The following is a 144,179-nucleotide window of genomic DNA, read 5'->3' as shown; positions in this document are numbered from 1 at the left end:
GGATGGTTATGATTGAATATAAAACTCAGCCACAATACATAATATAATTTTTCACTTAAACGTGCACAATATCAAAAGATCGGCAAGATAAGAAGAAAAAAGGCCTTGGTCGCTTAAGCGATCCCTGGTCGCTTAAGCGATCCTTGATTGCTTAAGCGACCAAGGCCAAAAGTGAAGAATCGCTTAAGCGATTTAAGATCGCTTAAGCATCCAAGGGTAAAAGCGAAGAATCGCTTAAGCGAGACCTTAATCGCTTAAGCAATCGTGTATCTGGGTAGATATTGATTCTACCTCGGACTTGATTGCTTAAGTGATCCCAAATCGCTTAAGCGACCAAGGGTAAAAGCGAAGAATCGTTTAAACGAGACCATAAATCGCTTAAACAATTGTGCATCTGGGCAGATCTTGATTCTGCCTCGGATTTGATCGCTCAAACGATCCAAAATCGCTTAAGTGACCAAGGGTAAAAACGAACAATCACTTAAGTGAGAAATTAAATCGCTTAAGTGATCATGCATCTGGGCAGGGGTTGATTCTGTTAGAGTAGATGCCCTAGAGCCAATCAATTATTGTAGAATTGATGCTTTGTAATAATGTTCATTAATCAATAATAAAAGACATTTTATTCTATATCACGTAAATCATTATTATTGCAATATGTATTGATATATGTCCTTAGAATGGTAAAACCGTGACGAGGGTATCAAGTGTTTCAAATCTTAATAGTGAAAACCCTATGAGCACATATGGTGGCCATTATAGAAACGTCCGTAGCCACAGTATTATTCTGAAGTAAGGGCACAAATAATACGGTAAGGCTGTCATAGTGTTGAACGACCCTGTTGAAAGGCAGTGATTGATCTCACTTGTCAAGGTTGTTTTGTGACAACTTGATGCAACACATGGGTGCTTGTTGTAGGCGGATGTACCGCAACAAATTCACTGAATTGACCCACTAGAGGATCCCATATGGATGGTAACCCTAGTGTCTATGGAACAAATCCTCTAACGAATAGTGGTGCATGTGATCCTTAGACTTGAGATCACCGGAGCGCCTTGTGCACCGATTGGTGCAGTTTGACACTAGCCTAACGCAGTTCTTTTCAGAGCTGTCAATACGGTGGTGATTGGCTACATTAAGGAGTGTATCAAGACTATGGTGGATAGACAGAGGATTCATCACTCCCGGGTATGGGAGAAGTTATCTCACGGCGTAATTCAGTATATGGCAATGACACTAAAACTGTGGCCACAGTGTGATTGAGTTGTTGCTCTATCTGGATTATAATACAAGTCATTGGTCCAGAAACTGAATACATAATATCGAGAGTAACTAGAGGTTGACACTATTTCTATGCCTTCGTCTCGTCGAGATAACGTATGATGAAAGAATCAAATTGTACGGTAACCATATCATTGATAGGTAGCTACTTTACTGAATCTGAATCTATCGGGTGGCCATGATGCCTTGCTAGGGGTCAATCTTGGTTTGTGTATTAGTGAGACAGTTAATTGGTTTTAATCGCGATACTATACATTGCCGATATGATGAGGAGCCTATGGGTCACACACATAAAAAGATAATTTAAGACTCAGGAAGATAGAAGGGTGTTTTCGTCTTTTTAGGCGAAAGAGTATTTTGGTAATTTTACAGTGCAATTAAATTTGCTGGGGTCGTAGCCTTTATTTAATTTGTTAGAAAATTAAATAAGTGAAATTATTTTTAAATGTGTGTTTGCACATATTTAATTAAATCATCATTATTGTTAAATGTTAATTAAATATTAATTGATTTTAATTGAAGATAATGATGAATTAAATAAATATCTAATTGGGAGTATTTGGCAACATGGGGTGTTTGGGTTGTAGCCCAAGCCTATTCCATATGGGAATAAGTCAACTAAAATAACACAATAAAAGAAAAGTTTTAGTTGAAAAATTGCTAAGAGTTTTCATTAATTCATTTTGATTAAAAAGAGAAAAACACAGCACCCCAAATACTCTCCCACGCCAGTTTTGGTTGTTGCCAAAATCAAATACTTGGATCGGTAGCAAACACGTTCAGAGACAATATTGGTGGAGCCTTCAATGTGGGTATGAATCTAAACTTTAGATTTCATTTTTATGCAGATTCTTGATGAAATACATAAACTGTAAAATTTGTGCCTTGATTTTGGGCTTTAAGGAACGATCTATGGTTGTATAAATTTTTGTTTTCCGCTGCACAACCGGGTCGTTTCCTAACAGTGGTATCAGAGCCTAGGGTACTAGATTTTACGGTTTTTATGAATGGTTGATTACATGTGTTTGTTGATAACATGTTGCCTTGATGAATCTGCCATGAAAACCCATATTTTGTTAAATCTGAAAAATCTGTAAATCCACTTTTGAATGAATGAATCAATTGTTAAATTGGTTTAATAATGTGTTGATGAATGTTATATTGGTTGGTTAATATCCTGGTTAAACGTGTGTGCGTTTGATTTGATTTAGATTCGTGTTTGTACATGAAAAACTGCAAAAGCGCGAACTGTACGACTTGGGGATTTCCAGGTCTCGAGGTTTGTGAAGTCTGTAGCGGTGAAGTACATACTATAAACCTTGCCGCGGCGAAGATAAAACCTTTGCCGCGGCAAAGTCTGTAGCTTCCTCGCCGCGGCGAAGATGAAACCTTCGCCGCGGCGAAGTCTGTAGCTTTCACAATTCTGTAATTTTTTGCGAAGGGTCTAATCTGTAGTTTTTAATAACCTGTAAAGCCAATGTACATTCTGCACATTTAAGAGGGTAATTAATTAATAAACCCACCCAATTCAAAAATTGGTTATTTTTGAAATGTATGCTTTGTACTTGTTTGTATATTGCATGGTGCCCGGTACATAAGCTTTAGACCTAAGGGTGAATGTTTTAAATTATTTTGGGTATGTATGGTTGTAATATTTTTTTTAATGTCATTCTAACAAAGATAATAATCTGGTGAGACATTAAATAACAAACCCTCAATTAAAGTATATTAAGTCACGTGTGCCTTCCATCATCATGGTTTTAATCAAACCACTGTTCGTTGAAACCTTGTTCGCCAAAGCGAAGGGTTCACTTCCACCAGTGAGAGGTTAAAATGCATTAGAGTTTTCCTTAATGATGATGGGTTGACTTAAAATGACGGTTTTGCTTGTTCGCCAAAGCGAAGATTGATAAACGCATCATAGGCATAGTAGAGCAGTACACATATATTGTGTACGTGGTGACATGTAGTGTCCACTCTACTAATACTGAGAATCACACTTGAGGACAATGGTTGGAGCCATTGGATTGTGTGATTTGCTTGTTGCCTTTTTCACATTTGAGGTTGACAGTAGGAGCTACCAATTGGTGTGGATTAAGTTTGTTGCTCTACCTAATGAACTCATTTTGGCTTGTTCGACAAAGCGAAGGTTTGAAATGGGCAGGATGGGATCTCGGACCACTAAGAAAGCCAACAGGCTTTCCGAGTTAATAGTGAGGGCTATTGGCTTGAGTAAAATAGTGGGAGCATCGTTTAATAAAAGACCATATTAAATAATAATGAACTTTATAATAACTTTATCTTTTCTGCAATTGTAGATTCACCAAAATGAGCATTATGAACCTGCGACCGATAATCGAGAAAGAAAACAGGTTAGATGGATCCAATTTCTCAGACTGGTATCGTAATCTTCAGATTATACTCAAGTTAGAAAAGAAATNTGTACATATTTTACTTTAATATAAATTGTAAAATTATACCCTTGATCTTGGCTCATGTAAACGATCCTTGTATTATATTTTTTTGTTTCCGCTGCGTATATGGGTCATTTACTAACAATGGTATCAGAGCCTACGGTACCAAATTTTACAATTTTTATTTGGATGGTTGATAACATGTATTTGATGATATAATGTTGCCTTATAAAATCTGCCTTAAATCATGTTTTAAGAAATTGATTAATCAATTAATTTAATATGTTGATGAACTGCAAGTTTGGTTTAATGCATGATGGATTTTTTGGTTGAAATCAGTATCTTTGATTGATTGAAAATCAGTTTGAGTGTATATGGTTACTGTATGAACAGATCCGGAGCTACAGATCTGTGTATGGTCATCGCGGTGATATAACCCATGCCGCAGCGAGCGTTGTTCATGTTGGTGCTGGTGACGAAACCAGCGCTCACCGCGGTGCCATAAAGCATCACTGAGGTGATCGTCCTCTAGACGAGCGCTGTACAAAAACAGCGCTCGCCGCAGCTATATAACCCATCGCCGCGGCGATCATCCTTAGGACGAACGCTGTACGAAATCATCGCAGGGAACGTACGTTGAGCGTGAATGTCAAGTAATCAATGCACACTGCAGCGATCTAACTCATCGCCATAGCGAGCACACTTTCGAGTGTGCAAGGGCTAAAATGTAAAGTTTTAAAACTTTTAGACCAAACTGTAGTTTTGTAAATTGTCAGGGGGTAAATGGTAATTAACCCACAAATTTCAAACATTGATTGTTTTTGAAATGTATGCTATGTACTTATTTGTATATTTCATGGTGCCCGGTACATGAGCCTTAGACCTAAGGGTGAATGTTTTAAAATATTTTTAGATATGTATGGTTTTATAATTTATTAAATAGGGCCTGTGTGTCCTGCCTTTCTCCTATTCTCGATGTACATTCTCTTCTCATCTCATTCCCCTCGAATGTAAATCGAGGTTTTTAAATTTATTGATGTAAAGAATTTGTATAATTATTTATTATAAATTTAGAACGATATTTTTTGTAATGTACTTGAAGACGGAGTAAAGGACGAGGCAACCATACTTGAAGACTCAAGATGTTTATTACAGGACCCCTAGGTGACCCACCGATTCCTCTAGGCTCGAGGAAATCGGTTTTAGTTGGGCCATGTACCGGCACGTTTTAAATTGTGTTTAGAATGTATGCTAAGGTTGAATGTTGAATAACATGTCAAACAATGTCATTCTAACAAAGATAATAATCTGGTGAGACATTAAATAACAAACCCTCAATTAAAGTATATTAAGTCACGTGTGCCTTCCATCATCATGGTTTTAATCAAACCACTGTTCGTTGAAACCTTGTTCGCCAAAGCGAAGGGTTCACTTCCACCAGTGAGAGGTTAAAATGCATTAGAGTTTTCCTTAATGATGATGGGTTGACTTAAAATGACGGTTTTGCTTGTTCGCCAAAGCGAAGATTGATAAACGCATCATAGGCATAGTAGAGCAGTACACATATATTGTGTACGTGGTGACATGTAGTGTCCACTCTACTAATACTGAGAATCACACTTGAGGACAATGGTTGGAGCCATTGGATTGTGTGATTTGCTTGTTGCCTTTTTCACATTTGAGGTTGACAGTAGGAGCTACCAATTGGTGTGGATTAAGTTTGTTGCTCTACCTAATGAACTCATTTTGGCTTGTTCGGCAAAGCGAAGGTTTGAAATGGGCAGGATGGGATCTCGGACCACTAAGAAAGCCAACAGGCTTTCCGAGTTAATAGTGAGGGCTATTGGCTTGAGTAAAATAGTGGGAGCATCGTTTAATAAAAGACCATATTAAATAATAATGAACTTTATAATAACTTTATCTTTTCTGCAATTGTAGATTCACCAGAATGAGCATTATGAACCTGCGACCGATAATCGAGAAAGAAAACAGGTTAGATGGATCCAATTTCTCAGACTGGTATCGTAATCTTCAGATTATACTCAAGTTAGAAAAGAAATTGTATATCCTTGAAAAGCCATACATGGCTGAGCCTGATCCTGATGCCACTCAGGAAGTTAAGGATACTTATCAAAAGTTCCTTGATGATGCTGATAGCGTTCAATGCTTGATGTTAGCATCGATGACACCCATGCTGCAAAAGCAACATGAGAATATGGACGCTTCTTCCATTATTCTACACCTCAAGGAGCTTTTCGAAACAAATGCTCGACATGAGAGGTACAAGGTGTCGAAAGCACTATTTGGGAGTCGTCTGACTGAGGGAGCACAAGTTGGTCCTCATGTGCTCAAGATGATTGAGCACATAGAGAGGCTTAAGACTTTGGGATGTGGCTTGGATGCAGAATTACAAATGGATTTAATTCTGCAATCCTTGCCTGACTCTTATGCTCCGTTCATAATGAATTTCAATATGAACACGATGGAGAAAACCCTGTCAAAACTTCTGAACATGCTGAGGACTGCAGAGCAGGACTTGAAAAAGTCCAAGCCTGTTTTACTGGTTGCTGCCAGTAAAGCAAAGGGTAACGGCAAGGGTAAGGCCAAGGCCAAACCCAAGCCCAAGCCCAAAGGACAGGTTGCTCTTGGGCCTGAGAGTGGCATAGGAAAGGGCAAGGTAGTCTGCTTCTTTTGTGGCAAGCCTGGCCACTGGAGGAAACACTGCAAGGCTTTCCTCGCAAGCAAGAAGAAGTCAGAGGCTACGACTTCAGGTACTTTCATGATTGAGATTAACTTCTCTCCCTCAACATCTTGGGTCATGGACACAGGATGTGGTACTCACATTTGTACTGATGTGCAGGGACTAAGGCAGAGTAGAGTGCTCGCCAAGGGAGAGGTGGACCTACGAGTTGGAAATGGAGCACATGTGGCTGCATTAGCTGTAGGGACTTATTGTTTATCTTTGCCTACGGGCTTATTGTTGGAACTACATAACTGTTATCACGTACCTTCTATTTCTAGAAATATTATTTCAGTATCCGTTTTGGATAATATGGGGTATCATTTTGAGATATCTAATGGATTGTTGTCCTTTAGTTTGAATGGTATTCTATTTGGAATTGCAAGGTTATATAATGGATTATATGTTCTTGATTTAAACAATAAAGATATTCTCAATATTGAAACCAAGAAAGCTAAACATAGCGATCAAAACCAAACATATCTCTGGCATTGTAGATTGTGTCATGTTAATAAGACTCGCATTGCAAAACTTCAAAGGGATGGAGTTTTGGCCCCTTTTGACTTTCAGTCATTTGAGGTATGCGAGTCATGCCTTTTAGGCAAGATGACCAAGTCTCCTTTCACAGGACAAAGTGAAAGGGCTACTGAACTGTTAGGCATCATCCATAGTGATGTATGTGGTCCACTAACAGTTGAAGCCAGAGGTGGATATTCATACTTCATCACATTTACTGATGATTTCAGTAGATATGGTTATGTCTACCTTATGAGACATAAATCTGAAGCCTTTGATAAATTCAAGGAATTCAGGAATGAAGTACAGAATATGTTGGGCAAAAGTATTAAAGCTCTTCGGTCGGATCGAGGAGGTGAATACTTAAGCTCGGGGTTTTCTGAGTACCTGAAGGAATGTGGGATAGTATCACAACTCACCCCTCCTTATACACCCCAACACAATGGAGTGTCAGAAAGGAGGAATAGGACCTTACTTGACATGGTTAGGTCCATGATGAGTTTTAGTGATTTACCTGCATCGTTCTGGGGTTATGCCCTAGAGACTGCGACTCACGTTTTAAACCGTGTGCCGTCAAAGTCTGTAGATAAGACTCCATATGAGCTATGGAGTGGGCGAAAGCCCAACTTGTCTTATCTAAGGATTTGGGGTTGCGAAGCTTATGTTAAGAAATTGACTTCGAACAAGCTGGGCCCAAAATCCTGTAAATGTATATTTGTGGGGTATCCAAAGGAGACCAAAGGATACTATTTCTACCACCCAGAAGAGCGCAAAATTTTTGTTGCTCGATCTGGTGTCTTCCTAGAAAAGGAACATTTTCTAAGAAGTACTAGTGGGAGAAAAGTAGAACTCGATGAAGTTCTAGAACCACAAGATATACTAGACGAAGGACGGGATGATGTGCCACAAGAAGTGGTTGAGCATCATGAGGAGGTTACTCCACAAATTGTGGATCAAAGTGAACCACCTCAGGTAGCACAGGAGCTACGTAGATCTGGGAGAGTACGCCATGAGCCCGAGAGATACGGTTATCTCGTGACTCAACATGGTGACGTACTAGTCTATCAAGACGATGAACCCAGAACCTACGAAGACGCTATATCGGATCCAGATTCCATTAAATGGCTTGAAGCCATGAAATCTGAGATGGACTCCATGTACCAGAACCAAGTGTGGTCTCTGGTGGAACCACCTGAAGGGGTAAAACCTATAGGGTGTAAATGGGTCTTCAAGAAGAAGACTGACATGGATGGCAACGTGCATACTTATAAAGCACGGCTGGTTGCCAAAGGTTTCAAACAAATTCATGGCATTGACTATGAAGAAACCTTTTCGCCGGTTGCCATGATTAAATCCATCCGGATTATGCTTGCAATTGCTGCATATCATGACTATGAGATTTGGCAAATGGATGTCAAAACTGCTTTCCTGAACGGAAACCTTGAGGAGGATGTGTATATGACACAACCTGATGGTTTCGTTCTTGATAGTCAAGCTAATAAGGTATGCAAGTTGCAGAGATCCATTTATGGACTCAAGCAAGCTTCAAGGAGCTGGAACATTCGTTTTGATGAGGCCGTAAAAGAATTCGGTTTTATCAAAAACGAAGATGAGCCCTGTGTTTACAAGAAAGTGAGTGGGAGCGCAGTAGCATTCCTAGTGTTGTATGTCGATGACATACTTCTGATCGGGAATGATATACCGAACTTGCAGTCGGTAAAGACTTGGTTATCCAAGTGCTTCTCCATGAAAGACTTAGGGGAAGCAGCCTACATCCTTGGTATAAAGATCTATCGTGATAGATCGCGTAGGTTGCTTGGCCTAAGTCAGAGTGCATATATTGACAAAGTACTGAAACGATTCAGTATGGAAGAATCCAAGAAAGGATTTCTTCCGATGTCACATGGTGTTTATCTCTCTAAGGAATTGTGTCCTAAAACACAAGATGAGAGAGATAGGATGAAGAGGATCCCATATGCATCAGCAATTGGATCCATCATGTATGCCATGCTATGTACTCGGATTGATGTCTCATGTGCTTTGAGCACTTGTAGTAGATATCAATCGGATCCAGGTGAGCGTCACTGGATGGCTGTCAAGAATATTCTTAAGTACTTGAAGAGGACTAAGGATATGTTCTTGGTTTATGGAGGGGAAGATGAGCTCACTGTAAGAGGATACAGTGATGCTAGTTTCCAAACGGACAAAGACGATTATCGATCGCAATCAGGGTTTGTATTTTGTCTCAATGGCGGTGCAGTGAGCTGGAAGAGCTCCAAGCAAAGCACTGTAGCGGACTCTACAATGGAGGCTGAGTATATTGCATTGTCAGATGCGGCCAAGGAGGCAGTCTGGATTAAGAAGTTCGTCATTGAACTTGGTGTGGTTCCTACGATTGTTGATCCTATAGACATCTATTGTGACAACAATGGAGCAATTGCTCAAGCTAGGGAACCACGGTCTCATCAGAAGTCCAGACACATACTCAGACGATTCCATCTCATCAGAGAGATAGTTGAGAGGAAAGACGTGCAGATTAGTAAAGTGCATACTGACGACAATCTCGCAGATCCACTTACAAAGCCTCTGTCGCAGCAGAAGCATGAAAGGCACTTGAAATCATTTGGTATTAAATACATGAATGATTGGCTATAGTGCAAGTGGGAGATTGTTAGAGTAGATGCCCTAGAGCCAATCAATTATTGTGGAATTGACTCTTTGTAATAATGTTCATTAATCAATAATAAAAGGCATTTTATTCTATATCGCGTAAATCATTATTATTGCAATATGTATTGATATATGTCCTTAGAATGGTAGAACCGTGACGAGGGTATCAAGTGTTTCAAATCTTGATAGTGAGAACCCTATGAGCACATATGGTGGCCATTCTAGAAACGTCCGTAGCCCCAGTATTATTCTGAAGTAAGGGCACAGATAATACGGTAAGGCTATCATAGTGTTGAACGACCCTGTCGAAAGGCAGTGACTGATCTCACTTGTCAAGGTTGTTTGGTGACAACCTGGTGCAACACATGGGTGCTTGTTGTAGGCGGATATACCGCAGCAAGTTCACTGGACTGACCCACCAGAGGATTCCATATGGATGGTAACCCCAGTGTCTATGGAACAAATCCTCTAACGAATGGTGGTGCATGTGATCCTTAGACTTGAGATCACCGGAGCGCCTTGTGCACCGATTGGTACAGTTTGACACTAGCCTAACGCAGTTCTATTCAGAGCTGTCAGTACGGTGGTGATTGGCTATATCAAGGAGTGTATCAAGACTATGGTGGATTGACAAAGGATTCATCACTCCCGGGTACGGGAGAAGTTATCTCACGGCGCAATTCAGTATATGGCAATGACACTAAAACTGTGGCCACAGTGGGATTGAGTTGTTGCTCTATCCAGATTATAATACGGGTCATTGGTCCAGAAACTGAATATATAATATCGAGAGTAACCGAAGGTTGACACTATTTCTATGCCTTCGTCTCGTCGAGATAACGTATGATGAAAGGATCGTATTGTACGGTAACCATATCGTTGACAGGTAGCTACTTTGCTGAATCCGAATCTATCGGGTGGCCATGATGCCTTGCTAGGGGCCAATCTTGGTCTGTGTATTAGTGAGACGATTAATTGGTGTTAATCGCGATACTATACACTACCGGTATGATGAGGAGCCTATGGGTCACACACATAGAAGATAATTTAAGAGCCAAGAAGAAAGAAGGGCGTTTTCGTCTTTTTAGGCGAAAGGGTATTTTGGTAATTTCACAGTGCAATTAAATTTGCTGAGGTCGTAGCCTATTATTTAATTTGTTAAAAAATTAAATAAGTGAAATTACGGTTAAATGTGTGTTCGCACATATTTAATTAAATCATCATTATTGTTAAATGTTAATTAAATATTAATTGATTTTAATTAAGATAATGATGAATTAAATTAAAATATCAAATTGGGAGTGTTTGGCAACATGGGGTGTTTGGGTTGGAGCCCAAGCCCATTCCATGTGGGAATAGGGCAACTTGGTTTGCCTATAAAAAGAATAGTGTGTGATTCATTCTTTAATTTTAAAAAAAAACACAGCAGCCCCTTATACACTCTCTCACGCCAATCTCACTGTTTGATTGAAAAATCAAATACTGATCTTCTTCTTGATTTCTTAAGGCCAAGGAGGATCTAGCAAATCCCTCCTTGGTTCTTGGTGGTTGTCTTCGTGTGGACTTCTTGGTTCGATCCTACACTTGGATCGGTAGCAAACACATTCAGAGACAACATTGGTGGAGCCTCCAAACGTGGGTATAAATCTAAACCTTTGGATTTATTTTTCTGCAGATTCATATTATGCATAAACTGTAAAATCTATGCCCTGATTTTGGGTTCTAAGGAACGATCCGTAGTTGTAAAATTTTTGTTTTCCGCTGCGCAACCGGGTCGTTTCCTAACAGTGGTATCAGAGCCTTAGGGTACTAGATTTACAGTTATTGAATGGTTGATACATGTATTTGTTGATAACATGCTGCCTTGATGAATCTGCCATGAAAAACCCAGTTTTTGAAAAATCTGTAAAATCTGAAAAATCAGTTTATGCATGAATGATTCAAATGATAAACTGGTTTAAAATGTGTTGATGAATGTTATATTGGTTGGTTAATATCCTGGTTGAACGCGTGTGCGTTTGATTTGATTTGGATTAGTGTTTATACACAAAAAACTGCAAAAACGCGAACTGTAGGAATTGGGGATTTCCAGGTTTCGCCGCGGCGAAGCTTTAGCTTCGCCGCGGCGAGGAGCCTCTGGACAGTTTCGCCGCGGCGAAGATAAAACCTTCGCCGCGGCGAAATCTGTGGCGGCTAGACCTAATTTAAATCCTCGCCGCGGCGAAGATAAAACCTTCGCCGCGGCGAAGTATGCCAGAGCGAAATGCATACTGTAAATCCTCGCCGCGGCGAAGATAAAACCTTCGCCGCGGCGAAGGATGTAGTTTTCCCATTCTGTATTTTTTTTTTTGAAAGGGACTAATCTGCAGTTTTAATAACCTATAAAGCCAATGTACATTCTGCACATTTAAGAGGGTAATTAATTAATTAACCCACCCAATTCAAAAATTGATTGTTTTTGAAATGTATGCTTTGTACTTGTTTGTATATTGCATGGTGCGCGGTACATGAGCCTTAGACCTAAGGGTGAATGTTTTAAATTATTTTGGGTATGTATGGCTGTAATATTTTAAATAGGGCCTGCGTGTCCTGCCTTCTCTCTTCTTCTTAATGTACATTCTTTTCTCATCTCATTCCCCTCGAATGTAAATCGAGGTTTCTAAATTTGTTGATGTAAAATTAGTTTAATATTAATTTTATTGTAAATTTAGAATGATGTTTTTGTAATGTACCTGGAGACGGAGCGAAGGACGAGGCAACCATACTTGAAGACTCAAGATATTTGTTACAGGATCCCTAGGTGACCCACCGATCCCTCTAGGCTCGAGGAGATCGGTTTTAGTTAGGCCATGTACCGGCACGTTTAATATTTTGTTTAGAATGCATGCTAAGGTTGAATGTTGAATAACATGCCAAACAATGTCATTCTAACAAAGATAATAATCTGATGAGACATTAAATAACAAACCCCTCAACTAAGTATATTAAGTCACCTCTGCCTTCCATCACCATGGTTTTAATCAAACCACTGTTCGTCGAAACCTTGTTCGCCAAAGCGAAGGGTACACTTCTACCAGTGGGAGGTTAAAATTCATTGGAGTTTTCCTTAATGGTGATGGGTCGACTTAAAATGACGGTTTTGCTTGTTCGCCAAAGCGAAGGTTGATAAACGCGTCATAGGCATAGTAGAGCAGTACACATATTATGTGTACGTGGTGACATGTAGTGTCCACTCTACTGATACTGAGAATCACACTTGAGGACAATGGTTGGAGCCATTGAATTGTGTGATTGGCTTGTTGGCTTTTTCACATTTGAGGTTGATAGTGGGAGCTATCAATTGGTGTGGATTAAGTTTGTTGGCCTACCTAATCAACCCATTTTGGCTTGTTCGCCAAAGCGAAGGTTTGAAATGGGCAGGATGGGATCTCGGTCCACTAGGAAAGCCAACGGGCTTTCCCGAGTTAATAGTGAGGGCTATTGGCTTGAGTAAAATAGTGGGAGCATCGTTTAATAAAAGACCATATTAAATAATAATGAACTTTATAATAACTTTATCTTTTCTGCAATTGTAGATTCACCGAAAATGAGTATTATGAACCTGCGACCGATAATCGAAAAAGAAAACAGGTTGGATGGATCCAATTTCTCAGACTGGTATCGTAATCTTCGGATTATACTTAAGTCAGAAAAGAAATTGTATATCCTTGAAAAGCCATACATGGCTGAGCCTGATCCTGATGCCACTCAGGAAGTTAAGGATACTTATCAAAAGTTCCTTGATGATGCTGATAGCGTACAATGCTTGATGTTAGCATCGATGACACCTATGCTGCAAAAGCAGCATGAGAATATGGATGCTTCTTCCATAATTCTACACCTCAAGGAGCTTTATGAAACAAATGCTCGACATGAGAGGTACAAGGTGTCGAAAGCACTGTTTGGGAGTCGTCTGACTGAGGGTGCCCAAGTTGGTCCTCATGTGCTCAAGATGATCGAGCACATTGAGAGGCTTGAGACTTTGGGATGTGGCTTGGATGCAGAATTACAAATGGATTTAATTCTGCAATCCTTGCCTGACTCATATGCTCCGTTCATAATGAATTTCAATATGAACACGATGGAGAAAACCCTGTCAGAACTTCTGAACATGCTGAGGACTGCAGAGCAGGACTTGAAAAAGTCCAAGCCTGTTTTACTGGTTGCTGCCAGTAAAGCAAAGGGTAACGGCAAGGGTAAGGCCAAGGCCAAACCCAAGCCTAAGCCCAAAGGACAGGTTGCTCTTGGGCCTGAGAGTGGCATAGGAAAGGGCAAGGTAGTCTGCTTCTTTTGTGGCAAGCCTGGCCACTGGAGGAAACACTGCAAGGCTTTCCTCGCAAGTAAGAAGAAGTCAGAGGCTACGACCTCAGGTACTTTCATGATTGAGATTAACTTCTCTCCCTCAACATCTTGGGTCATGGACACAGGATGTGGTACTCACATTTGTACTGATGTGCAGGGACTAAGGCAGAGTAGAGTGCTCGCCAAGGGAGAGGTGGACCTACGAGTTGGAAATGGAGCACATGTGGCTGCATTAGCTGTAGGGACTTATTGTTTATCTTTGCCTACGGGCTTATTGTTGGAACTACATAACTGTTATCACGTACCTTCTATTTCTAGAAATATTATTTCAGTATCCGTTTTGGATAATATGGGGTATCATTTTGAGATATCTAATGGATTGTTGTCCTTTAGTTTGAATGGTATTCTATTTGGAATTGCAAGGTTATATAATGGATTATATGTTCTTGATTTAAACAATAAAGATATTCTCAATATTGAAACCAAGAAAGCTAAACATAGCGATCAAAACCAAACATATCTCTGGCATTGTAGATTGTGTCATGTTAATAAGACTCGCATTGCAAAACTTCAAAGGGATGGAGTTTTGGCCCCTTTTGACTTCCAGTCATTTGAGGTATGCGAGTCATGCCTTTTAGGCAAGATGACCAAGTCTCCTTTCACAGGACAAAGTGAAAGGGCTACTGAACTGTTAGGCATCATCCATAGTGATGTATGTGGTCCACTAACAGTTGAAGCCAGAGGTGGATATTCATACTTCATCACATTTACTGATGATTTCAGTAGATATGGTTATGTCTACCTTATGAGACATAAATCTGAAGCCTTTGATAAATTCAAGGAATTCAGGAATGAAGTACAGAATATGTTGGGCAAAAGTATTAAAGCTCTTCGGTCGGATCGAGGAGGTGAATACTTAAGCTCAGGGTTTTCAGAGTACCTAAAGGAATGTGGGATAGTATCACAACTCACCCCTCCTTATACACCCCAACACAATGGAGTGTCAGAAAGGAAGAATAGGACCTTACTTGACATGGTTAGGTCCATGATGAGTTTTAGTGATTTACCTGCATCATTCTGGGGTTATGCCCTAGAGACTACGACTCACGTTTTGAACCGTGTGCCATCAAAGTCTGTAGATAAGACTCCAGATGAGCTATGAAGTGGGCGAAAGCCCAACTTGTCTTATCTAAGGATTTGGGGTTGCAAAGCTTATGTTAAGCAATTGATTTCGAACAAGCTGGGACCAAAATCCTGTAAATATATATTTGTGGGGTATCCAAAGGAGACCAAAGGATACTATTTCTACCACCCAAAAGAGCGCAAAATTTTTCTTGCTCGATCTGGTGTCTTCCTAGAAAAGGAATATTTTCTAAGAAGTACTAGTGGGAGAAAAGTAGAACTCGATGAAGTCCTAGAACCACAAGATATACTAGACGAAGGACGGGATGATGTGCCACAGGAAGTGGTTGAACATCAAGAGGAGGTTACTCCCCAACTTGTGGATCAAAGTGAACCACCTCAAGTAGCATAGGAGCTACATAGATCTGGGAGAGTACGCCATGAGCCCGAGAGATATGGTTATCTCGTGACTCAATATGGTGACGTACTAGTCTACCAAGACGATGAACCCAAAACCTATGAAGACGCTATATCATATCCAGATTCCATTAAATGGCTTGAAGCCATGAAATCTGAGATGGACTCTATGTACCAGAACCAAGTGTGGTCTCTAATGGAACCACCTGAAGGGGTAAAACCCATAGGGTGTAAATGGGTCTTCAAGAAGAAGGCTGACATGGATGGCAACGTGCATACTTATAAAGCACGGCTGGTTGCCAAAGGTTTCAAACAAATTCATGGCATTGACTATGAAGAAACCTTTTCATCGGTTGCCATGATTAAATCCATCCAGATTATGCTTGCAATTGTTGCATATCATGACTATGAGATTTGGCAAATGGATGTCAAAACTGCTTTCCTGAATAGAAACCTTGAGGAGGATGTGTATATGACACAACCTGATGGTTTCATTCTTGATAGTCAAGCTAATAAGGTATGCAAGTTGCAGAGATCCATTTATGGACTCAAGCAAGCTTCAAGAAGCTGGAACATTCGTTTTGATGAAGCCGTAAAAGAATTTGGTTTTATTAAGAACAAAGATAAGCCATGTGTTTATAAGAAAGTGAGTGGGAGCGCAGTAGCATTCCTAGCATTGTATGTCGATGACATACTTCTGATTGGGATGATACACCGAACTTGCAGTCGGTAAAGACTTGGTTATCCAAGTGCTTCTCTATGAAGGACTTAGGGGAATCAGCCTACATCCTTGGTATAAAGATCTATCGTGATAGATCGCGTAGGTTGCTTGGCCTAAGTCAGAGTGCGTATATTGACAAAGTACTGAAAAGATTCAGTATGGAAGAATCCAAGAAGGGATTTCTTCCGATGTCACATGGGGTTTATCTCTCTAAGGAATTGTGTCCTAAAACACAAGATGAGAGAGATAGGATGAAGAGGATCCCATATGCATCAGCAATTGGATCCATCATGTATGCCATGCTATGTACTCGGATTGATGTCTCATGTGCTTTAAGCACTTGTAGTAGATATCAATCAGATCCAGGTGAGCATCACTGGATGGCTGTCAAGAATATTCTTAAGTACCTAAAGAGGACTAAGGATATGTTCTTGGTTTATGGAGGGGAAGATGAGCTCACTATAAGAGGATACAGTGATGCTAGTTTCCAAACGGACAAAGATGATCATCGATCGCAATCAGGGTTTGTATTTTGTCTCAATGGCGATGCAGTGAGCTGGAAGAGCTCCAAGCAAAGCACTGTAGCAGACTCTACAATGGAGGCTGAGTATATTGCATTGTCAGATGCGGCCAAAGAGGCAGTCTGGATTAAGAAGTTCGTTATTGAACTTGGTGTGGTTCCTATGATTGTTGATCCTATAGACATCTATTGTGACAACAATAGAGCAATTGCTCAAGCCAGGGAACCACAGTCTCATCAGAAGTCAAGACACATACTCAGACGATTCCATCTCATCAGAGAGATAGTTGAGAGGAAAGACGTGCAGATTAGTAAAGTGCATACTGACGACAATCTCGCAGATCCACTGATAAAGTCTCTGTCATAGCAGAAGCATGACAGGCACTTGAGATCATTTGGTATTAAATACATGAATGATTTGCTATAGTGCAAGTGGGAGATTGTTAGAGTAGATGCCCTAGAGCCAATCAATTATTGTAGAATTGATTCTTTGTAATAATGTTCATTAATCAATAAAAGGCATTTTATTCTATATCGCGTAAATCATTATTATTGCAATATGTACTGATATATGTCCTTAGAATGGTAGAACCGTGACAAGGGTATCAAGTGTTTCAAATCTTGATAGTGAGAACCCTATGAGCACATATGGTGGCCATTCTAGAAATATCCGTAGCCCCAGTATTATTCTGAAGTAAGGGCACAAATAATACGGTAAGGCTATCATAGTGTTGAACGACCCTATCGAAAGGCAGTGACTGATCTCACTTGTCAAGGTTGTTTGGTGATAACCTGGTGCAACACATGGGTACTTGCTGTAGGCGAATACACCGTAGCAAGTTCAATGGACTGACCCACCAGAGGATTCCATATGGATGGTAACCCCAGTGTCTATGGAACAAATCCTCTGACGAATGGTGGTGCATGTGATCCTTAGACTTGTGATCACTGGAGCGCCTTGTGCACCGATTGGTGCAATTTGACACTAGCCTAACGCAGTTCTATTCAGAGCTATCAATACGATGGTGATTGGCTGCATCGAGGAGTGTATCAAGACTATGGTGGATAGACAGATGATTCATCACTCCCGAGTACGGGAGAAGTTATCTCACGGCGTAATTCAGTATATGGCAATGACACTAAAAATGTGGCCACAGTGGGATTGAGTTGTTGCTCTATCCGAATTATAATACAGGTCATTGGTAGAGAAACTGAATACATAATATCAAGAGTAACCGAAGGTTGATGCTATTTCTATGCCTTCGTCTCGTCGAGATAACGTATGATGAAAGGATCAAATTGTATGGTAACCATATCATTGACAGTTAGCTACTTTGCTGAATCCGAATCTATCGGGTGGCCATGATGCCTTGCTAGGGGCCAATCTTGGTCTGTGTACAGTGAGATGACTAATTGGTGTTAATCGTGATACTATACACTGCCAGTATGATGAAGAGCCTATGGGTCACACTCATAGAAGATAATTTAAGATCCAAGAAGAAGGAAGGGCGTTTTCATCTTTTTAAGGCGAAAGGATATTTTGGTAATTTCATAGTGCAATTAAATTTGCTGAAGGTCGTAGCCTTTATTTAATTAGAAAAATTAAATTCGTGAAATTAAATTTAAATATGTGTTCACATATATTTAATTAAATCATCATTATTGTTAAGTGTTAATATATAGATTAAATATATATTAATTGATTTTAATTGAGATAATGATGAAATAAAAATTAAATATCTAATTGGGAGTGTTTGGTAACATGGGGTGTTTGGGTTGGAGTCCAAGCCTATTCCATATTGGAATAGGGTAACTAATTTTTACTATAAAAGAAAATTGTTTCTTTGTAAAAATGAGACTTTTCATTATTTCATTCTCTTGAAAAACACACACACTATAGCCCCATTTCTCTCCCATGGCAGAAACCCATTTTGCCTAAAATCAATTCATTTTGATTTCATTCTTCTTTAATCTTAAAGCCAAAGAGGATCTAGCAAATCCCTCTTTGGTTCTTTGTGATTGTCTTCGTGTGGACTACGTTGGTTCGATCCTACGCTTGGGTTGGTAGCAAAAACATTAAAAGACAAACGTGGTGAAGCCTCCAAACGTGCGTATGATTCTCTTAACTCATGATTAACCTTTTTGTACAGATTTTACTTTAATATAAATTGTAAAATTATACCCTTGATCTTGGCTCATGTAAACGATCCTTGTATTATATTTTTTTGTTTCCGCTGCGTATATGGATCATTTACTAACACTACACCCCTAAGATCATCTGAAGGCTTTAGGTACAATTCTTAGATGATTACAGTAGATACACTTGGCTATTTCCTCTTAGAACTAAAGCTAAGGTTAAGTCCATTTTCATTAAGTTCCACCATTTGGCTGAAAGACAGTTTAATACTAAGTTGAAATGCCTATACTCTGATCAAGGTGGAGAGTTTATTGCACTTCATTCTTATCTTACAGACTTAGGAATTCAATTTAGGCATTCATGCTCTTACATTCACCAACAAAATAGGCGATGTGAAAGAAAACATCGACATATAGTAGAAATAGGACTTACATTGCTTACACAGGCATTTATGCCTCTTCAATTTTGGTGGTTGTCTTTTGAAACTATTGTGTTCTTGATTAAAAGACTACCTACTCTAGTTTTGGACAACATATCTCCATATGAGAAACTTTTTAATAAACCCCCTGTAAATGAAAGTCTAAAAGTTTTTGGGTGTTCCAGTTTTCCCTTTCTTAGGGTCTTTAATCATCACAAGTTTAGCTTTCACTCTACTAAGTGTGTCTTTGTAGGATATAGCCTTGTCCATAAAGGTTACAAGTGTCTAAGGCCTGATGGGAAAATTGTTATCACTCCTAGTGTAAAATTTAATGAACAAGAGTTTCCATTTAGTTCCAATTTTACCTTAACCTCTTAGCAAAAATCTAATGCTCCTACAACTTTACCTTAAACATGTTCCACCTCTATTTCATTTCCATACACTGCTATTCATAACAGTTTAGATACAAAGTGCACCCTGAAAGATCATTATACAGTAACCAGCTCTCTAAATCAGTCCAAAAATGGCACAACAGTTGACATTAATCCTACAGTTCCACATTGTTCTACCTCTCCACACTCTATTTTTCCTACCAACATTTTATCATCCTCCCAAACACAGCATTCATCATCTCTACCCCATTCTCAAACAAACCTCTCTAATGCTAAACCAAATAACACTCTTACTTCACCACATTTTACCAAATCTGTTCCCTTACCATAGACATCAATTTCGACTCTTCCTATTATACCATCATCACTTTCCTTTCCCACGTGCTCACTTGAGGTTGATCTCACTTCATCCAAGATTCTTGCGATGTTGCACACTAACAAATTTTTTGCTACAAGCACTCATCCAATGCTAACTAGATCCAAAACAGCAGCTCTTACAAACACCGTAGCCTCTAATCACTATGCAACCTTTCCAAACATTGTAGCTACTAGCCCTAGTTATGAACACTCTATAGCCTTGAGAAACACTGCAGCCACTGATCACTAAACAGCCTCACCAAACACTACAGCTACTGGCCCTAGTTTTGATCACTCTGTAGCCTTGCCAAACACTACAGCCTCTGATATTCAGTCTGATCAGTATGCACCTGTTATCAACACAGCAACCACTACTCTCACTTCATATCATCATCAAAGGTCTTAGTTCAGAAACTTGTGCTGTGATACCTGAACCTCACACTATTCTTGAAGCTCTTAACAACCTTGAGTGGAAAAATGCAATGAAAAGTGAGTTTGATGCTTTGCTGGAAAATAAAACCTAGACCTTTGTTCTTTCTCCTTCAGATCAGAATATTGTAGGGAACAAATGGGTATTTGAGACCAAGTTTAATCCTGATGGTTCTTTACAAAAATACAAAGCTAGACTTATTGCCAAGGGTTTTCAACAAACCCCTAGACTTGACTATTTTGAAACATTTAGTCTAGTAGTTAAAGCCTCCATAATTAGAATAATTCTCACCTTGGCTATCACTAAAGGGTGGGATATTCAACAAATAGATGTAAATAATGCATTTCTAAATGGAACTTTAAATGAAAAAGTCTACATGCAACAACTTTTTGGTTTTGAGGATCCCACTGAGTCAGCCTATGTATGTCAATTGCATAAAGCCCTATATGGGCTCAAACAAGCTCCATGAGCATGGTTGGACAAGCTAAAAACAACTCTTATTAGCAAAGGATTTCAAAATTCAGTTTCTGACAGCAGTCTATTTGTTTTCAAACAGAATTCTCATCTCACCTATGTACTTGTGTACGTAGATGATATTCTTATAACAGGGTCAGATAACTCCTTCAACACTCAGCTTATGCAAGATCTAAATGATGAGTTTTCACTTAAACTCTTGGATCTTTGTCCTATTTTTTGGGCTTGGAAGCATTACGAACTACTGTTGGAATTCATTTGAAACAGAGAAAATATGTCATTGATCTGCTGTCTAAAACAAAAATGTTGGATTGTCATGCTTGTGCCACCCCGATGGCAGTGGGAACCAAGTTATATTCAACTGATAGTGAGTTATTTGCTTATCCAAGTTTATACAAGAGCACAGTGGGTGCACTACAATATTTGACACTTACACGGCCTGACATTAGTTTTCTAGTCAATAAACTAAGTCAGTTTTTGCAAGCTCTTATAGACCTTCAATGGCAAGCTTGTAAGAGGATCCTAAGACACATCAAAGGCACCTTGGATTATGGACTGCATTTCAAGGCAGTAAGCACTTTAAGTATAGAATGTTATGCTGATGCGAATTAGGGTAGCAACATGGAAGACATGAGGTCTACTAGCGGGTATTGTGTATATATGGGACCCAACTAATTCAGTGGAGCTCTAGAAAACAAAAGGTTGTTGCTCTTTCATCAACCGAGGCGAAATATAGAGCTCTAGCTCAAATAGCCATAGAAATTGCATGGCTGCAAAGTAAATTTATAAAATTAGGATTATCCATTTCAGTCACACCTGTCATTTGGTGTGATAATATAAGTGCTACAGCCTTGGCAGCCAACCCAGTGTTTCATGCTAGAACCAAGCATATAGAGATAGATGCACATTATGTTAGAGAGCAAGTGATTACAAAGAAGCTAACCATCCAATATGTGCCTTCTAAACTTTAAATTACTGATTTACAGACAAAGGCCTTATCTGTTACTCAATACACTGAATTAAGTAGCAAATTGAATGTTGTTGGTAAAGAGGAAATGAACAAACTACTTCATTGACACTATATGCTTTTGGATTTACTGAAATGATCAGGTTCATTGCTGTGTGATTTACTAAAATGATCAAGTACACTGCTTTGGATGACACTGATATACTAAAATGATCGAGTTCATTGCTCTGGATGACACTCTTTACTTTCTGGTTTACTGAAATGATCTTTCTAATATCTTATATACTGTAATGTTTATATACAATATGGTTGATTTCCTTATGGCTTCTTATTCTATTAAGCCAAGAAACTCTCTGCTGAATAATTAGATTGAGTTACAATTGGCAGATAGAAACTCTCTGTTGAATAATTAGATTGAGTTACAGTTGGTAGATATAGCTAGTTGTGGATATGATGAGAAGTGAAAGTTGATTGTTCTGTGGATTATTGCTTTGTCATGATTGATAATCCAAGGATTATACTATTTTATTTAGGCTTTTTGGCTGGATTTTAGATACTTTTTAGTTCGTTTATGCCTGAATAGCTACTTAATTCTATATATTTTATGTTTAAGGCCGAAACGTGCATTTTTAGCAAATAATGAGCGAATTGGAGTTTCTGGACCCAGAAGTAAGCGAATCTCAGAATTAGGGAAAGTTCTGAAGCAGAGTTGAAGCATTATGAAGTTTGTTCCTATAGGAAAGCATCGAAGATCAAACTTCAAGCAAGGAAGCAAGCGGAGGGCAATTCTAAAAATTCAGAATTTTCTAGGAAGGTTCGCCACGGCGAAGTTTATTCTTCGCCGCTGCGAAAGAAGCTTGGCACGATATTTACTTTAGTTCGTCGCCGTGGCAAAATTCTTTCTTCGCCGCAGCGAAGTCAGGGAAATTTTGTTTTCTCAAAAAACGCACATTTTTATTTTAGGAAAGGTTTTAGGTTTTTGACGGAACTATACAAGAAAAACCTTGCCATTTTGGTAGAGGTTCGTCTGCTTTTCGTTTGGTTTAGAGTAGCTTTTACATTTGGAGAGAAGATTTGAGCTTTAATCTTGTGGATTCTTCAACTAAGGGAGATCTCTACTCTTTTCTCTGTATTTCAATATGTTGATTACTGGGTTTATTGTTTTTCTTGTTGTTTGTGTTAATTTAGTTATGAACTAACCCATTTTGGGTTAGGGTTTTGATGTAATTCGGATTTCCATGGATTAATCAATTGATTATTGTTGCTTTTATATTATATTGCATAGATTGTGTGATTATTCCAATTTTTATTGATTTTACTTGTTGAACATGATGAGATTGAGAAATGAGTCATGTTGAATTTCTTGGATAATCACCATTGTTATTTTGAATGCTAGAGATAGATTTGAGAAACAATGAAATCAATCTAGGATTTCATTAGCTTAATGAACTTGGATTTGTTAATCTTCAATTTGTTGGGTGCGGAAGATTAATAGGGAAAAGTAGGAATTCATAGCCTGAGAAGGTATGTTTTACAACTTAGGGAATTCGGTTTACAATCCGTGCATGTGAGTGTAAAAGTAGCATAACCCATAGAATTAATCCATAGAGTCCGAATGAAGTCAAACCCTAACCGTTTGTTTTAATTGATATTACTCTTGTGTTAAATCTTGCTTTCATAATTTAGTTGTTTTTACATTTAGTAATTTTTGCTTTCAGTTAAGTTTTATATTCTCCCATAAATCCAAACAATTTTCGGTTTCTCCAACTTGAAAACAAATAGGAAATTCAGTGCTTAGCAACCAATCCTCCTGGGAACGATACTCACTCATCACTTTATTACTTTGTGCGACTAGTACACTTGCTATATTTGCATGTTGTAGTTACAACACATCAAGTTTTTGGCGCCGTTGCCAGGGATTGATTTTTGTGTTAACATTGAGTCTTTCTTGTGTTAGCTAGATTGGAGTTTATTTTTTGTTTTAATTGTGTGTTAGTTGAATTTTTGTTGTTCTTTTCTGTGAGCTTGCGATCACACTTTTTCTCTCTTTCTGTGTAGTTTATGTGAAAAGCAAGACATCAGCCAGTGGTTCCTGTTGATCCAAAGATTGAGAGAACCACTAGAAGACTTAACAGAGAGAGAAGAGAACGAGAGGCTATGTAACGCCCCGCTTGAGGTACGTTGTTATTGTTTCCTCTGTTGCCCTTAATCGAGTTGGTTTTGTTATTAATTGTTTGATTGAGTGTTGTGTTGATGTTTGCCCTGAAAATTGGATGAAAACAGAAGAAGTTCAGTCTGCCGTTCTTCGCCGGGGCGAAGAAGAAGCTTCGCCGCGGCGAAGATGTGTTGAAACCAAGGGGAACTCCCTGGAAAGTTTCGCCGCGGCGACAGAGGTTTCTTCGCCGTGGCGACGGGCCGAATAAAAGGTTGATTGAGTTTTAGATATTTTCTTCCTTAAGGACAATTTGACCTTTCTACCCCTAATTAGCAGGAAAAGTGGGGAGTTAATTGTAAGGATATTTCATGGAGAATAGGTTGAGATAGGGGTGAGTTTGTAATGAATCAAAGGATATGGATGGAATTCCCAAAGTAGAACAAGGGCAAAATGGGAATGAGTGTGTTAATATTTCATTAAAAGGAATTAGAATCAAAGAAACCCCTCATTTCTTCTTCTCAAACGTGACTCTCCATTCTTCTCCTCTCAACTTCTCTTTTCTTTTGATCAAGGTTTTCCAAGGGATTTTTGAAGGATTTTGGGGTAGAAAAGCAACCTAAGGCTTCCTAAGGTAAGGATTTCTTCTTAAGTTGTGTGATTTGGGAGTTTTAACCCATATTGAAGTTTGAGGGTTTTCATTCTTTTGGTTAAGATTTGAGGAGATATCAAGCTAAACAAGTGAAAGGAAGAATTTGTGAAGTCTCTCCTTAACAAGTAAGTAAAACCCAACCCAAGTTGAGATTTATGAATTTTCTTGATTAGGGTTTTGATAGAAATGATGTATGTATGTGATGTGCATGTAATATAGCATGTATGAAGGATTAAATAGAGATTTCTATGCTTTGTGATTGTTTATACCTTGCAAATTTGAGAAATGGGTTGTTGGTTTGGCAAGGTAGTTGAGATGGAATTTAAGGGGTATTATGTATTCCCTTTTTGGAAGTGTTTTCTATGGCAGGTTTTGTGACTTTGTGAAGGGGTTTTTCCCCATTTTGGATGGTTAAGAAAAGTTTTAGAATCATGGCTATGATAGAGTTTTGTAGTGCACATGAGTTGTTTGATGAAATGCCTAATAGAGGTTTGAGTGTGAGAAATGAACCTTAACTCTTGCAACATTGCATGTTGGCATCTCATAAGTGCATTGGTGAAGATGAACCATCCATAGGCACTAGTTGTACATGGAAAAGTGACCTAAGAAAGTGTAAGGAAATGGTTTATGCAATTACCCTATGAGTAGAGAGCTTAGTGGGTAAAATTACTCTAAGGGTAGAGAGCATTGAAAAATGCTACAATAGAATGAATTAGAAGAGTAGTATAGTTGGGATGATGCTTTGTGATCATCACCCGACCGTTATGGGAATCGGATTGATGCTTGGTGATCATCATCCGAATAGCCCTTAGAGTGATGGGTCGATGCTTTGTGATCGTCACCCGATGAGTAGTAGAGATGGGTAGATGCTTTGTGACCGCTACCCGGTTAGTGATAGATAAGTAGGTTGATGCTTTGTGATCATCATCCGACATTTAGTAGAAACGGGTTGATGCTTTGTGACCATCACCCGATAGTGACTAGAGACGGGTAAATGCTTGGTGATCGTTACCCAAAATTCATGAGGAACGGGTAGGCGCTAGGTGATCTCCACCCGATAGTTAGAAAGAACCGAGTTGGTGCTTTGTGATCCTCACTCGGTAGTCACTAAGAACGGGTTGGTACTGTGTGAATTCCACCCGATAGCCATAGAGAGTGAGATGGTGCTGTGTGAACGCCATCCGGCCGTACCTCCGGTAAGATGAGGCCATGATGTTATTAGAAACAGAAATAGAATCAGAGATAGCATAAGGAAAGAATTAAGAGTTATTCATACGGGGACAGACAGATAGAGAGTTTTACTTACTGAGCATTATTTTGTGCTCACCCCGTTATTTTCCTTTGTGGATGCAGGTTCTAGATGATGTTGCGGTCGGAGGGGCGTCGGCAAGCAATGAGGAATAGCTACACTGTTTCCCCTGTTTTGTCTTTTAAAATACATTTTTGTAAACAGTACTCTTTATGTATAAAAGACATATGAGTTTGTAATGAAAAGAAAACTTTGGGCCCAACTTTTATATTGTTATTATGCATGCATTGTACAGTTTTCAGTAGGTGTTACAGGCTATAGTTGAACCAGAGGCCATAGTTGAACCAGAGGCCATAGTTGTTGAGATGGCAGACAATAGGACATTGAGGGAATTCTCAGTTCCCTCAGTTGATGGCAGTGGGTCAAGTATTACTAGACCGGCAGTACAAGCCAACACTTTCGAAATAAAGCTAGCAATCATCCAAATGATCCAAAAGTCAGTACAGTTCAAGGGAGATTTGAAGGAAGATCCAAATCTGCACATTGCAAATTTCTTAGAGATTTGTGATACTTTCAAGGAAAACGGAGTGTCAGATGACGCCATCAGATTGAGACTATTCCCGTTTTCATTGAGGGATAAGGCAAAAGGATGGTTAATGGCACTACCATCAGGCACGATCACAACTTGGAACGAATTAGCACAGAAGTTCCTGACCAAATTCTTTCCTCCAGCAAAATCTGCGAAATTGAGAAATGATATCACATCTTTTCTACAGGAAGAGTCTGAATCATTATATGAGGCATGGGAAAGATACAAGGAATTATTGAAGAGGTGTCCACACCATGGGTTGCCAGTTTGGATGCAAGTCTAAACATTTTACAATGGATTGATGGTTAATGTGCAAACCATGGTGGATGCAGTATCGGGAGGAGCATTGCAAAATAAGACATCGGAAGAAGCTCATGAGTTGCTTGAAGTTTTAGCAAGTAACAACTATCAAAGACCTAATGAAAGGGTGCAGCAGAATAAATCTATGGGTCTTCATGAAGTTGATGCATACATGGCTATTTCAGCCCAACTTATAGCACTTCAAAAACAGTTAGAAAGTATGCAGGTAAATTCTATTGAAGCTCCTCAACTAATTTGTGAATTTTGTGCAGGTGGTTATATGAGCAGTGAGTGCCAAGTGGGGAACACGTTTGCTTTAACGTCTTCATCGTCAGAACAGGTTAACTACTTGGCAGGAAATCAAAGGCAACCGCACAATCCGTACTCCAACACATATAATCCAGGTTGGAGGAATCATCCGAACCTATCTTGGGGAAATCAGAATCAATAGAATCAGCAGAACAATCAATGGAACCAAAGAGCAATGCCAAACAACCAAGCAAGGGTGAACAATCAACCAGGAGAGCAAAGAGTGACAAAACTGGAGGACATGTTTGGAAAGTTTATGCAAGAGACCACAAGTTTCATGAATGAGACCAGGACAAATTTCAGAAACCAAGGAGCATCCATTCGAAACTTGGAAGTACAGATGGGTCAATTGGCTGATAAGCTAAATGAGAGACCATAGGGTTCCCTACCAAGCAACACGGTAACTAACCCACGTAAGCAAGTGAATGCAATAACTTTGATAAGTGGGACAGTTTTAGAAAAGGTGGAACAATCAGGGAAAGAAGGAAGCCCGCCAAAAGAAAAGGAAGATTCCGATGAAGAAGTAGACGAAGAAATAATTGTTGAAGAGAAACCAACCAGTTCTAGGGGAGATGAACCAAAGTGGGAAGAGAGGCAAAGGCAAAGGAAAGAGAAATTGCAATTCCCCGGGATACCACCAGAGTTGGCACATCACACACCTCCGGTGCCTTTCCCTTAGAGGCTCAGAAAAGAAAAACAGGATAAGTAGATCATTAAATTTCCTGAGGTATTTAAGAAACTACATGTTAATATTCCTTTCGCAGATGCCTTGTAGCAAATGCCGAGTTACGTGAAATTTCTCAAGGACATTCTGTCGAATAAAAGGAAGTTGGACGAAGAGGAAACAGTGATGCTCATGGAGGAATGCAGTGCCATTCTACAGAAGAAGTTGCCACCAAAACTTAAAGATCCAAGGAGTTTCACTATCCCTTGTGTTATAGGGAATATTACATTTGACAGGGTTTTGTGTGATCTGGGTGCAAGCATAAACCTTATGCCTTTTTCTATTTTCAAGAAATTTGGAATTGGTGAAGTGAAGCCGACAACCATATGCTTACAGCTTGTAGATAGATCCAGGAAGCATCCGAAGGGCATTGTTGAAGATGCACTGGTTAAGGTGGACAAATTTATTTTCCAGTAGATTTCTTTGTGTTGGATATGGAAGAAGATAAGGAGATTCCTCTCATCCTAGGACGACCATTTCTGGCTACCGGAAGAGCTTTAATTGATGTTCAAGAGGGGAATTTGATCATGAGGATACAAGATGAGGAAGTGACATTCAATGTCCTTGATTCTCTAAAAGTCTCACCGAAGCGAGAGTCATGTTTCAAAATTGACTCAGTGGGTCAATCAACAATTGAAACTTCCCAACTGAACGATCCTAATTCGTCAATTAAAGGATGCACAGTCAAGTCAAGACAATTCAAGGAGGAGGACCACAACCCAGAAATTGTTACACCATTCCGAGATGGACCACAACCGAGCATGTGTCTTCACAAGGGATGGATACCTCAACTCAAAAAGGGTGAGGGAAAGTCAAGAAAGCGGAAAGCTGTCGATGAGAATGTTCAAGCCATGAAAGGAATGACCAAGGAATGGAAATGGATGGCTAAGCTCTCAACAAAGGCCCCATGTGACAAAAATCATCAACAATTAAAGCTTCATTGCAAGGACAATGCTCGGGAGTTGATGTATTTGGATAGTCCGGAGTGACATAAGGACTTGAGAAAGTCGAGCTTCCGACTATAAACAAACGCTTCTTGGGAGGCAACCCAAGTGTTTTCATTTGTTTGTTATTTGTTTGTTGTTTTTAATTGACTTATGATTTAGAATGATTTTGATTTCGTGTGTTTTTGGGTGTTTCAGGTGAAATATCGAACTAAGGCGAAAAAGGAAAATTTTCCAGTTTTCACCATGGCAAATCATTTTCTTAGCCACGGCGAAGTACATTTTGCACAAAACGGAATCCGAAAAGTCCCAGACTTCGCTGTGGCGAAATTTGTTCTTCGTTGAGGCACCGTTCTCTCTGGAATTTTTCGCCGCGGCAAAAAATGTGTCTTCGCCACAGCAGAAAGGGTTTAGCAAAATTTAACTAAGGGAATTTCGCCGCGGCAAAACACTTTCTTTGTCGCAGCGCTGTAGGCTCTGGAAATTTTCGCAGCGACAAAGAATGTTTCTTCGCCGTGGCATCAACTGGGTTTAATTTTTCATTGAATGAAGAACTTCACCGCGACGAAAACTGCTTTTTATAAATAGTCACTTGCGACTCTTCATTTTCGCTAAAAATTTCAAAACACATCCGAGAGCAAAACTTTTCCACTTTCAATCTAGAGCTTCTCCAGTGAATTCCCATCACTTTTTCTCACTCTTTAACCCTCCCAAACACCAAAACAACTCATTTTAGCAAAGATTTTTGCGAAAAATTGAAGAAAATTTTGGAAACCCTTGGTTTTCAAAATTTGAGGATCTTGCAATCTAGGCCGCAATTGGTGAAATTGGTGGTGCTTTCAGCGTGAGAAGGGTAAGATTTCAAGCTCTCCAACATCTAAATTGCTAAATTTTGATTATTGTGCTTTAAGTTTGAATTATTGTTTGGATGAGTTGACTTGTGGAATTTTTGTGAAGTTTGTGCTTTGATTTTGATTAAACAAGTGTGGATCCTGATTTGTGTGGTGTTGAGGAGTTTGGGTTTTCAATTTTGGAGTGTTTTGTTGAGTTTGGACAAAGAGTGATTTTTGGGGGGCTAGGTGCAAAATTTTGAAACTTAGGTGTATTGTCAGGAGAGATTTGAATTGTTAGGTTGAATCCTTTGTTTGGGGGTGCATTTGGGTATTAACAGTCAAACCAAAAATGCCGCTCAAAGTACCTTCCAAGGGTAAAGGAAAAGGGAAGAAGGTGGACAATAGATTTGTTAATGACAAGGCTCGGCAACGATATGAAGGAGCAATCCAAAGGAAGGATAAGGGATTTATTGCTGAGTGTGGATTGACCACGAGCCATGCTATTAAGTGGAGTCGAGGGAGACGTTGGGAGTTATTTATGAGTGAACCCGCACATGCGGCCGTAGAGCTGATAATGAGAGAGTTTTATGCCAACCTCCCTGAGTGTGATCCTGGTCATGTGTTTGTAAGGGGTACTGATGTGCCATTTGATGCGAAGGTCATCAATGACTTTTATAACCTGCCTCAAATTGACCGGGATGAGTATTAGGAATTTAGGAAGACACAGTTTTAGGATGACATGATACTTAAGGTCATAGTAAAACCGGATACCCCTTGGGAGGTTTCGAAGAAGGGAAAGAAGAGCATTAAGGGAACTAATTTGATACCAATGGCTAGGTTGTGGTAGTACTTTGTGTGTGCGAGAATGATGCCGGAGACGCACTATGGTACAGTGACTTATGAGAAAGCATTGTTGCTTTATTCCATTGCCACAGGAAAGAGAATTAATGTGGGAAATATTATCATGACAAGTATAAAGAATGCAGCCCAACCAGGGCAAAGCAGTTTCCCCTTCCCACATGCACCAGTCCTCGACACCAACTACTACAACAAGCATCTTGACCGTCCACCCAGTGAAGGACCTAGATCCGGGACAAAACGACAGAAAACCATACAAGGCACTGCCACATCATCCAATTCCACAGCCACAATAAAGGAGCTGATGCAGTAGATGTTGGTTAAGATGAAACGGATGGAATGACTTCAAGGTTGGCTGGCAGAGCAGACCCGGATGATATATAATTTGCAATAGAGCTGCTGCATCAAGTTCGACATTGATACTTCGAACTCCCAATGGGAACACTGGGATTCAGAGGAATGGATAGGCTCCGACACAGAAGATGACGACACCGAAAGAGAGGAAAAGGTCGAAGAATAAAACCTAAGCACCTGTTTTCTAGTTTATTTTTTCTTTGTTTTAGTTGTTATTGTCTTTTATAATTGAACTAATTTTTCTTTTTGTTTGGATTATTTAATTTTTGTTTAAACTTCCTAGTAGGTTGTAAGGGCGAGATTAGGATTGTAATATTTTCATATTAATCAGTGAAATTTTCTAACACAGTGGACACCACAGAATTTCAATTGTTTTACAGATTATGGTGATGAGAAAGCCAAGGAACGGGTGTGAATGTTGTTGAGCAAAAATCCGACTTCAAGGATTAATCAAGGAACTATCTCGTACCTTTGTAAATTATGTTTTTCTATTCCTAAATTGTGCATATTGTGACATTGGGGACAATGTCATCTTTAGTTTGGGGGTAGGAAAAATTTGAACAATTTTTTATTTGTGTTTAGTTGTTTTCATGTTTTGTTGTGTATGCCAATGATGAATTACATAAGTCTATGATGAGAACAAATTATTGGGATTTTATTGTTGAAAAATTTTAAGCATTGCTTCAAGTTTATGTTGGTTGACTGAATTCTGCTTGAGGTTTGTTGAGTGGTGCAACCACCATTTTCATTATTTCGGCATGCTTAGATTCATTTTATGTGGTTAGGTGAAGTCTTGATAATGTTGGTGGACTCTAGAACCTAGTTGAGAAGTACTTGAGGCGAAATTCTAAGAATAGACATTATTGAGGAAGTGATTTAGGCAATTTTTTCGAAACGTTTGAGCCTTTCCAGCCGACCATGAATTTTATCCCTAGTTACCCATTTGAGCCTTATGAAATCATCGTTGTTCTATCTTTCTTGTGCAACCAATAATGCCCAAACCTTTCACCCTAAACACGTCCGCAACCTTTAAGAGAATTCTAAACCTAATGCGAACACAAAGAGATTGGAGAGTTGTGTGAATGAACTAAAAGAATAGTTTGGGGGTTGTGAGAAGGACAAGAAGAATAAGAGGGGTAATTAACCTTAAATTGATTATTATTGTTGTTTTAAAAAAAAAAAAAATTGAAATTCAAAAGCAAAAATAAGAAATGCACATGTTTAAGGGTTATAAAATGGTTGACTTCTTGAGTGGTGGTTGAGAAAGAAAGTGGAAGTTGATGTAAGTCTAAGTGTTTGCTTAAAGGAAACCGAGTTCTCTTGCTTAGTTTATCCTTTGCTTTTCTTTGAAGCCCACGAACCGAATCTAACGTTACAAGCCTATAAAGACCTTTTGATCTTTAGTGATGTTTAATCCTCATTAGTGGAAAATAGTTCGATACTTAGGCTTATGGAGTCTGCCGCCATTTGATAAACTTTGTATTTTTGCATAAAATAATCCATGAAGTCGGAATGTGGACTGAAGTGGGGATCACCTACTCAGGGAGCTAATAGAGAAAGATAGTCGATGCAACTTATAACTTCTTGGAGTGTTGAAAATTTTCTAGTAATAATTTTTTAACAATTATTGAGATTTGTAAAAATTCTAGGCAATTCTTGTGTTGAGTTTGAGTCCAATTTTTGTCTTATTATTTTCAGTTTTGTTGTTTTGTGTTTTTGGTTGTTTGTTGTTTTTCTTTCTTTGTGTTTTGTACCTGATGCTAGAGGACGAGCATGTCTTTAGTTTTGGGGTATTTGATATTCCGAGGATTATACTATTTTATTTAGGCTTTTTGGCCGGATTTTAGATACTTCTTAGTTCGTTTATTCTTGAATTGCTACTTAATTCTATATATTTTATGTTTCAGGCCGAAACGTGCATTTTTAGCAAATAATGAGCGAATTGGAGTTTTTGGACCCAGAAGTAAGCGAATCTCAGAATTAGGGAAAGTTCTGAAGCAAAGTTGAAGCACTATGAAGTTTGTTCCCATGGGAAAGCATCGAAGATCGAAGATTCAAGCAAGGAAGCAAGCGGAGGGCAATTCTGTAAATTCAGAATTTTCCAGGAAGGTTCGCCGTGGCGAAGTTTATTCTTCATTGCGGCGAAAGAAGCTTGGCACAGGATTTACTTTATTTCGTCGCTGCGGCGAAATTCTTTCTTGGCCGCAGTGAAGTTAGGGAAATTTTGTTTTCTCCAAAACGCGCAGTTTTATTTTAGGAAAGGTTTTAGGTTTTTGACAGAACTATACAAGAAAAACCTTGCCATTTTGGTAGAGGTTCGTCTGCTTTTCGTTTGGTTTAGAGTAGCTTTTACATTTGGAGAGAAGATTTGAGCTTTAATCTTGTGGATTCTTCAACTAAGGGAGATCTCTACTCTTTTCTCTATATTTCAATATGTTGATTACTGGGTTTATTGTTTTTCTTGTTGTTTGTGTTAATTTAGTTATGAACTAACCCATTTTGGGTTAGGGTTTTGATGTAATTCGGATTTCCATGGATTAATCAATTGATTATTGTTGCTTTTATATTCTATTGTATAGATTGTGTGATTATTCCAATTTTAATTGATTTTACTTGTTGAACATGATGAGATTGAGAAATGAGTCATGTTGAGCTTCTTAGATAATCACCATTGTTATTTTGAATGCGAGAGATAGATTTGAGAAACAATGAAATCAATCTAGGATTCCATTAGCTTAATGAACTTGGATTTGTTAATCTTCAATTTGTTGGGTGCGGAAGATTAATAGGGAAAAGTAGGAATTCATAGCCTGAGAAGGTATGTCTTACAACTTAGGGAATTCGGTTTACAATCCGTGCATGTGAGTGTAAAAGTAGTATAACCCACAGAATTAATCCATAGAGTCCGAATGAAGTCAAACCCTAACCGTTTGTTTTAATTGATATTATCTTGTGTTAAATCTTGCTTTCATAATTTAGTTGTTTTTACATTTAGTAATTTTTGCTTTCATTTAAGTTTTATATTCTCCCATAAATCCAAACAATTTTCGGTTTCTCCAACTTGAAAACAAATAGGAAATTCAGTGCTTAGCAATCAATCCTCGAGGGAGCGATACTCACTCGTCACTTTATTACTTTGTGCGACTAGTGCACTTGCTATATTTGCATGTTGTAGTTACAATGCATCAATGATTGGTAGTTGCAGTTGGCAGTCACAGTTGCAGTTTTTCTCATAGTTGCAGTTTTTCAGACTATTGTTCTGTAGCCTATTGCTTTCTGATGATTGATAGTTGTAGTTGGCAGTCACAGTTGCAGTTTTTCTCATAGTTGCAATTTTTCAGACATATGGTTATTTCTTTTGTTTTGTGATTTGTTGGTTTGTGAATCCAAACGATGCTTACAAGCTGGTGTAAATCAGCAGGAGTTGCATTTTTTTAATCAGCAGGAGTTGCAGTTTTTTTATTTAAGTTCAAAGTCAATTTGAAGATAAAAGAAAACAATTCAATAGAGAATCTGAAGCTATTTAGATGAAAAATGAAATCCAGAAGGTGGCTCAATATCAGAAAATTATCCCAGATCAGTTTAAGGGGGAATGTTAGGATGTAAAGTCAAAGGGTATTGTTTGTCACTTATCAAATCCGTGAGGACTTGTTTGTAATTGTGTTGAAAACGGTGTAGTTTTGCTTACAACTGTATTTTGTCAACTGTTTTCACTTTACTCTTTACATAAAAAAGAGTAAAGTGAGCTAACTTAGCAAATAATGAAATCAGTAGCTCCTACTTGACATTTACCTCTGTTTTTCGTTCTAGAAATCTTCCAATCCGTAGTCTTTTACAAGCAAAACACACATAGAAAAACAGCCAATAGTTATTTGTAGAGAGTAACCAAAGTTTATTTTTTCAAGTGTGTTTGAAGAGTTGTGATATGTTTCACATAAACCATTACCCCATCATCTTTATAATATTCTTTGATCTACGAATCTATTTTCACAAAAATTTTAATAAAATCTTTACCAAGTTGAAATATTGGAGAGAATTAAATGTGAAGCTATCATAAGAGTGGTTTTCACATTATCAAATTAAAATTCCCTAACAATGAAATTGTTAATTACATCTAATTTTTAGCACATAAATTTACCTATACTTTATTCCCTAACAATGGTGATGGCACTAATACTAACCATAATCATTTATACATAACATAATTCTACTAAAAATAATGATATTCCACTATAAATAAGGAATACCATCATTTACATATAATAATTTCTTTTTGCAAGCTAGACATTCCAATTATATTGACTAGTTGATTTAGAGGACTATCAACTTTTTCATCGGTGTTGTTAACATAACCTAATATTCCAAGTCAAGCTATTTGGTTAAAACTTATGGCAGAAGTTGTCATTTATGATACAAATTTTAAATTTCTTTTTTCTATCGACAATTATTGTCCTTCTCAATCTTGACCTAGAAGAAAACTACTAATTAACTTCTAAGTTGGGTTCATGTCATTTTAATTGTCTGAAATCTAAACACATATTTATTGCAAAATGGCAAAAAAAAAATAAAAAAAATAAAAAAAATAAAAAGAAAAGCAATTTTATATCTTTGTGTTTTACTTTTTTTCTTCTCTAAACAACCGGTATTTGTTTCATCTCATACTTGAATGTTCATCATTATACAGTTGATCGAGACTTATTATTTAATTCTAGTCTCCTTTATAGGAGATGGTTGTTTGCTTTCGTAAATCCATCATAAAAAGGCTATTCCTTGAAGTGGCCACTGATATATTTTGCTTTGGTAAATCCATTGTAAAAGTGTTTTCTAAAGTTTGAACAAGAAACAATAAATAATCACTTGTGAACTTATGTTAGCTAGTGCTTTCCAACTATACTGATTTACCGTGCTTCGTTAAAATTTATGATAACAGGTCATTTATGTTATGAATTAATTTCTATCAACAATTGTTGTCCTTCTCTTGACTTGAAGACAACTATTCACAACTTCAAAATTATTCATAGTGGTCTAATTATTAATTAGACCAAAATTGACTCATCTTTGAGACATAAGCTTTAGCTATCGATGTTTGGAAATGGATTGTTGCTATTTCTAGTCCAAGTACCATAATGACAACTTTCACAAAGACCATTAGGCAAAGGTCAAAGTGGAATCTTAATTTATATTTAATTATATATTTTAAAACCATATTTATTTTCATTAATTTTATGCAAAATAATAATAATAATAAATATAAAAATATTGTTATGTACACCCACTCATTTATTAAGTTCCAATTATTATAAATTTCATTACAATTTTATTCTTTACATGGGGCAACTAATAAATGTGTAGGGTTCAAAAATCATTTTTAATTATACTATCTCAAATTAACTCAGCCAAAAGCTAACACCAAACAAATGTACAGTCTCAAATTAACTCAATCAGCTTGAGAATTTTGCAAGCTAGACATTCCAATTATATTGACTAGTTGATTTAGAGGACTATCAACTTTTTCATACAGTGTTGCTAACATAATCTAATATTCCAAGTCAAGCTATCTGGTTAAAATTTATGGCAAAACTTGTCATTTACGATACAAATTTTAAATTTCTTTTTTCTATCGACAATTATTGTCCTTCTCGATCTTGACCTGGAAGAAAACTACTAATTAACTTCTGAGTTGGGTTCATGTCATTTTAATTGTCTAAACTCTGAACACATATTTATTGCAAAATGAAAAAATAAAAAAAAAGGAGAGGCTTAAAGTTTTAACAATATAGAAGTATAAAAAATTTAAGGTTTTTCTATATATTAATTATAAAATATAATCTTATATTCTGTTTACGTAGAAGAATGTGTTAATATTATATATCTGTTTTTTTATTATCAACTTTACAAAAAAAAAAAAATAGAGCAATTTTATATCTTTGTATTTTACTTTTTTTCTTCTCTAAACAACTGGTATTTGTTTCATCTCATACTTGAATGTGCATCATTATACAGTTCATCGAGACTTATTTTTTAATTCTAGTCTCCTTTATAGGAGATGGTTGTTTGCTTTCATAAATCCATCGTAAAAAGACATTTCCTTGAAGTAGCCACTGATATATTTTGCTTTGGTAAGTCCATCGTAAAAGGATATTCTAAAGTTTGAACAAGAAACAATAAATAATCACTTGTGAACTTATGTTAGCTGGTGCTTTCCAACTGTACTGACTTACAGTACTTGGTTAAAACTTATGATAACGGGTCATTTACGTTATAAATTAATTTCTATCAACAACTGTTGTCCTTCTCTTGACTTGAAGACAACTATTCACAACTTCATCATTCTTCACAGTAGTCTAATTATTAATTACGCCAAAGTTGACTCATCTTTGAGACATGAAGCTTCACCGAATGAGCCACTGATGTTTGGACGTAGACTTCTGTTGTTTCCAATCCAAGTACCATCATGACAACTTCCACAAAGAGGTAGGGAAATGATTTTTAACCCCTATTAATTTTATTAGTAACCCCGTCTTCTATTTCAACAAAGGTACAAGTGGAATCTTAATTTATATTTAATTATATATTTTAAAACCATATTTATTTTCATCAATTGAAAGTTATTCATAAAAAAAAAAAAAAAAAAAAAAAAAAGGGACCTCACCAAATCTAAAAGAATCCATCAATTCAATAACTAAATAAAGATGATATAATAGAGGGAAGATTTATTTTAATTATATTATTCTATTTCAAATAAATAGTATTAAAAATATTTATTATCTTTAGAAGAAAATAACTTCTTTATAACTCATTGAAAAAAAAAAAAAAGGGACCTCACCAAATCTAAAAGAATCCATCAATTCAATAACTAAATAAAGATGATATAATAGAGGGAAGATATATTTTAATTATATTATTCTATTTCAAATAAATAGTATTAAAAATATTTATTATCTTTAGAAGAAAATAACTTCTTTATAACTCATTGAAAGATAACAAATAAGCATGACAAATTTTTTTTCTAATTATTCGTAAGGAGAGAATAATAAAAACATTTTGGCCACCAATAATTCATAAACATAAAATAAATAAAAAAGGGATTTGATAAAATAAGTTTTGAGTTATAAGGTTGGATAAAAGATGTTACCTAATAGACTTGTATTTTTGGTGCTTGGAAAGCACCAACCCAGGACATTACTCAATGTATTTAGCCAAAGAAATCTTGTAATTAACAAAACATAACCTTCTATACGTTATCAAAATTCATTTACTTGGTAACAACATCTTATGATTAAGAAAGAATAATCTTCTTTGGTCTATCTAAATCTATGTACTTGGTCAAATCTTATGATTAACAAAGCATAATTTTCTATGGCTTATCAAAAACCATTGACATTGACTTCTGTGTATGGATTAATGTTGTGTTAGGAGATTTCACAACGGAAACAACGAGAATAGTTTGTAAGAATTTAAAATCATAAAAAAAAGACAAGATATTTAATATTGTTCGACATAACCCACTTACATCCACAAATGAAAGAGAAATCAACTATAATAATGTTGACATGGATATGCAAGAGTTTACAACACCATATATCCAATCCAGTATCTAATCTAAAACATAATTAATAGAGCTGAAGCAATCTTGATTTCTATACTCAATCCATGATATTTAATTAATCAGCCCTTTGCATTATATATTCTATATAATTCATCATTTCTCTCGTAACCTTGAATTGATTCTCAAGCCTATATTTATAAATAATATATGAGATATTTTACTCATAATAGGATTTACATTCTTATAATAATTATATTCCTCTTTAAATTAATTTTTGGAAAAGATGTAATTCTAAAAATAATATAGAAAAGAGTCATAATATCCCAAAATGTTGCACGCAACGAAGCTTCTCAATTTTCTTCACCTAATAAATCCATATAGGAAATGTAAGCTGACTTCAACTAGCCCAGTATTCACAACTTTAACATTCTTCACAATTGACTCATCATTGAGACATGAACCACTAATGTTTGGATGCGGATTGCTGCTGTTTCCAGTCCAAGTAGCATAATGACAACTTCCACAAAGACCACTAAGAGGTAGTAAATGTAATCTTAATTCATATTTAATTATATATTCTAAAACCATATTTATTTTCATTAATTGAATGTGATTCTTAAAAAAAATGAACCTCACCAAATCTAAAAAATAAAAAAAAAACTAAATAAAGATGATATAATAGAGGGAAGATTTATTTTAATTATATTATTATATTTCAAATAAAGAGTATTAAAAATATTTATAATCTTTTGAAGAAAATAACTTCTTTATAACTCATTGAAAGATAACAAATGAAGCATGACAACTATTTTCTCTAATTATTCATAAGGAGAGAATAATATAAAGTTTGAGTTCACCAATTATAAAAATAAAAAATAAAAAAGTGATTAATTTATTGCTAATTATTTACTGTTTAATTAATCAACAAAACACACATAGAAAAACAGCCAGTAGTTATTTGTAGAGTGAGTAACCAAAGTTTATTTTTTCAAGTGTCTGACGAGTTGTGATATGTTTCACATAAACCATTACCCCATCATCTTTATAATATTCTTTGATCTACAAATCTATTTTCACAAAAATTTTAATAAAATCTTTACCAAGTTGAAATTTTGGAGGGAATTAAATGTGAAGTTATCATAAGAGCGGTTTTCACATTATCAAATTAAAATTCCCTAAGAATGAAATTGTTAATTACATCTAATTTTTAGCACATAAATTTACGTAAACTTTATTCCCTAAAACAATGGTGATGGCATTAATACTAACCATAATCATTAATACATAACATAATTCTACTAAAAATAATGATATTCCACTATAAATAAGGAATACCATCATTTACATATAATAATTTCTTTTTGTTGGGATAAAAATAAAATATCATCTATCTAGTTATACAATATTTTTTTTTTTTATTTTACCGAATTGATATCCCGATGAATAAACGTAAAGATGTAATATATTATAAAAGAGTAATGCTACAACCACCGAATTCATGCACCGAATGACGTGACAAAATTCTGATCGTTGATTAATTTTAACTTAATATTAATAAACAGTCATGATTTTGCCACGTCATTCGGTGCATGAATTCGGTGTATGACCTTCAGTGGCTGTATCTTTTCGGATCATAAAATTAGCTAAAAATGAAAGAGGGTTGAGGGAGAAAAAGCAGAATAAGTGGTTGTGAAAGAGAAAGAAAAATGATATCCTTACTTACTCCCTTACTCACTTTTGTTAAAATGACATATGGTATCCGTACTATGCAAGAGAAAGTGAGTAAGAGTAGCATTACTCAAAGAGAAAATGGGCTATGGGATGGAGTGGAGTGGAGTGGAGTGGGTGACAAGTGAAAGAGAAAATTCACCGACCCTTTCTTAAGAAGGCCATTTCCAGTGGATTTATTTCTTTGACAAACCTCATCACTTTCTTTGTTGCCTTGCCCGTTTAATTCCTCCCTTTATCGTGAATTGTAATCCTCTATCAATAAATTGAAATCAAACTTATATTCCTTTAAATAAGAATCAGATTACTTTCTCAGAACAATAAGAAAATAAACAAAATAATCTGTTCTATACAGTGTAAAATATGACATTGAGAAGCATGAGGAGACTTTGATTCAAGTTTACCTACTTGGAAAAATGATCTAACTTTACTGTATCAAACAGATAATAAATTTTTTTCTTTTAAGAAAAAGTTAAATATTAAAGAAATGAAACCTCAGAAATAAAATTGAGAATTTGAGATTCAGATTTTAAGTTTGAAATTTGGGTCTGGATCTCAGAAGTTCTGTTTATATCTATTATCAATTTAAAATTAAACACTTATGCTTGGGCAATGCCATTAAGTTCGCATCCAGGAACAAGTCTTCCAATTTCGTAAAATGAGCAACTACATTAAATAAAGCTACAGAAATTACCTTATATTTGGGATAATTATTTTCTTAACCTTTGAATCAAATACACTTTAAAATATATATTTTTTTCTGTATTATTTATATTCAAAATGAGGAATTATAATTAAATTACAAATCAGTGGATCCTAAAATACCTGTAATAATTTACCTAGAACATGTGAGGTGTCATTGAGTTCACATAACTCCATGTTCAAATGGTTGAGCGAAAGTGAAAGCTCCAATGCTTTGCAAAAGGCTTTTACGAAGAGAAGAGCAACCATCCAAGGTTAACTCTTTCAAAAATGGGAATGAGCAGCCAAGTGATTTTCAAAAAGTGTTCGGCGGTTTTCAACTTGGCTGCTCATTCAATCAGCACACCTGTTGACAAAAAAAAGTTTCATTTGCCATATCTGTGAGCCAAGTATTTGCTCTGTTCTACGTCCCTTACTGAAATTCCGAGCAGATTTAAAGATTAGGGCAATCAATAAGAAAATCACTACAAACAACAACTAGGTTAGCCAACAAAACATACCTCATAGAGACGTTTTAGAGTCGGTTCATCTCATCACTGTGACCAAACCAACACCCAATGCATTCTTCATTTGTTACAACTGCAACACCATGAACAAACAACACCCAATGCATTCTCGTGTGAACATAACATAAACTAAATTTGCCTCTCTCCAATGATAACCATTGCTGTGAGTCTCCAAATTCACTATGAATTGTTCTTATCAAATTTCTTGACAATTGACTCCGCAAACCAGCACATTGGATATAAATTGCAAAACAAAATGAAATAAAATATATATACATACATACAAATTCATCTAAAACAATGTCATTCCTAAAATGAAAATCCACACATTTGGCACATATAAATTCCAAAGGAATAATATAAAATCAAATGTTCCCATCCGCACATAGGGCACAGATAATTTAAACAAAATCATCCTCTGCTAGCAGAATAAAATGTCAAACATTCCCACAAATAAATTTCAACAAAGTTGCCACTTGTTAACAAAAACAAAGCTAAATCAAGCATTTACAGAATGAACAATCTGCACATGAGCATATATAAATTTCACCTAATTAAACTATCACAACAGAAAATAAAACATTCTGAACATTAACAATCCACACACAACCGCATTAATAAATTTCAACAAAATTATTGCTCCTTAACAAGAATAATGCAAAATCAAACATTCCCAACATGAACAATCAACACACTAGGGGACGTATAATTATCAACAACATATCCATTCCTTAAGAAAAACATTGCGAAATCAAACTTTCTCAAAATGAACATCAACACACAAGGGAAAAAATAAATTTCAACAAACATTATCAATATGATGACAATAAATTGATCAATAACATTATTAGAAACAATGTTTTATAATACAAAATATTACAAATGTTTAAATTACATTACCAAAATATTTAAAGTAATAACCACATTAATTATCTAAGCGTAACTTGATCCCTTCACTTCAATTGTAGAGATGGGAGATTATCCAAAGCAATTATTGTATATATGGCCATCCAATATCCAATTTGGATCCAAGCCCAATATTCGACAATAAGAAACCATTAACATCAACACTACAACTCTATCAGAATTGCACTGTTATATATATTGAATTCAGAGAAAAAAAAATAGTTTTATAGCAATTCAACTCAATTACATTATTAATTAGTAATGGTAAGGAAGGCAGCCATAATTTAAGAGATATTCTCAGAAAAGATGAATACATATAGGATTTCCAATCATATGGAATACCAAAAGTAGCTCATCTTACTTCTTCTTAGATAAAGTAAACATTATTATTCGCTAACTAAATAAGTAATAACAACAAAAATATGGGATTAAGAAAAAACTGCACTAAGCCCACAAAGTGCTAAACCAAGACATAGTAATATGGTAGACAGTTAACTTTAAGAATTTACAAATTCTTGAAATGAAAAACTAAAATTATACTTCAATTGCATTGATTAGGTATTGCTTCAAGCCAGTAAATCAGGATATTGCAAAAGAAAAGGAAGTAGACAAGGAAGCAAAGATTAAGAACCGCATCCATCTCAAAACTTATAATATAGTCTAAAAACATTGGAGTACTCATTGTTGCACCAAAAGAACTCATGATTAGAACTTAAACACCCATGATGATACAATCAATCCTGCCCAGACTCAATTTGTACATAAGAATCTCTCATCTTTAATTTATAAAACTTTTTAAAATAATCAGTGAGTAGAACTATAAAGACTATACATTAATAAAAGAATAATTTAAGTCTTACTTTATTCAATCAAAAATTTCTTCAACCTGTACGTTAGTGATTCTATAGATTTTTGAATCCCGGTGCCTTCTGTCTGCTGCACTTTCTGAGATGCCTCATGTAGATATTGAATCCCATGCCCTGAATTGGGAATTAAAGGAGCCATGGGCAAAGATTCAGCAACACATTCAATTCCATCTCCATACACAAGCAATTCCACACAAGTTGCAATAGTACCCCCAAATGTTGCCCATGGTAGGACACCAATTGGACGTACTCACCTTTTTCTCATTATCTCATAAAATGCTATTCTCATTGTTGAAAACTGGTCTTCTCAACAGATGCTATGACAGCGTGGGCCACTGCCTGAATTTTCTCAGCAGAAGTTACTGCCTTTAAGATAGATGTATTTGACCCAGAAGTTGCTAGTCCCGGGGCAAAAACTTGAGTCTTGCCTAAAGCTATCACCATTGCTTTCTGGGCTTGGGTAAGAAAAAGCATAAGCGAAACAGGAGCTTTAAACATTATAACCTTCATGAAGGTGGATGTAGGAAAAAGTTTAGTGAGAGATGAAGATCCTAAGACAACAGTTGCTTCAGCACCAACAGCCATGACAGGTTTATTAGATAATGAACGCTTCTTATCCATGTGATTTGAAATATCCCCCATCATCCTTGCAGCTTGTAACTGACTCTCCAATCAAATCTTTGACTTTATCAGGAATAGGAGTATTCCAATGTTTTCGAAGCGCAGCTAAGTAACTAGCATCCACCACTGCTACCATAGTCTTGAACTTCTTAGCTTGACTTTGAAGAGACTGTGCAAGGAGTGCTTGCGATTTATCCTCATGTGGAAGCTCAGAAAAATAAATATTAGATGAGTTAGAATCTCTTAATTTATTGATAGGTAGTTGACCAACATTGTTAAGAGCCATTCTCAACCCCTCTCAACTACAGTTTGAAAGGGGTAAACTTCATAAATAACCTAAGTATCCACAACTTCTCCTCTGTTCACATCAAAAAGCATCTTATGTGCAAGGGCAAGAGCTCTTGACATTGGTGGGAGATCAGCAAATATATATCATGCAAATCCAAGAGTAATGGACAAATGGACCGTGCAAATGACGGAATCAAATAACCGCGTCTCAACTGAAATTCCTTTGACAAATATAAATTAGATTTGGGAGGCCTCAACCTGAACCCAAACAATCCATATCTGAAGTTGACAATCTCACCATCTGTGACTCAACGTCATTAGTAAGATAAAACCTCCTCGAAGTTGATGACACAACTGAGCCCACATTTTGCGGAACCAAACTACTAACCAAACATTGACCTTCATTCCCTGATTTACTCCCCCAAAAGATTTATCTGCAACAGGGCCTCTAAACCATAGATGATTCAAGTACTATAAACGATCGACCAACCTCCTTGATTGCCTTTTTGGCAGCCAAAAAAGTACCATTGAAACCAATTCCAAAAATCTCCCTCAAAACCAAGTTCCCAGCCCCATTCTCATACACTTTCCTATCAATCCTATCAACAAAACATCCTTTAGTCACTCCAAACAAAGAAGTAGGAACAAAATCATCACTTTTATCTCCTAATTCAATCTCCTCACATTGCACTTTATTCTGAACACCCACTTGAGCTACAACCCCATCAGGTCGAACTTCCCTGATAAGACACTCAACATCTAAACTCGATCTCTCCCATAAATTCTGGGCACAAAGTATATACATCACAGATTTTGATTCAGGTTCTCTAATCGCGAAAACAAACATTTTTCGTGTGTTCCGGTAGGCAAAGCCTGCAAAGTAACTTATCAGGAGCTTTTTAAGTCATCAGATTTTAATAACGACAAAAATTGATAATAACAAAAAGAGTATCTGACAATATATGGATATTATATTAGTCATGCAAAATTTGCGTTCGAAGAATGAAAGAAAAAAAAATCGAGATTTGCAATTTTACAAATTTCAGAATAACACTAATACAATAAAAATAACGAAAAAAATAATAGAAAAATACATACTGCCCTGACAGCTTCCTTATCACCGGAAAAGTTCGCGACGGCGTGACGGAGAGTTTGACGGCAGTTTACGGTGGATCTAAAAACTTTGGTGAAGCTGGCGAATGATGAATGTTGGTTTTTATATGAGTAATCTGGTGTGATAAGGACTAGTATTGTAGAATGAGTTCAGATATAAGGACACATATTGTTACGCCACGTGAAAGAGATATTTGTAGTCATAGTTTTTCGTTATTAACGTTCTGGGCTATTTTAGTTCCAATCTTTCAAAAAGTAATGCTTTAGTCCCAAAAACAACCTGACCTGACCTTTAGGAACAAATAAGTTATCAATTTAAGACAACCATTCACGTCCGTGTCGAAAAAAATTAACTTACTCAGGGGTAAAATTATAATGATAAGTTTATGTAAATTAATTTCAAAATAAAGGTATTATTGTTCAAAAATTTTAATAATTAAGAGAAAAATTATAACAAAATTAAGATTATCAAGTAATTTTAAAATATCTAAGAAAATAAAAGTATTCATGTTACCACCTATATAACCAATAGCGATTTTAAAAGATTATCGAAATCTTATATTATTTAATAATCAAATATAATAATTTAAGTAATATAAAATGACATTATCTTGATAGTGGGAGATACCCCAACCAAACACCCATTAAGGTTTGACAGGATGTCATAGGTTAACTCATTGTTGACTTACAATTATGGTCAAGAAAAGGTGATACTTGACAAGAATGTCACATGTTAACTCATTGATGACTTACAATTATGGTCAAGAAAAGAAGTAAAACAATAAGTGTACGTCCAGAGACTCCAAAAGTAGGCAGCATTTGGCCATCAATAATGTTTTGCTTGCAACTGACTCATACAAACAGACAAAAATTACAGAAATTTTATGTAAAATGACCTCTCTATCATTTGTTTTTTGTCTATTTGTATAACTTAATAATACAACTCAGTTGTAAACATAACATTGCTCTTTGGCCATTGAATTAGAAATTTTTTTTTTTCACATTTTATTTGTAATTAATATTTTTCCATGATTCCCATTTATTTTTAATATAAAAAAGAAAAAGGGGCAACAATGGGAAGAGATTAATTATGATTTTTAAGTAAGAGCAATGTTATGCTTACAAATGAGTCATACAAACAGACAAAAAATAAAGGACATAATAGTTATTTTAAATAAATTTTGTGCAATTTTTGTCTGTTTGTATGACTCAGTTATAAACAAATCATTATTGTTTGAGTAAAATACTTGCTTTGCTTCATTATGGTTATATTTTGGGCCCATTTGGATCGGGTTTAAATTTTTTAACCAGGGTAATATTTATTTAATTGAGCAGATTACCATGTTTGGCATTCTTGTAAAAAAAATTTACAGGAAAAAAAGATGACAAAAAGTGCTTAAAGGGGGGTAAATTGTCGGGAATATTTGTACCTCATGGGGGGCTGGTATTAAAACGTTACCCAGGTAATCATAATTTATGTCCAATCTTGCCCTTAAATAGTATATTATGCGGACGAAAATATCCTTTGGTTTATTAATAATTACAAATAGCCAATTTGCATAAACAGACGTATTTGTCCTCAGTTTTTTTATTTCCAGATGAAACTGCCCGGATTTTTATCATTTATTTCAGAAATGCCACGTTGATTTGTGTACCCATATTATCGTCACATTTTTGCATATTGTGACCAATATGCCTTTTAACTTCAATAAAACTACAAGATAAAAGAAATTTTTTTTTCCTAAATCGCACAACAGGCACAATTTCGTTCTCAGATCTCTGTGCTAAACTTGTTCGCTGCCGGTGGAGAAAAATAGCTTGACGATCTTGTTCGTCAGTCTGATCGCTATTTCCGGTATGTGGTTTGCCCTCTTTTGTTTGAATGTAGCGTTATTTGTTTCGATTGCAACCGTAAACCCTAACTTTGAAATTTTCTGTCTGTCGTTGGTCCACCATCTCCGCCGTTTGCTTCATAAGTGCCTCCCCACCTGTTCTGTTGCTATGTTCCTGTTTTGTTGTTGAGTTTTTAAGGATGTTTTTGCTGTTTTGTTGCTAAGATTTTAAGGCTGTTTTTGTTGTTCTGTTGCTGAGTTTTTAACGATTTTTTGCTGTTCTGTTGCTAAGATTTTAAGGCTGTTTTTTGCTGAGGTTCTAAGTTGTTGTCTTTTATGCTCTGTTGCTACTCGTTGTTAAGATTCCAAGTTATTGCTTTTGCTATTATGTTGTTGAGACTGTAAGTGGCTATCCTTTGCTGTTGTGGTATTAATATTTGAATGACAAAGTACAAATAATGAAGATAATATGCTGCTATTTTGAATTTTATAAATCTGGTATATAGTTTAGTTTACGGGAGCGTATTAGTATAAGTGGACTGATATGCTTCAGTATTGTCTAGTTTAAGGGAGCATATTAGTATACTGTACTGATCTAGTTAGTGTAGTCTAGTTTAAGGGAGCTTATTAGTATAGTGGGGTGTGTCTTGCAATTCTTTAGAGTTTATATGTTTGGAACAGGAATACCTTAGTTTATGGGTTATGGAGTGATAGAAATATTGGTCAATTGGATCTTTATGTGTCTATACATGGTGTACAAAATTCTGTGAAAGATTGTGAGGTCTAACTTAGTGATCTTTTTTGGTTTCACTGATTTATGTTTGCTGTTTTGAGTAAACTAGGTATGAAGTAAAATGGCTAAGAACAATTAGAGATGGGTCCTAAAATTTTTTATGGGAATATGGCACCTCCAGTGGTGCAATTTTATAACCTATCAATATCTTCAATTTCATCCTGTTCAGACACTCTTGGACTTCATATTTTGTTTTATACATCTCCTGTTTGTTTTGATAGTGAAAACTTTATCTTGAAAAATACTTTGTGACCAAGTAGTAATTATTTGTAATGGAATTAACCCATTCGAAGCTAATCCATTCCCTGCATTTCTATCAGATATTTTATATATCTGCTGAAGCATCATCATCTTAAGTTTCTCAATGGTGTCAACCTGTTCTTGGCTACCTTTTCGTATTTGTTGTGCGTGTTTCCTTTTATGTATCCTTTATATTAATTTTGAGCTGTATGAGTTGCATTGTTTTCATATATCAAATTACTTTGTACTTTTAGTCCCTTTGAAACTGAACTTAAGAGGTAAACCAATTTGTGCTATGGGTTAACTAGTTAACTTGTTTGGATGTTACATGACCTTAATACATTGTTATGCTATAATTGTTGGCTTTTAATTTAATGCATGAGAGAATGTATCCTGTCCAACTTTCTCTTTATCTTCTATTTCAACCCGTTCTATCTGCACTTTCTCTGATATGATAAGGAAGGAAATTACTTAATTTGCTGAAGAGTATCTGTAAAAACATATGCTGTCATTTCTGAATGTACCCCTCACAGTCAATTTTTCTTTGTTATACATGCTTGATTGACTTCATTATGCTTTGACCCATGAATTATGTGAAACAGCTATGGCCCGTTTAACAGTCAGGCAGAAGATGCACTTGGTTGCCCTTCTAGTCTTCCATTTGGACATGTTGGAAACCATGTACACCATGCTCGTCCTTCTTGGGTTGGCTAATGCATTTAATATATGGGGTAGACGTAGGGCTGCTATATCATATGCCAGTGAGTCTACATCTAGGTTTAAGGTTAGGTCGCTCAATTTACACACCATGCTTTTCCAAATTGATGAGTTATATTTTGAGAGCTGTAGGATGAATAGGGTTGTATTTCACAAATTATGTAATTTACTTACTATACATGGCAACTTAAAATCAACTTGTCATTCATCCGTAGAAGAATTAGTTGGGACCTTTCTTCACACCCTTGCCCATAACCAAAAGACCAGAGTAATGAAACGTCAAATGCGTAGATCCACTGAGACGGTAAGTTGTAATTTTCACTTAGTCTTGAACACCGTGTTAAGGTTGCATACCCTGCTGTTTAAAAAACCAGAGGCCATTTCCGAGAACTCAACCGATAAGCGGTGGAAATGGTTCAAGGTACAGTGTAATCACTAGGTTTACGATGCACATGTAGTTCAGTACCTTATTAAAATCAGAGTTAGTATTTTCTCTAAAATATTGTTGTTGTTGTTCTGTGTTAGAACTGTTTAGGAGCCTTAGATAGAACATACATAAAGGTTCACGTGTCGGCTGACGATATACCTAGGTATCGGTCAAGGAAAAGTGAAATCGCAACTAATGTCCTTGGTGTATGCACACCTGACATGCAGTTTATATATGTCCTCGCTGGGTGGGAAGGTTCCGCTGCAGATGGTAGAGTTCTTAGGGATGCCATTACTAGGAGAAATGGATTAAAGGTCCCCCAAGGTAATATAGAAAAAAAAAATTGTATTTTTAATGTTAGGGTCTGCCATAATAGTGCACTTAGTAATTGTTATTGACTTGAAATTGTTTATTTTAGGGCATTACTATTTGTACGATGCTGGATACACTAACGGGGAAGGGTTTTGTTCCCTTATCGAGGACAACGATATTATTTGAGTGAATGGTGACAAGGTCACCAACTGGCATCACCACAAGAATTTTTCAACATGAAACACTCTCAAGCAAGAAATTGTATTGAGTGATGTTTCGGCATCCTGAAAGCTTGATGGGGAATATTGAAGGACACATCTTACTACCCCGTCAAAACTCAATGTAGAATCATTATTGTATGTTGTCTTTTGCACAATTTCATAAGGTCTGAGTTACCCATTGACCTGGTTGAAACGAAGCTTCAGGAAGAGGTGAACGATGAAGGGCAAGAGGATGACGAAGGGGAATTGATCAGGCACGTTGAGCCTAGTGCCGCGTGGACTACATTTAGAGACAATTTGGTGGCTGAAATGTTCAATACTTGGATAGCTGCGCGGAATGAATGATTGTGCTTGTGTTTAGTTTGTGTACTGTTGTGACTTTTTAAATTTATGTCTTTTCTTATTTGCCATGTATGAATGAACCCAAACACTAATCTGCCTTTGTTAGCGGAATTGTACATTGACTTACATTTGTCGTAATGTGGATGGTTGAATGTTAAGTGATCCCGTTCATGTATTATTCTTCCTGATTGACTTAAAATTGTTCAACTCGCGCATATCAGTAGGTCGGACACTGTGTATAAACGAAGTTGTAACCTGATTTTTTTTTTTTTTTGTACAATATCACTAATCTGCCTTTTTTTTGTTTTGTTTCAGCAATATGGACAGGTCAGCATCGCGGTCCCATGAGTCCGACAGGAGCATTAGCATGCATGACAACCCTGTGCCTATGAAGAGGGGTAGAAAAGGGAGGGCAAAGGCTAAGGGAAGTAAGCGACAGTGGACAAAAAAGGAGGACGCTGTGTTGGTGGAGTGTTTGCTGGAGCTGAAAGAGCAGCCACTTTGGAGAACTAAGTGGGGGTTCAAGTGCGGTTACCTAGCTGGGGTCGAAAAGATGATGTGGGAAAAGCTTTCTCATTGCGGTTTGAAAGCACAACCACAGATTGACTCGAGGGTGAAGATGTTGAGGAGGCAATATAATGCAATCAACGAGAGGCTTGAGAAAGGTAGCAGCTTCGAGTGGAATGATGAGGAGAAATGCATTACATGTACTAGGTAAGTATGCTTCTGTTGGTTTATTTGTGTAAATTTTAAATTCTAAGCTGCACGTTTATATGTATTGATACTGATGCCGCATATCTTATGATGATTAACGTTTTTGTAGAGTCATCCTCTTGCAAGAGCACTGTGACACAAACCGTGGGTGCACTGTGATTCCTTTGTCGCAATCTACGGCAAAGATAGGGCCAATAGAGCTAGTGCAGAGATAGCAGCTGATGCTGTTGAGGATTTAGATAATGACAGTGCCGAGAACAATGATGAACAGATGGACATCGATGCCGATGGAGAGGTCGATGTCGATGGGCACACTAGTGCCCCGCCAAATGATGATGTAATTGATTCTACTTGTCAGACAGCCGCTGCCAGTCAAAGCAGAGTTGCGGTCAGCAGTAAGAGGAGGAAAAAAGATTCTGGAAAAGCAACAAACTGGCACGCCACATTGGGCAGGTTTGAGACTACCTTGGCTGGGACCCGAGCTGAGCTGAAGGGTATTGCTAACTACTTCAAGAAGGAGACCCAAGAGAAAGACCATAAAGGGCAGGTGTATTCCATCATTTCTCAATTGGATGGATTCACAGTCACTGAGATGCTGACAGCGACCACAGAGATTTGCAAGGAACCTCACAAGATAGATATCTTGTTTCGGTTACTAATGCACGTGCAGAGAGAATTTGTGCAAATGCAGCTTGGAGCAAGTAATGAGTACCGACCAACATTTGATTTCTAGTGAAGTCTTGTAAAGGGTTTTCTTTTTTGTGCACAAGGTTATTAGATATCTGACACAATGGTTGTATTCCCGTGGTTGTATTTTGCCTATATTCTAACAATATACAGGATGATGTCTTTTGTTATTTTTGTGTGAAACCAGGACTGTCTAGTAATTAGATGGTAATGGTCTATGATTGCAGTTACTACGGGAAGATACGAATCACTAATATGGAATGTAAAAAACTTTATAACTTTGGTAGTGAAGTATAAAAGGATGTGTACATGTATATGCATTTAATGTTTGTTGTCTTAGTATGTTGAATGTGGCATTTTCATTTACTTATGGAAACTAACATTTAGGTCCCCAGGAAAGTACGGTGAAGGTATTCTAGCATTTATAAACTGTCATTTCAAGAATTTTTGTTTTCTTTCCCTCTTTGATGTGCTTTGTTTTGTGGGTTGGTTTGCAGGAACGATGGGAGGACCACTATGTTGCCCAGTTGTGACGACAGAAAGCACAAAAGTTCATGAACAATGTCAAGAGAGCCACACAATTTGTACAGATAGCAATGTGAAAGGTATTACGATTGGATAGTTATAGAGTCAATTTGTTGTATGGTTGGGAATAATGCTTATCAACGTAGCTCATAATTGATTGATGTGCAGGTGTAGGTGGGACCAGTCATTCGGTACATGAAGAAAATAAGGAGATGCCTTCAACCTTAAAAAGCAGCAAATGCAAAGGTACTCAACCTTGCAACTCTTAAACCGACTAATGCTTTCAGTTATGAAAGATGTATGGAATGGTTTGCTAATGTAAATGAATGATGAACATATGTAGGTGCCACAAATCAATGAAGGTCAAGTAGGCGATTGGCAAACAGAAGGGGAGGGGGCATGTTGAGCAGCAGTATGTTTGACCTCCACATGGGGTACAAAACTGTTTTACAATTGACATGCTTCACGTCATATTTACATAATATGTTTACCTCATATGATGGGACTGCATATGTACTGATCTACAGGAACTTGTGGAGGAGTTTGAAAGGAGACAACTTGCACAATTTCGTCACCCTGGACTGAATGTGGTTTTTTATGTACACAGAAGAAGTGTACAAAAGGAACGTGCTAAAGTGGATTCACGAATTGAACACATTCTCAAGGAAAAATGTGTTCATTCCTGTAGTCCTGTGGTGAGTTTTTTTATATTGTGGCTGTACGCATTGCTTTTATACTTACCAAATGCGAACATGAGTTGATTTTGGTTGCTTAAGAGTTGACATTGATAATATGCAACAATTATGCTGACAGGGGTCATTGGAGTTTACTGATTTTGTGCAACTTTGGTGGAGATGTAAACTTGGAAATTAAAACTCGATGCATGGTGCTGCTTGATTCGCTTGGATCAGAAAATGGAAAGACGCTGCAACCTCTGATTTGACAGTAAACTTTGATTATTTCACAATTATTTGCAAGCACATTCAACACATGATGAAATTGTATTGTTGTTGATATGGTACTGGGATGAGTTTCAAATTGTCCAAGCTTAATTATGCAGGTTTGTGAGGGATATTTATGAATCAGGAACAATGCCCCAGCATCCAGCATTGGTTGACAAACTGCCTTTGCTAGTGCCTAAGGTGATAAAACAACATATTGTGTTGGTTGATGGTAATTAGTGGTTGATATGTTCAGTATTTCATGTATTTGTTGTGACCGATAAATGCACTCACCAGGTCCCTCAACAACGGAACCAAATGGATTGCGGATATTTCGTACTGTATTATATAATGAAGTTTGTGGAAGCTGCCCTAGAAGATTTTTCAATCAATGACGGGTATCCGTACTTTGTAAGTACTGCAGTCTTTTAATTGATTAGGTTGATTTGTTTAGTCTCTATTCAATTATAATATGTGGGTTATTGTTGTTGATTTTTATTCTCCACAGATGACGCATGATTGGTTTACACAAGCTGAATTTATAGCCTTCCGTGACAAACGTTGTGAAGTTCAGTAGCATAGCCTGCATTTTATTCATTTATGTATATATTGTGTATTGAGTATTGTGTAATAGTTTGTCCGGATGAAAAATGGATTTCATTTAAAAAATGTGTGGTGATTATGTTCACTGTGTTCGAAGTGCAAAATTATGTAATTATTGGTTCACAGGTTTAAAGAGCATCATTATTCAGCTTCTATTAATTTATTGAACATTACTTGATTCAGCATAATGTAATGCACAAGTACTCTGAAATATGTGATATGACAATGCACCAATAATTCTCACAATTTTCACACATAGTTTCGCCCAGGATAAGTGGAAAAAGTTAACAAATTTCCTCAAATAGCAAACTTGTTTCTAAATTCCAGACAGGGTGTAAACCAAAAAAAAAAAAGTTAATTTTTCTGTTGCCTTGAAAAAAAAATGGTTTCAATTGAATTAAAGTAGAAATAAACATGCATGAATTATATTGTGGTAATACAAAAATCAGAGTTTTAGATAGAGTTTTAAATTCGAAGATGCCACTATATTGTTGCAATACCAGGATCAGGTGTTGAATGTATATCCAACAGAAAATACAATAGGCTTTTTTGGAGTTTCAATAGTCTGTGTAAATTTGTCAATAAATAACTTAACAATAAATACTAGCTAAATTACAAGAAAAAATATTTTGTTAAGTGATAATTTTTTTTATTACCACATGTTAATTATTTCCACCCTTAATCACTAAAGGGTATTTTAGTAAAATGTAATCAAGACATCTGCTGTTAAGCAAACCAACAGATTAATTAGTATACAAGTAATCATTGCAGGGCATTCTAGTAAAAAGGTATTTAAGGACATCTATTATTATGTCAACCAAGCACATGAATTATTAATACATCCCAATTGAACCAAACACATAATAATTTAAACTCGGTAATCACAATGTAATCTTTTTTCCGGTAATCTTATTACTAATATAAAAAATATATATGATCCAAACGCCTCCTTTGAGTAACAAATATTGATTGTAAAATGGAAGGCAATATTCCTTTTTAAAACCTTTCAATCTAAAATTAAATTTTTAATGTGCAGGTTAGGTATAATTGTAGCACACCTAAAGGAGGATTATACCCACTCACCAAAGATGTTCTTTTGAGTTTTTACACTAAGGAACGCTATATAAAATTGCAAATGTGTAAGAATATTTTCATTCAAAAATCTACTTTTTGTACCCTTTTTTTTAATTACAAATTTTTTAAATTACTATTATACTTTGTAATTTATTTATTTCTTCATTTTTATTATTTAAACAAAATCGTTATATTAATTCTCAAGAACAGTACATAAAGTTATTTGATTATATTATTTTCTTTTTTCTCTGTAAAATCGTTCAATATAAACTCATCAATTTTGTTAAGAAAGTTTTAAAAACACTCCAGTAGTTATCAAAACTCTTCCTTAAAAAATCAAAAAACCCTTTTAAAATAATCAACACCCTTCTACAAAATTATGAAACCTTCTAAAGTGTGTTTAATAATTTCTCAACGAAAATGGATGAGTTTATGCTAATATCACATATGTTAATAGAGAATGCTAGACTTACAAGAGTTTTTGTACAAAATGACATACATCTAAAGTGGCAAGTCACATCATCTGTCATGTCACCACTTTCCATATCAACATTTTCTTAAATATTAAATTTTCATTAATTATTAATTAATCCAAATTCAAAATTAATAATAATAATAATAATTGATTCTATTAATAAAAAATCCCCAATTCCCTTTCTATTATTCAACCCTAACTTTCTATTGTTCTTTCTCATCCTTCATCTTCTTCCTCTCTCCTTCTTCTCTTCTCCTCCTCTTCCTTCTGTTTTTTTTTCTCTCTCCTCTGCTTCCTTTCTTCTCCATCTCCTCCTTATTTCGAATTCTCTTTCTCCATCTTCCTCCAATTCCACTTGTGTTGGCTAAATCTTGCCACCTTGCCCAGATTCGATATTTGGCCACCACAGCCCGATTTGGTGGTTGGCTCAATTTATTTATTTCTTTAGTTTATTATAATTTTTCTTAAGAAATTGGATTCGATGAATTTGGATATTGAAGGGTTTAAATTAATTATGTTTATAATGTATTTTTGATTAAGAGTAAGAAAAAAGAAACAGAAGAAAAAACTAAAATGTTAGGAGAAGGAAGACAGGGATTGGTGGTTGGTCGCTTTGGCCTTAGTTGGCCTGTGGTTGGCGAAACTGTGGCCACATGTGGTGTGGCTGTAACGCTCGATTCTTATAAAAACATCACAGTGAATAATACACGTAACCATAAATAAAAATTGGGCCCAAAATTTTTCTTTCATTAAACATATCATCTTTATACAATATATACAAGGTTTGTGACATAGCAAAACTATCAAAAGGGTGGACATGTAGCCATTCTCTTCGTGTGCCGATTGTCCATCCGACTGTGCCTCACTCTGGAACCTGCAAAAACATAGGGAACAACTGGATGAGCACAAACAAGGCTCAGTAGTAAACCTCTGCACCATCATATCTCCGTAACTCTTCTTTAATCACTGTCTAATTACTCCTCTCCCATATCCTCTATACTAACTTTCTTTCTAGTAAGTCACGGCCCCATCTGACCGGAGGCACGGCTGGGACTCGCTCCCCTCCCGTGACTTCTACCATTCTAGCCGATCGGCACTTGGTTATGCATGGATTCAGAACCTTTGGCCATGTGAATGCATAGATCTCTCGGGTAAACTCGGGTATAGCCCTCATCCGCATGTACACTCGGGCTACACCACTTCTCTTTTCTGATATTCTGGCCGCTTTATTGATGCGGCGTACATGCGGGAATACTCTACCCGTACCACAGTTCCCCATCGCACAACCTACTCTATTCCTTATTAAGCACTACTCTCTATTAAGCACTACTCTAGCTTTACTCTATAGTGCTCATTCTCTTTTTCTTTCTACTCTAGGTAGTCTAAACTCAAAAGTCTCTACTCTTTCTCTACTCTCTTTTCTAATGCATAAGTAAAGCATAATTAATGCATATCATGATTCATACTCATTAATGCATTTATGAAAGGTAACTATGACCTATAGCAACAATTAGCTTCCACCCTTACTTATGATTCTCTTGAGCATTTCATCATACAACTCATGTGCATAATAACTCTACTCTAATTCTAACTTTTCGTTTTCTTTATCATCAAATGGAGAAAACTCCCTCATAAACCCTAAATTCCCTATCAAAAGAGAAACACTTCCATAATCTTGCTCAAACCTCCTCCACACTCCAACCAAACTCAACCCAACATCAAACAATACCACACTTCTCATAACTCATAACTCAAACATAATTACTACTCTCATTCAACAATTAAAAGAAAGCACATATGTTTTTCCAATCTACTCAAAGAGTTCTTAAATCTCAACTTAGTTGAGTTTACTTACCTTAGAAATTAGCTTCTTTAACACTTCTCCCTTTCCTTTGAGCTGGCTTTTCCTCTACAATTTAACCACAATCACAACATGAGATTTTAATCAAAACATAGGGAAACTCTCCTCTAAAGCACAAATCCTTACCTTAGGAAGCTTTTGGTTAAAACCCTACTAAAGTTTCTCAAAAAGGCTCTTGGAAATCCTTGAAAGATTGAAGGAAATTTGAGAGAGTTTTGGAGAATGAGGAGGCGGTGGAAATGGGAATGAAGAACTTTCAAAGGCTAAACCCTTTTTAATATCTCTTAATACCATTCTTCCCATTTTGTCCCTTGCTCTTTTATGGAAATTTCCCTCCATATCCTTTGCTTCCTTACTAACACACCCCCATACTAACCTATTCTCCTTGAAATTTCCTTACAATTTACTCCCCACTTTTCCTGCTAATTAGGGGTAGAATGGTCAAATTGTCCTTAGGGAAGAAAACATCTAACATTTAACAAACAATTTAATCGGCCTGTCGTCGCGGCGAAACTGTCCAGCAGCTTCCCCGTGGCTTCAACATCTCTTTGCCGCGGCGAAGATTCTTCTTCGCCCCGGCGAAGCTTGGCACACAACACTTCTTCTATGTTTTTAACTAATTTCAAGGCAATTATGCAACACAACACTCATACCAATGTCAAACAAACAATATTACCACAATACCCTCTCAAATAAGAGCAAACGAAGGAACAATAACTACGTACCTCAAGTGGGGTGTTACAGTGGCTGACAGTGTCATAGGAGGCAAGGATTGGTGGTTGGTTGCACTTTGACAGTGCCTTGTGAATAGTGGCGATGCAATTGCGAGTGGTGGTGGAAGAGGATAGACCGCGGTGGTGCGGTTGAGATTGGGGAAAAAACAAATTAGAAAGGAAGAGGAGGAGAAGTGAAGAAGGAAAGAGGAAGAAGATGAAGGAGGAGAACAAACTTTTGATTTAGTATAATAAAATTTTTTTCTAAATTTAGGTTAATTGAAATAATTTAATTAATTATTAAATATTTAAGAAAGTGGTGATGTGGCAAGTGATGTGACTTGCCACATTACTTTGTACAAAGATTTAGAATCTTTGTAAGTCTAGCATTTCTTATGCTAATATCACATGGAAAAATTAAAATAAACTCCATAAATTTTATCCAATTGTAAAATAGATCACAATATCTCCCAAAATTAAGTCTATTGACTCACTGCCCCAATAAATTTAAAAGTTGTCAAATTTTTATTTTTAAAGTATTTTCTTGCATTTCCTTCTCATGATAATTCAAACTCTTTGTAGTCTTAGCAAGGTCAAGCTCAAGGACTCTGCAACCTTGGCTCAACTAATCCAAACCTACGCTAAAACCAATCGATTAGCCAAAGCAAAACAGCTTCATTCTGAGTTAATCACTTCTGGCTATCCACTATGCACATTTTTAATCAATCATCTCATCAATATGTACTCCAAATGCGGAGAATTAGATTATGCTGTGAAACTGTTCGACAAAATGCCTCTAAGAAACCTTGTTTCTTGGACCGCAATGATCACTGGGTTTTCTCAAAATCACAAATTTACAGAAGCTACGAAAACGTTTTGTGAAATGAGAATTGCCCAAGAAAGCCCGACCCAGTTTGCACTTTCTAGTGTTATTCAAGCCTGTGTACCTCTTGGATTCATTGAGTTTGGGAGACAAGTGCATTGCCTTGCTTTGAAATGCGGGTTTGGTGGTGAATTATTTGTTGGTAGTAATTTGGCGGATATGTATTCCAAATTTGGTGTGATTGGAGATGCTTGTAAGATTTTTGAGGAAATGGAATATAAAGATGAAGTGTTGTGGACTGCTATGATTGATGGGTACGCCAAGAACGGTGATTTTGAGGGGGCGTTATTGGCTTATAAGAGGATGGTTAATGAGGGGATTGTGATGGATCACTATGTTTTTTGCAGTACTTTAAGTGCTTGTGGAGCACTTAAGTTTTGTAATTCTGGAATGTGTCTTCATTCCGTTGTAGTTAAAGTGGGATATGAATTGCATATTTCAGTAGGAAACGCCCTTACAGATATGTACTCGAAAGTGGGAGATATGGAAAGTGCTCAGATTGTGGTTGATTCTTCGTGTCGGAACATCGTGTCTTATAGTTCTTTGATTGATGGGTATGCTCAATTGAATCAAATGGAGAAGGCTTTGAGTGTTTTTGTTGTGCTGCGGAGGCAAGGGATTGAACCTAATGAGTTTACTTTTTCTAGTTTAATCAAGGCTTGTGCTAACGATGCTGTAATTGACCAAGGGACCCAACTTCACGCTCAAGTGATTAAATTCAATGTTGAGAGGAACGCTTTTGTTTCTTCAATTCTTGTAGATATGTATGGAAAATGTGGATTGCTTGATTATTCAATCCGAGTTTTTAGTGAGATCGAAAGTCCGAATGACATTGCATGGAATTCGTTGATAAATGTGTTTGGTCAGCATGGTTTAGGTAAAGATGCCTTGGAAAGTCTAGACAGGATGATGCATAGAGGAGTGAGACCAAATGCAGTAACATTTGTTAGTCTTTTAACGGGATGTAGCCATGCTGGATTAATAGATGAAGGTTTAAACATCTTTTATTCTATGGAAAAGACTTACGGGGTAGTGCCGAGAGAAGAACATTACTCTTGCATCATAGATTTACTTGGTCGATCTGGAAGGCTCAAAGAAGCTGAAGAATTTATTAATAACATGCCATTTGAGCCAAATTCCTTTGGATGGTGTTCTTTTCTTGGGGCCTGCAGGATTCATGTTGATAAGAAGAGGGCTGAAGTTGCTGCAGAAAAGCTGATGCTGCTTGAACCTGAAAACAGCGGGGCTCATGTTTTGCTTTCAAATATTTATGCAAAAGAAAAACAGTGGGAAGATGTTAGGAATTTGAGGAAGATGATGAAAGATGGCAATGTTAAAAAATTACCTGGTTATAGTTGGGTTGATGTTGGAAACAAAACACATATATTTGGAGCTGAAGATTGGTCTCATCCCCAAAAGAAAGAAATTTATGAGAAGCTCGACAGTCTCTTAGATCAGATAAAGGAAGCAGGCTATATTCCTTCCACGCAATCAATTCCGCTGGAAATGGATGACAAAACGAAGGAAAAGCTTCTTCATCGTCACAGTGAGAGAATAGCTATAGCATTTGCACTAATAAGTATGCCAATTTGGAAGCCAATAATTGTGAAGAAAAATTTAAGGGTGTGCTCAGATTGCCACTCTGCAATCAAGTACATCTCTAAGGTGGGTGGAAGAAAGATTATTGTCAGGGATAATAGTAGGTTTCACCATTTCGTAGATGGATCATGTTCCTGTGGAGATTATTGGTGATGGTTTAAACCTTAAAGGCTTACTTGAAGTTGAGAAAAAGATCACTGGGTGGCTGCTACCTGTGAGTGTTTGAACCTACCGTGATGATGTGCCATTTTAAACTGGAGAAAATACAGAGATGATGAGCGACAGTGTTTGAAGGTAAATATTACAACTTAGTATGAACTTGGGAGTAGGTTATTTATTTATATTAGTCTTGTTCTTCGTGATTTTCCGAGCTTCAACACAAACTCTAGCCGTAGCCGGTGGAAAATATATAGAGGTGGTCACTGGCAAACGCCTTGAATATGTTCAAGAAATATCTTCAATCTTGGTTTATTTTGGTGGGCTTTATACAATTTTAGAGTAATACTATACTAACAACTCTTTTTCATAAACTTTCTTACACAATCTTGATGTGACAACTTATAATTGATCAGTTTGCAATTATAATTGATCAGTTTGCAATTATAATTGATCAGCTTGTAATTAATTAGTGAGACTCATATAGAACTCATGTAAAACTCATTGTAAACTGGTCAATTACAAACTACTACGTCAAAGTTGTGAGAGAATTTATGAAATAGGATTATTGATATAGTATTAGTTACAATTTTAACCACCAAACTGCATTTAAATGGAATTCATCCCCTCGTTTTGAACTTAATTTTAAAGAATATGCGTGACATTGTGTAAAAATGAATATAAGTTATGTTCATAATCATATCATGTATAAGGAATTGGTATAAAAAACATCTCTCTAAAAAATTCATCTTCAAAGTTCAAACATGAATGCTTCAAGCACGCGAGTTTTATCTCTTCTTCAGCTGCATATGTACAAGCTCAGCAACTTATTCGACAACTTGAAAATTTCTCAAACTTATTGAAATATTAGGGAAGGAATATAACAAAGATTTTTATAGTGGTTAGTTATATAAAGCGAATAAAAAGAACCTAGCACCAAATGCTATACTGCAAACAACTGGACAAGCTATCTGAGAGCTATAAACTACTCAGAGACTAGTGTGTTATACTAAAAAGGGCAGACCATCGCGGATATATATATATATATATATATATATATGAAACAAAAGGATTCAAGCCCTTGGATAGCGTGACCGCCCTTTCCTTTTCAGGAACTCGGGGATCTCCACAGAACCACCTTCAGCAAAAGATGAAGGTCGCCTATTTATTCCAAAGGGGACATCTCCCTGTGCTAGCTGACTTGCCTGCATCTTAACAAGAACCCGCACAAAAATTGGTATTCTATGAGAGAGAGAGAGAGAGAGNCTTTGTTAATTTGTATTTAGTTGTTAATTTTCCATCAATCCAATTTATTGTTGCTTTAATTAGGACTTAAACTAGGGAAATCGGTACTTAGTAACACTATCCTAGTGAGAACGATACTCTACTTATAACTTTATTACTTTGTGCGACTAGTGCACTTGCTATTTATGCATGTTGTAGTTACAACGCATCAGTGTGGGACGTTGAGAATTCACTGGTGATATTATAAAATTCTGGTGTTTATGTTGTTTAGGGTTTCATGTTCAGTTTGATTTCTTCCATATACAATTGCATGTGTTGGGTTTACGGACTTGTACATGCTTGATTGACTTCATTATGCTTTGACCCATGAATTATGTGAAACAGCTATGGCCCGTTTAACAGTCAGGCAGAAGATGCACTTGGTTGCCCTTCTAGTCTTCCATTTGGACATGTTGGAAACCATGTACACCATGCTCGTCCTTCTTAGGTTGGCTAATGCACTTAATATACGAGGTAGACGTAGGGCTCCTATATCATATGCCAGTGAGTCTGTGTCTAGGTTTAAGGTTAGGTCGCTCAATTTGCACACCATGATTTTCCATAGTGATGAGTTATGTTTTGAGAGATGTAGGATGAATAGGGTTGTATTTCATAAATTATGTTATTTACTTACTATACATGGCAACTTAAAATCAACCCGTCATTCATCCGTAGAAGAATTAGTTGGGACCTTTCTTCACATCCTTGCCCATAACCAAAAGACCAGAGTAATGAAACATCAAATGCGTAGATCCACTGAGACTGTAAGTTGTAATTTTCACTTAGTCCTGAACATTCTGTTAAGGTTGCATACCCTGCTGTTTAAAAAACCAGAGGCCATTCTCGAGAACTCAACCGATGAGTGGTGGAAATGGTTCAAGGTACAGTCTAATCACTAGGTTTACGATGCACATGTAGTTCAGTACCTTATTAAAATCAGAGTTAGTGTTTTCTCTAAAATATTGTTGTTGTTGTTCTATATTAGAATTGTTTGGGAGCCTTAGATGGAACATACATAAAGGTTCACGTGCCGGTTGACGATATACCTAGGTATCGGTCAAGGAAAAGTGAAATCACAACTAATGTCCTTGGTGTATGCACACCTGACATGCAGTTTATATATGTCCTTGCTGGGTGGGAAGGTTCCGCTGCAGATGGTAGAGTTCTTAGGGATGCCATTACTATGAGAAATGGATTAAAGGTCCCCCAAGGTAACATAACAAAAAAAATGTATTTTTAATGTTAGGGTCTGCCATAATAGTGCACTTAGTAATTGTTATTGACTTGAAATTGTTTATTTTAGGGCATTACTATTTGTGCGATGCTGGATACACTAACGGAGAAGGGTTTTTGGCCCCTTATCGAGGACAACGATATCATTTGAGTGAATGGCGACAAGGTCACCAACCGGCATCACCACAAGAATTTTTCAACATGAAACACTCTCAAGCAAGAAATTGTATTGAGTGATGTTTTGGCATCCTTAAAGCTCGATGGGGAATATTGAAGGATACATCTTACTACCCCATCAAAACTCAATGTAGAATCATTACTACATGTTGTATTTTGCACAATTTCATAAGGTCTGAGTTGCCCATTGACCCGATTGAAGCGGAGCTTTAGGAAGAGGTGAACGATGAAGGGCAAGAGGATGACGAAGGGGAATTGATCAGGCACGTTGAGCCTAGTGCCGCGTGGACTGCATTTAGAGACAATTTGACGGCTGAAATGTTCCATACTTGGATGGCTACGCGGAATGAATGATTGTGCTTGTGTTTAGTTTATGTGTACTGTTGTGACTTTTTAAATTTCTGTCTTTTCTGATTTGCCATGTATGAATGAACCCAAACACTAATCTGCCTTTGTTAGTGGACTTGTACATTGACTTACATTTGTCGTAATGTGGATGGTTGAATGTTAAGTGATCTCGTTCATGTATTATTCTTCCTGATTGACTTAAAATTATTCAACTCGCGCATATCAATAGTTCAGACACTATGTATAAACGAAGTTGTAACCTGATTTTTTTTGTACAATATCACTAATCTGCCTTTTTTTGTTTTGTTTCAGCAATATGGACAGGTCAGCATCGCGGTCTCATGAGTTCAATAGGAGCATTAGCATGCATGACGACCTTGTGCCTATGAAAAGGGGCAGAAAAGGCAAGGCAAAGGCTAAGGGAAGTAAGCGGCAGTGGACAAAAAAGGAGGACGCTGTGTTGGTGGAATGTTTGCTGGAGCTTGAAAAGCAACCACTTTGGAGAACTGAGCGGGGGTTCAAGTGTGGTTACCTAGCTGAGGTCGAGAAGATGATGTGGGAAAAACTTCCTCATTGCGGTCTGAAAGCACAACCACATATCGACTCGAGGGTGAAGATGTCGAGGAGGCAATATAATGCAATCAACGAGATGCTTGAAAAAGGTAGCGGCTTCGGGTGGAATGATGAGGAGAAATGCATTACATGTACCAAGGATGTCTTTGATGACTAGGTCCAGGTAAGTATGCCTCTGTTGGTTTATTTGTGTAAATTTTAAATTCTAAACTACACGTTTATATGTACTGATACAGATGCCATCTTATGATGATTAACGTTTTTGTAGAGTCATCCTTTTGCAAGAGCACTACGACATAAACCGTGGGTGCACTTGATTCCTTTGTTGCAATCTATGGAAAAGACAGGGCTAATGGAGCTGGTGCACAAACAGCAACTGATGCTATTGAGGATTTAGATAATGACAGTGTTGAGAACAATGATGAACAGATAGACATCGATGCCAATGTAGAGGTCGATGTCGAGAGTGCCCCCCCCCCCCCCCCCCCCCCCCCCCCCCCCCCCCCCCCCCCCCCGGGGCCCCGGGCCCCCCCCCCCCCCCCCCCCCCCCCCCTCTCAAAGGATGATGTAGTTGATTCTACTTGTTAGGCTGTCGCTGCCAGTCAAAGCAGAGTTGCAGTCAACAGTAAGAGGAGGAAAAAAGATTCTGGAAAACCAACAGACTGGCACGCCACATTGAGCAAGTTTGAGACTGCCTTGGTTGGGACCCGAGTAGAGCTGAAGGGTATTGCTGACTACTTCAAGAAGGAGACCCAAGGAAAGACCGTAAAGGGCAGGTGTATTCCATCATTTCTTAATTGGATGGATTCACAGTCACTGAGATGCTGATAGCGACCACAGAGATTTGCAAGGAACCTCACAAGATAGATATCTTGTTTGGGTTACCAATGCACGTGCAGAGAGAATTTGTGAAGATGCAACTTGGAGCAAGTAATGAGTACCGACCAACATTTGATTTCTAGTGAAGTCTTGTAAAGGGTTTTCTTTTTTGTGCACAGGGTTATTAGATATCTGAAACAGTGGTTGTATTCCCGTTGTTTTATTTTGCCTATATTCTAACAGCATACAGGATGATGTCTTTTGTTATTTTTTTGTGAAACCAGGTCTGTCTAGTAATTAGATGGTAATGGTCTATGATTGCAGTTACTACGGGAAGATACGAATCACTAACATGGAATGTAAAAAACTCTATAACTTTGGTAGTGAAGTATAAAAGGATGTGCACATGTATGTGCCTTTAATGTTTGTTGTCTTAGTATGTTGAATGTGGCATTTTCATTTACTTAAGGAAACTAACATTTAGGTCCCCAAGAAAGTACAGTGAAGGTATTCTAGCATTTATAAACTATCATTTCAAGAATTTTTGTTTTCTTTCCCTCTTTGATGTGCTTTGTTTTGTGGGTTGGTTTGCAGGAACGATGGGAGGACCACCACGTTGCCCAGTTGTGATGATAGAAAGCACAAAAGTTTGTGAACAATGTCAAGAGAGCCACACAGTTTGTATAGATAGAAATGTGAAAGGTATTACGATTGGATAGTTATGGAGTCAATTTGTTGTATAGTTGGGAATAATGCTTATTAACATAGCTCATAATTGATTGATGTGCAAGTGTAGGCGGGACCAGTCATTCGGTACATGAAGAAAATGAGGAGATGCCTTTAGCCTTAAAGGGCAGCAAATGCAAAGGTACCCAGCCTTGCAGCTCTTAAACCGACTAATGCTTTAAGTTATGAAAGATGTATGGAATGGTTTGCTAATGTAAATGAATGATGAACATATGTAGGTGCCACAAATCAGGTAAACTGAAGGGGAGGGGGCATGTTGAGCAACAGTATGTTTGACCTCCACATGGGGTACAAAACTGTTTTACAATTGACATGCTTCACGTCATATTTACATAATATGTTTACCTCATATGATGGGACTACATATGTACTGATCTGCAGGAACTTGTGGAGGAGTTTGAAAGGAGACAACTTGCACAATTTCATCACCCTGGACTGTATGTGGTTTTTTATGTACACAGAAGAAGTGTACAAAAGGAACGTGCTAAAGTGGATTCACGAATTGAACATATTCTCAAGGAAATATGTGTTCATTCCTATAGTCTTGTGGTGAGTTTTTTGATATTGTGGCTGTATGCATTGGTTTTATACTTACCAAACGCGGACATGAGTTGATTTTGGTTGCTTAAGAGTTGATATTGATAATATGCAACAATTATGCTGACAGGGGTCACTGGAGTTTACTGATTTTGTGCAACTTTGGTGGAGATGTAAACTTGGAAATTAAAACTTGATGCATGGTGCTGCTTGATTCGCTTGGATTAGAAAACGGAAAGACGCTGCAACCTCTGATTCGACGGTAAACTTTGATTATTTCACAATTATTTGCAAGCACATTAAAGCACATGATGAAATTTTATTGTTGGAGATGTGGTACTGGGATGGGTTTCAAATTTTCCAAGCTTAATTATGCAGGTTTGTGAGGGATATTTATGAATCAGGAACAATGCCCCAGCATCTAGCATTGGTTGACAAATTGCCTTTGCTAGTGCCTAAGGTGATAAAACAACATATTGTGTTGGTTGATGGTAATTAGTGGTTGATATGTTCAGTATTTCATGTATTTGTTGTGACCGATAAATGCACTCACCAGGTCCCTCAACAACGGAACTAGATGGATTGCGGATATTTCGTACTGTATTATATAATGAAGTTTGTGGAAGCTGCCCCAGAAGATTTTTCAATCAATGACGGGTATCCTTACTTTGTAAGTACTGCATTCTTTTAATTGATCAGGTTGATTTGTTTATTCTCTATTCAATTATAATATGTGGGTTATTGTTGTTGATTTTTATTCTCCACAGATGACGCATGATTGGTTTACACAAGCTGAATTTATAGCCTTCTGTGACAAACTGTTGTGTGAAGTTCAGTAGCATAGCCTGCATTTTATTTATTTATGTATAATTATATTGTATTGAGTATTGTGTAATTAGTTGTTGTGGATGTAAAATGAATTTCATTTAAAAAATGGTGGTTAAGTTGTTCACTGTTGCAAAGTGCAAAATTATGTAATATTATTGGTTCACAGGTTTAAAGAGCATCATTATTTAGCTTCTAGTTAATTTATTGGAACATTACTTGGATTCAGCATAATGTAAATACACAAGTACTCCGAAATATGTGATATGACAAATGCACCAATAATTCTCACAATTTTCACACATAGTTTCGGCCCAGGATAAGTGGAAAAAGTTAACAAATTTCCTCAAATATGCAAACTTGTTTCTAAATTCCAGCCATGGTGTAAACCAAAAAAAAAAAGTTAATTTTTCTATTGCCTTGAAAAAAAAAAAAAAAAATTGGTTTCAATTGAATTAAAGTAGAAATAAACATGTACGAATTATAATTTGTGATAATACAAAAATCAGAGTTTTAGATAGAGTTTTAAATTCGGAGATGCCAACTATATTTGTTGCAATACCAGGATAAGGTGTTGAATGTATACCCAACAGAAAATACAATAGGTTTTTTTTGGAGTTTCAATAGTCTGTGTAAATTTGTCAATAAATAACTTAACAATAAAATACTTGGCTAAAATACAAGAAAAAATATTTTGTTAATTGATAATTTCTTTTATTAACCAAACACGTTAATTGTTTACACCTAATAATCATCTAAAGGGCATTTTAGTAAAATGTAATCAAGACATCTGCTATTACAACAAACCAAACAGATTAATTAGTAATACAAGTAATCATTGCAAGGACATTCTAGTAAAAGGGTATTTAAGAACATCTGTTATTACTGTCAACTAAGCACATTAATTATTAATACATCCCAATTGAACCAAGCACAATAATAATTTAAACCCGGTAATCTACAATGTAATCTTTCTTTCCAGTAATCTTATTACTAAGATAAAAAAATATTATATGATCCAAACGTCTTCAAATTGTTGAAAAAGATACTTGCCCTTGGCCTAACATAACAGTAAAAAATATACGTTAAATAATTTATTGATGTCTTCTTCTGAACTTTTTCTTTTGCTGGTAAAGAGTTGTGAGTTGAAAAGGTGTAAACTTTTAAATATCTGCAAATAACACCCACAAAAGATCTTATAAAAAACTGCAAAAAACACCTCATAGCCCTTATAAAAAATGCAAAAGATCTTATAAAATATGCAAACTGCACTGCATTTGCAAACTACAGCATTTGCAAATGCAGTTTGTAAAGTGTAGACTGTAGTGCAGTTTGCATCTGCAAACTCAAATTAAATATTTTAATTTCCTATTTATTCTTGGTAATGAAGGGTCTAAAAATAAGATATAACAAGCCATAGAGATAGCATGTCAAATTTAAGTTTAGACTCAGACTATAATGGACCATCAAAAAGGGAAAGGAAATTTATATTTCATTTTCCAGTCAGGAAAATAGAAAGCCCCAAAACTACTGTCACAATAGCCTCAAGCCTCGGCCTCAAATATACTTGGCCAACTAAAATTTCACAACCTCACAAGCATCCCTTGATTTTGCACCTTTCGTAAAAGAAAGAAATGGACAAAGAATATACTCAAACATATACACACGATACTTTTTTCTATTCTTCTAGCTTCATTCTCTACCAATCAAACAAATAATCATATTACATTGGTGAACAACCACACCCTACTATGATTAAAACACATAGTAGAAGACCAACAACACGCAGTAGCTTCGTCAAAAAACGACATGCCACCCATCCCCAAATTAGAATAACAAGATAAAATCAACAGAACCCACAATCTATTACAAACTCAAATTAAAATAAAAGAGGAAAAAAAGTGGGAAAAATACTTGAAGCGGGAAACTTAGAGTCATGGAGGCGATGACGGTAGTTGATTAGTGTTTATGGAGGCCGGAATTGGCGAAGATGCAATGACAATAGTAGATTACGGTTTGTAGAGGCCGGAATCTACGAAGAGGTGATGACGGATTGACAGAAGACAGTAGCAGATTAGGGATTTAGGGTTGATTGTGTTTGTGACTATGTGTAGGCTGTAGCTGCGTTTTGTGGGCAAAAATTCGGTTTATAAATGAAGGGCAATTTTGTAATTATAACAATATAACCAAGACAATTTTGTAATTATTGAAGGACAAAGGTGTGCTTGTTGGACTATTTTGAGTAGGATTTTTGAAAAAAGTTGAGTTGAGTTATTATCCAAATGACTCTTTATATGACCTAAATTTTTTATTATAAAGAGTTTATCCATAGAAATAAGAGTCGAACAGACTTTTTATTCTTTAAATGTAAATTAAAGAGTGAGTTTAGCTCTCCACATTTAGAGAGTTAAATTTTACTCTCTATCATAATTTTAAATAATAAATTGTAAGTTCTATGTATTTTATTTATGATTTATTTCTCTTATTAAGTTTTCTTCTTGAAAAAACATATTCTCTCTCCTAAATTTAAAGAGTCCATTAGATTTGAATAAAAATTTTGCTCTTTATATTTAAAAATCAATGAATATGCTCTTTATTTATATAAAATATCTTATTTAAAATAAAGAGCATCATTGGAGATAGAACATCTCCAAATAACCTTTTATATGACTCAAACTTTTTATTATAAAGAGTTTATATATAAAAACAAGAGTCTAACAGACTCTTTATCTTTAATATATAAATTAGAGATTGAGTTTGACCCTCCACATTTAGAGAGTCAAATTTTACTCTTTATCTTAATTTTAATTAATAAATTACAAGTTTCTATACATTTTATTTATTAATTCTCTTTTTCATTAAGTCTCTTTCTTAAAAATAAAGAGTATTTTTATTAAATTTAAAGAGTATATTAAACTTAAATAAAAATTAAGTTTTTTATATTTTAAAACTAACAAGATATTGTTTATTTATATCAAATTTTTTTTTTCTCAATTTAAAGACACGGAGTGGATGATTGACTTTGAATTTAATGGGAAATTGCCAGCGGAGCAGGTGAGGTGAGGTAAGAGCAAGACGGTTTCTCTGTTGATTGTTAGTTGTTGTTTCATGTTTGCCAAAAAAAACCTATTCGTGCGTTGAATATAACTAAAATCTGAAAGGCGTGGCGGCCTAGCGGGTGCTTTAAATAATTGCCTCCACATGCACGCCTTATTAGATCCCCCCATCTGGAGTCCCTGTTAATCAACTAAGTTTTTAAAAAAAATGTGTAATTTGTATCCTAAATTGTAATATTATTACTGGTATTTTAACATTTATTTTAATTTTGAATTTATCTTTAAAACTTATTTTTAATAGTCTTTCGAAAAGTACTCCCTATGCAAATGTCCTTTTCCTGAAAATATGTATATCATCAGGGACCACGTTTATAGCAAAATTTGGTTGAAAGAGAAATTGAAATGAGCAATGGACGACAGGGAAAGCTTCAACCATGCAAGAAAACGTTTTTTTAATTTATTCCAAAGAAGTGGATAACGAGTAATCAATATTTCTTATTTCAATAAGAAATTAATTTTTGTAAAATTATTCTGTTGACGGATATATACTTAAACTCTAAATTAATGCATAGTTGAAATAGATTTTAGATAATTAATTATTCCAACATTATTCCAACATATATATAATTATTTTTATTAAAAACTGTTCAAAAATAAACTATTTTATACCAATACTATTTAAAAAAATAAAAATATATTTGAAATTGTAATATAATTCTTATTTATTATCGCGTGGAAGTTAGTACTTATAAGCTAATTTGAGTTTGTAAGCATTTAAAATTTAATTAGTTGCATATTTAGTTAAAATACTTATAAGTAATTGATAAGTAGTTGACATATATGGGAAAACGTGACTTATACGTATATTTTATTATTAAAATAACTAAAAATGGTACATTGTTAAAAATAAGGGTACAAAGTGAAATTTTAAAATTAAAAAGAGGCAATATGATAATATATTTAGTCAAAGTAGCTTATAAGTAATAAGCGAGTGGTCTAACAAAAAACAATACTAACGTGAGTTATATGATAGGATTTAAGTGTTTTTATTTAGAACTTGTTTGACTGAGTTTATGAAAATTAGCTTATAAGCATTTAAAATTTAAGCAGTTACGTATTTGGTTATCATATTATAAATTCTAACAATGCACTAATAACTCTCCAACACAAGAGAATTTATGATATTTTTGAAAAAAAAAATTATTTAATTCAACGTTAGGGGTCAAGACCAAAAACGCAGAAAAGAAATTGAATCTCAGTTAATTTTATAATTTTTATTCTAGAATTTATTTATTTTCTCTTGTGAGATCATTTAGTGTTAACTCATCCATTTAATTCAGAAAATATCAGGGGTGGGATAAAAAATCCGAAAACCGAACTAAACCAAAAATTAGGTTTTTTTACAAATCGGTTCGGTTTTCGGTTTGAAAAAAAATTCAAACCGGTTTTTAAACCGGCTTAACCCTAAATATAAAAGCAAATTTTTTTTTTTTAATCCTCAGTCCTCACGCAGTCACGCTACTCCATCCACATTCATCTTTCTCTGCCTTCATTCTCCAAATCTGAAAATTTCAAATCTCTACACTTCCACTTCGTTAATCGTCTGTTCGTCACTTCCAAAGTCCTAGACTCCAATTCGCCGGCAGTTCCAGTCTTCCACACTGTGACTCCATCCACAGTTCTTCAGTTTCCCACCGTGAGCTACTGAGCAGAGCTGACTCCATCCATTGTCCAGTCACCGTGAGCTACTCCATCCACACCGTGAGCTACGTTCGTCGTTCGCCAGCACCTAACACTCCAGCAGAGTCCACCGTGAGGCATGAGCAGACCCACCGTGAGGCGTGAGCAGACCCACCCTGAAGAGACTCCACCATGAGGCGTGAGCAGACCCACTTTGAGGCTTGAGCAGACCCACCCTGAAGAGACTCCATCGTGACGCGTGAGCAGACGCACTGTGAGGCTTGAGCAGACCCACCCTAAAGAGACTCCACCGTGAGGCGTGAGCAGACCCACCGTGAGCACTGAGCAGACTCTTGATTAGAACTTTGTTTGTTTTGTTGAACTCTGTGATTTGAAGACAGTTTGTGTTCAAAATTAACTATGTTTTAATTGTTTATTTGTGTGGATTTGTTAGATTGGAGAAAGAATATATATTTGAAAATGTTTTAATTTGATAGCGATAAGTTGAACTCTGTGATTTGAAGACAGTTTGTGTTCAAAATTAACTATGTTTTAATTGTTTATTTGTGCGGATTTGTTAGATTGGAGAAAGAATATATATTTGAAAATGTTTTAGTTTGATAGCGATAAGTTGAACTCTGAACTCTGTGAGTTGAAGACAGTTTGTGTTCAAAATTTGCTGTTTTAATTGTTTAAGGACTTAAATGAAACATTGAAGAATTTTAAGGATTAAAGGGTAATTTGAAAACTGGTTAACCGGTAACCGAACCGAAAATTTGGTTCGGTTTACATTCGGTTTTTAACCGAAACCGGTCCGGTTTTCAGTTTGGATTTTCTCCAAACCGAAAAATCGGTTTGGTTTTTGGTTTGGATAAACCGGTTCGGTTAACCGGTTTATCCCACCCCTAGAAAATATAAAATCCACCGCCTAAGTTAATGATTTAGCATCAAAATCATTACAAAATTAATTTATTAAAAAAATGTCACAATCGAATAAGCATTATTCATTTTTAAGATAAAGTGGAGAATATAAATAGGGAAAAATGAACATAGAAATTAAAGGACAAATACTAATACAAATTAATATTTATAACATAATTAGAAGACTTAAATTTTTTAAAATAAATAAAATAGTAATTAGGAAGGATTGTTACATCAGTTTAATGATTGAATTGCTAAGATTATGAGATAAGTAACTAAAGTTAATTAAGGGTCTTGAAAAATTTTAAATAATAAAGTATGTTAAGGGACTGTAACAAAGAAAATATGGGATGGGTACTGATTGAATTTTATTATGAATTCATCCCGAAAGTGACTTACTCTCTAATTTACTCTAATTCAGTAACTCAATTAATTATATTTATTTCCTTAACATATATAATTAGATGCAATTAGATTCTAATTAAAACGAGAATACATAAATTACATACAAAATAACATAATATCACGTCATTATAATTTTATCAATTTTTAAAATCATCCCCAAACATAAGTTTTTTCCCTACTTTGGTCCTATTCTATACCTATCATTTTCAAAATATACATTTGTTTTCATATTCTAAAAATACTATTATATTTTATTCAATTATTTTTAAACCCTCTAAGTTTGATAATTTAACTAAACATCTATGAAAAAAAATTTAAAAATTGACAAAAACACCTCTACTTACCTACATTTGCCAGATTCTAGCTACCATCGCTATCGGAAGGCCGGAATTTGGTATAATGGCACACAACCAGCTAGATCTGGTCGGTAGCGCGCCGCTATAGCATTTTCTGGCTAGATCCACCGTAGATATGGCTTGAAAAGGCTAGATCAACGACTAGATCTTTGGCCGTAGCTAGTTGTCAACGACGGCCATATCTTTGGCCATCATTGACGACCAAACGCTGCTAGATCTGACCATCAATCTAGCATTTTTCGGCTAGATTCACAATGGATTTGGTTGGAAAAGGCCATCTCGGCACACGACTAGCCAGATCCAGCCGATCATGTGCCGATACGGTGACTCCGACCACCCTCCAGTGGTGGTGGCTAGCTGCTGGTATTTAATGGGTGAGTGGGGGTGTTTTTATAATTTTTAGTGTTTTTATTACAGGGGTCTTTTGTAAATTAACAAACTTAAGGGGGTGCTTTTAATTTTTAAAATCTATCTGGTTAATGCCAAAATACTACTGGATTCCAATAATCGTGAACAAAAATTTAAGCAAAGCAATGGAAAATCCAACAGCAGACGGAGAAGAAGCCCAAAGTAGCTGCAACTGGAGCGAGGCAGTGGAAGATCTGGTCGCAACAGAAGAGACAGAAGCCGCCATTTCTCTCCTCGAAACTACCGTTTCGAAACTTGAAAACCAAGAATCAACCAACGAACCAGTCAATCTTCAGTTAGCTTCTGCTCTCACTAACTTGGCCAATCTCTACTCCTCCAAAGGTTTCTCTCTTAAATCCGATGAGCTACTCGCTCGTGCTTTTCAAATTCGGTAAGCTGTGCTTGTTTTCTGTCTCCTTTTAGCTTATTTGTTATCTGGGTTGTTGATATTTATTTTATTTTTATTTCTTTTAGTGATGCGAAAGTTGTAAACAAGGATTTGAAGGACTCTTGGGAGGATTCTGCTCATAATAGGCCTTCAAATGATGGTAGTTTGTACATTTCATTTCTGTCAGTTTGAACGCAAAAATCGTACATTTAGAATTAACTTGGATGGTTTGTTTAGGGAATTTTGAGAAATCAGCAAAATCAGTTGATAAAGATTTGCCTCAAGATGAGTATGCAGAAGACGGTGAGTGTCAGTCGATATGGTTTCAGTTTTTGGTTGAATAAATCGCTTGCCTTGGTATGTAATTGCGAACTACATCTGCTTATTGATTTTGATTCAGCTTAGTTGGTCATGGCTTTATAGTGGTGCTAATGTGGAGTTGTTTCGGAATTTATATGAGGATGATTATGAATTAGACTGTGGTGTGGATAACTACAGATTGGGAAGCTATTGCTGATCGTGCGCCTGGTGAATTACTATCCTCCCAGTGCTTACCTGAAGTATCAAATCTTTCATTGGAAGATACAAAAGTTCAAGCCCCTAAGCGGCGTGGAAGGGGAACATTCTCTTATGAAAAGAATGAACTGTATAGTGATCGGCAATATGATAAATCTATTGTTGAAGACACAGGGGATGAAGGTGTGAGCCTTACTTCTGAAAGGAATCCAGATTTAAAACATAGTAAGTCATGCTTTACCACGGTTCAATGCAATCTATTGTGCTTATTGATATGTTTATTATATTACTAACCATCTAGTCTTGGTGGTTTTTGATCTTGGTGCAAAATGCTAGTGCTATATAAGACTGAAATGTCAGCTAATCGGAATATAAAAGTGGTGGTACTCTATATGTCAAATTCTTTCTCTACAATTCCTGCTTTTTTTTTTTTTTTTTTTTTTCAGCTAGCTCCTGAAAATGATGTGGGGATAGAAAAGCTAGCTTAAGGAATAGGAATAGATGAACCAAATTTATAGAGTTTGTTCATCTATTTTCAAATATGAGTTGAAGTTTTATGCAATTTCCCTTTCACAAAGACAATGTAATTTGCAAGAGATTAATCCTCTATCGTGTTCTCAAATTCTTTAACAATTTTTGCGCACAAAAATGCTGTTTTCATAGTTGCTATGATTAGAAGATTCAAGTACTGGATGAATGAATCTATGGATCAAATAGTAGCTTCTGATTTCCTTGATATGATTCATAGATTACAAATATGTTTTGAGAATTTGGAGATAGTATTGCAACAGAAATCCTGAAAGAACTCTCTCGTTTTGTAGTATCTTGAGGATAATTTTTATCAACCAAACAGTAATTAGTTATTATTGTTAAATGACCTATCTTGCGAGTGTTTCCACTATTATATCTTTATAAATGAGTGGTATAATAAATCTATGGTGTTAGACTATTAGGAAATATTATGATTAGAGATCTAAAGTTTTCGATACTGAAATGTACCTATGATCAGTAGCTTTTAACTTTCCTTATTGTCTCTTAGTTAACTAAGGCGTCATAGCTTCTTTTTCTTCGCTTTTTGGGCTACACATATGCTTGATAGTTTGCAGCTCTTCTTTGGAAATCTCTTTTAAGGCTTAAACAGTGTATATATCTTCATATAGGCAGTTGCTTCTTTTGCCTTTCAGCTGAGGATAGTTTTTCCCTTGTGTGATTCTTGCTGAAGGGAGGAGTGGCTTTCTTCTATATGGTTATTTTCTATATCCTTTACAGCCCAAGTGCATACTATGTCATAATATTCTTTTCCAAAATTGTAGGGGCATTGCCCCAACTAACATCAGCATCTGATTTAGGGCATCCTTTCCATAATATTATATAGGTTGTAAACATCTATGCCTTGTTTGGTGTGTAGAATTGGTTTTGATAAGATATGGTAGGATTTGATTATAAATAGTATTGTCTCATATTTGGTCAAATGTAATTAAATTAGCTAATAATGTTGTAAAAAAGAAAAAAAAAAAAAAAAAAACTTGATTTGTATGATGTTTTTATCAGTTAAAGAAAATGTTCTTAAAATTTCTATATAATGGAACAAAAAAATAAAAATCAAATAAAAGAGTAGCAAATCAGTTTAAAAAAGAAGGTATTACTTGGAACTTGGGAGTAAGCAAATCCTGTGGGTTTGATTCAAGATGTTTGGTTCGTTGGGTTGGAGATTGCATGTTCCTATCTCTTGTTTGGCATGGTTAACATACATAGAGCAAATTATGTGGGCCCACCTTTCAATTTCATTTACATGCCATTTATTGTACTTTCAAACCCATGGGATTTGCTTACTCCCAAGTATTTAATGAATTTAAGAATGTTTATCTGCTTATTTTCTCAATTAACAAAAGGGTAAGACAAATTACTTCTATTTTTCTTACATCATTCAGTAACCAAACATATTCTACAATACAATCTCATTTTACTCCAAAAATAGGAATATAATATATATAAAACAAATATATCAATCTTATATCTAATCTGATCCTGCGGATCAAACAGGATTGACAGGGATAATAAATCCCTTGTACGTTGGACTGTATGGTGCCAAACAAGAGGGTATATATTATAGTTCCATGCAACGTTCAATTTCATGAATAATTCCATCAACTAATCTTCAAAACTGGAATAATTGATGCTGTACTATTAATGTGGATTTCGGATTTTACCTTCTTGTTTTATATTCTGAAGATGGTTTTATTGTGATTTCAGCTAAATATGGTACGCGCCATGTTCTTGTTCTGGCTGACTTTTCACCTAGTACTAGGACGACAGATCTAGAAAAGCTTTTGGAGGAATTCAGAGATCGTGGATTTGTTATTCGCTGGGTCAATGATACAATTGCGCTTGCAGTATTTTGTACACCGTCAGTAGGTAATTATATTTAACTAGCTTGATCAGTCTTTTGATGCCAAATTATGGTTTAACTATTGTGGAGTTATCATAAGCCAAATTTGCATAGAATTTTTTATTTAGGTACTAAAGTGCCAATTAAAAACTAAATAAACTGCAAGCTATTGGTGACTTGATTTCAAAATCATTGAACCTTTTTAAAATTTGGACAAGGGCCAATGCATTAAAACCTTAGTACTAATTATAGAATTACTTTGAACTAGCAACAAAATTCTATAGTCAATACTTGCCTCACTCCCTCAAATGTGGAAGAGGCTGGGGTTCAGCTTGTGGGTGGAAAAGTCTTGAGCATTGTGGTAGCTAAAATTATCATTTGATGAAAGAATAGCAGTTAATATATGATAAAAGATAATTTTGCATACAACTATACATCATGAAATTAATGCTTAAATTTCCAAATTTCCATTTCATGATTGAGCTGCATATTGTTGCTTAGATGGACCAATGCCTGTGTTAGAGCTTAATCATCAATGCCCTTACCTGTTTGTGTAAGCATTTGATTGTGTTGTTTGCTTACACCAACCTATGAGCTTAAAAGCTTATGTGTAGTGTTACTTGACAGCCAACTAGACCCAAATTCAATGATGCTAGTATGGGCCTAAGCTGTGACCAGACAAATGTTTGAAATGTTAGATTGAGCCGATCTCCATATGCAATTCAAGCTTTAAGGCATGTCCAATCCTGCAGAATTTTTTTTGTGTTTAAGCTTTTGCCCCAAGTTTACTTTTAGGGTGCTAGTGGACATTCTAACTTAGTTGGCTTCTGTAACAAAGTTAATTTCACTTTATTGGTCTTTTTCCTAGAGCTACATGTTTAATTATTGGAATAGTTTTTTAACTTCAATACTTAAGTTGTTTAATTGGTTCTTGGACTTTCAATACGGATTAACTATTTAGTTAGTGGAACATTCATGGCATAAGCAAGTTGAGTTTATTAATAGTGGGCAAATATAGATCCCACCTCTTTATTTTACATATGAGACTCCTAATAAGTTATAATCTTTGCAAAATAATAGTGGGGATATTTCTGTCTTTAATTCTTCCTGCTCCATCTATGAAGCAACTCATCCAAGATGAATGCTTGAAAGTTGCAGGTACTATGAGTGCTTGAAGGCCTAGCTCTTGAATTATACAATGGTGATTTACCTCTTAGACTAGTCTTCTAAGTTATCCATGTATTGACTGCACAGTGCTTCCTCTAACTTCCGGTCCTGATGAACTCAGAGGAGATTATATTGTCATTTGTCTCCTGGATCATGTCTTGGTTAACATGCTTCTTTGTTTGGGAGGAGATTCTGAGACTGTAATTTATGAAGGGTTGAGATTTGGCATTTATCTTGTGGAGCAACAGTTTGAAATAAGTGAAACCTGGCATCTTTTATGTCTTCCAATCTGAATAATGATTTGCCAGAGGCAGTGTCCAAGATGAGGTTCTTACAAATGATCTTATGATAGTAATAAAATGGTTCTTGGTAGTATGAGGTAGAAGTAACCATCTAGAAATGGATCAAATTTGTATGTCTGGCTAGCTTTGGTAGAAAGAATTAATAAGCAAATGTGTTATGTTTTTTTGTATTTACTTTGACTTTCAGAGGACTGCATTGAAGTCTGTATCTTTAACTTAGAGAACCAGAGGCTTGGTATTAAGAATTTAGTTAAATTTTGGATGCCTGATGCTGTCACTTTTATGTCAGAAAATGCGTGATGACATATGTATGGGTTGAAGGCAGCACTTTCCTTTGCTAGTTATTTAGAAGTATAATAATTGTGCCATGTGATTATGGAATTTTCATTAAGGATTGATGCTCTTCCAATACTACCTTTATCTTTCAAGTGTATGTGATCTTTCTTTGAGATCAATCAGCCGAGGCATCAAAATCTTCATCTGACTTCAAATAGGGTGACAAGTGTATTGAGATGATTGGTCTTATTATTGTGATTTTTCTTGTCTGCAGCCATGTCTTGTGATTTACGGACCAGTAAATTATTTGTTGTACTGGTGTGCTAGTGCCTTGCTTATGAATAATGCTTTTCATTTGCTTTCGAAAGAGTTGGGATTTATAGTGGCATCATTGTTGTTTATTGTAAGATTTTATGTTCTGCTCAAATTTGAAGCTTAGCCCATTAACAATCTGAATGCTGCAGCACTTGAGGTGCGGAACCGCATTAAATGTCCATTCACTGTGCGTATACTTGATGAGGACGACTTCCTTTTAAGCTCAATTTCTACAAAAGGTAAATTTTATAGGCTTCTTCTTTTTCTTCAGAATTCTTAAAACTCTTCCAGGTACAAGCTTAGGTAGGGTATGAGGCCTGGATAAACTGTCAATTCCTCCATGAAATGTGACACAACTCATATAAAATGCTAGTAATTACGATAAGCTAAATGGATATCAAATATAGCTCCATTGCTTGTTGATCTGATATAGCTATTAATTTTTTTTCAGTGAAGCACGTAAGGAGCTTAAGAAACAATACAGAATACAGAATATTGTTCCCACCAAACATATTTTATATATCCACTTAAAATGCCACATGTAAAAATTGAACAAATTGATTTTTTTTTCCACCATTGCTTGTTCAGCCATTTAGTCATTGTTTCTAATGAAAATTATTTGATTAAATGGAAGCTATTGGGATTTAGCAGTCAATTTCTTTGACACCAGATTTCTTGAGTCATTTCCTTTCTTTTGCAGTCTAGTGTTGCCCCGAGTTAGGCCATTGGTCTTCTATTGAAATATTGTCTGAGGCGTAGGTGTACTATATTTTATCTCTATTTTGTTTGTTGTTATTGACCATTCTCACCCTTATAAATAATGGTAAATAAATTACAAATCTACCAGTCTCTACTGGTAGTCTAAACCGCACCTCCTTTATTTTCATTTTAGGCTTCTACATGTTCCTCTTTGCTTAACTTCATCGGCTTGAAATAGTGTTTCCATATATTTTGACTTTTACTCTGCTTATCTCTGTATATAGATGGATGACCCTTTTGAAAGAAATTGTTGAGAACATAATATCCATGTCCATTGGTGCGACACATACACAAGTCTGCAGCTAGGAGCCATTCCTCTAGAGTTTGTTCCTTTCCAAATTTCTGCTGCTGGTGCTCTCTTGTCAGTGCTAATTTATATCTATAAATAAGCATCTAGGTTTCATAAACTCAATAACCAGTGTTTGTATACTGGCATTTTCTTAGAACTCTGGATTCGGACTAAGGTGTCAATTCCGGTTGCTGTCTTATCCCGAGTGATTAGAAAAATTTGACCATCCCCTTATTCCGGAATAATAATTATCACGAACCATACCATATATGTGACTGGCAGGTGCCCCAAAGGATGTGGCTGCTTTTGGGCTTTTGGCCCATAACCCTCATAAGCAGAGGCATATCCCTCCTCTTGAGAAAATAGCTGGCTGTATACAAGCATTTCTGATGGAGAAATGCTAGCCTTATTCACTTCTTTTACTCACTTTTCTTACTCACACAATGATTTGACAGGCATGTGACCGCATGTGACTGCAAACTATGGGATAGGAAGATAAGTGAGTAAGAGAAGTGAGTAAAAGAAGTGAGTAAGGCTAGCATTTCTCTTTCTGATGTGTCTCTTTACGGAGCAGTACTTGTTCTTTCTGCCACCACAAATAAATAAAATTATGATTTATGTATTTGCATTCTTGGAATTAATTTATTGTTTATTTCTTGCTGGCAAAATCAATTGAATGAACCATGCACCATATTCTTTTTAACTGGTCTCTGAATTATTATAAACGAAAAGGTATCTTGATTTTTGGTTTCAATATTTATCAATCTTGTATTGTTCATTTTCAGATCTGGAACCTCCTCGTCAAAGGCCTCAAACATCAGCAAGAACCGCCCAGAGGTTAATTGCTCAGGGAATGGGATTGAAGTTGCCTTCCAGTTTTGGGTCTAGAGAACTGAAAAACCAGGAAGAAGCCAGACGTAATCGCATACAGTCAAGGCAAAAATTGAGAGATGATGCCTGGGGTCCTGATGATGTAAACTAGGTTTTATAATTCCATTGCTTATAATAATTTTAGCTTTGACTAATTCTTCACTAATCCACAAGTTTTTCATCTTTGTATGAAAACAAGTCTTCAAAGAGCGGGAAACTTTTGTTGTATGATGATAGGCTCTGTCATGGTGCGGCAGCTGAATTTTCTGTTGCTTGCAGGCTGTAATTAACATTTTATATGGTGGTTCATACATATTGCAAAACTTTGTGATAGCCGTGGTCTATACTACAGTCTTATTTTAGTAATTTGCTACAGAAGTAATCTCACCTACCCTCTTGTACCAAAGAGGAAATGCTCTGAAACTAGTTTCGTGAATAATCAATAATGCCGATAGTAATACAGTGAGAATATCGATTATATGGGGTCATCCTTTGATACCAAGCATAAACTGTCCTTCGATGCTTGATATAGTGCTTGAGATGTTTTTATAATAATAATAAAAAATAACTCACATTTATCATTTAATCTCGTCGTTTCCAAGATTGCACTCGATTATTATTAACTAATGGGAAAATGTAGAATGTCTCTCGGTAATGCTTTAGCAAAATTGATCTGGATCCACGGACTAATCAGGAGCTTTAAAAGTAACAATCACAGTATATCTAACTATTGATTGGTCTGTAATACCAAAAATGGTAATCCAGATGTTTTCCAGACTTCCCGAGCATTAAAGCTAATGTAAAACCTCCAAGTTTCCGCACGCAAACGGTAGTGCAAATCATTATCAAATAGAATATATAATTGTTAAAAAATCATAAAGATATCTTTTCTTTTCACCCAAGTTTCTCACCCCACCTGAAATATACCATTTTATATCTCACAAATTGATCACCTTCATGCCTGAGTTCTAACCTTGTTTCAAAATGGAGAATCTTCCTCGCGAAGTAGCCTTTGAAATACTTTCAAGACTACCCATCGCAGACCTCCTGCATGTCAACTGCGTATGCAAATCTTGGCGTGCTTTAGCCCAAGACCCTCGTCTGCCTATTATATATTATACAAAAGCAAACACTAGAAATCCATGCCTTATCCTTCACTTTGACTGTCCAATTGAAAACAAGCTTTACTATGTGTTGTGTGCGATTTTTCCATCACCATGTAGAGAATGATAGTTGGAGAGGAACGATGTCAAACCGTCTCAAAACGTTGTCGATGAAATGGTGAGGGGGAATAGACACCCCACATCTCAAAAGGGTCTCAGAGATCGCCACCCATCTTGTGGGGAGATTCTTTTGAGAAAAGTTTCTCGGAACCCTCGAGTTGAGGCACATAAGTCTCTTTTATGTGCCTAAGATCCTTGACGTTAATCGAGGATTGTGGCTCCTTTAGCAGCTTGTGGACCAGAGATTGCCTTGATTGAGCCAACTCCACAGAAGCGTGATTGGATGAGCCCGCCGCATCAGGATCCGAGCTCCATGCGATGACCTCCTCAGAAACCTTGGGGATTATGCCCCCAAGGACAGCCGAGCTCGTAGGGGAATCGACATTGCAATCAATTATGTGGCTGTTGGACGAAAACATGACTATAGCTCACATCTGAGTACTTGAAACAGAAGCGAACATGTGTCAGAGCTTGAAAAACTCAGCGACCTATCCACACTTTACTTTTAGTTTAGGCACCCGAGATAGCTCGCGCTAGACATCAAACGCATGCGACCTACCAAGGATTCCGGCGACCGCCATGATAAACCCTCCTTAAACCTAAGATCGCTGGAGACACACTTAAAAACCCTAGTAAAGCCCTAAAAGAATAAATGTGGCCACAAGCAATGTCCACCCTTAGCCGCGAAAATCAAGAAAACAACTAAAGGAAGGGAAAAGAAACCTTACCAGAACGAGAGAATAGGATGAACTCATCAGAAAAAGTACTGTGAAGATGAAGAAGCAGCGACGGAATGAGCAAGAATATCTGAAAGTTTTTGCAAGATGAGTAAGCTTTCTGGTGAGTTCACCCGCTTTTATAGTGGTTTGCATGGGAGACGAAAGGGTGGGGCTTGATCATAGCCATTGATCTACAGTGAATCTCGACCCTCAATTTGTCAAGCAATCTCGGCCCTTGGACATGGCCACGTGTCAGCCATCCACAAGGGGCGATGAACCGTTAGACTGCTATAATCATAACCATCGCCGCACGTCGCCTCAACTCCGCGCGTGGACAGCTATAGTCGCCTATGCGCAATGAAATGTAACTGCCAAAGTTTGCCGCATTTAATGCGACATGACCGCTTGGAATTTACACAACTATCATTTCTTTTCAAATTTTGAGTTTGTCAAGAGTGACGCAGAAGAGAAAAGGTCCAAGTGTGGATGATGTCGATGGGGCATGAGTCCAATTCTCGAAGCTCGATTGAGTTTCCATCCAATGCCCTATCGATAATGTCGAGCTTGATATCAAATCGAGTAATAGTCTTCGAAGCTCGAAACGAGCATCAAACACTAGGGGACAGCTGTTGTGTGTGATTTTTCCATCAAACTCGAAGAGTTGTAAGGTAATAGCTTGATCCAGAATCAGTCCGACTCTATCAATTGTCTGACCCAACATAAGCTCGAGCTAGCACAAGCTAGTCGTGACCAATCCTTGCAGTCATTCAACCAACTCACAGATAAGTTTAGATCCCGGATATCTCGGGAAGGATTAGATTGAAAGCAATCTTTGCGCAATCACAGCGCTCAATCGCGAGAATATCGGAGTTGCATTTCAAACTTAATTGTAATCCTATTATTTTTGCTCTTTTCGTTATACAAACTCTGTATATAAACCTCCTTTAACGATGAGGAAGGGGTTAGAAATTTTTTCTAGGATTGTCATTGTAAGCTCTGACAGCAAATACAAAAACAGTGGACGTAGACTCAAGAGTCCATCTCGCAGAACCACTTTAAAAATCTCTTTGCCCTTTACTTTACTGCACTTTATTATTATTCACTACTGGTTATCTATAATCACGCACACATTAGTTTCGATCCCGTCAAGGTCGATTGGATCACTCCAGTTGGTACAAAATCTTGTATCAACACTATGTAAACATCGGCAACCGACCTGATGATCAATACACCACCAAGGTGCGAAGAATCGATTCGAGGCTCAAAACTATCATGTCCGAGTATGACGTGGCCGGGTTCCTGTAATGGATTGTTATGCTTATTTGACTCTCTTTATTTCAACCCTTAATTCTGTGCAACCCATTTATGGAAATTACATAGAATTACCTAAGGTGACTCTGACTCGGTCTTCGGGACAGGAGGTAGTCCTTGGATTTGGTTTCCATCCAACAACAAGGGGATATAAATTGGTGAGAATAGTTTATTGCGTTCATTTAAGGCGTGATTTTGTCTCTATGACTATAAGTAGGTACGTTAAATCAGACGTTCAGATTCTTACCCTTGGAACTGATGAATGGAGAAGTTTAGAATCTATTCAGTGGATGCTTGATCCTGGACCGTCTAAAGCCTTGTTAAATGGAGCTCTACATTGGGCGACAAAACGTTATGATGAGGATCAGCAGGTTCAAGGTATACAAATTATTTCGTTTGATCTAGCGTAGGAGATTTTTAGAGAGATTGAACGTCCTACTTGTGGTAGTCTGAGTTATTGTAGTTATAATGTGGTAGTTTTAGAAGAGTCTTTGCGCAGTTCATTGTTTGGGTAATAATAAAGGAATAGAGATATTTATGAACGAATACAATGTAAAGGACTCATGGATGAAAAAATATGTAATTGGGACATATGTGCCAAGTAGCCTACGTCAAGATATGCGCATGAACATGGACTCACAAATATGGAAGGAACGAAGGCTTGGTAAAGGAGGTAATCGAGTTATATGCATACTGAAGAATGGAGATATTTTGCTGCAGAGTGAGAATGGCGCTCTGGTTTCATATGACCCTGCTAGAGAGGAGTTTAAGGAGCTGCTGATTTCTGGGCTGCCAAAATGGTTTTGCACAATTGTTCATGTGGAAAGTCTTTTTCAAGTCGAGGCAAATCTTCAAAAAGAGAATACAGAATGATTGAGTTTATATATTAAAGAGTTTTATGTATAGTACTGTAACCTTCTGATCGATTAGTCGACCCGGCTTATAGTTTCACTAACAATTCAGGACATATTGATTTCTTACCAGCAAAATCGTTCATAAATCTAACCGCCATTACTGAACTTTCATTCTTTAATACGATATTCTTCGTATAAAGTCTAACATACCCCTAAACAAAAGAAATATGATTTCTTATTAAATTAAAATAAAATGATAATTATTCTGCCCAAGTTTCTTTTTTTTGATAGGATAATAAGGGCTAGATGTGGATTTTGACGGAATGGTTAATAAAAAAATTAAATAAAATTACTGTTTAATTAGTTTAATAATTTTCTAGTCTAAAAGTTAAATTTACCCTCTAGCTGTCAGTTTCACGCTAACGTCTCTTATGATGTTTTTGTTAGTGAAAATAAAGTTTGTTCTTGATTTAGTTAACCAAAACTTTAAGGACTAAAATGTAATTACTCCTAATCTATTTTGACAAACTTGACCCTTGTTTGTTACACTATTGATCATTATTATGTTATCTTATTTGGATTAAAAATAAGATATATGTTTGTTTACTTATTGGGCTACTCCAATATGAAAATTAATCTAACTCAAATAAGTTTTTTTTGTCTAAAAATGAAATGAGAGTAGGACTTTTTTTCAGATTATCAAACTCTATTCCACTGAAAACAATTTTCTTTCTCTCCTTCTCATTTTTCTCTCTTTCCAATCTGAAAATTAATCCACCCAATACCACCACTGCCTGCCAGCAACCACCGCCAGTCAACGAGGTCGAAACGGCGCATGACCGGCCAAATTTGGCCGTTGACGACTAGAGATCTAGTTATTGACTGCCCAGATATTGCGGAAATGACCAAATCAACATCAATCTCTGCGCAGTCACAACTCTCAATCACGAGAATAACAAAATTGCAGTTCATATCAATTGTAATCCCTTTATTTTTATTTTTCCTTCGTACAAACCTTGTATATGAACCTTCACAAATGATGAAAAAGGGGTTACGACTTTAACACAGAATTCACATTGTAAGCTCTCACGGCAAATACAAAAAACAGTGGACTAGGCTCAGGAGTTTACCTTGCCGAACCACTTTAAAACTCTCATTGACATTTATTTTATTGCACTTAATTTTGTCTAATGCTGGTTACCTATAATCACGCACTCATCCATTTTGGTCCCATCAAGGTTGATCAGAATTCTCTGGTTGGTGCAGATTTATGTATCAACATTTTGGCGCTAGAAGGAGGGCCTTCGCCAACATCACAGCAATTCCTACGAACAATCGCAACAACCTACCTAATCCAAGCTCACAATGGTGCACACCAGATCCAAGACCACTACCAAAAACCTTGAGAATGTGGAAACCGCCCATCAAGAGGTACAACAAGACGCCACTGGATGCCGACCACCTGTGCCACCAACTTAGTATGTTGCAAATAACCAGGGGCAGGGAGGTCAAACCCTGAAAACGGCCAGTTGGTGAAAATGATCAGAACGATGGTCACATAGGCAGTGCAATAAAACGTGGCTGAGTTGAGGAATCGGCAACCGCCTGCCAAGAATCTTAATCAGCTATGCTTCACCAGCGCCACCCCAACAGGTATGAATTTTATAGGCAACCAGTCCAGTTCATCGATGCCAAGAGGCAGCCAATACCCTCGACATCGCAAGTTGCACTTCACTCACAAGTGCAAGTTCTGAGGGCAAACTAACCCTAGGAGGCGGCCAGGGAAACAACCACTGGGAGAGAGTGAAGACAACAGTCTTCCCCGAGATGCTCGACAATATCCCCAGCGTCAGCGTGCCGGTATTAACCCATGCCCTAGACAAGATCGATCCCTGCCAGCTTGCGAGATGAGCCATGTGCGCCAATCTGGTAGTGACTAACGTTCCGGTTATAACCGATGTCACAAGCAACGAACTAACGAGCATGATATCACTTATCAACCTAGCCATCATGACTCAACTTTGCACATCAATGTGCACAATAGAGGAGCTTCGTAAGCGACAGATTTGCGAACTCAGTTGCTTGAAGTGAGGCTGAATAGAGCCAGCCAAGGCAACCATAATGAAGACTTAGATCTTGTACAAAGAATACTTGATGATATGAAAGCCTGCCAGAATGGCATGGCCGAGGAAATAGTAATTCCCCATTTACAAAGGAAGTTCGCTAGGCCCCACTTCCATAAGGATTCAGGGCGTAAAAAAGTAAGTTCGGTAGGAGAGGGGACCCAAGAGTCCACCTCGACAATTTCAATGACCTGATGGAGCTGTACTAGGTCTCTGATTTGGTGAAGTGCAGGTGCTTTGCAGTCACATTAATGGGGGATGCCAAGAGGTGGTATAAGAGGCTCAAGGTGAATTCCATCAACTCTTGGCAATAATTCTCCTCACTGTATTTATAGCAATTTCAAGCAAGGAGGCAACTCATAATACCGCTTAGCTACTTGAGAAACATTCGTCAGAAGAGAGACGAAACATTGACCTCGTACTTGATGAGCTTCTAGAACGAATAGGTAAAGGTTGCAGATGCACCCGTGAATGAACAAACAGTTATTTTTGATCCAAGTAAATGTTTGGTTCAACTTTTGGAAAGCAAGGTTGTTACGTAAATGAAATTGACTGAATGGATGAAGTGTAATCAATGATACCATTCTATAATATCATTGACTTATCTTGATTTTCTGAGCAAATGGGCTTGGAAGGATATTGAAATACAAAGCTCCCCATGATAAAAATCAAGGTGTATTGGCAGGGTGTATTTTGCATTTCCAGGTACTAGTGAGAAATATTATTTGCGAATGCTTCTAAACTTAGTAAGAGGAGCAACATCATTTGAAGATATTTGAACTGTCAATGGAGAAATATTCCCTACGTTCAAAGATACATGTTATGTATTAGGATTGCTCGATGATGATAAAGAGTGGAATGATTACTTGGATGAAGCATCAACGTGGGCTACCGGAAGACAGTTAAGACAGCTCTTTGTAACTGTTCTTGTATATAATGAAGTGGCGAGTCCAAGAAACTTGTGGAGAGCAAATGCAGAATGCCTATCTGAAGACATTCCTTACATTCTTGTAACGCCCACATCAAGGTACGTAATTTTACTTATGCCTTAATACCCTTAGTTGAATTTCTTTGAAGTTACCTTAGGCAAATGTGAAGAAAATTCCTTAAAAGTTCATTAAGGGTGAAATTGTCATTTCACTCTTAATTAGATGAAAGAGTGGGGAGTGAAAAGAAATAGAATAATGTGAAGAAGATAATAAAAATGAGGGTATTTTAGTAATTGACTAAAGGACATAAATGGAATTTTATAGAAGTGCAAGGGCAAAATGGGAATACATGCTTATATTATTTGATATAAGGTTTCATTTGAAGAACCCTAACCAAAATGCAGCCCTTGTTCACGCCATCTTCTCCCCATCTTCTCTCAATTTTCTTCACTAAATTTCAAAGGGAAATCATAGGATTTGGCTTGGATTTTCATAGATTTTCAATCCTAAAGCATCCTAAGGTAAGATTCTAGCAAAAGGAGTATGATTAAACTTTAAAGTTTTAAATTTTTATGGTTTTTATATGATCTAGGTCCAAGAGGAAGAGATTTAGAGCAAAAGGGAACTGATCTCACATATTCAAGGTAAGTAAACCTAATTTGAACCTTAATTTGAGCAAGACTTGTGTTGAATGAATTTTTGCATGTTTGTATGTGATGGTATGAGAGAATTATGGGCTATTTTTTTTATGTTTATTGATGTATAAATTCTAGCTATGAGAAGTAGTGTATGGTTATATGATGTTGTGGAAGATTTTGTGTTGAAATTTTTGGAGTATAGAGAAGTGAGAAATTCGGCTAGGCTTGATACTAAATTTAGTGAGTTTTTGGCTCACAATTTGATTGAATTAGAGAGTTGTGAAAGTGTAGCCAACATGGTAGTTGCATGTGCATATGAAGTGTTTGATAAAAATCTTAAGAGAAATTGCATGCATGAGTTGGCTAAACCCTAATGAAGAAAGGGTTAGAGAAAGGCAAGAATTGAAGTTTGATTGTCTGTTATTGATATTTTAACATGTTTTCACAGGGGAGAATGGTTAGGAAAGGTCAGGGAGTAAGTGGAGGTAAATAGGTATGGAAAAGCCTTAAAGTAGGCATGTTACCAAGGTTGCCCTGTCAAATCCGTGACTTTCTGAGTGATTTTGGGCATCTTACCTATCAAACTAGGTTGAGGCTTGAACATAAAAGTTGTAGCCCTTTCTCTAAGCTTTAAAATGAGACCAAGACCATAGCAATCCGATGTATATAACTTGAGATATGCCTTCTTGAATATGACCTGTGCAGAATGACTACCTCAAAAGTGCTTCCAATTTATTAGTTTATTCTTAATCTAACAATCTATGATTGATTCCAAGTATGAAAATGATGCTTAAAAGGTTGTGAAGCATGTTTGAATGAGTGGTCTTTTGTGATTATTTAATGATTGTATGAACATATATATTTGATGTAATGCTTGACCATGGAGGCTATGTGTAATATGTTATATATTACCTAAGTATGAGCTTGTGTATGTATAAACAAGCCTAAGGATGATCTGTTTCTATGAATTTGTTATGCATCCACAAAATGGTCATGATGAAATGATATGTTCATATATGGAAAGTGTATGTTTTTAAAGAATGCAAGTGTAGAATTTCCATCGCTTGGAAATTCATGTTGAAAGGTGTATAGTATCTCTTTCTATTCTCTTTCTATAGCATGCTATGATATAAGGTTTTTGCGATGGGGAACCTGTGAGTGATAGAGATGCCCACATACACGCCGCCATGAGCGAGCAGCATCAGCAGAGAGATACAGTATTTGTACAGTCCTTGAGTAGTGTATGTGGATGAGGACTGTACCTAGTAGAGCATACCTACATTCACGCCGCCACGAGTGAGTGGCCACAGTAGAGAGATACAGTACTTGTACAGTCCGTGAGTAGTGCATGTAAATGAGGACTGTACCCACTCACAAGGATAGGGTTCCAAATCCATGCATCAACCTAGTCCAATTGGCAAACTAGAAAGAAGAAATAAAAGAAAGAGAAACAGAGAAGAAAAGAAAGAGATACAACATGAGAGATAGAAAACAGAAAAGAAAAGAAAGTTCTTTTCTCAGGAAAGTTTATTATTTTGCATATGTATTATGCTACTTACATGATTCAGTATTTTTATGTGCTCGACGATGTACAATTTTATTCATCATCTTTGCACATTGGTAAGTAGCAAATCAGAATATCAGAAAAGAATGCAGAATACCAGAAAGGAATGAAGAATATTAGCAAAGAATAAAGTGAGAAAAGGAAAATCAGAACATGAGTAACGGAGGAAGAACAGTCGTGTAGTTTGGTTTACTTACTGAGCAATTAGTGCTCACTCTATTATTTTACTGTTTTGCAGATACTAGATGATTTACGATTTGGTAGGACGTCAAGAAGCGGAGGAGTTTGGCGGTACTGTTCAAGATTACCTTGTGCTTACTAAGGTATATCAGTATTTTGTGTATATATTTATATGAATTAAAATTAGAATTTTCGGATTTTACATTATGTATATATGTTTATAAAAGTTATTTAGTGGATTTTATCTTATATTTCTCAAAGAATTACTAGCTATACAGTATATTACAATTCTTAAACAAAAAATGCGGATGACAGAATTGATATGCATTGAGGAACAGATTCACAATTATGCATTGTTCGAGATTGATGAGCTCATGAAAAAGGGAGGAAAATCCTTGGCTGATTTCCCTGGAATGCCAATTCTGGACTGTTCCATTTTTGAGAATTCACAGAATAAATTAATTGCTAAAGAATTAGATTATGATATCGAAAACATGAAAATAGTGCACAGTGATTTATACAAGGGTCTCAACAATGGCCAGAGATGTGTATACGATTCGATCCTTGATTTTGTCAACAATCAAAGTGGAACACCATTTTTGTTTATGGACATGGTGGAATAGGCAAAACCTTTCTATGGCCAACAATCATGGCCAAAGTAAAATTTGTGGGTAAAATTGTACTGGCTGTAGCTACATCGGGAATTGCTGCATTGCTGCTATCTGGTGGAAGAACAACACATTCACGTTTTCGAATTCCTTTAGATATCACTGAGGAAAGTACATGTGATATCAAAAAGGGGACACAATTGGTAAAACTACTTGCGCAACAGCTTTGATCATTTGGGATGAAGCACCCATGGCAAACAGGTATTGCTTTGAAGCTCTTGACAGAACTCTGAAAGATATTTTGTCTGAAAAAGATCAATCAAACGCAGATAGAATATTTGGAGGCCTCACCGTTGCCTTGGGTGGTGAGTTTAGACAAATTCTACCAGTTATACCAAAAGGTGAAAAACATGACATATAGGCTTGTTTATCAGCATCTTCCCTTTGGAAACATGTAACAGTGTTGGCACTTACAGAGAACATAAGGTTGAAGACAAACTTGGTGAACCCAACATAATTGGATAACTTGAAGGCTTTTGACAAATGATTACTTAATATCGAAGAAGGAAGGGATGTTGTAGAAGATGAAAGTTACATCCAAATACCTGAAGACTTGAAAATTGATAAACATACCAGTCATGAAGAAACAATTATGAATGCTGTTTTTCTAGATTTATTTGCTCAGATAAATAATATTGATTATATGAGAGAAAGAGAGCAATATTGACACCCAAAAATGAGACACTACATAGTTGAACGACTATATCACCTAGAGCTTGCCAACAGATGGAAAGGCGTATTTCAACTTGGACAACACTTGCAAAGCAGCAGGTATCTCAAACAATAATGACATTCTCTATCCCACCGAATTTCTTAATTCTTTGATGTGCTCCGGCATGCCCAAACATGAATTGCATATGAAAATTGGCATTCCAATTATGTTGCTGTGCAATTTGAATCAATCTGATGGTCTTTGCAATGGAACTAGATTGATCATAACCCATTTAGGAAAGTGGTCCATACAAGCAATGATTATCATCGGGTCAAACATTGGGGATATCGTCACAATTCCCATAATAAGAATGTCAAATGCAGATATGAAGTGGCCTTTCAGGTTGAAGAGAAGACAGTTACCTGTGACAGTTAGCTTCTATATGACAATAAACAAAAGCTAGGGTCAATCACTAAAAACAATAGGATTGTATATGAACCATCAAGTCTTTACACATGGTCAATTGTATGTGGCACTATCAAGAGTAACTTCAAGACAAGGTATCAAGATTCTGCTAGCCTTGCAAGAAGATGAACCGGTGGAGACATTGACAAATATTGTTTACGAAGAAGTCTTTAACTGTAGAGATTAATATGTTCTATATTATATGAATCATTGTTTATAACAGAAAGGATTGATACAATGTATATAATATAAGACATTGTTTATGAGAGATTGATGTGAAAAATTAAACATATTTATATGAGTATGAAAAGGTCACATTAAACGTTTAAATAAATACAATAATATAATTTACTGGATACAAAGATATTTATATGTTGTATATTATTATTATTGTAAAACCCCCTTCCAGTCAGGTATCCTCTGAATATTCCTCAATGAGAATCATGAGGATACATGTCTAGAGAACGAGTTATATTTAGAAAAACCTGTGTAAGGATAATAATAATAATATCCAAAACATGTATATAAGATGTCACGCATGATCCAAACTTATAATTTCAAAAACTTTAAGAATTTATCCGGAAATTACACAATCAAAACATATTTATAGGGTGAAAGCTTCCAAAGGTGTTTCACAAACATTTATCATTTACATTATTTACATCAAGATGACAATAAATCATCTCCCCTCACGTATAGCCCCGCTGTCTCTAGCATCCTTCGCTTCTAGTCTACCTGCAAAGCAATCAACAATGAAAGGGTGAGCACTAGTCGCTCAGTAAGGAATGATCCATTTCATTCTAAATGTGCTATTTGACCCTCATTTAAACATATTTGTTAACACACCACTTATCTTTTACATCTAGGTAGACTTCCCTTTTTCTATTTCATATGTCTTTCATCATTTTATCCCATGGCTATATAAACATCAATGCATACACATACAAATAAGTATGTAAACATAGTACACACACATTACATGTCACAATATAACATCTAAATATCATCTAACATGAGTATAAATCATCTCATGATGTAAATAACATCATAACTCATGTAGTGCAACTAAATGCATATGAACCATTTAAAGTGTAACCGATCGGACTTTTCTTAGCATCTTAAGCACTTCATATCATCTAACATCTTATGGCATGTAAATACATATTTTGGTGAGCTTAATACTTTTAATTCATCTATGGATTATCAATCCATTTACATTACCTCTTGCTCACATACATCATCTTAAAACATGTATTACATTGCATCTTCATGCCATTTCATAACATTAATCATGCATTGACATCATGACCATGTATATCTTTCAAAGATTATCTAACTAATGGGTAAACATTAGTACATGGCTCAATCACGTCAATATATAATCAATTCATAATCATAAGAATTAATTATGTTAAATCTTAAACTTTAATAACTACAGGCTTATATTTCAGGCAATTTTCCATCCATTTTCTAAACGAATTGGCTTTGGCCTAAACATAAAAGTTGTAGGGCTATCTCTATCTCTTAAATTTCTAGTGCTTCAATAATCATCTCATTTCGATTTTTATAACTCAAGTTATGGTCGAAATACTGAAGCATGTTTAACATAACCCCTAAGCTTACCAAGTCCGAATTTTTCATATTAAAACTATGCCATATCAATTCCTATTAACAATTAACCAATAGATCAACTTATGGATCAAATAAACCTCCTCTTAATAGTCTTTAACATCTTAAAGGAAGTGTAAAATCTAATTCCCATAATCATCCATTATTGTTATAACATTGTAAGCTAATGCAAACAACACCTCAACACTTTTAATAGCAACCATTCAACACCAAGTGGCCTCCAATACTACAGGTTTTGCCACAATCAGCATCCACACTTCATTTTCTTCAATCAAACATAACAACTCATAAAACATAAATAGCAATAACTTCATGTATAATGAATTCAAGGCAATAAGTAGAATAAATGAGTTCAACTACACTTGCCTACTTCATTTTCTTCAATCAAACATGACAACTCATAAAACATAAATAGCAATAACTTCATGTATAATGAATTCAAGGCAACAAGTAGAATAAATGAGTTCAACTACACTTGCCATCAACTAATTATATGCCTTAAAGCCTTAATTTAAGGTTTCATAAAAATCTTCAAACCCTAACATAATCCCTAAAGTCATGGGAGGTTCTTCCTTACCCTTTTAAAGAATTCCTCCAACAAATCCTTTGCCTTTGTCTTCTTTTACACCTTAATCCTACATATATAACATTATACCTCAACATCTACTTCAAATCTTCAAATCACATCAAAACTAGGGTTTTTAATCCTTACCTTAAACCCTTCAACTTGAAGATCCAAGGCTCCTATCTTGTTCTCCTTGAAAAATTATGTAAAACTCCTTTAAAACTTAGAGAGAGAAGGTTTGTTTCATGGAAGATTTGAGAGAAAATGGAAGAAAGGTTGAAGAAATGCTCTCTCCCTTGGCTTGAATGAATTTCCTCTCATTTATAGGAAAATATTTCATTAATTTTCCAAAATTATACTATTGGCCCAATTATTTTAATTGTATAACTCATAAGTCCTTAATTCTTCATATAAGGGCATTTTGGTCATTTCGCACTAAACATAATTATTACTTAATTAATGCCATTAAATGCAATTAAGCCTACTCATCATTGACTTTTTCAATGCTTATCCATAGGCAAAATGACTATTTTGCCCCTAATGCCTTTCTATGGATAATTGATTCATACCGTTCCACATGAATTGACTATTTTGCCCTTAGTTAGATTTTATGCTTTTTAACATAAAATTAACATCTAAAGGACTATTTTGAGTTAGGAACATATCTTTGACATCTTGGGTATTACAATTATCAGATAAGATGAACACTACATTGAATGGATTATCTGATATAAATAAATATTTTTTACACACGCAACTAATCTATAAGCTATCGCGTGACAGACGTCATCAGGATATTTAACATTAATATTACAATTAAACAGTTTAAATATTTACAGAAATAACATTACATAAACTGGAGATTTTGTTTTACATGCACAAAAATTAGCATCAACTGAATACATCCACGTCCATGATAATAACACGATTATAAACACTTGTGAGCCAAATTTTGACAAAATATTGTGAAAATGCTTAACAAACGGTGTGCCATTAAGTGGACTAGAGAAAGGTACAATAGCATTGCAATCAATATAATCAAAATTAGACGGCATCTCCTCATTTTTCAACACAATTTTCTCTAAAAATACTAGAATCTTTATTTGGAAATCTGTGCCCAAATTCTTTGACACAAGCTTTTCTGGTGGCTAAAAACATTTTTGACACCAAATCATAAGCCTCTTCTTTATCTTTCTTAGCTTGTGCAATTAAAGATTTAATTTTATTATTTTCTTTAGACAATTCATAACTTTTCTTTTTAAAGACTTCCTTTTGCTGCCATTCATTTGCAAAAGACTCTTTCGCATTTCTAAATGATTCTTGATAGTGTTTGAATTCAGTTTTGACCTGTTCAAACGCATCCTTTGATATTTTCAACTGTTATTTTAATCTCCGAACCTCGGCAATCACATCTTCATTTTTTTTTTTTTTTTGTCAAATCTGTGACCACATCTTCTGAAACAAGCCAACATTCTCTGATTTCTAAGAAACCTTCATAAGCCTATTTAAAAAACAATGAAACCACCTTAGCATTATCATGCCCTAAGTATATATTCAGAAGATACAGTGAAAAAACATTACCTCTTTCCCTAGACCGAAAGTTTTGCTGTCTAGATCTTCTTTACAAATATTTTTCCATTTTCGTTCAAAATTCGTATTTGGATGTTTCGCCAATTGATGCAATGGAATTTCTTCTGACTGATTATCTTCTTCTTCAATCGGTTTAAAATGGTAGGAACCAGAATCAGGTTTCATAGGATTGGAGACTGATGCAAGTAAAACAGAAGTCTGTATAGGTGTTAACGATTCTGACTTGGAATCACTGCTTGATCTTGCTTTATACAGTACTTTAGAATCAAGTCTTTGAATAAATTTCATCAAGGTTTTTGGAGCCATTACTACAATAAAAACAAACGACAGTATTACAATATATACTAATCACAACAAGATAATATACCACTAGCATTTCATAACATGGATTCATAAAACAATGATAGTATTACAATATATACTAAACACAATAAGATAATAAACAAAATCGTAATGAGAAAAACACCAACTTCAACAGTAGATTTACTGATGAGATAATCTGCAACACAACTACTAGAACAACAGATAAACAACCCGAGCAGAATAAATAAAATCGTAATAAAGAAGACACCAATTTAAGTAGTAAAAAGACCGACAGAATAATCTACAACACAACTGCCAAAGAAACAAATAAACAGCACGAATACAATAAGTTATCAGTACAACTATCTAAGAACAACTTCTTATAACAATAATAACAAATCTAGGAGCTATGTAAGAATAACATGCACTTTAATCAAAGTTAAAATCGATGACAAATTAATTAGACCAATGTAAAATAAAAAACGACATTGTCACTGTAACTAAAGAAAATGTACTTACTTATCTCAGTTTCAGTCAATGATAAAAGACAGATGTGGAAAATGTGACAAACAAACTGGGAAAAATGCTCTTAATGCTGAAACTAACAGAGAAAACCCTAACTCCCAAAATTTACTTCAAGTAATTAAATATCAACAGCATTTTAAAAGACAGCGTTTTTCATTACTTATGAATTTTACAAAGCCAAAACGATAGCACATTGTAAATCTTTAATATTACCATTTCAGCCGAGCAATATTAGTGCGAATTAATATAAAACTATAAAGGAAGGAAAATCAAATATTCCTTTAAAATCTCATTATCAAATACTTAATCTCACAATACAAATGAATTTGACACTAACATTTATAGAACAAATAGAATTTCAAATTCAATAACATAAGCAATAACAATTCCCTACATAAAATAACATGAATCGGAAACAGTATTTCCAATTCAAGGTGGAAAAAATGTAGATATATAAATATAATAAATTAAAAATAGAGAAATCCTTGTAATTTAATTCTAACAACGTAAATGACAGATAAAACAATTGATTGTGTATTGATCAACAATAGAAGATCAACTTAAAGCAATAGGAAGTGAAATTTGACCATATGTACAAAATCATGCAAACAAATGATGCTTTTCTAATGGGAGAAGATCGTTACACAAGTATTACAATGTTGACGAACTAAGACAAAAGCATTAGGAGGATGACAACCTAAAACCCAACAGACCAATTCTATATATGCCTATTCAAGAACATATTATGTAGATATTATATACAAGCAAAACAACATGTAAAGAAGTACATACGGTGTAGTTTTTGACCAATAAATTGCAGTCTCTACACTGTTCTAATCAACTAGCAAGAGACTTTGTCTCATCCATTTTCCATAGGCCTTCCTCATACTTGTACCACCTCAGAAAGCCTTCATCACTTTGGGCACACTAGCACATGATGCACGAGGGCTCAGTACATGTTAAGAACTCACGTAATCGAGCAGCCTTCTGCAAGATAATTTTATCTAACTTCTTAATACTTTTTCCGGGCAACGGCGGAGGAAGCAGCAGACCTTCTATAAGAAGACAATGTGATATGTTGAGGATTTCTAGGTTTGGTACGTCATCCAGTATAAGCAATAGGGCATCCTTAACTATCATTGAACATCTCAAGCTCAAAACCTTCAAATTTGGAAGAAATCTGGTTATCTAAAAGCAAAAAGAACGTCAAAAAGACCCGTGACCTTCAATTCACTGAAGTTCTTGCAATTTAGGGCTATTTCCTCTACAAGATAAGGGGGATTTGCTATACTAGGCATTGTTAGGGATTCAAGACATCTCCATGTACATATGGCCTAGCAATTATGTTCTTTTTTACCTTGTTCCAAGCTAGCATAACAATGCGCCTTAGCTGCGGGCATCTGCAGACAACAATATATGGTAGATTACTTCCAAGTTCATTGTCCCCAAAAAAAAAAAAACAAAAAAATTAAAGATGATGATCACTGGTACCAAAGACAATCGAAAAGATTCGTCAATAATAACGAGAATAAATAAAATTACTTTCCACAAGGTTTTAAACAGAAACATTAAAAACATTACCTTTCAGTAATATAAATAAATTGTTCGTCCCCTACATACAAATTGAAGTGAAAAATCAAGATTCATGAATACCCATGCTGGTTGTTCGCCACGAATACCCATGTGGATTGTTCGCCATGTGGCACATTTTGGAAGATCTAGAATTGTTCAATTTTGACACATTGGACAGTCAAATTGCTCTATCTTGACACGTTGGGTTGGTATTTATTGCGTCATCTATAATTAATAATTAATAATAATAATACAGGTGCATTGCATTGGCATTTCAAAGATGTGAATTAATAATAGGTATACAGGTGTACTGGATTGCTATTACTTATTGCATTGTATTGACATTGGAAAACTCTCTTCGTATTGAATTCGTATTTAATTGCGTTAGTATTCGGAAGGTCTAAATAAGGGGTTATAAAAGGGGCGCATATTTAGTTGTGGATCATTGTAATTTGTTGATTGGTGTCAACAATACGTCTGGCCTTTTGTTAATTGTTAGATTGAATGATTGTTTTTTTTTGGTCATTTTATTTGAATGATTAATTGTATTTCTTTCGAATGGTCAGTTTGTTCCTCGATAATTTTAATATAAAGATTAATTAACTTTTGTTGTTTCCGTTTCTAAGCACCAGTTTTTATACGAATGGATAATTGTTTGTTAACGATGTTGACATGAAGATCGATTACATTTTATTATGTTTGTGTAACACCCACTTGAGGTACGTAGCTCATGTTTGTTCATTTTTCCCTTAATGTTGATTGTTTGCCCTTAGTTAAGCTTGTATGGTGTTAATATTGCTTGATTGGCCCTTAATTGAAGTGATATGTTAGTTTGGTGGAGTGGTTGCCCTGAAATTGGTGAAGACTTGGCGAAAATTGGAGTTACAGACTTCGTCGGGGCAAAGAAGAATCTTCACCGTGGCGACGTAGGTTCTGTAATTCTTCATCGGGGCGAAGAAACAGTTTTTGCCGCGGCGAAGAGTCGGCTGAAATTCTTCATGAAGGTTCTAGAGAATTTTTCATAGGGGCAAAGTAACCATTTTACCCCTAATTAGTAGGAAACCTGGGGAGTGAAATGTAAGAAAATTTCATGGAGAATACATTAGAGTTGGGGTTGTGATTGCAAAGAATTAAAGGGCAAAGTTGGAATTTTCAAGAAAGTGTAAGGGTAAAAAGGGAAAGAGTGCTTATAATATGAGATATTAAGGGTTTAGTCTTATAAACCCCCTCATTTCTCTTCTTCCACCGCCACTTCCATCCTTCATTTTCTCTAAACTTTTCACTCAATCTTCCAAGGATTTTGAGGGCTCTTGGCTAGAAATTGATAAGGAGTTTATCCTAAGCAACAAGAGGTAAGAATCCTCGCTCTAGATATGAGTTTTATTTGTGTAAGAATTGAATCCTTATTAAGTTTATGCTTAGGGTTTAAGAGGAAGCTTGAGCCTAACAAGAGTAGAGAGCTTTAGTGGAAACTACTCAAGCGTAAGGTAAGCAAATCCAACTTAAGCTAAGATTTAAGTGATTGAATGATGTGTAGAGATTGTTTATATGAATCTTGCCTGAATTCTTTATGCTTGATATGAGTAGATGGAATTGTTATTGAGTTTGATGATGGTTTATAGTTGGATTTCCACTATGAGAAGGGTTGGTTTTGTTGATAGAATTTGATGGAAGTTTGGATGAATTTAGAAAGAATTTGTAACAGCTGCTTTCTACTCATATACTCAGAAAATACATAAAATAAAATACATGTATTATAACATAAATAGATGGGCCCAAATTTTTCTTTTATTAAATATACATATACTTTACACAAATATAAAGTATTATATATACAAAAGCTCTCAAAAACAGGGTGGACAGTGTAACTATTTCTCTTCGCTTGCCGACGCCCATCTGACTGCATCCTCACCTAGAACCTGCAACCACAAAGGGAAATGATGGGGTGAGCACATAAAGGCTCAGTAAGTAAATCCTCTACTAATTTATCCCCGTGACTCTTTCTCTTATTTCTTTTCCTTACAATATTCTCTCGTTCTCTCTGTTTCTCTTCCACATAGCTCTTTTTCTATCAACTGTTTCTTAAATGTCACGGCCTCATCTTACCGGAGGCACGATTGGAACTCGCTCCACTCTTTGTGACTTATACTTTTCTCTCTCTGTTCTTTCTCATTTGAATGTCACGGCCTCATCTCACCAGAGGCACGGCTGGGAACTCAAGCCCGCTCTACGTGACTTTTACTTACTCATATGTCACGGCCCCATCTTATCGGAGGCACGGCCGAAAGATCACAAAGCTCCCACTACTCGTGACCTTTTCTCATCTCTGTTTTCTTTCTGTTTCTGTTTCTGTTTCTGTTTCTGTTTCTGTTTCTGTTACTCATACTCTTCTCTATAAGTTCTTTGATGTATGTCACGGCCTCTTCTGACCAGAGGCACGGCTGGGGAATCACAAAGCACCCACTCTTCGTGACTTACTCATTTTCTCTACCGATCGGATTTGGTCATGCATGGATTCGGAACCCTTGGCCATGTGAATGTATTCTCTCTCTCTCTCTGAATGTCACGACCACTTCTGCACCAGTGGCATGGCTGGAACCTCACGTTCCACTCTTCGTGATGGTCACGGCCTCTTCTGACCGGAGGCACGGCTGGGGATCACAAAGCACCCATTCTCGTGACTCTACTCATCACTCACGGGTTCCTCATCGCACAACTTACTCTATTCTCTTCTCTAACTCTTAGGGTAGCTTGTGCACATGGTCTCTACTCTTTCTCTAACTACTCATCATAGTGTAGCTTAACTTTTAGAGTAATTCACTACTCTTTCTCAACTCTTTCTCAAGTTCTTTCTCAATGCACAATTAATGCATATGGATGGTTCATGCTCATTAATGCACTTAGGAAATGCCAATATGCAATGTTGCAATAATTAAGGTTCATAACTCATTCTCATGCTTCTCTTAGGCATTTCATCAAACAACTCAAGTGCATATACAAACTCTACTATAACAATAGCTCTATTTCTTTCTCTAACCATCCAAAATGGGAGAAAACTCCCTCNGATTGGTGTTTATTTATGCTTGTTGTTGAATATATTTGGGTTATGAGAAGTGTTTTGATTGTATGATGATAGATTGAAGTTTGGTGGAAATTGAAAGAGTTTGAGGAAACTTTTGGGAGTGTTTTTCCTTGACAGGGATTGTGATGATACAAGGGAGTTTTACTCCCATTTTGGATGGTTAAAGAGACAAGTAGAATTATAGTTAAAGTAGAGTTTATGTATGCACATTAGTTGTTTGATGAAATGCCTAAGAGAAACATGAGTATGAGTAGAGAACCTTAATTTATGCAACATTGCATATTTGCATTTCATGAGTACATTTAAGAAAGAATTCTAAGCATGTGCCATCCATATGCATATACTTAAGAAAGAATCATGAAGTGTGAGAGTAAAGCACTCTAAGAATAAAGGGAAGGAAAGAATAAGTACTAGAGAATAAAAGAAAGAAAAGTGCTAAAGAAGAGAAAAGAATAGGTTGTGCAATAGGGAACCCGTGAGTGATGAGCAGAATATTCCCGGATGTACACCGCCTTCAGTGAGCGGCCTGAGAAAGAAAAGAAAGAAGTGGTATAGCCCGTGAGAGTGCATGCGAATGAGGGCTATACCCGAGAGAGAAAGAATACACTCACATGGCCAAGGGTTTCGAATCCATGCATCAACCGAGTCCGATCGGCATAGTATAAGAATGAGAAAGCATGAGAAAGGAAAGAAAATAAATGCATAAAAAAATAGAAAACAGAATAAGAAAAACAAAAGAGAAGAAAGAGAATGTATTCTTATGTATTACTGCATGTGCATTTCATTCACGCATTGTTATCATGACTTCTATCATGATTTGAAAGAATAAGAGAGAAAGAAAAAGAAGAAAAACAGTAGAGTAAGGAAAGAATGAAAGAGTGATACACGGGGATAGCAGTGTAGAGGATTTACTTACTAAGCATTTGTGTGCTCACCCCGTTGTTTTCTATGTTTTTGCAGGAGATAGGTGAGGATGCGGTCGGATAGACGTCGGCAAGCGGAGAGAAATAGCTACATTGTCCACCATTTTGATAGTTTTCGTACATGTTATTTTGTACTATGTAAAGAATATATATGAAGTAAAGAAAAATTTGGGCCCAACTACTTTCTCTTAATTATACATGTAGTTTTATTAAGTATATTTTATGAGCATATTAGTAGAAAGAAGTCATTACACATCTCCAGAGTAGGGAAGAAAAGAAACATGAAAGAAACGGAACCATAAAAGGCTGGAAACCGCTCGATGCATTCAGAATAGAGCGTCAGTGATGAAGCATGAATATCAGACCTGAAAACACATGTATTTATAGGGGCAAAAGCATTATAGCTTTGCATCAATATCCCTAAAACAGTTGCAACCCTTGATGCTTTGGGCTACAAGATGACAAATCAATTGCATCCCATTAAATGTAATGTCAGATGACATTGGAAATCCCATCGACTACCGTAAAGTTGTAGGCAGATGGACGAAAAGGCTGCAATAAGTGAGTAGACTAGACGTGACAACATTGATGGGATTAGACCTCATAAGGCTTAGTTTTCCAGGCTCTCCTCGACCCTCGAAAACTAAGGGGCAAATGTTGTGTGGTAAAAATCCTCAACCCGGGCTTGACCGAAAAGCCCGAGACACGCCTCTATATGGGCCGAGCATTTTGCTCGAGAGTGAAGATGCTCAACAAAAGGCACGAGCAACTAGCCTACCTATGTGGGCATGGCGTGTGACGAGATAAAAAAATGAGGGCCCGCCATATGGAAATAATTTCCCGATTGAACAAATCATCTTACCACATATAAGCCACACGCCTCGATTGGCGGCATACGATAGTGCAAACACCACGTGCTCTCCATACAGCTCAGCCAAGAGGAGACTTGTAAAGACACCTGTTATCAGAGGAAACACCATTATTAGCTACGACGTAGAGGCATGTGAGTTTTTTACTGCCATGCAACATCGAACAACGTGGCTAATGTACGTATCATCATAACATTTTGAATCCCTCCCTATTTAAAAGTGGCAGTGACTAAAGAGAGGGAGAGGATGAAAAAAGGGAAAAATGAGAAGGATAGAGAACAAAAAAAAACTCTCTCTGGTCCAAACATCAGGTCCAAAGAGAAAAGACGAAACGAAGAAGTCCCCCTGATCATTGGGGGAAACCCATCTTTTGTGTCCCACTGTCGTATAATCAAATAAAATATCAATGGACATAGGCCTTATTCGTTTTCTGGCTGAACCACTTTAAAAACATCTAGTTTTCACGTCATCCTTTAGGAGGTGCAATACCACCTTGGCCACCATCGTGTGTGGGTCGAGTCTTCTTTGCTAGTTTCCAGGAATCACACACCCATCTTGCTCGATTATCCTCAGAGTCAACCAAATATCTTTGGTTGGCACATGTCTTCATCCCAACACTTTAGTCGATGCAAAAATTCGTATCAACAAAGCTATTAGAATGTTACTTGCTTATGCATGCCATTTAGATTTCAAACCTTTTCAGATGGATGTTAAAAGTTTGTTTTTAAATGGTTTTATTCAAAAAGAGGTTTATGTCAAACAACCACCCGAATTTGAAAACCTCAATTTTCCCGAACATGTTTTTAAACTCTCAAAAGCACTTTATGGTTTAAAGCAAGCTCCTAAAGCTTGGTATGATAGATTGAGTAGTTTTCTTGTTCAAAATGGTTTTTCAAAAGGAAAGGTAGATACTACATTGTTTATAAAAAGGCATGAGCAAGATATTTTGGTAGTTCAAATCTATATTGATGATATCATCTTTGGTGCCACTAATGAATTCCTTTGCAAGGAATTTTCTAAGTTGATATAGGGTGAATTCGAGACGAGCATGATGGGAGAACTAAACTACTTTCTCAGTTTACAAGTCAAGCGACAAAAGGAAGGGATCTTGTTGAATCAATTCAAATATATTCATGATCTCCTCAAACGCTTCAAGATGAATGAGACAAAAGATCAAACTACTCCTATAAGCACATCCCTCAAATTGGAAGCCCATGAAGGAGGTAAAAGTGTTGATACTATGCTTTATAGAAGCATGATAGATGCATGCTTATATTTAACTGCATCTAGACCAACATTTTGTTTAGTATTTGCATGTGTGCACTTTTCCAATCTTGTCCTGAGGAATCTCATTTGAATGTCATCAAAAGAATTCTTAGGTACTTGAAAGGAACTCCAAATATTGGTTTATGGTATCCTAAAGGATCTTCATTTAGTCTTATAGGGTATTTAGATGTTGATTTTGGAGATTGTAGGATAGATAGGAAGAGCACTAATGGAACATGTCAATTCTTAGGAAGCATGCTAGTTTCATGGTTTTCAAAGAAACAAAATTCAGTTGCTACTTCTACTATGGAAGCTGAATATGTCAGCAGCAAGTTGTTCTGTACAACTTCTATGGATAAAGCAACAACTTGAATATTTTAGTTTTAACATGCATAGCATTCCTATTCATTGTGATAATACAAGTGCTATTAATTTGTCTAAAAATCATGTCCATCATTCTAGGACAAAACATATAGATATTAGACATCATTTCCTATGTGATTGTGTTATCAAGGGTGATGTTGTGCTTGAATTTGTTGATACTAATCACCAATTGGCTGATATTTTCACTAAGCCTCTTGATAAAGAAAGATTCTACACTATTCGGAGAGAGCTAGGAATGATTGATGTGAACTAAGTATGATTCATCATCTTATGTGTTTGTTTAACATGTGAAGTTGATTGAGATGATGTGTTTTATATGCATATTGAGAATATGTTTGAGTTGATTGTGATAACATGCGTTAAACATTGATTGTGTGATTGTCTTTGCATAAGTCAAAGTGCAATAAGTTTTACATAACCCCATTAGTGATTTGATCCATTAGAATGCAAGGGTAAAAAGGTTGGGATTATGAGTTGGGTACTCAAAATCTGCTTTTGCAACAACCCATATAGAGAAATCTATACATGCACCTCCAAAGGAGACTGATAAGGTACATTAGATGATAGACTTAAAAATTGTCTTCTCACAGAGATGGAGAACTTATTCAATTCATTATGTAAGATTTATTTGTAGCTTGGCATAGAGGGACATACATACTTTGATGAATTTATGTATATATTGCATTGTGCCTTTTTTTTTTTTTTTCTTTGTCAAAGAAAAATCAAGTTGATACAATCTTGTGCTTGCCATCAAATTTGATACATTTTCTTAAATGAAAATTCCTCAAGCGATTGAAATATCTAGGACATGTGTGTTTGATGATATTTTGATCAATGTACATAAAAGTCAAAATCTTTAAATATGTTCCAGTTGGATCGATCGTGCTTAGTGGTCGTTTCATGTCGTATGAGAGTTCAAGTCTTTGTAATGTTCGTGCCTTGTAACTGCCATTTGTTTATGTTTAAAAACCTAAGCACGACCGTACTACCTTCGTGTATGACTGTTCAGAGTCAAGTTGACCTAACCTTAATCGTTTAGAGTTTTGAGAACGGTCGTGCTCGATGATTGCACAATCATGCCTTGTGATTTTTGTAAATATAACCATTCATTTTCTTCAAAATGTCATGATCAAAACCAATTTTCCCCCAAACTTTTTCACTATAATCCTCTCAAAATCAATCTAAACTTGTTCCAATCATCCCTAATTCTCAAATACTCCCAAGAAAAGATGGTTAGAACCAAGGATATGGCAAGAGGGAGTTGTATATCCAGACCAGGAGATTTGCAAGGTCCGTATGGAATCCATTTCAGAAATCCAATCTAGAAAAAAAAGTACAAGAGAATAAAGAAAAAAAGGGATGAATCTTGGCAGAACTCTTGATTGGGCTATTATTCGTGAATTAGGATTGCAAGAAAAACTGCTAGAATGGGTAGATAACTTGAAATAGAGAAGATTGATAGGTCTTAGACTGCCAAGATATAGGCATTTGATCAATAATTTTATAGCAGTTTAGAGGTAGTTGAAGTAGAGACTAAAAGCATCCTATTTATATAATGCTCTTTAGGTTGAAGAGTCTATTAGAGTAGGTACCCTAGAGCTAATTATATTGTTGTATATTGACTCTATGGATCATGCTATTATATTTATAAAATGCATCGTTTATATTATGTAAAGCATATTCTATATGTATGTGTTAGTATATGCCCCTAGAGTGGTTGAACTGTGACGAGAGAATCAAGCAATGATAAGTCTTGATTGTGAGATCTCTATGGTCACATTAAGTGGCCATTCTAGAAACGTCTGTTACCCTAGTATTATCCTAACTTAGGGAAAAGATAATACAGTAAGGCTATCATAGCGTTAAACGACCCTATCGAAAGGTAGTGACAGATCTTCCATGTCAAGGTTGTTAAGAGACAACTTGGTGCAATGCATGGGTGCTTGTTATTCATGAGTTCACTAGATTGGGCCATATAGAGGATTCCATATAGATGGTAACCCCAATTTCCACGGAATACGTCCTTTAACGGATGGTGGTGCATGTAGTCCTTAGACTTGAGATCATTAGAGCATTGTGTGTAAACATTGGTGTAGTTTGACACTAGCCTAACATAATCCTGTTTAGGGTTATCAGTATGGTGGTGATTGGCTGCATTGAGAAGTACATTATGGCTATGGTGGATCAACAAAGGATTCATCACTCTTGGGTATAGGAGAAATTATCTTGTGAGATATTCGGTTAGAGACAATGACCTTAAATCTGTGACCACAATGGAATCGAGTTGATGCTTGGTTGGTCGGATAATCGAATATGAATATGTCAAGGTGATTTATACTTGAAGCTGACATTACTTCTATGCTTCAAACCTCGATGATGATTTGATTGCACGATAATCATATTGTTGACAGATAGCAAATACGTTGAATCTGAATCTGTCGGGTGGCCATGATGTCTTCTTAGAGGCCAATCTTGATCTATGTGTGATGAGACGATTAATAAGGTGTTGATCGCGATATTACTCACTGTCGATATGATGAGGAGCCTACGGGTCACACATGTAAAAGGCAATTTAAAGAAGATAATGAGGGAGGGGCATTTTCATCATTTACTGACGAAAGGGTATATTTGTAAATCTTACAAAGCAATTAAATTTGCTGGAAAGGTTGTTGCCTAGATCCAATCTTGTATTGGATTTAATTTGTAAGGTTGGTTATTTATTTAAATATATATATTGGTGTATATATGTTTTAAATATTGAAAAATTATTATTGGATGAATAAAATAATAATGGCTTAATACCAGTTAATTAATTTCTTCGAAAATCAATGATCTAATTATTTAATTAGATGGGGGTATATTGGTAATATACTCTAATTAGGGGAGATTAGGGTTGGCCTATAAAAAGGCACTTTTCCCCAAATCTCCCAAAACTCTCTCCATTGCCTCCCAAACCATTCATTGAGAGAAAACTTCTCTTGAAATTTTCGTAACTCTTTTCTTCTTTATACTACACAAATCACTTAAGCAAATTGATTGTGTGTGGAGTCTTGCCTTTGTGTGGATCTTCCGTTAGTTCACTACTATCCTTGAAGTGAGAGCTTTTTCAACATTCAATTGGTGGAGCCATCAACGTGGGATAGAAATCGAAACCTTGAATGTGTTTTATTGTTCTTAAGCATGTAAAAAACGTATTATCTCTTATAAGGATTTTGGGCTTTAGGTTTTAATCGATAAATTTTTACTTTCTGCTACATATTTGTTTTATTACTTTCTAACAGAGTCAGGATCACGCTATAACTCTAGTAACTTTACCAGAATGGTTGGAGTGTGATTCTAAAGGGTTAGTGGATCCTCCTAGAGGATGGAGTTTTGAGATTACTAGGCACTTAGTTGGGGGAAGAGAGACCTATAATCCACATAGGTCAAAATCCACCAAATTTAATGATCTAGACATGAGATTGTTGCATAGATACATCACCTATTCTTTTAATAAGAAAATATCAAATGGTCAAGTTACAACCAAGGATGCGCTGTTAGTGGAAGCAACATACAAAGGAACAGAAGTGAATACAACAATCTTGCTTAGAAGGAAACTTGAAGAGATTCAGAATGATTTGGGAGAAATCCAGATGGGAATGCTTATAACTTTTGTTTTTTTTTTTTTTTTTTTGTCACAAACTGAATCTGCCATTAACTGAACTGGATGAGGAACAAAAAGTCAAGTTTGATGATTCAAACTTGTTTACAGAGAATGCTTTACAGTGAATGGGAATGATTCGTGCATGGAAAAATGGGAAGTGGGAGTTCATCCCTCTTGAAGGTCATCTAAGAGACGAAGATGTGACTGAATCATTGAGTGAGGAACCTGTGGACTCTAGAAAAAGGATGAGAATGGAGGCTAGGGCAAGTTTGATGCCTTCACGCCTGCCTGATGAGATAATGGAGAGAATTGCATCGCATTTTGATGCAAAATTTGAGAGATAGGAGAAGGCAATAACAGACAAGTTCCTACTCCTGACTAATCAAATTTTTGAAGTCTCAAATAACCTTCAAGCCCTTCAATGCCATCATTTCCTTCACCTCCTTAACCCTAGCCTTGTGTCTTTCGCTGTTTTTTTTTTTTTTTTGTCTTTTCATGCACATGGGAAACATATGTGTCCCTTTGGACACTTGAACTTGTATTATTGTTTATTCTTTGTTCTCATGAAATGTTTTATTTGTTTATCTTGATGAATTGATATATAAAATGAATTTATTTTCATCACTGATGAAAGTCATTGTGTTGATGTGTTAGTTATTTGATATATTTTTGCTTAATGATAAAAAGGGGAAGAGATAATTGAGATGATTGAGTAATTGTGTGTGTGGATGTTGTAGTGTTGTAGTTTCTTCTTTTGATCTTCTAAGTGTGCTTTTATACTCTTATTTGGAAAGAAGAATGGATGTGTGTCCAGAGTATGCTTGGTGTAAGGGGGAGCAATTGTGCTCACTTTATTTTGGGATATGCATATTCTAAGGGAGCTTTTAAAATTTTGTTTTTGACATGTTGTGTATGGATTTATACTTTCATATGAAACTTAATTTTTGTTTAGTTTTTTCATCAATAAAAAAGGGGGAGATTGTTGAGCCCTCATGTGTTTTGATGTATCAAAACTAACCAATTGGCTCTCTAACAAATATGCTAAGGTATGACAAGAAGTCATAACCAAAAACAAAATGCAGTTTTCCTAGATGGTACGACTGTGCAGGATGAAGGAATGACCGTTCCTTGTTTCACAAAGTTGCCTCGATACACGTTCCTCTTAGCACGACACTGTTCCATATGATTGTGCATGATTCTGCCCAAAATGGAGTCAAGTCACTCTCAACGGCATAACCAAGTAGCACGCCTATTCCATCCAAGTCAAGAGTCAAAGCACTCAGAATTTAAACGTTTCGCACCTTTGACAAATCTTGAAAGTCCAACCTTGAATATCAAGTTGAAGTTCATCTATCTAAAGTGGAACGACTATTCCCCATGTTGGAATGACCGTTCACACTTAAAGATCGTTCTTGGTTGAACATCATCATTCCAAGAAGTCGTGCATGCTTCTAGAATTTTTATGGATTTTTAAGGAGCAAATGGACTAACCATTCCCCATGGTGGAATGACTGTTTGCGATGGTGGAACGACTATTCGCATTTTTATGGATTTTTAAGGAGCAAATGGACTAACCATTCCCCATGGTGGAATGATCGTTCGCGATTGTGGAACGACTATTCGCAATGGTGGAACGATCATCCTAGAAACCCTAAAGTCGTACGAAATACCGTTGGTGTCAGGAATGACTGTTTGTGATGGTGGAACACCTGCTCCTCTAGATTATATAGCTTTTCGGAATTGCGTTAAGTGCAACAACGACTCTTAACTTCAAAAGGAGGAGGCAAGCAATAAATAAAGCATTTTATTGCAAAGAAAGATAGAGAGAATATCAGAGGAACAAAGTCTTATTAAAAACATTCTCACATAATCCCTTGAGCTAAAAACCCAAATCAAAACATCACTCTTTTGCCCTGATTTGTAAACCTTTGAGAGTATTATTCTTATTGTGTGTTAAAGCCTAGTTTAAGAGACAATCATTGACATACTTTTATTCAAATATCTTGTGGGCAAAATCCTATAAATCTAGAGGCGAAATCCTATCAAACTAGTGTAAAGAGCACAATCGATTCTAGTAGAACTTCAAGGAGGTTGCCTTGAAGAAGTGGATGTAGGAGGCTTGTGGACATAGCTTCGAACCACTATAAATCTCAGAGCATTTCTTCTCTTTCAACTCATTTATTATTCCTTTCATATTTACTTGAAGCATTATTATCATTTGCACTCATTCATTACTCATATTTATAACTATTTCTCATTTATTGTTTAACATTGCTTATCCTTATTGTCTAGCATCATTCTCATTTATTGTCTATCTTTGTTGGTGTTTCTAGTTCATAAATTGTTTGGGTTGATGAAAGTTTTTTATTTTGCAATTATTTTTATAGATTCTTATTCACCCCTTGGAATATTTGCCATATAGGATTTTTACACAACTTGAATTCAAGGCTGGGGGTGCTTTCAATCATGCGCCCCTCCATCCATCTAGCCACAAGACAAGTGGGTGGTTATGTTAATACTTTCTAATCTCTTAGGTAAGGGGATAAATTAACCCTTTTCAATTTTTTAGTTCTTATTTATTTTCATATTTATATGTTTTATTGTAAAAGGTGAACCTCCACTGTTTACCTAGTGGTGGAGGTAACCTTGAGGCGATTAATGTGGGGGGTGTGATAGCTATAAATAACCAACATCCCCATCCCCCCCCCCCCCCCCCCCCCCCCCCCCCCCCCCTCTCTTTTTCGTTCTTTACACATCCAAGATTTTGAGAAAGTAAACTATATCACTCATATCTCTCAATTCTCCCACTTTAGTCCTTGTTATTTACTTTGTTTACTTTATCTTTCCTGAATTATTACTAAGTAGCACCACTAAATCATAACACATTAGTAGCATGAAGAGCTTAACAAGTGTAACAGTGCACCCTATTGAAAGATGAACTTAAAAAATGAAACATCAATATCCAGTAATGATGGAGACATTTGTATAGTAGACAATGTAACGACACACACCATCCTTTAAGATAGAAAATATTTTTCAGATTTGACATTTACTAAAGCTAAAGTAAATACCATATCAGGGTCTGCAAACATAATTAAGGGCTCTAGAAGAGAGTGTTACCAAGCATAACTAAATTAAGTATCCATCATGCTTTGTATTCTAGCAAATCTAGAAGAAATTTGCTTAGTTTCAAAGATATACGACTTAATGGATACCACATTGAAACTTTAAGTGAAAAGAATGAAGAGTTTCTATGCATCATTGCTAATATTTCATGCTAGAAGCATGTACTAGAGAAACTCCCTCTTTCTCATCAGGGTTATATTACACATTCTTGTAGAATGTTGAAGTCTATGCAGTTTTGAACCAGAAGTTCATTAATCCTTTACTTTTTAAGATTTAGCATGACTGTCTTGGTCATCTAGGATCTACTATAATGCGTAGGATCATAGAAACTCACATGGGCACCCATTAAAGAACCTGAAGATTCTATCACCTAAAAAAAATGCTTGTATTGCTTGCTCACAAGGCAAATTGGCACTTAAGCCATCCATCACTAAAGTTGGTCTAGAACCCCTATAATTTTTACAAAGAATTCGTGGGGACATGTGTGGACCTATTTATCCACCAAGTGGACCTTTCTGCTAGTTTATGGTACTGATTAACGCATTGGCACGATGGTCATATGTTTGTCTACTATCAACCCGTAACGTTGCCTTTGCTAGATTGCTAGCACAAATTATCAGATTATGGGCACACTTTCCAGATTACCCAATTAAAGCAATCCGTCTAGACAATGTCAGTGAGTTTACCTCAAAGACATTTGATAGCTATTATACAGCAATGGGAATTGATGTTGAGCACCCAGTACCACATGTACATACCTAGAATGGTATGGCATAGTCATTTATAAAGCTTATCCAATTAATTGCAAGAACTTTGCCATTACGTATGCAACTACTGACTTCTGCCTAGGCCCATGCTAGTTTACATGCTATGACGTTAATTCACCTAAGACCCATTACATATCATCAATACTCTCCAATACAACTTGTATTTGGACATCAGCCTAATATATCCCATTTAAGAACTTTTGCTTGTGTTGTGCAAGTTCCAATTTCACCCCTTCAATGCACCAAAATGGGACCCCAATGTCGTTTAGGAATATATGTTGCCTATGACTCATCATCCATCATTAGATATCTTAAGCCCCCGACGGGTGATCTGTTTACTGCACATTTTGTGAATTGCCATTTTGATGAGACAATATTTCCTCCTTTAGGGGGAAAGGTAAAGCCTCATAGAGTAAGGCCTGAAATTTCTTTGAAAGTAAATTCTATATCTCATTTAGATCATCGCACATCTCAATTTGAAGTTGAAGTGCAAAGACTAACACATTTGCAAAACATTGCCAACCAAATGCCTGATGCATATATAGATGCAGTGAAAATGATGAGATCATACATTCTTGCTATGAATACACTAGCAAGGATTGATGTTACCAATGAACAATCCATACGAGCAACGATCGATTTATTTGTTACACGCTAAAAGCATGGTAGGCCTGTTGGAGCCAAGGATACTGTTCATAGGAAACGAAAGGCACAAAATCAAATAGCTACCAATATTGACAATGCTGGAATAATTGACAATTTCATATCTTCTAAACTAACTCTAGAAGAGTTAACAGTCCCTGAAAATGACACAAGCCCCTGAAGAGGAACAAATCCCTAAAGGAATACAAGAAAATAATGAAGAAATCTACATGAACTATGCTCATAGTAAAAAAAATGTGGAATCGTGAGACAACGATTGTCGATAACATATTCTCATACGTAGTAGCTACTGAAATTATGAATGATGAGTTTGAGCCACATTCTGTTGATGAATATCGAAAGAGACATGATTGGCCGAAATGAGAAGAGACAATTCAAGTAGAATTAAGCTCCCTAGCAAAAGGTAATGTATTTGGACATGCAGTCCAAACACCTGAAAACATGAAACCCATAAGATACAAGTAGGTACTCAGAAGGAAACGGAATAAGAAAAATGAGATTGTTAGGTATAAGGCCAGACTAGTGGCCCAAGGTTTTCTATAAAGACCTGGAATTGATTTTGATGAGACATATTCACCAGTGATAGATGCGATCACATTTCGATACTTGATTAGTTTATCAGTCTTAGAAGGACTTGATATGCATCTCATGGACGTTGTCACTGCATATTTGTATGGTACATTGGATACTGATATCTATATGAAAATCCCTGAAGGATTAAAAGTGTCAGAAGCAAATAAAAGGAACATGTATTCAATAAAATTGCAAAGATCATTATATGGGTTGAAACAATCAGGACGAATGTGGTTTAATTGTCTTAGTGAATATTTGATGAAGGAATGATACATTAATAATCCCATATGCCCATGTGTTTTTATGAAAATGTTAGAATCAGGATTTGCAATTGTGGCAGTATATGTTAATGACATGAACTTAATCAGGACTCTTGAAGAGCTCACAAAAGTTGTTGAATATTTAAAAAGAGAATTTCAAATGAAGGATTAGGGGAAAACAAAGTATTGTCTCGGCCTGCAGATCGAGCATTGTTTAAATGGAATTTTGCTCCATTAATAAAAACGCGATTTAATATGGATAAATCTCACCACTTGAGTACCCAAATGGTAGTTCAGTCTTTCGATTCTAAAAAGGATCCATTTTGTCCTAAAGAAGACGATGAAAAGGTACTTGGTCCTGAAGTACAGTATCTAAATGCAATAGGTGCATTATTATATTTGGCACAATGTATGAAACCAGACATATCATTTGCAGTGAATCTGTTGGCAAGATTTAGCTCTGCTTCAACTCGCCGACATTGGAATGGGATCAAACATGTCTTTCGGTACCAACAATAGACTTAAGATTATTTTATCCAAGGAAATTTGTTAATGATCCTAAATTAGTTGGCTATGCAGATGCTGGGTACCTTTCTAATCCTCATAAAGCCTGCTCGTAGACGGGATATGTTTTCACTTACAATGGTAATGCAGTATTATGGCGCTCTACAAAACAAACATTGGTTGCCACTTCCTTCAACCACGCCAAGATTCTTGCGCTTCATGAAGCCAGCCGAGAATGCATATGGTTAAGATCTTTCATCTATCATATTGAAAGTACATGCAAATGGCCACGTACCTCAAATGCTCCCACAATTATAAATGAAAACAACGCAACATGTATTGCTCAAGTTGGAGGAGGATATATCACAGAAGACAAAACCAAGCATATTTCACCGAAGTTCTTATACACTCACGAACTCTAACAAAATCGAGAGATTGATGTCAAACAAATACGCTCCAATGATAATCTTGTAGATTTATTCACCAAGGCCTTACCAACATCAACATTTGAAAGGTTAGTATATAACATCGGTATGCGGCGGCTCAATAAGTTATTAAATTAATACTACCATTATGAGGGTGAGCATTGATCAAGAGGAGTATCGATTTGCCTAGTTAGTAATACGGGTACGACAAAAAAAGGGTACAAGAATTTTACAGGTATGATACGACAAATGGTGAAAAATACATTTGTAAAAGTTTGGCCATAAAATTTGGATATGGGAAAAATACGGTACATGTATTTATGAGTTTAATATGGCACATTGTCAAAAATACGTTTTGAAAAATACAGCAATATCAATCCTAGTTTTAACACTTTTCATGGACCACCTGGTTAAAATCAATATAGCATTTCAAACGTAAAGTATTCAGTTAACCAATAACCATTAATCTATTTCATCATGCATTCCATATTGCTACAAGTAAGACAAATGGATTGATGTACAAGTAAGGACTATTGAAAGAGTGGCATTGGCATGTGAATAGTTGTTTTAATGCAACCTTACAACACCATTAGATGGCATTGTAAAGTTGCATTAAAACAAGTAAGGACTACCGTTTCAGGCCCCTCGCCTGATTCCGATGGTGTCTTGACCCCTTTCCACCACCATCTGATCCCCAAACCCCACAACACCATTCGATCGTCGTTGAACCCTTGACCACACCTTTCTGTTCTTCACACAACTGCCACCTCCAAGCTAAATTTCGGCCACCCCCAACCTCCAAAACCTGACCTACAACCACCAAAAGACTTACCAGACTCTCTACTTCCAAAACCCTAACAATTTAAACTAAGCTCGCTCGCCGTTCGTCACCAATCGTCGGCCACCACCACCATTTTGTGCGTGACTTCTCAAGCTTTTTTCGGCCATACCTGTCATCGGAAATTATGTTCGACACCACCCACAGCTTCTTCGGCATCTGCTCTCCATAACCCATCACCAACTTGTCCCCATTAGCCCGTCGGTTGCCGTCCACCTCTGCCTAGGGTTTCGGCTTTTTAATGAAAAATGAGTTTCATTTGTGAATTATTTTGGGCTAGACTGGAGATTGAAATTAGAATTTTTGTTGTAGTTCTGTTGTTGTGTGTGTGATTGGAGTTTATTTGTTGACTTTTGGGAGATCAAATTATTGAAAAACCGGCCATTTTCCACTCACCCACTGGCGCCCACCATCCGTTTGTCAAAAAGCTACAACCAGATGTAGCTAAAGCCCACCATTTTTCCCTCTGTATTTTTTTTTTTTTTTGAAATGGTACAATTTTAGCCTGAATTTTTTGTAAAAAGTTTTGATTTTGTGGTTGTTGTGCAATTTGGAATGGAGTGGTTTGGTCGGTTGTGGTGGTGGTGTGGGATAGGGTGGTTTGACTGGCTATGGTGGTTGTTTTGGGATGGGGAAGAGGACAGTTTGGTAATAGCATCTTGTTAGAATCCGACCGTCTTAACGGTGTCACTTTAAGATTAAAAATCTGAAATAAATGAAACTATAATACCAACTTACCATTTCGCTACACCTCGGGTGGGAACGTGTCGATTGCTATGAAAGAATATACAATTTAAATATGTGAGTTTCGGGGACCCGTGTGTGATTAACCCTTTACTATTTACAAAGGAAGGCGTAGGGCTTTTCGTTTCCTCGTCTTCATGATGATAATAAAACCCGTTAGAAAATAACGAAAACCCAAATCAAGAATTATTCACGGAAGCAAAAAATCATAACCAAATCAAAGGCGCTTGGTTTTAGAACGAAAATCAAACCCAAATTCCGCTACCCCGCTATGGTATTGTTCATCGAAATATTTTGAACCATTCAGATTAGGCGACGATGAACGACTGTGGTGAAGACAAGCAACGGTTAGGTGAGTGGCCTATTTATTTTCACTCATTTCTGTTCTCTTGTTCTTTTCTTTCTTCTTGTTGGTTTCAATGGCCGCGGCCGCGGCCGCGGCTTTGGTTGTAGAAGCTATCATGAACGAGACTTTCTCGGCAATGATGTTTGCATTATTGGAATTTCTGTTCGTTTGCAAAACGGGTTTATTCCATATAAAGATGTTAATTGAAGAGACTGCATTTTAAATGTTTGAGTCAGTGTTTGGATGAAGGGTAGATGATGTGAAAGGTTTTGTGTATTTTAGTAATGGATTTTGATTACGCGCTAACTGTTTGTGCTAATGCTTCTGTGACAGGAGACATGTCAAGTTTTAGTATTGTAGCTATGATATTGATTGATGTTCGGTGAAGAGGAAAGATGATTTTGGTTTTATGTATTTTATAGTGATGAATTTGGATTTCGATTGGGCATGGGTAATTCTTGTGTAGAATTTCCTGTGTAACTGCATATGAGCTTTCATCTACCATTCTCTGTTATGTGCTTATGTCTTTTTTTCTTGTAACTGTCAGTTGGCTTTAGTTTTTGGTGGGAAGTGGTAGAATAAAGAGGTGCCAGTGGTTACGAGTTGATTTTGTGTTTATATATTTTTTATTATTAATGTAGTTATTTATATTTTGTTTGAGTGAATATAAATAAAGCGATGCTCATGTGTTTTTTTTTTTTTTTTTTTTTTTTTTTTTTTTTTTTTTTTAGAAAAAAATAGTTTATAAAGTTGAGATATCATGTGAAAGGATAGAATACTAAGGGTAATTAGTCTTTTTTAACAAAAGATTAAAATATTTGACAAAGGCTATCAATAATTTGGGTGTCTTTGCTAGAGTTACAAAATTTTGATACAATATGTTGATGAATGGTATTAATCTGTTTGTAACAGTTATTTGATTGAACAACTTCTAAATGGAACAAGGAGGAGAGAAACCGTTAATTGAAATGGAGAGGTGTGGTGTGGCTGAGATGGGTTGTTCAGATACTGTAAATTGGGTGAGGAAGCTGCTTTTTAGGCGAATGTTGGTAGGGATTAAAGATGGACGCTTTTTCTTGGGCACTTTCCACTGCATTGACAAGCAAGGAAACATTATTCTCCAAGATACAGTGGAGTATCGTAGCACCAGATGCTCCTCTCCTTCTCCAATGGAACAACGATGCCTTGGTCTCATTCTCATTCCTTCTTCATCTAGAACCTCTTGTCATATAGATTGCTCCATTGATGAGAAATTGTCTCTGCTAAAAGTTAACTAATAATAGTCTTTCGAAAAAAATTATGCTTTAAACAAAATCTGTTTAGATGCAAGGAATGAAGAAATGTTATTTATAATAGAAACTTTTGCTTTGTTGGCGAAGAGAATCAAGATTCTTGGTTTATTATCATTTGCTAGTTATTTAAGTATTTTTGGTTCTATCATGTACGTGTTCTAAACTTGAACCGTTAATTGATATTTCAAATTTTTTTTGGCCTACATTAAGTTTAGTTGGAATGAACTTAAAAATTTTTGATAGCTTTGGTTTTTGTTTGTTCCAAAACTTGCCATTGTTTTTTGGTTATTGGTTTTTGAAGAAGTAGAATGAAGTAGTTTAGAATGAAATGCATGTTACATGATTCTCATGTCTTTGGTCCAACAATAACTGAAAGAAAAGAGAGATATAGAGTGTGACTGAACGAACATGCTGTCTATTACAATATCATTCATTTCATGAAGAGGGATGAGTCTCTTTTTCAAGCAACTGCATTATAGATATTCTGCTACAAGTATTAATATTCTTATGGCACATCCTTAGATGTTCTTTTTCTTGTTTTTTGCTTGTTTGTATTCGCTCAAAAACATATCATTTAGTATTACTTAATGCATCAGAAATGTATATGTGGCCTCATTTCTCGCTTGGTTTCGATCCTGCCAAGTGAATTTCTTCACTGATTTCGATAGTTTCCTTTTTGATTTAGGTGTTTGAAAGTGGATCATGATAATAAATGAATTTTAAAGACCTCTCACTGTATTTAATATGCCTCAATGTTTAACTTGGCTTTAGCCGTCTTGTAAGGATCAGCAGGTGTCAAAGGGAGCGTATCATTCCAGACGCCTTTAAATGTTTTGTGAGATTTGACAAGACTTGTGAATCAGAATGCTATGTTCTTACAAAAAGTGTGACAAAACTTTAATATATTTTCCAGTGTTTTAAAACCCGGCCCGGCTGGTTAATTTAACCGGTTCGACCAGGAATTGGCCACTAAACCAGGCCGGTCAGGGTGAAAAACCAGGGATATGAATTCACCCGGTATGACCCATGGTTGGACAAGTGTCACTGTAACAATCCGCCAGTCCAACCGGTTTTGAGGCAAAACAGGGTTAACTATTCCTCGATAGAAAAAACTGACGAGGAGAGAGAGAAAAAAGAAGAAAGAAGAAAGTGACGGGGAGAGAGAAAAATAATAATAATAAAAGTTGTAGGGCTTTGTTTGCTTCATGCATTGAAATGGTAGTGTGATCAATTGCTCAAAATCAACACAAGGCCAGATGAATTCAATCAAATAATACGAGGCCAAAAGACATTTGTTAATTGTTACCTATAAAAGAAAGCATGATTAAAACCTGTCACTGTAGGGTGTTCCATACACAATAAGGTAAGGTACCGTTCGAACGACAGTGTCTATTGGTATTGCAAAGTTTACACCAGAGGATACTCCTGTTCCTGTAAAATCAAATGCACACAGCACATATTTTAGATCGAAGTTTTCAGGGCCTAAAACACCTTAAACATCTTCAACCCTCATCACTAAAATGCATAACGTAGAAACTCATAGTATGGAGAAATCAAGTAGCATATCTTTACCTTTGCGGGTAAAAGTTACTGTGTTAACTCCAATAACATGGCCATACGAATCAATCAGTGGCCCACCTGAATTCCCTGAACAAATTTGTTATTTTCAATTGCAAGGGAAAGAAGAAAAGATAAGAAACAAATACAAAGACACACATAACACAATTAAGTGGTCTACGAAAAACTTAATGCATGTAGAAATGAAATATTTATAATTCACCTGCATTAATAGAAGCATCTGTTTGAATAACTCCTCGAATGGCTCTTCCAGTTGGTGAGGGTATCTCTCTCCCTAGTCCACTGACCACCTGCATTATTCAAATCAATTCTTAGAAGGTCATCATATCTGTTACTATTATAATTTACCCACTTCATTGAAGTGTATAACATGTTATTCATAAGATTGCAATTTACTTAATAAAGACATTTCATAATAAATTGCAAAACATTGTGTTATTGAAGGCTACCCCTGTTGTGAGTGTGTCCTCAAATCCGTAAGGGTTCCCAATGGCAAAGCAGCTCTGACCTACACGTAAATCATGCGATGTACCAAGAACAACAGGCTTTAATTCATATCCTTCAACATCAACCTGCAAAGCATAATAATATAGACCATGAATTTGCAAGAAAATATACTCTTACCATTAAAAAATAAACATAGAAGTTAACTAATGCAATATGCCACTAGTAAAATGGTTGGCCATGACAAAGTGACAGAAAAATGCCTCCTTGAATCTTGTGTACATTCTGAATCTCTTTATATGCAGAATACATCGGCAGCTATGGTAAAAGTGCATATTAATAAGGTGAACAAGACCAATTTATTAATATCTTCTGCTTCAAGTACCATTTATTATGCGCAGATTGAATTTTTCCTAGTTCTGATCCGAAAATTCATATAAAAGTGAAGACATTATCACAAGCAACTTTAGTTAAACATCGTATACACAGAATCAAGCTCTTTTTAAAACAAAGTCTGCATGTTTACCAATTATTTGTCAATTACATAAGGATGTTTCCAATAGCTTCAATCAAGTTTTTTATTTTAGTTGAGACACAAACAATGCCATAAGAGAAGAGAAGTGACAGTGCAAATTGTTCCACACGTTAGATCTAAATTAATGGGAAAGATTAAGGGTCGTCAAGATACCTTGAGAACAGCCAAATCATAAGCTGGATCAGAACCAATAATTTTGCCTTCCCTGTTAAATCTATTGCCTTTGGCATCAACAAGTAGAACCTGTAAACAATAGAACCAATAAATTATCACTATTCAGCAAAAGGGAAAAAAATAATAAGAAGAAAGAAAAAGGACAAAACCTTACAACGCTGTAATCCAGTGTTATCAGTGGCCAACTTAGCTACAACATGGTAATTAGTAACCTGTCATACACGATAATCAAAACTTGAATAAATACAAAACATAAATGTTGAATAGCATTTCTGATTACTAAAGAAAAACAAGTGATGAAAGAATATTGCGTACAATGTGACCAAATTTATCCCAGATGAAACCCGATCCCGTGCCTTCAACCTTAACATTTTCATCTGCAGGCATGACTTGAATAGAAGAACGCTTTGGCGTTTTAGATAATTCAAAGTCTTGAATGAAAACCACCGATGGAGAAGTTCCCTACAAGCAAACAGAGAGTAAATAAAGCATGAATGTATGTGGGTGAATTAAATGCTTGAAAAAAAAAGGGACCTGGAAGAGATCAACAATTCTATTTTCTTGCTGCCCAAGTTCATCTTGAAGCTGTGGTTGCAGGGCAACAGCAGAAAAAAATGAATGTGAAGATGAGAAAGAAGCCGCCAAAAAACCGGTAGCAAAGACTAGAGCTCTTCTTGTAAGAACAAGGCTTTCATTTTTAGTAATAGCATCTGATGTTATAAGTGGAGAAAGATATGGAAGTGTGTGCACACTAACCACTGTCATTCCCGTTTCTTCCTTAGCGTAAAGGGATAATATGGCATCCTTCAAAACCAATCAAAACCCAGATATTAAATTGAATTCAATCAAAATGAAGGGTAATTCTCCCCTAGCACCCCTCAGCTTTCAAGATAAAATCACCACCCCGCATGTTCCCATAGCTTTTAAAACTTATCAACTACCTCCCTCCCTAACAAGAAAGGGTGATTAGAATTTCTGAAAAATTTATTGTACCCTTCAATTAACATTATTATTAAATTGTACTTAACATATGATGAAAATGATCCTCTTAGCTGAACAACTTTTTGGCAGCAAATTATTTAAGGGATATTATAATTTAACAAAAAAATTGATAGGGTTAAAAAATTAGGGGAAATTAATTATTATCCCCAATTTTAGGGACAAAATTTAAACTAGCCATAATTAGAAAGTCTCTCACAAATAGCCCCTTCATATTTTTCATGACCAGAATACCCCTTAATTTATAAGCAACTTAAACTCTCAATAACCCTTACTCTATGTTCTCTTAACATTAAAACATCTCAAACTATAACTCTCTCCACAACTGAAACTCATCATACTATTACCAATCATTTAGTTTGATTCAAGGTTTTTGCTGTTTTTAGTCGTGGTTTGACGTTCATATGGTGTAGAACATAAAAAATAATCGGTTGGTTTAAAAATTTACGAATTTGAATATATTTTGTTAAATTTCTTCATTTGATTTCATATAAATCCTACTTTAATGTATTAATTAGATGTGGTTCAAGGTAGTAGGGAAGCGTATAAGATTATCGATGTTCGAATTTGGCCTTAATAATGGGTTATGATTCGAAGATGTCTCAAAAGTATGCGATGGCCTGAAACATAAACATAGGGACAATTACTTCAAAGGAAAGAAGTCTATTAAGTTTTCAGTTGGAGAAGGAAGTTCATATCAACGAATTTTGGTAAGGAAAAAGATGATGACAATGTTTATATGTATTGGAGTTCTTTGTGCTCGATAGAGACACCATGTGGTTAGTACATGGAGATTACATGTACTATGTGTTAGAGCATAATGCATGATAGAATGACTAATATGCATGAGACTGTTATGAGAAGGGTAAGTCAAGGAAGACTTATGTTGAGAGGATTGTTGTAATACTTTAACTAGTTTGATAAGCATAATAAGTATAGAAGACTTGTATGTTAAGAAGAATTGTTTTTGAAGACTGGTATGGAGATTACTTTAATAAGGGGAATGACAATTACACCCTCTGAAACTAAAAAAATTGACACTTTGCCTCTCATAACTATAGAAACTACCAAAGACACCCCCTACCATTTGTTTTTTCCATTAAAATGGATGGGCTCAAGGGCAGAATTGACATTTCAAATTAAAATTTCCTTTGAATAAATTGATACATAAAAGGTTCGAACCCTAGACCTCTAGGTGTTAAACTAAGTTAGTACAATGGGTTATTTATATGCCCTTTCCAGAGATAGTCCAATCTCAACTGCCCCACGATTTTTGAAAAGTCTTGCACAACCCCTTATTGTTGTACCAACGTCTTGTCAAGTTGAGTTTGAGTTGACTCACGTGAGGGCAGTTAGTAATCTCATATGGAAAGGCTATTTATATGGTTTTAAAAAAGAGCAATGCTACAGTTACCAAAAAAAATACACTGATAGAATTCACGTACCGACATACGTGGCACCATCTTCTTTTTTTTAAAAAAAATTTCATAATTAATGGACGATCAAAATGGTGCCACGTCTGTCGGTGCATGAATTCAGTGTATTTTTTTCGGTAACTGTATCATTGTTCTTTCAAAAATAAAACATAAAATAAAGAAAAACTGGAGGGTATTTAGATAATTTCAAGCCTAAATTTTTTTTTTTTTTTTAAACCTAAAATAATTTCTTTTTCTCCACCCTTATCTCCCAAACACGTTTCTCTTATTTTTAATCAAACATAACATAAAGAAAAGTTGAAATGACGAGCTATAAAATGGCGAGCTCTGAAATGACGAGCTACAAAATTACGAACTATAAAATGGCAAGATCTGAAATGATGAGCTATAAAATGATGAGCTCTAGAATGACGAGCTATAAAATGACGAGCTCTCAAAACAAGCTTTAAAATGATGAGCTCTCAAGACGAGCTCTAAAACGACGAGCCCTCAAAACGAGCTCTAAAACAACTAGCCCTCAAAACGAGCTCTAAAACGACGAGCCCTCAAAATCAGCCCTTAAAACGAGCTCTAAAATGACATGCCCTTAAAACGGGCTCCAAAATGACGAGCTCCAAAATAATGAGTTCTAAAAATGAGTTCTAAAATGACAAGCTTTCAAAACGAGCTTTAAAATGACGAGCTCTTCAAACGAGCTCTAAAATGACGAGCTCTAAAATGACAAGCTCTAAAACGATGAGTTCTCAAAACAAGCGCTAAAATGATAAGCTCTAAAATGACGAGCTCTAAAAGAATGAGCTCTAAAATGACGAGCTCTCAAATGATGAGCTCTCAAAACGAGATCTAAAATGACGAGCTCTAAAATGACAAGTTTGAAACGACGAGCTTCGCACTTTTGTAACGAGTTTAGAACATACCATTGTATTTTAATGATAACTTGATCTGTAGACATTGGATTTGGACAATTCTTGGACCATTGGAAATCTTACTCAAAGGGCTACAACTCTTATGTTTAACACTTTGCTAGAATCATACTTTATCAATTTCAATACTCCCCATCTAGCAGTGACTTTGATTCTAGAGTTGGATTTGGTGACATGGGTTGTAGCCATGGCTTGTTTTTCCTGTTGGAAGATGGAAAAGAAACTGTTGACAAATAGAGAGAGCTTGGAGTGTTCAAGCCCCTCCTTCTAATGCCAAAATGTTGATACAAAAATTCGCACCAACCGAGAGATCCGATTGACCTTGGTGGAACTGGAACTAATGTGTGCGTGATTTAATGAAAACAAACAATTGAATAATTAAAGAGAAAATACAAGTAATGAAACATGCCATTTTTTAAGTGGTTCGGCAAGTTTGAATCTTGAGCCTACATCCATCGTTTCTCTTATCAAATGAGATTTACAAATGATGAATCTTTTCCCAGAACAATTTCCCAGCCCCCCTAAAAACAAGTTGTGATGGGTTTATATAGCACCCATTTACATGCTAGAGTTGAGGTAAGATTCAAATACGTAGGATTAGGAAGTTGCATGATCTTCGGCTACCTTAGTTGGAATCTAAGTCAATCTGAATATCTTCCTTCCAAATTGAGCCAAACTAAATATCTTCTCTACTAATAGTGAATTATCCTCTCCGGATTTGCTGCACAACATCTTGAATTTTCCATATAATTTATTTGGTTTTACTTTGAGGTTGTGTTTGTTCAAGGAATGTTTAATTATTAGAAATGTTATATTAATGGAAAGATAGATTATCTCGAAGATTATTGGGAATGTTTAGAAAAATGTGTTTTAGCTTAGAATAAATTGGTGGATATGTTATAAAGATTCCTAAATTGTCCTCTTTTTAAAATTTAATATAATATTATTTTTATTATTATTTTTTGGATAATTTATTCAACCCCCTACATTTGAAATTTTGGTAAAACACCCCAGCATATATAAAACTTTAATTTATAACAAAAACACCCCTACCCACCCCAAGTGTAACGCCCCACTTAAGGTACGTAGCTAATGTTTCTTATTACGCTCTTATTTGAGTTGGTTTTTATGAATGTTGGTTGGTTGGTCTTTGGTTGTTTTGATATGTTAAGTAATTGCCTTGAAATGAGTCAAAATTAGAAGGTTTTTGTTGTTACAGAATTCGCCGGGGTGAAGAATAATCTTCGCCGTGGCGAAGAGGTGTTGAAGCCACGGGGAAGCTGCTGGACAGTTTCGCCGCGGCGAAGGAAGTTTCTTCGCCGCGGCGACATGCCGGTTGAAAAGTTTATTGAGTTTTAGATATTTTTTTCCTTAGGTGCTATTTGACCATTTTACCCCTAATTAGCAAGAAAAGTGGGGAGTAAAATGTAAGGAAATTTCATGGAGAATATGTTGGTATGGGGGTGTGTTTGTAAGGAATCAAAGGATATGGATGGAATTTTCAAGGAAAAGCAAGGGCAAAATGGGAAGAATGAGTTTGTTAGGAGATATTTAGGGGGGTTTAGTCTTTGAGAACTTTTCATTTCCCATTCCACCGCCTCCTCCATTCTCCAAATTCTCTCAAATTCCTTCAATCTTCCAAGGATTTCCAAGAGCTTTTTGAGTAACTTTTTAGTAGGGTTTTAATCTAAAGCATCCTAAGGTAAGGATTCTTGCTTTAGATGAGAGTTTTATTATGTTTTGATTAGAGTCTCATGTTGTTGTTGTTGTTGGTTAAAGTTGTAAAGAGAAGGTAAGCTCCCAAAGGAAAGGAGAAATGTTAAAGAAGCTATTTCCTCATAAAGTAAGTAAACTCAACCCAAGTTGAGATTTAAGAACTCTTTTGAGTAGAGAGTTATATATAAATATGTATTCATTATGTTTGTTGAAATGAGATGAATGAGGTTAGTAGTTATTAATGAGTAATACACATAAATTGAGTTATGAGAAGTGTTTTATTTGCTTGATGTTGGGTTGAGTTTGATTGAAGTTGGAGAAAGTTTTGAGCAAGCTTATTGAAGTGCTTTTCTTTTGACAGGAAATTTAGAGTTTATGAGGGAGTTTCCTCCCATTTGGATGATTAAAGAAAAGAGAAAAGTTAGAGTTAGAGTAGAGTTTTATATGCACATGAGTTGTATGATGAAATGCTCAAGAGAAGCATAAGTAAGAGTAGAAAGCCTTAATTTTTGGTACATGGCATAATTGCATCTCATAAATGCATTAATGAGCATAAGTCATTTATGTGCATTAACTATGCATAATTATGCACTAGAAAAGAGAGTAGAGAAAGAGTAGAGATTTTTGAGTTTAAGCTACTCTAAGAGTAAAGAGAAAGAGAGAATAAGCACTATAGAGTAAAAAGCTAGAGTAGTGCTAAACAAGATAATAGAGTAGGTTGTGCGATGGGGAACCTGTGAGTATGGGTAGAGTATTCCCACATGTACGCCACATTGAGAGAGCGGCATGAGTATCAGAGAGAGAAGTGGTGTAGCTCGTAGAGTACATGCGGATGAGGGCTATACCCGAGTTTACCCGAGAGATTCTATGCACTCACATGGCCAAAGGTTCCGAATCCATGCATAACCAAGTCTGATTAGCTAGAATGAGTAGAAGTCACAGGGAGTGGGAGCGAGTCCCAGCCGTGCCTCTGGTCAGATGGGGCCGTGACTTACTAGAAAGAGAGTTAGTAGAAAAGAGTTATGAGAAAGAGAAAACAAAGAGTTGTATAAGAGAAAGAGTAAATAAAAAAATTATAGGGAAAGAATTAGAGAGAGAGTTACGGGGATAGTTGAGTAGAGGGTTTACTTACTGAGCATTGTTTTGTGCTAATCCCGTTGTTCCCTATGTTTTTGCAGGTTCTAAATGAGGACACGGTCGGATGGACATCGGCACACGAAGAGAATTGGCTACACTGTCCACCCTATTTTGATAGTTTTGCATATGATACAAATCTTGTATATATTTGTATAAAGAATACATATGTTTAATAAAAGAAAATTTTGGGCCCAACTTTTTATGTTATTTTACATGTACTTTTACTATGCATAGTTTTATGAGAATGGAGCCGTTACACCAAGCCACCATCGAAAGTCATCGTAAGTCACTGGAAGTCACCTCCGTGCGCTGATATGGTCGTAGATCTGGCCAACAATGGCTAGATCTATTCTAGCCATTAATGGCCAAATCTATAGCCGTTGTGTGCCATGGAGTTGGCCTTTTCTGACCAGATCTATGGCCATTTGGTCATTTCCAAACATTTCTGGCCATATCGGCACACGACACGACTTTTGGCGACTCACGTTGATAGCCAGCGCCAGCGGTGGTAGCTGGCGGGTAGCGATTGTCCTGAGTAGCCAACAATTTGTTTTAAACATAAAGACATTATTGTCCAAAAAATTAATTAAATAAGGCTGAAATTGTAATGGCAGATTCATGTAAATTAGTTTCAAAATAAGGGCATTATTGTCCAAAAATTTTATTAATAAGGGATAAAATTGTAATAAAAATAAGATTACCAAGTAATTTTAAAATACCTAAGAAAATGGAGGTAATTAGATTACCTCCTATATTACCAACAGTAATTACTATGGGTGCATTTGGATCGGGGTAATATAAGAGAACGGGGTTAATCTTCGTTTATTTTGCAAGACTTCATTGTTTGGTTTGCAAGTAGTGAAATATTACAGGTATCTTTTATTGCAAATTGTGTTTACTATTGGTAATATAGGGGCTAATCAGACACCCTCCCCAAGGGCTATTATTAAAAGATTACAAGGTAATTTGATTTTTATACCTATTTTGCCCTTAATTAAATACCACTTCGGACACAACTGCTCTCAAATGTCTACCAAATAACAATTACCCTAGCCCCTTTACATTTGAGAAATTAGCTAAAACACCCCAGCCATAAAAAATTTAAAAGTTAATAAAATACCCCCGCCACCCAAGACCATCGCCGGTGCCAACCACCACCGCTAGCCACTGGCGGTAGTCATCGTAATGGTGCATGACTGGTGGGATATGGCCGGTCATGCACTGCTAAGGTTGTTTCTATAGCCGTTTGACGACCACATATTTGGCCATGAAACAGCCATGGATTTGTGATCCATTGTCGGAAATGGCTTTATTAGTGCACGACTGAACATATACGGCCAGTCATGTACCATTCCGTTGAATGTACCATTCCTTTAACTGTCGCCATCAACCAGCGATGATGGCTGGTTGCCAGCAATGGCTTGGGGGTGGGTGGGGGTATTTTGGTATAAATTAAAGTTTTATATGGCGGGGGTTTTTTAGCCAAATTTTAAATGTAGAGGGTTAAAAAATGATAATAAAAATAAATAATATTATATTAATATTTTAAAAGGAGGGCAATTTAGTAATCTATATAACATATCCACCCATTTATCCTCCCAAGCATATTACTCACCAATTTATTCAAACTAGCCAAACACATTTCCTAAACATTTCCGGTAATCTTCAAGGTGATCTATCTTTTCATTAATTTAACATCCCCTTATAATAAAACATTATATGATCCAAACGCCCTCTATTGGTTTTGAAAGATTACCGGAATCTTATATTACTTGACAACTAAACGTGGTAATCAAGTAATATAATATGACATTACCTCCCTATTATCCCCAACCAAACACACCCTGAGTGTTTATGAATTTTTCTAGAAAAACTTTAGTGTAAAATGCATTATTTTTTGTTGGGGTTTCTTAAGCAAGTTTTTGTTTGGTTGTTGAGAAAACTTGGAATAAAAAATTTGGACAAAAACTATGGCAATAGTTGTGTGATGTTGAATTGAAAGGACATAATTTTCTTCAGAAAATTTAATAAAATATTAAAAAGGTTAAAGGAGATTGATTTTTAAAAAATGGCATAATAGTAATAAATGGAAAATAAGAAAAAACAAAGCAAATGTACTACCTCATCTCTTAATAAAAGTCCTTATAACCTAATATGTCAAAACATGCAAATAATGGGTTCAAACCTCAACTTTCGCATCTATTATTTGCTTCTTTATTTTAAATAAATAATCAAATAACTTAGATATTTATTAAAGCTACCTAGAGTACATTGTGGACATATTTATCTTACAAGCACCAATCGATCGGATCTAGTTTAACTTAGTTGGCCTTGTCCATTAACTTTTGTCCAATCCACTAAAGGGCTAAAGTTGCACTTTTGAATTAAATATACGATAAGGAAAAAAATTTCTTAATTTATGGAAGAATTAAATTAAGAGTTGATCTATTGACATTTCACTAATGGACTAAAGAAACCTCACTTTATTACCGATATGCAAAGAAACCTCACTTTATTACCAATATGCAATCAACCATGCCGATTTGATAAATCAAAACAAAAGAGATTATCTATTGGGATAGGTTGCTTGGCCTAAGTCAGAGTATGTATATAGACAAGGTACTGAAGAGATTCGGTATGGAAGAATCCAAGCAGGGATTTCTTTCGATGTCACATGGTGTCTATCTCTCTAAAGATATGTGTCCTAGAATACACGATGAGAGAGATAGAATGGAGAGGATCTCATATGCGTCAACAATTGGATCCATGATGTATGCCATGTTATATACTCGGGTTGATGTCTCATGTACATTAAACATTTATAGTCGATATCAATCGGATCCAGGCGAGCGACACTGGATAGTTGTTAAGAACATCCTTAAGTACCTGAAAAGGACTAAGGATATGTTCTTGGTTTATGGAGGGGAAGATGAGCTCACTATAAGAGGATACAGTGATGCTAGTTTCCAAATGAATAAAGATGATTATCGCTCGCAATGCAGGTTTGTATTTTTTCTCAATGGGGCTCCAATGAGATGAAAGAGCTCTAAGCAAAGCACTGTAACATATTCTACAACAGAAGCCGAGTATATCACACTGTCCGATGCGGCCAAAGAGGCGGTTTGGATCAAGAAGGTTGTCACTGAACTTGGTGTGGTCTCCTCTATTGTTGATCCAATAGATGTCTATTGCGACAACAATGGAGCAATAGCTCAAGCAAAGGAACCACAGTCTCATTAGCGATCCGAACACATACTTAGGTGGTTTCAACTTATTAGAGAAATAGTTGAGAGGAAGGATGTGCAGATTTGCAAAGAACATACTGATGACAATCTCCTTGATCCACCGACAAAGCCTCTATCGCAATAGACATGAAAAGCACTTAAGGTCATTTGGTATTAAATACATGAATGATTGACTATAGTGCAAGTAAGAGATTGTTAGAGTAGGTGCCCTAAAGCCAATCCATTTTGTAAATGTTGACTTTTGTAATAATATTTATAATCAATAAAAGGCATTTCCTACATTATACAATTTGTATTTAATATATGTTATAATGTATGTCCTTAGAATGGTAGAATTGTTATGAGGGTATTAAGTGTTTCAAATCTCGATAGTGAAGACCCTATGAGCACATATGGTGACCATTCTAGAAACGTCTGTAGCCCTAATATTATTCTGACCAAGGACACATATAATACGGTAAGGCTATCATAGTGTTGAGTGACCCTGTCGAAAAAAAGTGACTGATTTCACTTGTCAAGTTTGTTTGTCGACAACCTAGTGTAACACATAGGTGCTTATCATGGGCAAGTTCACTAGACAGACCCACTAGAGGATTCCACATAGATGGTAATCCAATGTCTATGGAATAAATCCTCTAATGGATGGTGTTACATGTGATCCTTAGACTGGAGATCACCGGAGCGCCTTGTGGACTAATTGTTATTGTTTGACACTAGCCCAATGTAGTTATACTCAGAACTATCAGAACGGTGGTGATTGGCTACATCGAGAAGTGTATTAAGACTATGGTGGATCAATAGAGGATTCATCACTCTTGGGTACGGGAGAAATTATCTCGCGGAGTAATTCGGTAGATGGCAACAACATTAAATCTATGGCCACAGTGGGATTGAGTTGTAGCTCAATCCAATCTATTCCGATCGTTGGTCCAATAACCGAAGACTGAGATATCAAAAATATCCAAGGTTGACACTATTTCTATGCCCTAGCCTTGATGAGATAATAGATGATGAAAGGATTGAATTGCACGGTAACCATATCGTTGATGGGTAAGCTATTTCATTGAATTCGAATCTATCGGGTGGCCATGATACCTTGCTAGAGGCCAATCTTGGTCTGTGTTTAGTGAGACGATTGATTGGTGTCAATCGTGAGACTACTCACTACTGATACGATGAGGAACCTTTAGGTCGCACACATAGAAGACAGATTAAGGATGGATAAGTGAGAGAGGCGTTTTCATCATTTATGATGAAAGGGTATTTTCATATTTTAAGATGAAAGGGCATTTAGATAATCTCACGGTGTAATTAAATTTGCTAAGGTTGTTGCCTATGTTTAATTTCATATGGAAATTAATTAGTGAGATTGTATATTTAAATATTTGGTTTATATATATACATATATACATACATACATACATACGTGTATATATATATATATATAATATATATATATAGTAATCTATATATATATATATTATATATATATAATACATATTATTTAATATTAATTTGATAATATGGAATTCAAATTTGATTTTTTGAATTGAAATGCTTTGTTTGGTATTTGGAATAATTTGTAGAATTAACTCTTTGTAATAATGTTTATTAACCAATAAAAAGAATTTTCTACTATATCATGTAAATCATAATTATATGTATTGATATATGTCCTTAGGATGGTAGAACCGTGACGAGGGTATCAAGTGTTTCAAATCTTGATAGTAAGAACCCTACGATCACATATGATGGCCATTCTAGAAATGTCTGTAATCTCAGTATTATTTTGACCAAGGACACAAATAATATGGTAAGTGAGTTGTGGCCTAATTGCGCATTTGTGTTGTCGTCAAGTATAACACCACAATTGCACCCCGACTTGAATAAATTGAGTCACGGCGTGAAGTGGATTTTTTGGAAAAATTACACTAAGTGTTAGATTTCTTGAAAATTCAAACACATAAAATAAAATACACAAAATAACACACTCCGAATGTAATTAAAATAGTAAACTGAAGTAAAAATAAATAAATAAAAACAATAAAATAAAAACGAAACAAACAAAGAAAAAGAAACATTTGGGTTGCCTCCTGAAAAGCGCTTGTTTATCGTCTTAAGCTAGACAGGACGCTAAGTCGTCATTCAAGATCATTGAAGTACTCCACTTCCTTGTTTGGAGCATAATTTTCCTAGTAAGCGTTCAACCGGTGTCCATTAACTTTGAATTAGTTTCCCATCTTCAAGTTTTCTATCTTCATCGCTGCATAAGGGAACACTTCTTGAACTTTGAATGGCCCAATCCATTTTGACTTCAATTTCCCTAGAAAAAGATGCAACCGTGAGTCATAAAGTAACACTTTCATACTTGATTGGAATTCTTTTTGTCATATTGCTTTGTCATGGTACAACTTAGTTCTTTCCTTGCAGATCTTAGCGTTCTCATATGCTTCATTCCTAAGTTCATCTAACTCTTTTAGCTGCAATTTCCTTTCCTGTACAGCCTTGTCCATGTCAAGGTTCAATCTCTTGATCGCCTAACACGCCCTATGCTCTAATTCCATTGGTAGATGGCATGCTTTCCCAAAGACTAACCTATAGGGATGCATCCCAAGTGGAGTCTTGAAAGCTGTCTGATATGCCCATAGAGCATCATTCAGTTTCACTGCCTAATCTTTCCTTGATATGCAAATTGTTCTCTCTATAATGGCCTTGATTTGCTTGTTACTTACTTCTACTTGCCCTGAAGTTTGAGGATGTATGGAGTTGCCACCTTATGTTTAATGTCGTACTTCTTCAACAATGCTACAAAAGACTTGTTACAAAAGTGACTCCCCCCATCACTAATAATAGTTCTAGGGGTACCATAACAGGTAAAAATAAAGTCCTTAAGAAAACCGAGTACAACCTTACTATCATTAGCCTTTGTGGCAATCGCCTCAATCCATTTTGAAACATAATCAACAGCGACAAGTATATAAGTATAACCAAAAGAGTTACGAAACAAACCCATAAAGTTGATGCCCCACACGTCGAACAACTCAACAGGCATAAATGTCGTGAGTGGCATCTCATCTCTCTTGCCAATATTCCTTGTATGTTGGCATCGATCACATCCCACACAAAAGGTAAAAGCATATTTAAATAAGGATGGCCAATAAAATCCAGATTGCAATACCTTAAGTGTTGTTTTCTTGCCACCAAAGTGTCCTCCACAAGGAGATTCATGGCTATGTCTTAAAATGTCTTGCTGCTCTAAGTTAGAGACACATCTCTTTATTACTTGATCTCAACAACTTTTAAACAAACAAGGATCGTCCTAGAAGTAATGCTTAATAGTGGATAAAAATTTCTTCTTTTCTTGCAAGGTCAAATCAGGGTCAATTATACCACAAGCAAGATGATTCACAATGTTAGCATACCAAGGTTTTTTTTCCAAGGATGGAAAAAAGTTGTTCATCAGGGAAGGTCTCAACGAGGGGGTACTTCCTATCTTGATTATGCTCTTCCTGGCTTGTTGCCTCCACAAGTCTAGACAAGTGGTCAGCCACTACATTTTCACTTCCCTTCTTGTCCTTGGTAGTCAAGTCCAATTCTTGCAACAATAAAATCCATCTGATTAACCTGGACTTAGCATCCTTTTTACTCAATAGATATCTCAATGCAACATGATCTGAAAACAAAATCACTTTAGAACCAATCAAATAAGAGCGGAATTTTTCTAAAGCAAACAGAATAGCCAATAATTCTTTTTTTAAAGGTCGAGTAGTTAATCTATGCATCATTCAAAGTATGACTTGCATAATGAATAACATGATGCAATTTTCCTACTCTCTATCCTAAAACTGCCCCTAATGTGTAATCAGAAGCATCACACATCAACTTAAATGGAAGTGACCAATCAAGTGACATAAGAATAGGTGCAGATGTGAGTTTATCTTTTAGAATATTAAAAGCAGTCAAACATTCATCATTGAAATCAAAAGGTGTTTCTTTAGCCAAGAGATTACACAAAGGCCTACTAATCTTAGAAAAATCCTTTATGAACCGCCTCTAGAAACCTGCACGACCAAGAAAACTTCGCACACCTTTCATAGATGTGGGTGGTGGCAATTTAGCAATCAAATCAACCTTAGCTTTGTCTACTTCAATACCCCTACTAGATACCACACGCCCTAAAACAGTTCCCTGCTTCACCATGAAATGACCCTTTTCCTAACTCAACGTCAAATTCATTGTAGCAACTGCTGAAAAACTAGTACAATGCATGCAATTTAACAATAGAAAATTGGGCCCAAAGCTTTCTTTTCATTACTAAACATGTGTCTTTTATACATAAAGAGTACTGTTTACAAAAAATGTATTTTAAAAGACAAAACAGGNAAAAAAAAAAAAAAAAGAAGGAATTTTAGCAGGACCAATGTAGGCAATGAAATGAAAATTTAAAAAATATTGGAAACTCATTCCTTTTCTTTTTTGTTTAGCTGCCATATTTGATCCTAGAATTAAATTAACGGGTTTAGAAAATGGTTTAGACACGTTAAGTGAAAATTTACGAGATGAACCAGAAGCATAGCCTCCTCTTCAGAAGCATCAACAACGAATATATTGTCCTTCATGCAGCTGTAGAGTAATAAGTTTCACCAATATTTGGGAACCCCGACGTGTTACCAGCAGATTCACAACAAAGAACCAACTTTGTTGTCTTAGAATATTGAAAAACCAGAAAATGTATTTTTCTGGTATAATCAAGACTTGTCCTAGATGTTTTCTCTATTCCTGTCTCAGTCGTCTCATCTGAACAAACATTTAGTCCAAGTGGAAGAATTTTAAATTAAAGGAGGACTAAACTTTCATAAAAAATGATTAAAGTCCTCACATGTCTTCGAGATTGAGAACGGTCGTGCCATCAGAATCAATACAAGGTTATCGACGATACTTAAATAGAATCATTTCAATTTTGTAATTTAGATTATACAGAAGAGAGAGGTCATAGTCAACCCTCAAATTAGTTGTTTTGTAAATTGTAACTTTGTAATTTATAAATTAACTGTCAATTATTGCACTCTTTTTTTCTTACTAAGTTTTTGTCCCAATTGAGTTTTTTTTAGTAAGGTTTTTAACGAGACAATAATTGTTGTAATTTTTTATTTTTTGATAAATGAATAATTCAAAATTTTCATTTATTACAATTTAATTGTATTAAAAATGAATTAATATTTGAAATGTTAACTAAAAAAATTAATCTAATTGAATTGATATTTGAACAGTTAGCTAAAAAAATTACAGAAAAGAAAAAAAATTAAAAAAAAAAATTTGAGGCGACCCAACCTAGCCTGCACAAAAACCCGACGGGTTAGGGTTGGCGGGTCAGGCTGGGCCAACCTTTTGGCCAAAGAGGTGGGTCGGGTTAGGCTTGGCCTACCATTTGGCCTAACTCGCCACGAGTTGGGCTGGGCAGGTTAATTTTCCACCTTTACGTGCAATGCAGAATTGCACTCAAACTTAGGAGCAAAGCTAACAAGGCCATGTAGTTTAACATGGTTATTTGGCTTAAGCATGATCAATTGGCTTCACAATCGATTGATTTAGTTAGATATGATTTATTTTTTCGTAATCCAACAACACAGAAAAGCATCAAGAACTTTTGCAACGAATAATCATATGAACAAAATAGAGACTAATACGAAACCAAGATAACAATAAACTCACAATCATAATCAGTAAAGTAAAAAAGTAATACACNCTTTTTTTTTTTTTTTTTTAACTAGAATAGATAGATATTTCCATCCCATCAATTTCTATGGTAAAGAAAATTATCCTAGTCCCTCTGAATTTACTAACGTAAATGCAGTAGATTCAAACAGTTTCACTTTTCCATTCTCAGAATCCGATGCATCTCATGATATTCCCCCTTCCTCCCCATGCTGCTATAGCTATCGGTGGTTTTAGAGGTCGTTCTCGTAATCGTCATCCTCGTCCAACTCCATCTCAGGTAGAAGCGGATTCATCAACTGTAGTCAGAACTAACGACAAGCACACATCAGACATTTGAGTGCATTTCGAAAAGTTTTACAAGACAAAAAACGAAGTTCAAGTGAAGAAAGTAAGATGCAAATATTGTGGAAATATTTATAAAGCTAATATAGGTAATGGTACTAGTACTTTAAAAATGCATGCTAGTAAACATATAAATCATCATGGAAATGAAGAAACCAATCAAACTCAAATAACTAGTATGGGTACTACTTGGCGTTATAATTCTGATGTGTATAGGGAACAATTAGCTTTATATAATGCTACAATTGATCAACCTATTAATATGACTGAAGATAAATATTTTGAAAGATTTATTAAAAAATCATTTTTTCTAGAATTTAAAACTTATTCTAAAACTGCAATTAGAAATGATTTAATAAAATTATTTAGGAAAATGAAATTAGAATTAAGAAATAAAATACATAGTTATCATGTTAGTGTGGCTCTAACCGCTGATATTTGGAATGGTAGAGTTAAACAAGATTATATTTGTGTGATTAGTCATTATTGTGATAACGAATGTAAATTAATAAATCTTTATTAGGATTTAGATTAAAAGATGTGAATCATAGTGGTCAACAAATTTATAATAAAATTGTTAAAGTTTAAGAAGATTATGATATTATTCACAAAATGATAAGTTTAACTTTAGATAATGCAAATGCTAACAGTAGAGTTATAGATTTTTTTTAAAAAATAAATTTTCCTTTTTATGATAATTTGAAGTTTTTTCACCAACGTTGTGTATGTCACATTATTAATTTAATTGTGAAAAGTGGTATTAAAAAAATTTGACATAATATTAATATAATTAGGGATTCTTTAGCTTGTATTACTAGTAGTAATAGAAGAAATACTGAATTTCAAAATGCTCGTATAAAATCAAATTTATCTTCTAGAACTTCTGCATTAGACATACATGTTAGATGAAATAGTATTTATTTAATACTTGATTCATGTTTACCTTATGCAAATTTAATTAGTTATTTTGAAACAAATAATAGGGGTCCTCATTATTTGGTAGATAATGATTGGCATACAGATCAAAAATTTCATTTTTTTTAAACTCTTTTATCAATCCGCTTTAAAACTTTTTTGTGTGTATTATCCTACTAGTCTATTGGTAATCTATACAATTATAAAAAAAAAAAAAAATCAGATTTATTTAAAAAAAAAAAAAAACAATGGAATTTTAGCAGGACCAATGTAGGCAATGAAATGAAAATTTAAAAAATATTGGAAACTCATTCCTTTTCCTTTTTGTTTAGCTGCCATATTTGATCCTAGAATTAAATTAACGGGTTTAGAAAATGGTTTAGACATGTTAAGTGAAAATTTACGAGATGAACCCGAAGCATAGCCCCCTCTTTAGAAGCATTAACAACGAATATATTGTCCTCCATGCAGCTGTAGAGTAATAAGCTTCACCAATATTTGGGAACCCCGACGTGCTACCAGCAGATCCACAACAAAGAGCCAACTTTGATGTCTTAGAATATTGAAAAATCAGAAAATGTATTTTTCTGGTATAATCAAGACTTGCCCTAGATGTTTTCTCTATTCCTGTCTTAATCGCCTCATTCGAACAAACATTTAGTCCAAGTGGAAGAATTTTAAATTAAAGGAGGACTAAACTTTCATAAAAAAATGATTAAAGTCCTCACATGTCTTCAAGATTAGGAACGGTCACGCTACCAGAATCAATACAAGATTATCGACGATACTTAAATAGAATCATTTCAATTTTGTAATTTAGATTATACAGATGAGAGAGGTCCTAGTCAACCCTCAAATTAGTTGTTTTGTAAATTGTAACTTTGTAATTTATAAATTAACTGTCGATTGTTACACTCTTTTTTTCTTACTAGGTTTTTGTCCCAACTGAGTTTTTTTTTAGTAAGGTTTTTAACGAGACAAAAATTGTTGTAATTTTTTATTTTTTGATAAATGAATAAATCAAAATTTTCATTTATTACAATTTAATTTATTAAAAATGAATTAATATTTGAAAGTTAACTAAAAAAATTAATCTAATTGAATTGATATTTGAAAAGTTAGCTAAAAAAAATTACAGAAAAGCAAAAAAATTAAAAAAAAAAAAATTTGAGGTGGCCCAACCTAGCCTGCACAAAAATTCAACGGGTTAGGGTTGGCGGGTCGGTCTAGGCCAACCCTTTTGGCCAAAAAGGTGGGTTGGGTTAGGCCTGGCCCGCCATTTGGTCTAACTCACCATAGGTTGGACTGGGCGGGTTAATTTTCCACCTTTACATGCAACGCAGAATTGCACTCAAACTTAGGAGCAAAGCTAACAAGGCCATGTAGTTTAACATGGTTATTTGGCTTAAGCATGATCAATTGGCTTCACAATCGATNGGGTGCACTTAGCAGCCTCCCCTCTTTCTTTTTACCTGCAAAATTAGACAAGGGCTCATTAGTTTCAGAATTGATATCCTTGATAATTATCTTACCACTCGTCAAAACTGTGACTGCTTTCACTTGCTCGGATTGGCTTGGTAACTTCCCAGGGACATGGCCTTGTAATGACTTTACAATTTGCCCTATCTAGACCTCCATCTTCCTTATGGATGCATCTTGTTGTTGGAATCTCTATTTGAAGTTCTGATTGTTCTTTTGATAAGCTTGAATGAAACTGTTCAATGTATCCTCCAATGATGGTTTCTTTGGTTGCATGATGTGTTCAGAACTTCCTTGCGACTGGTTGTTTCTCCATGAAAAGTTTGGATGGTTCCTCCACCCAGGATTGTATGTGTTCGAATATGGATTGTGGGGTCTTTGGTTGTAAGAGTTCATCATGTTCGTTTGCTCCACAGCTTCTAGAAAACTCTCACCTGAAGGACAAACATTAGTAGCAGGGCCAACATTACCACAAACAGCACATACCTCATTGGAACTATTCTGTCTTTGCCCCATCATCATGTTTCACATGGTCTTGAATTGCTTTGTCAATTTAGACACTTGCATTGCCAACTCAGTGTTAGCATTCACTTCATAGATTCCCTTTGCTTTCCCTCTAACATTCTTCTATTGTGAGTTGGCGCCAAGCATCTCATACAACTCATATGTCTCCTCTGTAGTCTTTTCTCCCATGGCACCACTTGCAACATTGTCAACTATGGCTTGGCAAGCCTTTATCAGTCTATCATAGAAAAACTGATTCAACAATTCTAAAGGGTATCTATGATGTGGACATTGAACTAAAATCAATTTAAATCTTTCCCATGCCTCATGGAACGGCTCACCATCGAGTTGAGAGAAAGTAGCAATTTTACCTCTTAATTCTGTAGTCTTTGCATGAGAATAAAATTTACCTATGAACTTGTTGTAAACCGCATCCCAAGATGTAAGTGAAGCTGGTGCCAATGACATGAACCAACTCTTTGCTACGTCCTTCAATGTATATGGAAAACATCTCATCCTCAATTGATCTTCAGTCAAACCCTACAAAGGAAAAGTTTGCACGGTTAAGTAAAAATCTCTAATAAATGTCAGTGGATCTTTAATGGCCATTCCTTGGAATGAAGGAAGCATCTGAAAATAGATACTCTTCAACTCATAATTCCCCATTGCAACACTCAAAACAATACAGGAGGGTGACGTTCCAATGGTAGGGTGCGCATACTCCTTCATCGGGCGAGGTGGATTCGCCATCTCTACTTCGGATTCTGAATTTGATGCACTTGATTCTTCCGAATTTCCAGGTTCTCTTCTCTTTCTACTGATCAAATTCACCCTTCGCCCAATGATCGGTGACCTTGCATTAAAAAAAAAAAAAAAAAAAAAAACTCAAAACAAAGAAAAATTGTAGCGCAAAAAAACACAAAACAACTAGAAAATAATAAAAACAACTAAAATAAAATAAAGTAAAATCTAACTATAAAAATAAAAACACAAATATTAAAGAAATCAAATAACTCCAACTCCCTGGCAATGGCGCCAAAAACTTGTTTGGTTAAAAAGAACTTTAATTCCTCTGCAAATAAATGGGACACTATTGCAGTAAAGTGCACAAGTAAGGGTCGATCATACAGAGAGTCGAGTTATCAATTAATCTAATACTGTGCAAAAACAACTAAAATAATGAAATCAAGTGAGATAATCAAATTATCCAACAATTTAATAAAATCCAAATTAACTAAAATTCAAGTAAGAATAAAAAAAATACTAAAATAACAACTAAGATAAAAACGAGATCTAAACAAATGATCAAACAATGAGAAATGGTCTAGTGTATCCAATTTTACCATAATTATCTTCTTTTATGTTATTAATCTAACCGATGTTTTTCGGTCCAAATCTTAGGATTGATACTTACCAAGGTAAGGTCGTGTCATAGTCAACCGGATCAACCTAGTGTTTTCATGATCCAAACTAGCTAGTGGCGTGTAGCCTAATCTAAATAACAAAAACCCATTATACACAAAAGTACCAAAACGAACACAAACCAACTCACATCTGTCGAGGGCATCACACAAACATAAATCAATCGTTCATCAGAGCAATTTGAGATTAGCTAGTGACTATAGCCTAACCCCAATTCATATAGTTAATCAATCAACTATTAAACACGATCAGACATCAACAACGATCAAAGATCAAGAGATATTCAAGATTAGCTAGTGGCGTATAGCCTAACCTTGACTCATACAACCGTAAATCAAAGGCAATCACACAATAATAATGATTAATCAACTCAATAAACATAAATGAATGAAACTAAGGTACAATTGGATCAATTAAACATTCGATTAAACATTCGATTAAACAATAAACATACAATAGTCTAATTAGATTACATTGGATACACTAGGAAAGAGTTTAGCTACTCATAAATACAAGAAAACAAACCTTGATCTCACCCTTACACATTTGGATCCAAGATCCACTCAAGATGATCAAGGTTTAGCTTTGCACAATCAATCACTCTCTCCCAAGCCTCAAAAGTTGCAAAAGTGTTTTATATATCCTAATAATAATGAAAATCAGACTAAAGTTGTCTTTATATAATTTTTAGGCAAAACTGTAAATATTATTTTATCAACCAATGCTTTATGCTTTGGCATTGTTCCTGCTTCATAAATTTCCTTGATAAGCCTGCAAAGAATTACAGTTCAACAATTTCACCCCATTCTAGTTCCACATCTCCAACAACCCATACAACATGTTTTCAAATGAGCTTGCAAATTATTATGAAACCTTACCGTCAAATCAGAGGTTCCAATGTCATTTTGTTATCGTTTTGAAGTGAATCAAGTAGCACCATGCATTGAGTTTTAATTTCCAAGTTCACATCTCCACCAAAGTTGCACAAAATCAATAAACTCCAATGAACCCTATTAACATAATTAACTCATATTATCAATTTCAAGTATAATCAAATCAGGTAAACCCACATCCAAGTTTGCTAAGTAAATATGTTTGATAACAAACACAAAATCTTCACTCACCAGAGGACTATAGGAATGGAAACATATTTTCTTGAGAATATGTCTTGTTTCGTAATCCAATTCAACACCTTCCCTTTGTAAATCTCTTCTGTGTACATAAAAAACCACATGGAGTCCAACCATGAGAAATTCCATAAGTTTTCTCCTTTAAAACTCTTCCACAATTTACCGCACAAAACAATTTTCAGGCAAACATATTATATAAATATAAGTGTTACATTTGACTTGTACAACAGTTGCGTACCCCATATGGCAGTCAAACATATTGCTGCTCAACCCCCCCATGCCGCCTTCAATTTTCCAATTGCCTACTTGAACTTCGTTGATTATTGGCACCCACATATGTTCATCATTCATTCACATTGGCAAAAAATGAAGATCTTCCATAACAAAGTTCATTGGTACCAAAAAGAAGTTGCAATAAAACCTTTGAATTTGCTATCCTTAAAGGCTTAAGGGCTCCATGACATTTTTCATCTATTGAATTACTGGTGGCACCTACATCCTTACATCAATGAATTATTTACTATGTTAATAGGCATAATTCCAAACAATAAAACAAAGTTACCGCAGAACTATCCAACTATAATACCTTTCACATGGTTATCCTTACAGACTATCTGGCTTTCTTGACACTGTTCATACACTTTTGTGCTTTCGTTCGTCACTGTTAGGTCCTTGCATCTTTCTTGAAAATCAAACCACAAAACAAAGCACATCAAAGAGGCAAAGAAAACAAAAATGTGATAATTGACACATTTAAAAGCTAGTATATCTTTATCGTACTTTACTGGTGAACTAAATGTCAATTTGCATAATTAAATCAAGTATAGATACTTTACCATACTAAGGCAATAGAAATTATGTATAGAGACATCCACACATCATTTAATATATTAGTACCAAATTTAAGAATCTTTTACATTCTATATTAGTGATCCCTACCTTCCTATACTAACTGGAAACATAAAGCACTACCATTTAACTACTAGACAGCCATGATTTTCACCAAAAAAAAAAAAACACAAAAGACACCATGTTGTATGTAGTTAGAATATAGGCAAAATAAAAATATGGGACCATAGCCGCTAAGTCATCATAGTAATATCCTTGCGTAAAAAACACCATAGCATCACTTCACTAGAAATCAAACGTTGGACAGCACTCATTACTTGCTCCAAGTTGCATCCTGACAAATTCTCTCTGCACTTCCATTGGTAACCCTAATAAGATATCTATTTTATGAGGTTCCTAGCAAATCTCCGTTGTGGCTGTCAGCATCTCAATTACCGTGAACCTATCTAACTTAGAAATTACCGAATACAACTACCTTTTACGATCTTTCTCCTATGTCTCTTTGATGTAGACCCTCTAGGCAAATTACCCTAGGAACCCTCAAACTCAATGGAATAGGAACAAGTTGGTTTGCTAGGAACGTGTTGAGGATGATCGAATTAGAACCCTAAGGAAACTAAGTCCTTAAAACCCTAATCTCGAGACGCCACAAAGGTTGATCACTCCCTTTGATAAGTCGAGATTCAAGCATTCAATCAAGAACACAAGAAGGCAAAGCAAACAGCTTTCTGAAATAAACTTCAATTGATAATAATCTGTCCCAAAAAAATAACATGGCCACCCCTTTTTATAAGCAACAAACCCTAAAAGAAAACCTTAGCTAATCGAAAAATGGGTTGGGCCTAACTACAAGCGAATTGGACCTAAATAAACCTTAAATAAATAAAAAGACTAAAGAATCTAATGATAATTAAAACATAAAAAGCCCAAGATTAAATAAATGAAAATTAATTCCTAAATTATTCCTTGCATCCAACTTGATCTTCCGAATCTACCCGTTGCATAAAAAGATAATAGACCATCCTTGGTGAAGCTTTGAAATCTTTGAATTTAGTCTTAGAGTCTTCTAGTACAACCTCTTTGTATTACACTTCCATGATCAAGCCTTACAAAGCCTCTTTCATCCTCTTTGTCTTTGCCCTAGTCATTGGATCGACAATTCCTTGCAAAGGATCTTGAGAATATTTGGGAACATCAACTTGGTCAGCACCTCGATCTCCATTACTCTTTCTTGAAAAAGTCAACAATACCCTTTAGTTCTGCATGGGTTCCATCTAAAGCAGTCTCAAACCTTCCCAAAGTGGCTTGCCATTCTGTTACTTTTCCATAATCTTTTCTCCTTCTCTTACTATTGATCACTACTCTACTTTGACTAGCAGTCGCCACCTGACAAGTTGAATAAATCACATCATCCTTCACCGGGGCACTAGTATGCCCATCCGCATCAACATCGACTTCCATCTCTTCATCATTGTTGTCAGTAGTCTCATTTTCCATCTCTT

The 144,179-nt window shown here is 35.9% G+C and overlaps 5 protein-coding genes and 2 non-coding genes across 7 annotated transcripts; 5 read left to right on the top strand and 2 right to left on the bottom strand.

Moving 5' to 3' along the window:
* Nucleotides 1-26,714: 26,714 nt before the first annotated feature.
* LOC116114575 lies at nt 26,715-26,821 on the bottom strand. Its single transcript, XR_004125573.1, has one exon. It is a non-coding gene; the product is annotated as a small nucleolar RNA R71 (small nucleolar RNA).
* A 31,376-nt stretch (nt 26,822-58,197) lies between these two features.
* On the top strand, nt 58,198-60,621 carry LOC116114551 (pentatricopeptide repeat-containing protein At3g24000, mitochondrial-like). The gene has a single exon (XM_031400696.1). The coding sequence runs from the start codon at nt 58,198-58,200 to the stop codon at nt 60,271-60,273; it is 2,076 nt and encodes a 691-aa protein (XP_031256556.1). The 3' UTR covers nt 60,274-60,621.
* Nucleotides 60,622-73,770: 13,149 nt separating this feature from the next.
* On the top strand, nt 73,771-81,090 carry LOC116114550. Its single transcript, XM_031400695.1, has 8 exons — nt 73,771-74,036; nt 74,120-74,193; nt 74,271-74,336; nt 74,532-74,774; nt 76,593-76,649; nt 76,803-76,964; nt 79,148-79,237; nt 80,832-81,090. The coding sequence occupies exons 1-8, from the start codon at nt 73,771-73,773 to the stop codon at nt 81,026-81,028; spliced, it is 1,155 nt and encodes a 384-aa protein (XP_031256555.1). The 3' UTR covers nt 81,029-81,090.
* Nucleotides 81,091-84,372: 3,282 nt separating this feature from the next.
* LOC116114548 (F-box protein At3g07870-like) lies at nt 84,373-85,042 on the top strand. Its single transcript, XM_031400694.1, has 2 exons — nt 84,373-84,547; nt 84,669-85,042. The coding sequence occupies exons 1-2, from the start codon at nt 84,373-84,375 to the stop codon at nt 85,040-85,042; spliced, it is 549 nt and encodes a 182-aa protein (XP_031256554.1).
* A 31,533-nt stretch (nt 85,043-116,575) lies between these two features.
* Nucleotides 116,576-118,334, top strand: LOC116114570. Its single transcript, XM_031400718.1, has 2 exons — nt 116,576-116,845; nt 117,752-118,334. Exon 2 carries the CDS (start codon nt 117,775-117,777, stop codon nt 118,114-118,116), a length of 342 nt encoding a protein of 113 aa, XP_031256578.1. The 5' UTR covers nt 116,576-116,845; nt 117,752-117,774; the 3' UTR covers nt 118,117-118,334.
* A 991-nt stretch (nt 118,335-119,325) lies between these two features.
* On the bottom strand, nt 119,326-134,518 carry LOC116114547 (protease Do-like 5, chloroplastic). Its single transcript, XM_031400693.1, has 10 exons — nt 134,380-134,518; nt 133,741-133,991; nt 121,397-121,666; nt 121,178-121,324; nt 121,012-121,074; nt 120,842-120,931; nt 120,159-120,281; nt 119,912-119,999; nt 119,704-119,778; nt 119,326-119,562 (listed from the first exon to the last, which is right to left on the bottom strand). The coding sequence occupies exons 1-10, from the start codon at nt 134,516-134,518 to the stop codon at nt 119,456-119,458; spliced, it is 1,353 nt and encodes a 450-aa protein (XP_031256553.1). The 3' UTR covers nt 119,326-119,455.
* A 5,031-nt stretch (nt 134,519-139,549) lies between these two features.
* LOC116114578 lies at nt 139,550-139,657 on the top strand. The gene has a single exon (XR_004125576.1). It is a non-coding gene; the product is annotated as a small nucleolar RNA R71 (small nucleolar RNA).
* Nucleotides 139,658-144,179: the final 4,522 nt, after the last annotated feature.

Source organism: Pistacia vera, unplaced genomic scaffold (assembly GCF_008641045.1).
Source record: "Pistacia vera cultivar Batoury unplaced genomic scaffold, PisVer_v2 Contig713, whole genome shotgun sequence".
NCBI lineage: Eukaryota > Viridiplantae > Streptophyta > Magnoliopsida > Sapindales > Anacardiaceae > Pistacia > Pistacia vera.
This window is presented reverse-complemented; position numbering and strand designations above follow the sequence as displayed.

Bases quoted from the DNA above. Each gene is read 5' to 3' on its own strand.
- LOC116114551 (XM_031400696.1), top strand. From the start codon at position 58,198: ATGATAATTCAAACTCTTTGTAGTCTTAGCAAGGTCAAGCTCAAGGAC.
- LOC116114550 (XM_031400695.1), top strand. From the start codon at position 73,771: ATGGAAAATCCAACAGCAGACGGAGAAGAAGCCCAAAGTAGCTGCAAC. The intron at 74,037-74,119 runs GTAAGCTGTGCT...TATTTCTTTTAG, and splicing joins GCTCGTGCTTTTCAAATTCG to TGATGCGAAAGTTGTAAACA. The intron at 74,337-74,531 runs GTGAGTGTCAGT...GGATAACTACAG, and splicing joins AGATGAGTATGCAGAAGACG to ATTGGGAAGCTATTGCTGAT.
- LOC116114548 (XM_031400694.1), top strand. From the start codon at position 84,373: ATGACTATAAGTAGGTACGTTAAATCAGACGTTCAGATTCTTACCCTT. The intron at 84,548-84,668 runs GTATACAAATTA...GTCTTTGCGCAG, and splicing joins TGAGGATCAGCAGGTTCAAG to TTCATTGTTTGGGTAATAAT.
- LOC116114570 (XM_031400718.1), top strand. From the start codon at position 117,775: ATGGAACAAGGAGGAGAGAAACCGTTAATTGAAATGGAGAGGTGTGGT.
- LOC116114547 (XM_031400693.1), bottom strand. From the start codon at position 134,518: ATGGTGAAGCAGGGAACTGTTTTAGGGCGTGTGGTATCTAGTAGGGGT. The intron at 119,779-119,911 runs GTGAATTATAAA...AAATTTGTTCAG, and splicing joins AGATGCTTCTATTAATGCAG to GGAATTCAGGTGGGCCACTG. The intron at 119,563-119,703 runs GTAAAGATATGC...TTGATTTTACAG, and splicing joins AGTAACTTTTACCCGCAAAG to GAACAGGAGTATCCTCTGGT.